This window comes from Ochlerotatus camptorhynchus, unplaced genomic scaffold (assembly GCF_037179485.1).
Source record: "Ochlerotatus camptorhynchus isolate MF236.1 unplaced genomic scaffold, CSIRO-AGI_Acam_v1.1 ptg000012l, whole genome shotgun sequence".
NCBI classification, from domain to species: Eukaryota; Metazoa; Arthropoda; class Insecta; order Diptera; family Culicidae; genus Ochlerotatus; species Ochlerotatus camptorhynchus.
In genome coordinates, this window is record NW_027040504.1 from 997,427 (window position 1) to 1,118,908 (window position 121,482).

General features: G+C 38.9%; 1 protein-coding gene across 1 annotated transcript; it reads left to right on the top strand.

Annotated features, from left to right (window-relative positions):
* The first annotated feature begins 13,124 nt into the window (after nt 1–13,124).
* On the top strand, nt 13,125–115,402 carry LOC135700639 (uncharacterized). The gene is made up of 7 exons (XM_065221209.1): nt 13,125–15,127; nt 15,206–15,654; nt 29,731–30,178; nt 30,328–30,678; nt 89,398–89,604; nt 114,969–115,134; nt 115,206–115,402. Exons 1-7 carry the CDS (start codon nt 13,125–13,127, stop codon nt 115,392–115,394), a joined length of 3,813 nt encoding a protein of 1,270 aa, XP_065077281.1. The 3' UTR covers nt 115,395–115,402.
* The last annotated feature ends 6,080 nt before the right edge of the window (nt 115,403–121,482 follow it).

Sequence of the window (121,482 nt, forward strand, 5' to 3'; positions counted from 1 at the left end):
ATCACCTTGTCTTGCATGTCGGTGCTAACAATGCTATTGCGGCTGCTGCTGCTACTGCTGCGTCGTCATCGTCCTGATTCTATGCTGCTTACACAGAGCTGGCGAATAAAGTATTTTCCTCCACATGTAAAACATACGGCCGCCAAGAGACAGCAACGACGATTCCATCTAGCCAATTCTAGAGGAACCCCCTCCCGCCGCTACCGGAGGACCACACACGCACGCAAGCTGTATGCTACTGCATAGAACGCAATCTACCGCTTTTGCCTGCTGTCTGTCGGGCCCGGTAAGCATACAAAACATCCTGTAGAACCAGTCAAGAGCTTTCGTCTATTCTCCTCAAGTCTCTCAACGCAAAGAGCGCCATCAGCATCTGCCTGTGTGCCATCGGGGGCAACCACTGCTGCTGCTACTGCTGCGGAGTTATGATGATGATTGCTGTGAGGAAATAGGCATTCTCCGGTGTGTTAACTTAAATCTACTGTAAAATAGCGAAAATTGCTAACAATCTCCTGATGTAAGTACATTCGCAATGATTTTCCCCTCTGTCTAAACCTGTGTAAGCCACTTCAGCAGAGCATACACACTTTCCATGCTATGCCGAAGCCTATGCCAGGACATACACACTTCATACATTTCCCGACGCTGTGAGATGGTACCGAATATGCGTTGATGCTGCTGCTGCTGCCGAGAAGAGATGCGGAAAATGTGTACACAAACATAAACAACAGCCTACAACAACGCAACGACGGCGATGACGACGACACGGCCCAGTTCCGTACCAACAACGGCAATCGCAACGCAACCGATTCCTATTCTTGTGGTTTCAGTCGGTTTGGCGCGTTCTGAACTTGGTGACTTTGTAGGTAGGTGCCTACCTACTGCTGATGCCGCTTCTGCCGCTGTAGCTTGAACTGCACTCTCATCCTTCCGAGTTCCCACCAGTCAGTGTGTGACGACCTGCTAGGTCTGGTGGTGTATCATTTATCTTTAGGCTAAACACACGTGAAACGAAACGCGTTAATATGGGAATATTCTACCACCGAACCTCGAGATTGTCTCGTTCCACCCGGAGTTCAAACTTCACCGGGTCGGTTAGAGTACACTTTCAAACAGTTGCCAAAAAGGCGTACAAGTGTATTATAAATATGAAATGCTCAACTTCCGTGGAGTAGCCTAGGGAAAGTTGGATGTGTCGGTGATAAAATTGGGCTCCGATTATTGGCCATGTAAGCATAAAAAGACTCGTTTACCATTCCCGGTCTGGTCGAGGAATTTGTCAGACTTTGAATGCTTTGAAGGAACGTGTTCCATCAAATTGCAGAACATTATCATTTAAATCCATTCTCCTAGCATAAAATTCGCCAACTTATGCCGTAGCGCGCGGCTATGCATAACCTCGATGCGTGCAGTACAATGTAAAACACCGGAACAAAGTGGATATGAATGCCTGTTCCGGGTGGCCTAATGTGCCATTGTCGTCGTTTCCAGCACCATCGCCGTCGTCGTCGTCGTCGTCGTCATCATCCTCTTACCCAAATCAAGCCAAAGGCATCATCGTTGTCACACGTACTCTTCCGTGCCAAAACTCGCAGCTATCTCACACGGTGTCGTTTGTGGTATTGTGGCTAATAACCACAGGAATTTGAAGCGCGAAACATTAAATCAGTGCAAGTTATTGGAGTACTTTAAAAAGCAATTGTTATATCATATATTTATTACGTGAAGCAGCAGAGCCAGTCCTCGACACAGAGCAGAATGGAGAACCACACAGCACCAAAGCGGCCGGCGTTGTTGTTGAGTAGACGGCTGTCTGCTGATGGGTCTTGTGTGTGCTTGAAGCGTTTTTCGAAACGTGAGACCGTTCTCTAATGGAGGGGCCCTTCTAGAAAAGTGGAACTACTTTGACTGCACGAACGGCTGCAGCAGTAGTGAGTGGATCATCCTCTGTGACCGTAGAGAGCTGTTGACCGCAAGCAACCATAGCCGCATGCATACGGTAGGTTTTTCGAAATCGTTAACAGAACCACGCTGATGCGGATCCGGCGGAGCGCCTAAATCTTGTCCACACGCACAAAAAGCAGTGCACAATGGAGACAGTATGGCGAAGCTTGTGCTTCCGTTCGTCCCAAGTGTGGTCTCCGAGGCAGTATCGGAATAGGAGGAAAATCTCATCAAGATCTTCCGCGTAGCACTTGCAGAGCGCGTTAGGCAAATGCGTTCGTTGGGAATAAGGACTACCAAGGTATGCAGTTGAGAACGGCGGAAAGGACACCGCGTAGTTTGCCACTTTTGCGAAACAGAACTGGATAGTTTCACTCCGTATCCACAATGTGTGCAGCATGCATGGTTGCTCAGTGGCCTCCTGATCCGGCAGTGGACAGCGTGAGGAAATTTAATAGACCTCGGGGAACATTTTATTGTTTTCAATATCGCACAAATCTACCGGTGGCTATCAGATGGGGTCCTGAAGGTTGATTGAGTTAGATGCAATCTGAAAATGGATAATTTTAGAAAAAAAGATTCAGCAGACTGTCGAACGTAGCATTATAACATGTCGATGAGATGTGAAAGGTCTTGGACTGTGGTTCTTGTTTTTTTTTAAATAAAAAAAAATCATACATCCCCTGAAATTTGAAACATTTATGTTTGGCACGCAATTCAAAAGCTGCTCGTTCTTTTCCTATACCAATTTATGAGATTTGGATCTTTTTCGGAACTGAAGAAATTTGATATAGGCCATATAGATTAGTTTAGCAGCGGCGGTAGTGTAGTGGTAGGCGTGATTGCCTCTCACCCCAAAAGGCCTGGGTTCAATCCCAGTCGGCGCCGCAGGGATTTTCTGAGGCATATAATCTCAAATCACGTCTTCCTTCGGAAGGGAAGTAAAGCCGTTGCTCCCCGGTCTATGAGTTGATGTGTCAATAGAAAGGGTCCCGGTATGGGAGCTGCCTTCCTGGCGTCGGTAGCGTTTTTCAGGGTATATACTAATTTGACTAAATTAAATTCCCTGAGTTTTCCAGGATTTTGCAGAAGTTTTACGAAAAATTCTCAGGTTTATAAGAAGGCTGTTTTTATTCATTTAAAAATATGCATGTAATTTTTTTAAAAACAAAACCTTGATTGCCGCAAACGTTATTAAGACATGACATCAGTTTTAAGAGAACAGCTTTACAATCAAAACCATTAAAAGTTGAAGTTTATCATTTTCTCAATTTGAGTACGTCTAAAATTTCAAATAATGCAATGTCCCAAAGTTAAGAATTTCAAATCTTCGTTCCAAATTTTAAAGTGCCAGGATTAGAAAACAAACTGTAATGATTTACTTCAAGTTATCAAACTTAAAAACATATCGAAGTTAAGCATTACGAATATTTCGGTTAGTTTTGGAACTTGAAAACTTCCCATTTTCCAGAATCTTGGAAAAAATTTCATGTCTGGAATAATTCAAATATAGCTCAGAAGAATTTTCTTAATCCATAATAATAAAATTTCTAAAAATTAAATCTTAAAATATATAAATTTAATATTTTTTTTCCAAATCCAAGATCTAGATTCTTTTTTTTTTTGTCCCGATACCCTTGGAAGTTTTTTCAGGATTTCTACAGTATTTTCTGAACAACTTCCATCGAATCATCTCAGAATACTCTCAGAGTTCATCTTAGACCTCTTTCTAATGTTCCCTTATAATTTGCTCCGTAATACTCGTGAGAAGCAGCTGCAGAGCACTCTTTAAATCTGCTCTGCAATGCTCTAAAAATAATGAATAATTCATGTAGTATTACCATAGAGGTGACTCTAAGACCAGAAGGTCCCGAAGAAACGTGCTCAACTTTTTGACTCAGCTCTGGTACTATCTTCAGTCCCAAGCTAATCGATGCACCCCTCGAAACATAGGAAAATCCACGAACCCCTCATTTTATTAGTCAAACTTTCATAGCAAATCAAAACAAACATAGTGTATTACTAGAATTTCGACTAGAATGGAGTACTCTTATAGATGTACTTGGGACCAATAGGCTAGTCAAGTAGTGCGCCAATTTAAAATCGTTAGATTCCACCGGTTGGTATTACCTAAGTCCCCGGTGATTTCTCCGGAAAATTCACTTGGAGTTCTCCTCAGAATTCACTTCGTAATCTCATGAAATACCTATGAAATTTTTCTAAGAATTCCGTTTGGTTCTGCTAAGGATGTTGATAAATTATTTGACATGCTCCTCAGAATTCCCTTGGAACTCTCCTGTAAATTCACTGAAAAATTATCACCGAAATATGAATTCCCTTGAACTGTTCCTGGAAATTTCGTCGGAATCGTCCTTGGAATTCAATTCCAATGGACCTCTCCTGTAAATTAACCCTTACCAAAATACTTGTATGATAAAGGCTTGATAATGAAATTCTATTATTTTTATATAATCATTTTAACACATTTGTAGTTCAATCAAAGTGTTTTGTCACTTCATACGTAAAGTTTACGATTTTCAGAGATTAGATTAGTGCAGATTCTAAGTAATTAGTGACTTGTCAGGGGATGAGATTTGAACTCGTTTCCATTGAAGTGAGACTCGTGAATGCGAATCCGGTTCGCAATTTTAATAATTAATCGTATATAAGCCTTCAGAGTTACTCCTGAACGTCGTTATCTAGTGAAAGAATATTTACGAAATTTTCATTATTGATCTTTTCAAAGCATTCAGAATAATTCCTGCTATACCCGGAACCTTGAGAGGAATCTGGAGGGCGTCATTTGAATTGAAGATCATTTTTCAGGCTTTAGAGTAATAACTGGTTAACCTGATCCTAATGACTGTTTGAATGAAATTCACAAGGACATCATTTAAAAACTGATCATTTTTAGGCTTCCAGCATAACTTTCGTAGAGGAAGAAAGTTATTTAAATTGTTGATCAGTCTCAAGTCGTCAGAAATAATTAACATTGTGTAGTAGGATAGAGCAATACTTCGGCATAAGCGCCTATTTCCGTCATATCGAACAGAAACATTAAAAATATCAATCATTTCGATGTGAACGAATCAAACAAACTTTTGGCTTTGGAATTTGAAAGAACGTTCAGGGATTTACGAATGTAATGATTTTATAAAGAATTATGCCGTGAACACCTATGGAAAAGTAGGGTAAATTTAAAAAGATTTAAAGTGTTAATTCAAAGGAAAAGCTTTGGATGATTCCTGAAAATACAAGGATAAATTCTCTGCCCTGAAAAAAAAATTTTAAGATATTGTTCTAAGAAATTTTAATGTGAACTCAAAGGTTTACCTGAGGAGAGGAATGGAAATTCTGAATTGAATTCCAAGGTAATTCTGAAGAGACTTGTATTTCATTCGTGACGAGAATATCAGATGAATTTTAATGAATATTTAAGAGATTTCTACAGCCATTCCATATCAAAACGATACAGTGGTTCTCAGAATTCCGTAAAAATTGGTAGTTTTGTTCCTTAAAAAAATCTGTAATTAAGGTGACCATTTCCATGTTAAGGTGGTCCAAAAAATCCAAAAATGCCTTCTTTCAAAAACTCAACTATTGAACCAAAGATCAAAATTTCAAATGAAAGGTAATTAAATATGCTTTCTAGTAGAAATATAAAAATAATTAAAAATAGGCAATTTGTATTTTATTTTCAAAGTGTTTTTATCTTACTTCAAACGTGAAGTTTGCGATTTTCAGAGTTTGTTGGAAATGCTATCTAAAATCTAACCTTTAGTGTGATAATTTATTAGCTAAATAATGGTCTTCGAAGAGGGTAGGTAGATAGTTCCATAGAAGTTGAAAATGAGCGAATGGTCATTAATGCGACAGTGCAAGTCAAACGCACACTCTTTGCCTAACCTGTACGATGTACGCGGAGATTTGAAGTATGTCTTCAAATCTACAGGCAAAACGTGTGCGCCTGACTTTGCGTTTGACTTGCACTGTCGCATTAATGGCCCTTCGCTCATTTTCAACTTCTATTCAATCTTCATACTGCCGTACTCTAACGAAACTATCTATCTACCATCTTCTAAGACCATTCTCTAGCTAATAAATTATCACACTAAAGCTTCATGTTAGGGAGCATTTCTAACCAACTCTGATTGTATTTGATTTTTTATGGATTTCATGGATTGCAGACATAAGACATAATATGTTTTCATATTTTACCTTGAAAATTTAGGCTTTTTACACGTATCGAAAAATCAGTGATGTGTTTTTTTTTTCGTTTTTGAGTTATATTTTTTCAAGTTTTAAAGTTTTGGGTATTCGCTCAATACTTCTATGCAACTAGAAATCTAAAATCGATCTTTTGGACCACCCTATTGACAAAATAACAAAATACGTGGCTAATATTTTACGATAAGGAACAACACAACCAACCAATTTTTACTAGAGATGAACTAGCCTAAGGCTAAAAATCTCTATAATAAAGAAAAAAAAAATCAAGAAGCAGTGTTTTTTTTTTCGAGTTGGGTATATTCATCACTGCGACCATTACTTTGATCTATTGTGATATATTCCCCGTTTTTATATTGCTTTATCAGTTATGTCGTATCACTATTTTGTGAACCGACCGACATAGACTGACCAAAAGCATTTTCCCAGCCAGGTATTACATTTCGAATGAAATGTACTACTTGACTGGAACCTGCATTCCAAATATCAAAGGGTTCTGCCAGCCCCTTATCCAGAAAAATACGTCTTTTATTGAAGATTGCTGCACAAGAGCATAGCAGGTGTTCAGAGTTTTCCTTTTCTACGCCACCGAATCGACACGTATCCTCTTGAAGTTTCCCTGTTAACTTCAAATGATATTTACATGGACAATGTCCTGATATCAAACCAGCATAGATACTGAGATCTTTCTTTGATAATTCAAGAATTTTGCTAGTCATTGAAATGTTCGGAATTATGAACCGTTTCGACTGCCTAGCAATCGAAGTGTTGTTCCAATTGGTCTCCACTTTCTTTTTCTCCTATTTCTTGATCTCCATTTTAAGAGAACAAGTAGAAACTTCACAGAATGGTTCTGGTCCTATGAATTGCGTATCGGCTTTTTCATTCCCTTCAATTCCATAGTGGCCAGGAACCCAATAGAAGCAGTGTTAGACTTTTGACAATATCTCAACGATTGGTTTCTCTTTATCAAATCTTACGGTACATACGAAAAGTTAAATAAATTTGAAAGTAATCAGTAATAATAACATTCCGTTTGGTGCTATACGCGCTAGATTAAGAAAGACTTAGTGCTGGTTTTCCTTAAAAGGCCGGAAATGGGGTAGTTAGCCCAACATAAGTTGATAGAGATGAAATCTGCGTAATATCAAAAATCAATACAAATGATTAGATTAATTTCATTAATATTAAACATTAAAATAATTTTGCATCGAAAATAAAATTACAAAAAAAAAATTTTTTGACCTACATCCATAAAAAAAAAATACAACCTATTATTTAAGTAACCGACGATCGTATACTAAGGTTTATTGGTTTTTTTAAGTTCTCCTATCGATTCCCCGGTTTTTCCAGGTTTCCCCGGTTACTTTTCAAAATTCCGGTTATTTCCTGGTTTTCCCGGTTTTCCCGGTTCCTGGCTACCCTGAATACCGCATTAAAGGCTCTTGAATCACGAATTACTCACGTTTGTTAAGATTGTGATCAGCATTGATTTGATTCCTGTAATGTTGACGTTCGGAAATTTTTTGAACTAGGTTTGATTTTACTCCAATGCACTCTGTTTAGAAAGTCATCTCGTTTTTTTAGTGAGCCATAAATAGGTTCCAGAAGGAGATGAGTTGTAACGTTTATTTTTTTACCAAAAGAAAAACGTTTATTCTGGTTTTGGACGCAGCCTAAATAACAGAGTTAATCTTTTTCATCTATCGTTGGAAACAATAGCTTTCTTCGGCATTTTGAAAATAGCCTAAAATTCACTAATAGCATAATTAACATATAAGCATTGCTCAAATTAACCATGAAGGTATAGAAATTGTATTGATTATTATTATTATTAATTTATTTGATAAGGCTCAACCGAATTAACTTTACAGCGCCGAGAAATCTTGTTCACTCTACAATACATCTTAAAACTATAGTCAAAAGGTACATCACAATAAACATTTTATCTTCCGCTATCCAATAAGTCTCCTCTACCAGAACGGGAGCCGCTTCCAGTGGTTCCGTTGTGTGGCAGATTCGCCTACGAGGGTCAGAGCGCTTCCATTGTAGCAATGGACGCAAAACGTGATCAGCACTCACACATTCATCACGAAACGGTTGCTTTGCAAAGTCGACGACGCATGACTGAAAGAACAATGATGAAGAACAATGAGGAGGACCACACAATGTAGTGGTTGCTGCCGAGTAAACAGACGATCGCGTGACACACATTGAAAGTGGTCTGCTTCTGTCGACAGCCGAGTGATCGCTCAGAAATTGTATTGAGATTGTCAAAAGCTTAAACATGTTTTTGAAGAGGGTAACAATTATTATATGTGTTTAAATTCACTGTACAAACTAATTATTAGCATATGGACTGATACCAAGTAACATTGCAAGTTTTATCGAGGTTTTATTCTATTCTATAATATTCTATAATATATATGGACCATGAAAAATCCCAAATTTCTAAAAAGGAGATCGGTTTTCCCAAATGTGAGAATAATCTTCAGGATATTTTTTCCATGGTGACCACCAACTGCTCAAGATAGCAGTCAGTTTCATAATTATAGTGAGTGAGAGGGATGCTATGAACCAGACTCAATTGGTTACGGATCATGAATATTGATTACAATATAATGGTGAAAATTGATATCAACACTTCTATTGACAAATTTGCAAGCATGAGGAGTCGTAATAAGATTTAGTTTATTAGTAATAAATTATTATTATTGTTATTTATTTATGATACATCACCAAATTATTGTGCGGCATTAGTTTCAGTAGGATTTAGTTTATATTACAATAGAAGCAGGTTAGAATAAAATATAAAACGAAACAGATTTGTCACAAGAATGTTTATATCATGCTAGAATATGAAAATTGATAACAAATCATAGGGGGCCCACAATAAAAGCAAAGACCAACGCCCCCAAGGATGGTAAAGACGGCCATGCACTCATTTATACCAATGCAAAAATGGTACAGTCAACGGAAGCTCGCAATTAATAACTGTGGAACTGCATCTAGAACACTAAGTTGAGAGCACGAAATAAGCTAATATGTAAAAAGCAATAAGCTAGAAATGCAAAGAAGAAGAGGACATTTTTCATAAAGTTTGAAGAATTACTCTGAAGTTCAAAGCACAGTCTTTAAAGCTGGCAGAATATTCCTGTATTTTGTAGAACATTCCTAAAGCTCAGTGACCATCTCTGTTTCTCTGAAATATGCAAGAATTTCCTGGGGCTCACGTTCATAAAATTTTCCATCAGTTCGGAGATCTTCATTGAAGTTCGTAGAGCTTTTCTGGACTTTATAGAAATTACATGTGTTTGCAGAAGTTCTTGTTCGCAAAAATATCCTAAACATCGCAGAACGCTCCTGAGATTTGCAGAACTTTACTGAAGTAAAGCATTTCGCTTATGTTCAAAGAACTTACCAAAAACTGCAAACGTACCAAAAGCGTTAAGCAGATCCGTTAAGTTCTCAGAAACTCTTTGAAACTCGCAGAACTGGTGTTTGCATAACTTCGCTGGATTTCGCAGAACTTCATTGAAGTTCGTACAGTGTTCCCGAAGCTCGTAGAACCTTCCAGATGTTTGCAAAATGACCCTGAGGCTCGCAGATTTTTCCTGAAGTTCGCAATACTTACCTAAGGTTCTAAAATCTTCACTAAAGGTCACAAAGCTGCGCTGAGGTTTTTAAACGCCTTTAAACCTTCAAAACCTTCCCAAAGTTCCCTGAAGTTCGCTAAACTTCTCTATAATTTGCAAAATTTCCTTGAAAGTCGCAGAACTTTCCTGAAAGCATATATCCGGAGAACTTCGAGATTTGGGCGTAATTGCTATTGTAAACAAATATGTCAATCGCTGATTTCTTGCGAATAAAAGCTAAATCTCGCAAACAAACTATTCCAAATGACAGAGGAATCACTCCTCTACATGAGTATGTTCTTAGTTTTCTAGGCTGAGTTTTCATTCGCGAGAAATCGGTGATTGAAGTGTTTGTTTACAAAAGCAATACGCCCAAGTAACATTGCAAGTTTTATCAAAATTTTAAAGCATTCTACAAGTCTAAATCATGGTCTACAGAACCCTAATAAGCCGGCGCCGGTGGTGTAGTGGTAAGCGTGACTGCTTTCTCACCCCAATGGGTCTGGGTTCAATCCCAGCCAAGGTCGGTGGGATTTTTCTAAGGCATAAAAATCTCTGGTCACGTCTTCCTTCGGAAAGGAAGTAAAGCCGTTGGTCCCTGCCCATGTGTGTTGAATGGGTGCGGTATCTTACGCAGGTGTGGAAGCTGCCTTCCTGCACATTCGATTGCCGTCAAATGGATGGCAATCGATGTCCGTCGGTGATTGGCACTAGATTGCGGAATAGAGACCGACGTTAAATAAAGGAAAGAAGATGAAAAAGAACCCTCATAAAACCAAAATTGTTACTTGGGCGCTCAAATCTCAAATCACTACGGATATAGAAAAATTATGGAAACTGCGTTGAAGGTCTGGTAACTCAGTATTCACTCAAGGTGAGGACTACCTAATCTCACTGGGCAAGAGTAGCTAACCTCATTTGAGTTTGAGGAGTTTCATTAAGCCTGTGCTCCGGTATCATGTCGTCATGGTTACCAAAAAATGTATGTTAAGTAAAGCAAAAAAATCTCTATACAGTTTTGAAAAATCCAAGTAATTTTTCCGCCCCTCACGAGCTGATTCTTTGTGAAATCAATTTTCATATTTGGTCTGCTGGAGGACATCCGCCTTAGTTCCTACATCCCTGAAGATGATGCGTTGGAATGGATTCTCTGGATACTGAACTGTTTGTTGTTTTTAGAAGTAGTTGACAGTGAAATCAATTTTCATAATTGGTCTTCTAGAGGACCTCCGGGTTACTTCCAGCATCCTTGAGGTTGCGTTGGAAACGTCGTTCTTTGAAATGATTTGGTATCACGAACTGAACTGTTTGTTATTTGTGAAATTATGTTTTATAATTGGCGAATCGAGGACATGCGGCTGACTATCAGCATCCTTGGGGATGTGTGGGAAGTGGGATGCTTTATGAAGGAGATTTTAAGCCAACTGGCTATAGTTCAACTCAAATGAGATGGAAGTATGATTGCATTGACTGTTTTTGGTAATGTGAACTGGACTGTAAGTTATTTTTTTAAGTGACTCGGGGTGATAATATTGTTTATAATTTGTCATCTAGGCGACATCTGGATTACTTGAAGCATCCTTGAGGATGCGTTGTAAATATGATTCATTCAAATATTTTGGTTATGTGATATGAACTGTTTGTTATTTTTTTTAAGTCGTTCGAGTGAGAATATTTCTTATAATTGGTCTTCTAGAATAAAGTTTTTAAGTGATTCGGAGTGAGGATAATTTTTATAATTGGTCTTCTCGAGGCCATCCGGGTAACGTTCAGCACCCTTGAGAAGGCGTTGGAAGTGTGATTCTTTCGAATATTTTGGTAAACCTATTGAAGTGGACATTTATTTTGATTACCGAAACAGTCACAACCTGCCATAAATTTGCTTAACAAGTTTCACTTGACGTTTAAAAGAGTTAACATGTTAAGTCAAAGATGATCGATAATCTTAGAAATGTCATATTTATTTACCTGACAAACAACTTGATCTCATGGATCTCAGCAAAACATGCAATACAAAATTTAAAAGCTGAAAGCCGCAAGCTCATTACAATCAGTTGGTTTGATTTGTCATACATTTCTTGTATTAAAATCACCTCTCCAAAAATACAAACTTCCAAATTATATCACCTGCCAGCTTGTTTGATGAGTTCCATATAAAAAATTAATGCTCATTTGTTCAAAACAGCCTTCCCAAACTCTAAATGTTACCCACCACCATGACAAGTCACTGTACCATTATAGTGTAGAAGAAATTCATCTCCCATTCTCCTTCCAAGCACCAAAACTTTCAACCTCAAAGCAGAAAATTAGACCATCCAGTCTTTCGGTCTCAGTTTCAGCTTCAGCGCTAGGAAAATGTTTTCGTTTTGGGAGCCTACCTTCCACAACCGATAGCAGGATATGGACGTGTGTTTGTGTATGTGTACATAAATTTGTGTAATAACCATGTGATATATCAAATAGAATTTATTCCAACAATTAGACAACAACTTTGGCCATTCATCAAAATAAGGATTTCAGTTTTATGACCATAACAAGCTCTAGATGGCAGTATAATCATCCTCCTAAGGGATCATATATATTCAAAAGCCCAGCACCAGTCCGATAGCGTGGCTCCTTCTGCTGCTGCTAGTATAGTGCTGCAACAACACGGGGGGAGCTTTCATGTGAGTGTATGATGCTGCTCCTTGTTTTGAAGCATTTCCTGCTAGGTACATAGTACTCACATTCGGAAAATGACGATGTTGTACAAGTCACTTTTCACCACATGGCCTTTCCGGCTGCTGCTCCTGCAGCTTGGTCGGTGCTTGAAGCCTTCTGCTGCCATGCAGAAGTGATTCCGGCCAAATGGATTCATTTTCGAAAAGTGTATCCAGAACCCACTCCCAACCCCCGTCTTGGCCCTCGCCGACGCTTCTCAAGGCTAGGTCAGTCCATCTACGATATACTCTATGAGGAAAGTACGAACATCATCATCGTCATGTTTTCCTCCTGGAACCAATATTTTATCATTCCGGTCCAGGCTGGCAGCAGCAGAAGCACAAACCCACCGTCACTTTCGGAGCCGAGAGTGCAAAGTAAGGCAATAAATGTTTTTACATGATATATTTATCAGAAAGTTCTTTATCACCTTGAAAAGTACATACTACATTCTCACCGGCCATAATTACCGGACTCCATACTGTGTCCCTCGGTCTCTCGATTTATGCACTTTATGTGTGCACATAGGACATCAACGGGCAAATGTAAACCCAAAGTTTGATTTACTCATTCCAGGCCCCCAGCGACAGTAGCAGCAGCAGCCTTGGTATCAGAGCCATGCTTCACGAAGAGGTCGAACTGGACGATACACACCTCTGCAACAAATGCGGTCGCACGGTGGTGGGGCTGGAGAATTACATCAAACATCGGAAGATAAGCTGTGCACCACCGAAGCCTGCAACGGTGACGATTGCCAGTGGACCTAGCCCTCGGATTGGTCCCGAGCAGAATTACGCATCCTTTGACTTTGGCGAAGGTATCAAAGATACGGATCATCATCATAAGAAGCTACCCAACTATGGGTTCAATTATGATTTGGAGCCACACCACGGTGATCCCGTACAGCGACCAGATAGCAAAACGGAGTATAAGAACGACGTGAACTATGACTACGAATTGGGTGCAGATTTGTTCTTTTCTTCACTGGAACTGCAAAGCAGTTCGAAGAAAAGCGGAAACTTACATGCATCAACGAGCAAACTGAATGTTCCCATTCGCCAGAAGGAACGAAAACCGACGACATCACTTTCCAATACAGATCCAGATCAAGAACAAGATCACGAAGATGACTGGATTGCACCTCAGCATGATTCGGAAAAACTCATGAAAGCTGTTAGCGATATCAGTGGCCACAAGAAAGTCGAATTGTTCCCATTCTTCGATCATGAATCTCCTGAACCATCGGAAGAGGAAAGCGATGAAGACGATGACTTCGATGCTCCCCCGAGAACTCACACTGGAGGCAAATGGAAACCGGAAAATCGACCATCTTCCTCGCAGTGGCGTCATTGGCCTGATCAAGAGGCCCAGCTTGATAAATCAATCGAACACGATGACGATGAAGACTACAAAAGCTTCTCGCCACCCCCGGGACATACAAAGGGTAAATGGGTGCCTGGATCGAAAATCACTCGACTGGAATACAAAGCCCCATCGTTTCCAAGCAAAGCCTTCAATGCCAACTATTGGTGCAGCATTTGTAATCGAAAACTCGCCTCACGATTTGTCTATGAAAGACACTTGAAATCTAATCTTCATCTCAAACGAGCTCAGGAAGAATCCGAGTTGGAGAGAGCTGTTAAGCCTGGTCTCTACTCGAATGAACTATCGAAAAGAGTCCCTAAACCATCCGTTTACCTAGGCGAAGATTTCTTCAGTACTAACGCTAGTCCGGAGAAGGCCTTGACGCCAACCTCCTTGGTACCTCAAGAAAGCTTGCCGACGAAAGTAAAGCGGAAACGAAAATGCTACTACACAAAGTGTGAAATTTGCAAAACACGTCTTCCGACTCATCTACTTGGGAAACATTTGATCTCACGGTACCACTACCGGCGAATGCTGAACCACCCGGAGCAATGCTTTGATGTTATTTTGAAAAACATCCACCGCATAGTACTGCAATCTCCCTTCCAGTGTCATCCATGCAAGTTCTACGCAAATACCGAAGAGCATTTTATGGCACACTGGAATTCGTTGGATCACGAGCAGAAGGTTAGCTCCAGCGGTAAATTCTGGTGTAGTTTCTGCAAATTTGAATGCTCCGAAAACTTCCAAATGACAAATCACCTGCTCGACCAGGACCACCAGGAAGTGATCTCCGTCATCAACCGGTCAGTTCCGATCATCATCCGCAAAATAACTCCCATTCGTTGTGAGTTCTGCGGAGACGAATTTCGCTACAATGCAATCCTAAACAAGCACCACGAGTATTGCAACGAAGGAACACCTGAAGAGACGTTGAGAGTCAAACGAACGTTTCTGAACTGCTTCACTTGCGATATATGTAAGGCATCTTTCCACAACAAGATGTTACTGTTGCAGCATGGACAGAAGCTGCATCGACTGGCTAACTACTACTGTTCGATCTGTGAGATTACATTCAAGACTCCAGCCGAATCCGTCAAGCACCGGAAAACTACCGTCCACAAAGTGATGTCTGCTAGGAAGCGTCAGAAAGATTCCTTACCTCTCAAAACGTGCCAGATCTGTAAGAAGCAAGTGTCTGACATCCTTGAACTCAAAGATCACATCCGCACTAACCACCCGGAAATCAAATTCAGGTAAGAAGTCACATCCAGTAGCAAACTTTCCCATGTAACAATTTTTACGTTTCAAAACTTTTACCACATCCGCAATAGTTGCCCACAATGCGGGGAACATTTCGTTCTAGCCCAAGAACTTGGCAGACACGTACGTGACAAAAATTGTTCATTTTTCAATTCCACCACATCATCACCGGCCATGCTGTCGTCAGCGTCGTCGTCGTCGTCGACCGAGCAGCAGCAACGGATAAAAGTGGAACCTCTCCCATCAACATCCCGGCCGCATCCGACAACGACGGCGGCCGAAAATTCAATTATCCCAAATGATTCAATTAAAGTAAATATGAATGATCGTAAGGAAGCACGGGAGTCACATCTGTATTCTTCGACTCCAACAACAACGGCCTCGGCCGCTACGGTTGTTCTAGCCGGTGGCCGTACCCACCACCACCACCACCACCGCCACCGGAATGAAACGGTTTCGAGAGCACCACCAGCAACCGTTGTATCATCAGCAGCAGCAGCAGCAACTGATGAGTCGGAAGGTATGTATGGCTTTTCAGATAAATTTTTCGCTTACCAAAGCAGATGGTGCTTTACTGTCAAACAGGCTGTGGAAGGTAGGTGGAGGGAAGTGGAGTGGAGGGGATGCCAAAAGTTTATGAAAATTTATAACTTTTACACGAACATTTTCGGGACGCCGATTTTCCGTTTGCTCTAATCCAGAGTTGGAGATTTTTCGCAAACCTAATCTGGTGAATTTGGGTGGGTGACGACGGTAGGGTTGATCGAGTTTATTTTGCCAATAAAGTTTTTTTTTCGGGAGAGCAGAATAAGGTTAAAAGGCGCAGAATTAAATTTGCAAAACATTCCTCAGCAAATATTACATAGAGTACTACTTTAAACGTTCGCTAACTGAAAGGGGCTTTTCGATTTATTCTTAAATCGCATTTTTATTCAGCCCTTCTTCGGCAACTTTAAAAATTAAGCTGTTTTCTGATAAATTTATGACTGGCGTTAGTTTTTTTTTTTGCTAGCTGGTATTTTGAAAATATTCAATAAGTCCCTTTCAGTTAGTGCACATTTAGAGTAGTTCTGCTATCCATGAAAGCACAATGAAGACTATTTTAGACGTGAGCGATAGCAAAATTGCAAAATTTTCCATTAATGTTAGAAAAGTATAGCTTATCCGGAGTAGACGAGATCAAAACAATAACAAGATGTACTTTTAAAAATGGGGAACAGAACATCGAAAATTTGCATTAGTTTGAAAGGTAAAATATTAAAAATGATATCAAAAATTCTTTGCAACCATAACTGAGTAATAGCAAAGGTAGCTATCGCCATATCCAAGGTCGTGACAAGGCTTCGAATTAGGGGAGGGGGGGGAGCAAAAAAAATTATGGAGTATTAGGTTAGACGCCGATTAGCTGAACACCATTATGCCGAACGCTATTATACAGGGCTGGTCACTTTTTGCAAGCAAGTCACTAAAAAGTCTCCTTTTATAAGACCAAGTCACTAAAGTCACTTTTCTTGTTATCAGTCACGATTTTAAACTTTTTTTTTACCTGAATGTATTTCAAGATTTATCATTCTTCTTGCAGGGTGAATTTTGTCGAAGACATCATATCAAGAAGAAAGGCAACTTTGCCAGAATCCAAGCGACAGATACAGTAGAGCTGCACTTGAGTGAAGGTGGAAGCAACGCATAGAAAAATGAGCTAATACACAAACCTTGCTTTTGAGGATGTAATCTGTGCTATCAAATTCGTTCGAGTTTTTTGACGTTTAATCGTCTTTCTCTATGTACAGGGTGTCCACTCATTTGGCTAAATAAAGTTCCCTGAGTTTTCCAGGTTTTTCCATAACTTTGGCGGATAATTTTCTGTAGAACAACAACAACAACAATTAACGCAAACGATTTTAATACATGACAATCAGTTTTAAAGAAACAAACATAACTTCATTTTATTAAGTCTAAGATCTAAAGGTGTTTACGAGAATTCCATTTATTTTAAAGCAGAACCGAGATCTTCGTTAGAATTGTTGTAGGAATGCTCCGAGAACATCAAGACAGATAATAGAATTAAAGGGAAGTTAAAAAAATTTCAAGGAAATTGCAGTAACCAGAAACCAGGAATTTCCGGAAACTTCGGTTTGCTCAGAGAAAATTTATGGAACGCAATAAAAATTATATTAATATCCGGAAAATGTAAGAGTATTTCAAGGGTGTTATATCATAGTAATTTAAAGATCTAAAAAATTTCGAAAATTCAGCTAAGTTGATTAGAGAACATCACCGAAGTTCCATTTATTAAAAAAAATGCGATAACTTTAAGCAAGCACCGATATTTTCAAGAAATTCCAGAGCTTCTAAGATATGTTGATATTTATAGATTGTTTCGTTATATTCAATGAAGTTCCGTGACTTTGGGGACGATCAGTTAACATCACAAAAATCCCATTAACTTAAGAAAATTTGCAGCGAATTACAAGGAGATCCTTGAAATTATGGGATATTCCGAGAATTATATGATTGATCTGAAAACTTTAGAAGATTCAGAGAATTATAAATATATATATATCAAAAAATTTACCGGAACATTTGATCTATTTAGAGAAATTAAGGTAAGCATAGAAAACTTTAGGGCTGGACTTTCCAGGGAAAATTAGTGATTCAAGGCAAAGTTTCGTGAGCATTTCTTCTTCTTCTTCGCATTTCAAGCTTATTGTATATCGCATACTAGCTTATTGCGTGCTCTCAACTTAGTGTTCTAGATGCACTTCCACAGATATAGATATGATTGTGTGGCAAGTCCAATCATACTTCTATGCCCAGGGAAGTCGAGAAAATTTCCAATTTGAAAAAATCCTAGACCGGACCGGGAATCGAACCCAGCCACCTCCAGCATGGTCTTGCTTTGTAGCTGCGCCTTTACCGACTGAGCTAAGGGAGGCCACGTGAGCATTTATGAACTTTATAAAACATAAGGAAAATTGTAGAACTCAGTTACAGTTAAATTGAGGGTTCTTTTTAAAAAAAAAATACTAAAATATTCAGGGCAGTATAGAGAATTTAAAGGAGATTGAGAAATATTTTGGGCAGTTTTAAGAACATCAGGAGACTCTAGACTATTGAAGAAGCTGTTAGTTTTGAAAATCGAGAAATCTCGAAAACTTCAGTGAAAATCATAGAATAATATTAATTATTTCGTTGTGAGAGCTTAAAGAAGTTCCTGAAATTTCAGAGCAGTAAATTTTTAAATCTTTAACGCAATCCATAACGTTTCTTTAGAGAAGATTCCTGATCGTTAGGAAAATTGTTGAAACTTTAAAAAGTCCACAAAAGTTTAGAGAAGTTAAAAACAATGATGAGAAGCATTCCGAGCATCAGTCTAGTTTCTCAAACCACAAAAGAACTTCAAGGCAGTTTCATTAATTTCAGGAATATTTAAGGAACTTTCAAGTTGTTCAGAAGGCCTCAGAATAGTCGATTGCATATTCAACGGAGATTTCTCATGCAAATTCGTTTGGAGTTCTTCTTATCATTCGCTCGCATTCTCTCATGGAATAATTTCAGAAATTCACTTGGAACGCTTCTCTGAATTCTCTAAAACATATCACAAGACTATAGTTAGAAGACTTCTCGCAACTATCCTCCTAATCAAATTTTCTTTTAATTTTCCTAGGAATTAAATTGAAATTCTACTTAGTAAGAAATTCTCAGAATTTTCATTGAATTCATTTCAGATTTCTTTTTTAATCTCACATTGAAAGCCTCCTAAGAATTAATTTTCATTTCCCCTCACAAATTCCTTAGATTTCTCCACTTAATTTGTTTGGCAATCTCTCCTGAAACTATTTTCCGAATTTCTGTGAAGATCTCCTTGAGTTATTCTCAGATTTAATTGTAATCCTCCTTTTAGCATCCCCTTCACCCCCTAAGTATTCACCAAAAAAATTACGAGGACTTATTCTCCGATTTCAAATGTGTGAATGAAAGTAACTAGGAATATTGAATGTTTTTATTTTTTTTTTATATTTACTTTATTTGTACAGGCTCAATCGAATAAACTTTACAGAACCGAGTTATCCTTTGCGTCATACATTATTGCTGTCTTAAAATTAAAGTTAAAGGAACTGGACCGAGTACTCGCGGTTGTCTCGAGGTTAGTTGAGATTTACAATTTTTTGGATGGGAAAAGGGAAGAAGGAGGTTTGAAATGTGGTTTACGATACAACTATTTACTTAATCCTAAAGCATGAAATTATTTCTATTCATCTTGAAAACAAACATTGAAAAAAAACCCCACACGTACAAAATACAAACTAAACACACGGTTAATCAAACTTACAATCTAAGGTTAATATCCTTAAAGTAAACATATATGAGTTTCATAAACTCCAGATCGCGTCTAGCCAAAATATCCCGAACTGGAACATTAGGTTGTCTACCTCGAGCCCGAAGGGAATCATAAAAATGTGATCTGACTCCACGATACTCCGCACAAGACCAAAGGATGTGATCAGCGTCCTGGTAACCTTGTCCACATTCACAGAGATTGCTGTCTCCCAACCCCACACGGAACAAGTGAGCGTTTAGACAATAGTGATTGGACATGAGACGATCCAACCCTTTGAACCATGCAAACTTCGACACCTTAGGGATAATTGAATGTAGCCATCGTCCCAAGCTCCCTTCACTCCATTGATGTTGCCAGCTAACGAGCGACTGCTGATGATAAATAGAGAAAAATTCACTATAGGCGATCTGTCGATCATAAATGTCGCCTTCCATAGCGCCCACCTTCGCAAGTGAATCCGCCTTCTCATTGCCCAAAATTGAGCAATGTGAAGGGACTAACGCGAAGGTGATGATGAAAGAGCGCACGGATAAAGCACTAAGCAGCTCTCGTATTTTCAAGAGAAAATATGAGAAGTGCCTTACCGGCCTAATGGAACGGATAGCCTCGACAGAACTGAGACTATCCGTAAAAATAAAGTAGTGGTGTGGAAGAAGTGAAGCAATAGTTTCCAAAGTGTAGTGAATTGCTGCCAGTTCAGCCACATACACAGAACAAGGAGCTTCAAGTTTTCGAGAGGCGCTATGAAACTCATTAAATACACCAAAACCAGCGGACTCCTCTATTAGAGATCCATCTGTGAAAAACGTTCTTGCAGAATCAACATGACCAAACTTTGCAGCGTATAATGACGGAGCAATCATAGGACGATGATGCTCTGGAATTCCGCGGATTTCCTGCGTCATAGATAAATCAAAATTCACTGAATTGCCGAAATCGGAGAAGACTACACGATTGGGAATATTTCTTGAAGGGCTGACATCCTGTGTTAAATATAGGTAGTACAAAGTCATAAAACATGTTTGAGGATTTAGCTCCAGAAGCTTCTCAAAGTTTTCGATCACCAGTGGGTTCATTACTTCGCAACGGGTGAGGAGCCTCAGAGATAACTCTGAAAAACGGACGGATAGTGGCAACATGCCCGCCAGCACTTCGAGACTCATAGTATGAGTCGAGTGCATGCATCCTAACGCGATACGAAGACAACGATACTGGATCCGTTCCAGCTTGATGATGTGCGTTTTAGCTGCCGACTGGAAACAAAAACTACCATATTCTAGAACCGATAAAATCGTTGTCCGGTACAACGTCAGAAGATCTTGTGGATGGGCTCCCCACCAAGTTCCGGAAATTGATCCTTGGTTGGCATTTTCGTCTCAGATACTCAACGTGGGATCTCCAGGTGCATTTGGAATCGAACCAGACCCCAAGATATTTGAAAGACATGGAATGAGTGATCGGTTTACCCAAAAGTTGAAGCTTCGGTTGTGCTGGGCTATGCTTCCTAGAAAAAACGACCAACTCAGTTTTCTCCGTGGAGAATTCGATACCCAGCTGAATAGCCCAAGTAGACAAATTGTCCAAGGTATCCTGTAAGGGTCCTTGCAGGTCAACCTCTTTTGGCCCTGTGATAGACACTACGCCGTCATCTGCAAGTTGTCTCAACGTGCAATTGTCATTAAGACAATTGTCAATTTCTCTAACGTAGAAATTGTACAAAAGGGGGCTTAAACATGAGCCTTGGGGGAGACCCATGTAGCTAAATCGAAAAGCTGTAGAGTTTCCATGAGAAAAGCTCATATGTTTTTCTGACAGCAAATTGTACAAAAAATTATTCATTAATGGAGACAATCCACAAGCGTGGAGTTTCTCTGAAAGAACTTCAACGGATACTGAATCAAAAGCCCCCTTGATATCCAAGAACACAGAAGCCATTTGCTCTTTCTTAGCAAAAGCTAACTGAATTTTCGAGGAAAGCAACGCGAGACAGTCGTTCGTTCCCTTACCCCTACGGAAACCAAATTGAGTATCTGAAAGAAGGTGGTTCGTCTCAACCCATTTGTCGAGGCGAAAAAGGATCATTTTCTCCATCAATTTCCGAATACACGACAGCATCGCGATGGGCCGATACAAATTGTGATCCGACGCGGGTTTATCAGGCTTTTTAATGGCTATCACCCTTACTCGTCTCCAATCGTCGGGAACAATATTGAGCTCCAAGAACTGATTGTACAAGTTCAACATGCGCCTCTTAGCAACGTCTGGGAGGTTTTTCAGCAAGTTGAACTTGATTCTATCAGATCCCGGGGCAGTATTGCCACACGAAAGGAGAGCGAGTGAAAGTTCGACCATTGAAAAAGGCTGACTGATTTCGTCTACCGAATTCGCGGTTTCGCGAGGAGTCAACTGCGACGGCACGGAATCCGGACACACTTTTCGCGCGAATTTAAGAATCCATTGATCCGAGCATTCCTCGCTTTCGTTGTTAGTGGACCGGTTACGCATTCTTCGCGCCGTACTCCAAAGCGTATTCATAGACGTTTCGCGCGACAATCCGTCTACAAACTGCCGCCAGTAACCCCGTTTTTTGGCCTTGATGAGGCTCTTGAGTTCGCGTTCAAGAGATGTGTATGCGTCGAAATGCTCGCGTGTTCCGCGTTTCCGAAAAAGTTTAAACGCGTCGGACTTTTTACGGTAAACCTCCGTGCATTGTTGATCCCACCAGAGCGATGGTGTTTTCTTACGAATAGACGATCGCGTCACCGGTCGTGTTTGAGCTTGAAGTGCGCTGTCGACGATGAGATTAGAGAGGAAATTATATTCCTCCAACGGCGGAAGCTCTTCCACTGACGATACTGTATGGCCTATCGCGGATTGGAACTTAGTCCAATCGATGTTACGGGTTAGATCATACGCGACGTTAACGGATTCTGACGAGTTGAACCCACTGGCAATCGAAATTTTGATCGGCAGATGATCACTACCGTGCGGATCCTGGATTACATGCCAAGTGCAATCCAACGATAGTGAATTAGAGCAAAAGGTGAGGTCTAATCTGCTACCATTCGAGGATGGACCAGCCAAACGTGTTACTTCTCCATCAAAGTAAAACGGTTATCATCGTACAGCTCCCCCCAGCCTGTACCGTGGGAGTTAAAATCTCCCATGATCAACCATGGAGCGGGAAGTACCGCACATATGTCGAAAAGTTGTTTGCGATTAACAGAGACTCTAGGAGCAATATATACAGAAGCAATACAAAGGCTCTTACCTTTAATGGTAGCCTGACATGCGACAACTTCAATACCGGGGAATTCGGGAAGATTCACTCTATAGAAGGAATGGCACTTTTTGATCCCCAAAAGTACCCCTCCTCCACGTGAATCCTCACGATCCAATCGAATAATGTTAAAATCATAAAAAGGGAGATCAATTTCTGAAGAGAGCCATGTTTCACAGAGGGCAAATGCATCGCAATTATTGTTATGGACTAAATACTTGAACGAATCTAATTTCGGAATAAGACTTCGACAATTCCACTGTAGAACATTGATCACTCCGACCTCGTTTGGAAAATTATCCATCGAAGGAGATGATAGCTGCAAGAAGGGGCCATTTTGAAGTCAATTGCTTCAAGAAGGATTTCACAGTGGGAAGCAATGTGAGGACAATGCTTTTCAGAGGATCAGAAATGTTGAGGTATTTGAGAATATCGTCCACAATGTCATCAAATGAGAACAGCCCAGATGAAGAAGGGGTTTCTGTTCTTAAAATTGGGGCATCAGGGGTTTTGGATGTCCCTGGAAGAGGTGGAAAATCCTGGGTATAGTCAGTTCTGCGGAATCCAGGAGGAGTAGAAGTCTCCTTTTTTCCACCACTCCATGATTTGGGCAAGCTGATTTGGGGTTCTTTATTTGCAACAATCCGCGAACGGATGCGCATTCGTTTCCGTGCAGAACCTTCCGGAAAACTGAAAGATGTTCCCTCCTCAGCCAAGTCAGAGTCAGTCTCGTCATCTGACAAAAGAGAAAAGGGATTTTTGTCATTGGTCGATGGCGTGGCTGTCTTAAGCATTTCTGCAAAAGACCGCCTGGAACGTTCCTTAAGGGAGCGTTTCATTTTGTCCCCGAGCTGTTTGTACGCCGGGCACGACGAGAGAGCATGAGGAGGAGTTCCATTGCAGTACACGCATTTTGGTGCAGTAGCTGCGCAGGCGCCATCCTCATGCTTCTCCCCGCATGTGGAGCAGCGTGCCTTGTTGCCGCAGTGGGAGGCCGTATGTCCCAACCGCTTACAATTCTGGCAGTTCATGACCCGAGGTACAAACAACCGCACAGGAAGACGAAGTTTTCCCAGCTCGATGTATTGAGGAAGGGCAGATCCAGAAAAGGTCACCCGAAACGAGTCTTTTTACCCTCGCTGAGCGATACTGACTTCATTTTATGAACGGCCAGTATCTTTACCGGAGGAAGCAAGGGGTTCTTGAATCGGCCAACCGCTTGCTTCTCCAGTATCTCGGGGTTCAGACTCGCCTCAGTGACCACGCCTTCGATCTCCACATCAGAGGCTGGAATGTACACCCTATATTCCAGTGTGAAAAACTGGGAAACAGCAATTTCATTGGCCTGTTTCAGGTTAGCGACGGTCACACGAAGTTTGTTGTGCCTAACCTTCGTTATTTCGGTCACGGCAGAGAATCGCTTTGTCAGATCATCAGATATCTGAACAACATTCAAGGGTTTGTTTTTGGGCTGAAAATAGACAACCCATGGGCCAGTCGAGTCATTCGGGTAGGCCCGCAATCTGGAGCTTTTCTCAGCCTGCCCATTATCAGACTGAGACGACGAACCATGGATGACATCATCATTTTTCTTAGATGAATGGTCATCCATGTCGTCCTCTGACAAAACATCCATTTTGTTCAACTAGTGGGAGCGCAAAACGCTCTCCCACTGAACGCACAGAAAACACTACAAACACAGAAATACAAAATGAAAATTTAACTAATGGAGGAGGAAAAGAAAAAAAAAAAAAAAAAAAAACAAAAACTTATCTGATAATTAATCATTTTGTTCGACTATTTTCCACAGAGATGGCGCTGTTCCGCTGGTAGGAAGTGATAAAAACCCCCATATAGAAATTGAGAGAAGTGGGAATAATTCGCTTTCGGTGCATATTCAGGTCAAAAAAAGTGAACGACAACCTAAAGAAATTAGTCAGGGGCTTTCTCGTTCAGTTTTTTCCCGGAAATTAATGCTAAACAAGCTACAATTAAATACAAATGATTTTTCCCCATACAATTTTACCTGTTTTACTACCAGTCCCCAGAGAGCCAAAAAATTCAAATTTGAGAGAGAAATTTTCTCTCACGAGCTCAATCTCTCAACATGCCATGTATTTTGTTGACACTCGATTTGTGATTTCCCTTTCACAGATTACAAAATAGAGTACCTGACACTACAAAACATGTCTGGTACCTCTATATATGCATTTGCTTTAACATTTGAAGTCCCTCCTTTTTTACATATTCTGCGCAAAAGATACTTTATGCCCCGCCCCATACATAAAATTCGGCGGGAATTTATGTGAGGGGTGAGCTAATTTGTGTGCAGAATGTGTAAAAAAGGAGGGACTTCGAATAATAATCTAAATGCATATATAGAGGTATCAGACATGTTTTGCACTGCAGTGTCCTCTGTGAACAATTATAGGAAAACAGATTGTGTCTAGTTTCCGATAGATGTCAACGCAAACAACAGCTGTGACATCTGATGGAACATGAATGCAGAAGCTTGACAAAATGATCAATTCTATACTTCTACCACCGAGCGTTATATGTGTAGGCGTTTACACAGATGGCTGGAAGAGACGCGCTGCGTGGATGACCTTCGTTGTGGTGCACTTGATCGAGGCTCGGTACTCAGCGCACACAGGCGCACGATGATTGATGAACGATGTAGATGTAGAAACGGGTGCTCACACTCGATGATGATGATACGTGCGCGGGTATGCGTAAGCGCGTATGCGTGACCACGCAACGATGATGCCCAAATTGGTTCGCGAATTTCCAATAGCACGGATTACTCTTTCCGAAAATGACACTTTCTACTAAAAAAAAAAACTCACTTTTCGATCAATTTATCGGGAACTATGCCAGGAGTCACTTAGTGAGAAAAAAAACTGATAATTTATATCAAGCGAATACCGAGAAAACTTCCAAAACAACGGAGCGCGATACAAGTCGACCGTACTTCTTGCTAGGACCCAAAGGAATGAATGTTTTTATTTTAAAATGCATTCTATTCTTTGGAATATCCTTAGCATCCCTGAGACTTTCAGGTATTTTCAGGACAAATAAAATTCCCTGAGAATTTCCGGTTTTTCAGGTTTTTCTAGGCAGCAGACACTTGGAGGTTTAGTCCTAAACTTTCTATTGAATTTTTTGCTTTAAAGGTTCCTATCATACATATTCAAGTGTTTATGAGATTCTAATTGAATAAGTTTAAAACATCAAACATTTCTTTGGTATGCCATCAGAACGACTAATTTTCTTCCCAAAGGTTACTTTTTAGTCACTTTTTTTACAACTATAAGTCACTATTTGGTCACTTATTTCTTCAAAATGGTAACTAAAATCACTATTTTTGACAGCATTGATCGCTACCAGCCCTGTATTATAACATATGGATTACTAGGTCGATCGTCATTTAACCGAAACTAAATTTTCAGTCATACTTCGGCTGATGTCATCGGTATTTTATGAATTTGTACAAAAATACAACATGTTTATAAATAATGTATCCAGGGTGCCAGAACCTTGCAAAACTCTAGGGATTGTATTCAAGTTTCAAGTTTTTTCTAGTCGTATTAAAATTAAGTTGGTTTTAAATCTTAGAATCCTCTGATTTTCCACCCCCGGATCTTTTTAATTTCCTCAAAAACCCTTACCATTTTTTTTTTAATTTTCTTAAGAATTTTCTTAGCAACACGTTTTAAGGTATCGCATTCAAATTATTGGTAAAGATGACGGGAATCATGCTCAATAATATTAGGAAGAAAACCAGAAATAATAATGAACCAGGATGGAAAAGCGATAAATTGGTTTATCGAATTGTTTAAGGAATCCAAAGCTTGCAAGAAATTAAAGATTTTTTAAGGTTGCGAACTCATGTTTTGCTCGATATCTGAATTTTATTTTCACCAGACAGTGACAGATTTTTAAAATTCGGAGTCTAATATAATTTTAAATTGTTCCTGCTTCGGTAAATGTTGAGCATTTCAAACATATTTTTTTTAAACCACGGCTTATAAAAGAGTCATAACCTTGCAATAATAGTCCTTTTAATATTGTCCATATAATCAACTTTAAACGATAAGCATTTAGATATTTTGTGACTCCAACAATTAGGCAAATCAAAATGATAAAGTTTCTTTAGTAACTCTAATTTATTAAAAATTTTAATAAACGTATAATTATAAAGATGTTAAACATTTTTATGCATGAAAAGGATTTTGATATTCTACAATTTGGTGAACGTTCAATACTTAAAAATTTCTTATTTTATTGGGAATGTTCTCATCTCATCTCATGTATTTAACACTGCTTCTTGACGCCAAACTCGGCCTAACGCATTGCAAAGCCATTGAAACGCCATTGAATTCACTTCGGCATACCCGATGATGATAAAAATTGATTCGGTCGGAGCGCTTATTTTGCTTTTGGGAATAATAGGTGCAAACCTTCGTACCACGCGTTCTCATTGACTTCTTTCGGTAGCTCATTAACTAAAGTATCGTACCAAACGCATAATTGACTTGTTAACTCTGAAATCATGGATTTATTTGAAGTGTTCTGCTCGATAGGCCCAAAATGGGCGATTAGGCCGAAGTAGTTCTCTACCCTATTCATTACAGTTTCTTCAGATTTTCCTATAAGCATTTTTCCGAAACCTTTTGAAATTCATCTCCGACCTACTATTGAAGTTTGTTAATAATTTCCTTCAAACTTTCTTCAGAATACTCGTGAAAATTTCCTCAGAACTTTGTTGAAATTCTTTTTAGAATGTTGCAAGAGATCTCCTTAAAATTCCTTAATATTTATTAATAACCTATTGAAATTATCTCTCGAGCTAAAAATTTTCTTTTGAATTCTAGACAAATTGTCAATCTTTGAAGTACCAGACTGTTGAAAAACAAGCTAATTATAAGAAAATTCAAAATATTTCAATATGTCAGATTATTGGGAAAGTTTTAGAGTCATTGGAGTTCCATGGAGGAGAAAAAATCAAATACACATTGGATTTAAAGAACAAAATATAAAAAAAAATATAAAATGTGTTCTTAGCCCTTCAATAAAAACCAAGAATTTTCGTAGTCTGTGATTATCAAGAAAAAAAATATTGTTGCTTTTCCGAGTTTACTGATATAATTAATCTAACTTCAATCTGATCCAGAAACTCAAACAAATGTGAGCATGAGCATGATTGACCGCTCACGGTTGCTACTCTGTCATTGCCAGACCAGCTGTTACCACACAGAGAATCAATAGACGATGCTTGGGACTAGCAATCATCCTCAATTTGTAAAAACTGGTGATCTCAAACTAGGCAATACCAGCGCCGGCCGCGCCCGAATACTGGTCAAGAAAGAAAGGGGTAGCAATGTGTTGACGTGACTCTCGCTTTGATGGAAGCCGAGAACACCTCTGCACTTCCACGAGGAATGACTGGGATATTGGGTAATAGGGTTGGGTTTGCAGCAGGGTTCGTTTTGTTAAACGATAAGCTGAATTGATGTCCTAACGATCATATAACGCGCGAAGGAGCTTGGGATTGAACCCACGGTCTTCTACTCAGTAAGCAAAAACGTTTGCCACTAGGCAGACGAGCTCCTTTTTAATCATCGAGTTGCTGTTATTACCATGTAGTCATGTTAAGAAATAAAACGATTGACGAATCTTGAATGTGGATGGGCCTGAGATTAGACTCATGATGTTCTGCTCAGTAAGCAAAAACGGTTGCTCTAAGGCCACCGAGCCCCTCATATCACATTATACCGTTACTCAAGTTGTTATAACTATTCAAGCCCGGCACCGACGACGTTCAATGTTTCGATTTGCTCTTTACGCATGGTTCAGGCAATCATAACAAGCTATGACCAACGTTACGATTGTTTCCCTGGTTAAACAAGCTATTCAAATGAAATTACGTTCTCGAATTTCACTTCACATTTCAGCGATTGATGGTTAATTTTAAATATACTAACGGTACTGCCGACTACGACGGCGATTACGACAGCGGCTACGACGGCGAATACAAAGGTGCCTACGACAACGACAACAGAGAATTTGTAACTTACCATTTGTCTAGGATATAAAACCTTTGCCCGGCACTTCCTCTTGAACTTCATGTCTGCTATCTGTAAATTGTTTGAAAAAATATCTAATAGCAATTACCTTTGTTGTGATACTTCCTGCATTGCCATGGTCATCTGGGAGGAGTTTTGCGTCTAGTGATTTCCTCAGGAACCGTTCACGGCCACCAGCAACCGCCCGTACAGCCTTGGGCGTATCCAGTGAGGCATCCTTCAGCTTGCTCACAATCTCCGACACTGGGGAGAGACCAGCAGGCGAGCGCTTTTGCAAGCCGTAAACTTGCTGATTCACTTTCCCCAGCTAATTTACCAACCGGACCGTGTTCAAACTCGCACACGGTGACGAGACTAGAAAAATTTCCAATCGATTGGATTGTTTTTTGTTTAGAATTAATTGACATAGTTATAAGTGGTCAAAACCTGACCATTTTTCGTAACGTGGCCGATTTTGGTTTTTTGAAATCGCACCCCCCATACGTTGCCGAAAGACGTCAAAATCACGGTCAGAACAATTAATCTGAATAGCAATGCTGTACTTGAGCGTTTTTTAAGGATTTAAGAAGCATTTCATCGTTTTAAAGTTACAAAAACCTTTTTCGCCAGAAAAAAATATTACGCACATAAAAATGTGAAACAATTCTTAATTCAAGATCCTGGAATCTGATATATTATATACAATGGAATATAATTATCGAAATCCCACTAAGATAAAATTAGCACTAGGAATGTTATGCAAGTACGTGATTTCAAGTCATGCAAGTCCATGACCTATTGCTCACTTGGGTGCTCCGTGGCAGAAACGACAGTCAACGCATTCAGATCCACTCTTTTTTTCGAACCACCCTCACCACTCAGTAAATCATTCTTTCAACCCACCCACAGCCCTCACATCGATGCCAACAATGACCACGATGGAACATTACACCAACCTCCTGCCATCGACGGTGCCCGGATCGACATCCGCAATTGAGACCCACCAGGTCGTCGTCACGTCGACCCACAACTTTCATCACCCCGAACCGCCGTCGTTCTCGTCGCCATCATCGTCATCACACCCACTCGTATCGGTAGTAATGGCAACACCAACGGCATCGCTGACCCAACCGACCTCCATCACATCAAATTCCGCTTGCAATGATGGCGATGGCGATGATGATGATGATGACGATGATGATAACATTGTCGCCGGTTCGTCCACGTCAGCGGAAATCTTTTTCACCATGGCTAATAATGCGTCCGAAAATAATACTGTTTACGTTGATGAAATTGTTGGCACCATCAGCGAGGACAGCTCGGCCGTATCCTGGCAGTGTAAAATATGCCCATTCAGGTATTTGTTGATTGTCCTTAGTCCGTACCGAGTACACCGAATTCGGAGCATGGTTTGCTAATTTTCCCGAGAAAAAAGTTTCATTTTCCCGTTTCTCTTCATTAATTTTTCGTCGTTTTCATTTTTTCAATCTCGAACCCTCCCTTCAGGACGACTTCCCAGGCGGAATTTCTGTATCATGGAATTTTGCACTCGTCAAAGGTTAACTCCCCGGCTGGGGCACCAGACAGGACAGCCAAAATCACCTGCCCGCTGTGTAAAAAGCAATTTTCCAAGGCATCACTGCGTTGCCACCTGCGACAGCATACGGATGAAAGAATCTTCCCATGCGAGCTGTGTACGATGAGTTTCACCCGGAAAGCAAATCTCAAGAATCACGTGGCGAACGTTCACGCTGCGAAGGAGCAAACCGACAATGCTAATCAAGCGATGATAGGGCAGCTGGCGGAGTCCCCGAGAAGTGCTGTCTGTTCAACTTGCGGAAAAGCGTTCTCAAACAGGTGAGTAGGGAACTATTATCTTAAAACATCAATTCTATATCTATCTACTACACGTAACATTTGACTTATGGGTGGTTGATCAAACTCACAAAAGGTTAATTACTCCGAAGTAGAATAGAGCTTCAATAATGCTTAAACTGACAACTTTATGTGACCAGCGCAGATCCGAGCTCACCGCAACAGAGACGCTTGTCTGACACGTTCAACAGCTGGTGTCAGACCTCTGGTGTCTGAGCTCCACTTTCAGAGCTTGCGAAAGCACACAACTCGATGTAAATAATTAAATATTTTTATATCCTTACACCATAGTTTACGGCTGTTTAGATAAGCCCTCGTTCTCACTCACCAAACGGTGCTGTCCAACGTTCTGGCTGTGCCATCTACCAATGATGGTGCTATCCGAGCGGCGACCGAACCTGGACAAAAATTGTCAATACAACAAGACTGATCCCTGAAAACCACGTATCCACCCGCACTCATCCACACCAACCGCGTGTGTCCCATCAGAAATCCTGGATAAACATAATACGGGGAAATTACTATCGCCGTTGCTGTAAAGCAAACAAAAACCTCAAATTCCCTGTCCAAACATCGTTGATCCAGCTCGGATCTATTATACGAGACCACCTTTTCCGTATCAGAACTGGAAATTGTACACTGCACCTTTCCTCCCACCTGCAGCAGCAGGACATTGGAACCATGTCTTGGTTTTTGGGAAAACAAAATAACACCATCATCATCAGCAGCAGCAGCAGCAGCAACAGCAGCATCATGACCATCATCATTATTGCCATTGGCGACGTCCGTCGTCGTCGTCGTCGTTCAGCTTAATCCATGTGACTTGGCATCAGTATTATACTAGACTAGCACACCTTTAGCTGTGCAGAAAGGTCGCATGATTTCAGTCAACCACCTTCCAAACATCCAAATTACCTCCCCATTTCCCCTTATCCGTAACGGGAGACTCATTTGACCGTGTATGTGTGTGTATGTGGATTTCAATAAATTTATCGAAGGAGAAAGATTCATTGTAAGTGGTTTCTGCTCACCTCTTGGGCACATTGCTCGTTTTTTCCTCCTGATGGTCACTCTAATCCCCAATGAAGCCCAAACATTATCCCATTGTCCATACGGGCCTGATGCTGATGTTGCTTCCAGGTGTGTGATATGCTGCTTGGATCTCTGCGAGAGCAACAGTGTATAGCTCCGCGGCCGAGAAGCACTCCGGCAAAGCAACGAAGAAAAAGAATAACACAACAAACCGATAAAATGCAAAGTTAATTACAGAAAATCTAACGTAATTTGTGAAAATAGCTACTTGACTTGATAGATTTATACAAAAGTGATGCTTCTTGCTAGGTTGCTCGGGTGAACAAAGGTGGGCGATCAGCGCGACTGCTGCTGCTCTTCCCTGCCCCCATAGCCCTGGATGGGTCACTTTTTGTCGTAGTCCGTTAAGCAGAGGGACGATAGAAATAGAAAAGCATGGGTACATGGAATCAATACACTTATTTATGTGGGTGTATATCGCCACTGCACGATTTGTCGACAAAGTTGGAGAGGGGTGGGTATCCACCGAAAGATCCTGGGTTAAGGACTGTCAGAAGTCGGGTAACAATGTTATCATCAATAATGAACGGCTTTGGTGAGATTAGTGGCCGAATATATGGAGCAGTGTGTTCTGATTTCATTTGCGAAGTCAGTAAATTTACGTTGTTGCTAATTGATTTTCAAAGAAGGGGTAATTGTGTGAATTTCATGGTAATCAGCTTTGTAACTGTCAGTCAAATCTATATGTTGCACATAGCTAGGACACCTATGGTCAGTAGACTGATGCAAAATTTGACATTTTCGCTCCACAGTGCTCAAGCGGTTCCAAATCGAGTCTAGATTAGCCTCCCATTGGTCAGCGGTAGGGCAACAGCGTGATGTGTCCCAAAAACTGGAATCCAATATGAGTCTCTCCAATATTTAGTAAATTTTGCAAAGGCTCTTAAGCGCACTGGCAGAATATGTAGATTTTTCGGGCATCCTATCCACTCTCAGCTACACATCATATTTTCGACATTTTCAACGATAAGTCGAAATAACATTCTAAAACAAATTGAATGCTTAGTAATTAATCGTCTGCACTAAAAATAAATTATCACGTCATTGGAATTTACTTTGTACTCTATATCGTTGACGAAGCCCGATTTAAACGATAACCATAACCAGTTTTCTAAAAAAAAAACAGTTATATGTGTCACCACCGTACTCTTCACCAACCCCATGTTGTTTAAAGTAGTCTAAGAATGCAGGGAAAAGTATTTTCCTTAAAATCTCCGATTTCTAACGAATTTCCATCAGAACTTTTGATTTTCTTTGAAAGATTCATCAAATATGCAACGGAAGTTTCTTATGACTTCTCCTGGAAATGTCTTCTGACTTCCCTTGAAAGTGCCCTCCGACTACTCTTATATTTTCCCAGGTAGGCTCTTCCAATTTCCCGCGGAAGTTTTTTTTTTTTTTCATCTTTCCGCGTAAGCTAGTTCCAATTTAATTACGACTTCCACCTAGGGATACCATCTGATGAAGGTTCAAATTAATAACATTTTGAAATTGTTAGCAAGAACGTTTTTAAAAGTCTCTTTAATATAGAAATCTAATCTTTGTAAAAGATTTATTCTATAAGTAATTTTTTGGTTTCTACCCGTATTTCTACTTGTGAAAATCAAACCGTATCGACAAAAAGTACTAAGTAATCTTCAAAAATTTAAAGTAGCCTTCAATATTCAGTTTGCTAAAAAAAAACACACAACTTCTTATTACAATTCTGCTTGTAATAGTCAGGCTCTACCGAGCTCAAAAACTTCTTCAGGTTGACGAACTGATCAAAAATCAGATTATGGACAATGCAGACATCCTTATTCTTCAAAAACAGAACCGTTTTCCAACGTCTTCATACTTAATCATTGGACAATGGCAATCAAGCCCCTGCAACACCTATCAATCAAATATTAAGCATTGTGAATTAATTAAGGCAGTTATGCTCATACCCAGGAATGGAAAATCATTTGCATTCATTTCGTGCATTCATTTACATTCATTTGCCCATAACTTTTTTAATCAACAGAGTTCCGCAAAATGATGTATGAAGCTTTTGTAGGTTTTATTATTAGCTACAAATATTGTCAAGAACTCAAATCCGTATCTCTTGTGCCTGACGAACCAGAGCAAACATAATCCACTACTGTTACTCGTTACTGAAAAACAGTAACGAGTTCTGCCCGCTCTAATTCGTGATGCATAAGAGATACAGATTTGAGTTCAGTTGTAAGCAAAAGTTGTAGCTAATAACAAAAACTACTAAAGCTCTATAGATCATTTTGCGGAATGCTGTTGATGAAAAAGTTAGAGGCAAATGAATGTAAATGAATGCATGAAATGAATGTTAATGATTTTCCATGCCTGCTCATACCCTCAGACCAGAAAGAGATTCCGTTCACTTCTCCAAATACTGTTTAGTTGCTCTGTAGACTTCCTGAGTAGCAGCTTCAAATTCTAAATTCTAAAATTCTAATTCGGTCCTCACTTTCCTTTCTGAGCTTTAACAGAGTTGATTTTGTGCTTAGAGGTACACACTTAAAATAAATTAGGTGTTCTTAGACTGACATATACGTGCGTCAATTTTGTTGCCAGTACTGCAACAATGTGCATAATGTACTCTAGAACTCACATACTATATTTATGTAAAATTTCACTCACTCATGTGCTCTGCATACTTTCAGTGGTGCAAACCCAAGTAGCATTTCTTGTTTTATTGCACTCTATTAGTGGTTTTTGAGATCAATTCTATAAAACCGTCCATAAAATTAATAGCTCCAGCACAACCTTTTGATAACCGCTATAAGATCGTCTTCCAGCTTAGTGGACCACTCTTGATAAGGTTTATAAAGCATGTTTGAGAGTCACAATAAAGCTGTCTTAAAACCTTTTGTAAGAAAGCCCCATACTCTACAAAAGGTTCTCATAGCCTCTTTGAGAGTAATATTGAATTCAAGCAGTTTTATTACGCTTTGGTGAAAATCAGTTAGGCCGTTCGCAATGCTGTTGTATTTTATAAGGACTGTTTCAATTTGAAACTAGAACAGAAACGCACCTCTCGCAATGCTGATTTCGTTGTTCGAGCACTATTTTGCACCAGATTTGCAACTGCTCGACTTTTCTGTTTTATTTCTGAGCGAGTTTGAAACACGAATGAAACTCTGTTTCAAATTTCTTTGGATGTGTTAAAGATGTTTCGAAGAGCTTCAAAAACAACAAAACCGAGAACTTCACAGAGAACAGTAAAGTTTATGGAACTTGATGATTACAAACATCTTTCAGAACTGTGCGTTGCGCTGATCGTGTTGCAGTTTTATTTTTGAAAGTTTCAAAATATAAAATTGACGAGTAGTTTAAAACAATTTTGAAACTCAGCATTGCGAACGGCCTTATAAATCCAATTAAATTTTTATTGCTTCAAAGCAACCGCCATAAATTAGCTTGTTGTTGTTTTGTTCTGCTGAAACTTTTTTTTTACCATATGGTAATCTTTTGCTGTAAAAATAAGTTTGAGTGTTGGTGTCAAGATCACCATGCAATCAATTTTCTTTCATGGCGACATTAGTGAAAATCTTAAAGAAAATATATGACTTTTTGGAAGTTCCAAAACATATGCGCTTTAAATTTTATCATGTATATTGAGATAATATGAGCGTTAAATAAATGCGCCTCCAAAATAATTCAAGTTAACAAAAAAGAGTGTTTCAGAACTCAAATGAATTTGATGGAATCATCTTAATTTTACAGAAAATAGATCTCAATAAATAAATTCATACCAATGAACACTGGAAATCATTTCAAATCTCTAATTTAGCCATTATTTTATTAAAATTTCTTGGATCTTATTCCAAGCTAATGGCATATTCATAATGTTAATATGGCGACAGAGGACAGGAGGCAAGAAAAACACCAAGCGCAATTTCTTAAAATGTCTAATGCTTACTTTTTTTTTTGCATTATTAGAGAGATTTTTCCTAATTCTTACATTGGATGGAAGCAGAACAGAAAAGCATAATGCATGATTTTATTTCGAGCACTATTTAATTTTTACAAAAACAATTCATTTTTTTATTTGAGGGTAAACGAATATTCCTATTCTACGGGTGCAACCGATGAATTTTACAAACATTTGGAAAAGTTTTGAATGGTACATTAAACTTTATGAAAAGTTATGCTGATTGTTGATTTGTTGTGACCATCCACGACTGTAAATCTTATAAGAGACGCAAGTTGGCATAGGTACCATCCTCCTAATACAGATAATTATATATTTCCTCTTCATGAGTCATTTTTGGTGAACCAATGTGTCCATTCGAACTGAAGATGGTTCAGAATGGTGAGGAGGCACACTCTTCACAGCTTGCTCTATGACATCCGCAGAAAATTCAGCGGCATTTTTTTCTTGGTTGGAGTTATTCACGAAGGTTTGCGGCTGACTGTAGCAAATAAACGGGCTTATGCTAACAATTTTGTTGATTTTCTTTGCGCTCCGCTTGGAAGTACCGGATAGATTTAATTCTTTTCTATGTTGTAAAAATAAAGCGCCCATTTATACTTCTGACAAGTTGCAACTGAATGCTTATAATTGTTTTAAAATAACTGTTGCTGGCCAACTAGTTTTATTGCGCTTACTTATATACATTATTTTTTATACTTCAAGGCAAGCATAAAACCTTTCATAAGTGAAAATAGCATAAGCATCAATTGTTTTTTTCTTTATAAGCTTCATAGGGGTTTTGTAGATAGCTATAAGAATGTTCCATGACTTGCATTGTATATGACCGTCATAAAGCTGTAGTGTAATGGTTGCAGCTGCAATAAAACCTTTATAAATAGTTGAAGATGCTAATTTTAAATAACAGACTGTAGTGGTAAGTTTTATACGATAGATGGAGTAGATGAAAGCATAGAGTTGATAGTTCCGTTAGAGTACGGCAGTGTGAAGATGGCATATAGATATTAGAATAGCGAGCTAGGACAACTTTTAAGGAAGGTACAAATCGGTTTTATCATCTCTCTTTACCAAACTCCCCCTTTGGAGAGGGATGGTGAGGGGCGTACCCCCCCCCCGCAACCACACCATAAATGTTGAATTTAGCCAAGCAGCTCTAGATTTGTTACTTGGGAAAGGCCATTATGAAAGACTTCCAACCTGGCAGGCTGCTTACCTTTGCTTCAATCTAGGCGTAGGTTAAATTGCTATCGACTTGTTTGATTTTCGTATTATTGCTCCACCCCTTTATTATAGAGGTTTTATACCTGATGGTAATCCAAATTCAAGTGCACTTTTCGAAGAAAAATTTAACTTCACTTCTCGTAATTCAAATTCGATTGCACTTTGATAAAAAAAAAATCTAACTTTATTTCTCATAATTCAAATTCGATTGCGCTTTCCAAAGTAAAATTTGATTTCGTTTCTCGTAATCCAAATTCCATTGCGCTGTTCCAAGTATAATTTAACTTCACTTCTCGAAATCCCAAATTGATTGCACTTTTCCAAGTAAAAATTGACATCGCTTCTCGAAATCCAAATTTGATTTCGCTTTTTCAACTCAAATTTTAGTACGCTTCTCGTAATCTAAATTTGATTTCACTTTTCCAAATAAAATTTGATAACGCTTCTCGTAATTCAAATTCGATTGCGCTTTGATAAAAAAAAATCTAACTTTATTTCTCATAATTCAAATTCGATTGCGCTTTCCAAAGTAAAATTTGATTTCGTTTCTCGTAATCCAAATTCCATTGCGCTGTTCCAAGTATAATTTAACAAAACAGCAAAAAAGGTTATCTTCCATTTAATTCCACTTAATAAATTTTGGTATCCATGACAGATACGTATTTCGACTACAATGTGCAGTCTTCATCAGTGTCATTCCCACTAAAGAACTTATCAAAATCTAACCCCCTTAAGTACTCATTCCCTAGGTAAAAAAGTCAAGATCATAGGTATAAAAATGAAACTACAATGTATTGAATCGGAACCTACCTAACTAATAAAAACCAAAGATTTACTGCACATTGTAGTCGAAATACGTATCTGTCATGGATACCAAAATTTATTAAGTGGAATTAAATGGAAGATAACCTTTTTTGCTGTTTTATTTAGCATTCCGCTAACAACCCAATTTCATTACTTCATTATGATGGCTACCAAGCCTTTGGGGATTTTCCTTATTAGAGAGTTGTATAGATTTTTCTCCTTTAGCTTACTTAAATCTTTGGTTTTTATTAGTTAGGTAGGTTCCGATTCAACACATTGTAGTTTCATTTTTATACCTATGATCTTGACTTTTTTACCTAGGGAATGAGTACTTAAGGGGGTTAGATTTTGATAAGTTCTTTAGTGGGAATGACACTGATGAAGACTGCACATTGTAGTCGAAATACGAAATACCAAAATTTATTAAGTGGAATTAAATGGAAGATAACCTTTTTTGCTGTTTTATTTAGCATTCCGCTAACAACCCAATTTCATTACTTCATTATGATGGCTACCAAGCCTTTGGGGATTTTCCTTATTAGAGAGTTGTATAGATTTTTCTCCTTTAGCTTACTTAAATCTTTGGTTTTTATTAGTTAGGTAGGTTCCGATTCAACACATTGTAGTTTCATTTTTATACCTATGATCTTGACTTTTTTACCTAGGGAATGAGTACTTAAGGGGGTTAGATTTTGATAAGTTCTTTAGTGGGAATGACACTGATGAAGACTGCACATTGTAGTCGAAATACGAAATACCAAAATTTATTAAGTGGAATTAAATGGAAGATAACCTTTTTTGCTGTTTTATTTAGCATTCCGCTAACAACCCAATTTCATTACTTCATTATGATGGCTACCAAGCCTTTGGGGATTTTCCTTATTAGAGAGTTGTATAGATTTTTCTCCTTTAGCTTACTTAAATCTTTGGTTTTTATTAGTTAGGTAGGTTCCGATTCAACACATTGTAGTTTCATTTTTATACCTATGATCTTGACTTTTTTACCTAGGGAATGAGTACTTAAGGGGGTTAGATTTTGATAAGTTCTTTAGTGGGAATGACACTGATGAAGACTGCACATTGTAGTCGAAATACGTATCTGTCATGGATACCAAAATTTATTAAGTGGAATTAAATGGAAGATAACCTTTTTTGCTGTTTTATTTAGCATTCCGCTAACAACCCAATTTCATTACTTCATTATAATTTAACTTCACTTCTCGTAATCCGAATTCGATTGCACTTTCCAAATCAAATTTGCCTTCACTTCTCGTAATCCAAATTCAATTGCACTTTTCTAAGTAAAATTTGACTTCACTTCTCGCAATCCAAAGCTGATTTCACTTTTTCAAGTAAAATTTGACATCGCTTCTCGAAATCCAAATTTGATTTCGCTTTTTCAACTCAAATTTTAGTACGCTTCTCGTAATCTAAATTTGATTTCACTTTTCCAAATAAAATTTGATAACGCTTCTCATAATCCAAATTCAATTGCGTATTTCGAAGTAAAATTTGACTTTTCTTCTTGTAATCCAAATTCAATGGAACTTTTCCAAGAAAAATTTGATTTCACATCTCGCAATGCAAATTCTATTCCGCTTTTCCAAGTAAAATTTGACATCACTTCTCGTAATCCAAATTTGGTTTCGCTTTTCCAAGTAAAATTTTAGTACACTTCACATTACCTTAATTCGATTTTGCTTTTCCAAGTAAAATTGGACTTCACTTCTCGTAATCCAAATTCAATCGCACTTTTCCAAGTAAAATTTTACTTCGCTTCTCGTAATCCAAATTCGATTCCGCTTTTTCAAGTAAGTTTGGACAACGCTTCTCGTAATCCAAATTCAATTGAGTATTTCGAAGTAAAATTTGGCTTCACTTCTCGTAATATAAATTCAATGGAACTTTTCCAAGAAAAATTTAACTTCACTTCTCGCAATCCAAACTCGATTACGCTTTACCAAGTAAAATTGGACTTCACTTCTCGTAATTCAAATTTGATTGCGCTTATCCAAGTAAAATTTACCTTTTCTGCTTCTCGAAATCCTATTTCAATTTCGTATTTCCATGTAAAATTTGACTTCCCTTCTTGTAATCCAAATTCAATTGCGCTTTTCCAAGTAAGTTTAGACGTAATCCAAATTCAATTGCAATTTTCCAGGAAAAATTTGACAACCCTTCTCGTATTCCGAATTTGATTTCGCTTTTCCAAGTAAAAATTATCGTCACTTCTCGTAATCCAAATTCAAATTCGCTTTCAAGCTAAATTTTTGTTCGCTTCTCGTAACTCAAATTCGATTGCGCTTTAAAAAAAATGACATCGCTTCTCGTAATCCAAATTCGATTGTGTTTTTCCAGGAAAATTTTTACAAAGCTTCCCGTAATCCAAATTTGACTGTGATTTTCCAAGTAAAATCTTCTTGTAATTCAAATTCGATTGTAAAATTTTACTTTTCTTCTTGTAATCCAAATTCAATGGAATTTTTCCAAGAAAAATTTGATTTCACATCTCGCAATCCAAATTCGATGGTGCTTTTCCAAGAAAAATTCGACTTCACTTCTCGCAATCTAAAATCGGTTGTGCTTTTCCAAGTAAAATTTAGCTTCGCTTCTTGTAATCCAAATTCGATTCCGCTTGTCCAAGTAAGTTTAAACAACGCTTCTCGTAACCCAAATACGATTGCGGTTTCCCAGCAAAATTTTACTTCGCTTCCCGTAATCCAAATTTGATCGCGATACTTGGAAAACAAGTAAAATTGGACTTGGCTTCTCGTAATCCACAATTGGTTTTGCTTTTCCAAGCAAAATTTGACAATGCTTCTCGTAATCCAAATTCAATTGTACTTTTCCAAAAAAAATTTGACTTCACTTCTCGCAATCCAAAACTGATTCCGCTTTTTTAAGTAAAATTGGATTTCACTTCTCGTAATTCAAATTTGATTGCGCTTTTTCAAGTAAAATTTTAGTATGCTTTTCGTAATCTAAATCTGATTTCGCTTTTCCAATTCAAATTTGACAACGCTTCTCATAATCCAAATTCAATTGTGTATTTCCAAAGACAACAAATCAAGAAGACTGGCAACTCTTCCATTTTCTCATACGAACGTTATGAGACAGGTACAATCGCGTCATCTGTCGCTCAAAGGTAAATGCTTCGAACGAATTTGATAGCAAAGATTACATCCTCAGAAGAAGGGTTTGTGTATTTGCTCAGTTTTCTACGCGTTGCTTCCACCTTCACTCAAGCGCAGCGCTACTGTATCTGTCGCTTGGATTCTGGCAAAGTTGCCAGTCTTCTTGATTTGTTGTCTTCGGTATTTCGTAGTAAAATTTGAATTCACTTCTCGTAATATAAATTCATAGAACTTTTCCTAGAAAAATTTGACTTTACATCTCGCAATCCAAATTCGATGGCACTTTTCCAAAAAAAAAGTTTAACTTCACTTCTCGCAATCCAAATTCAATTGCGCTTTTCAAAGTAAAATTGGACTTCACTTCTCGTAATTCAAATTTGGTTGAGCTTTTCCAAGTAAAATTTACCTTTTCTGCTTCTTGAAATCCTATTTCAATTTTGCATTTCCAAGTAAAATTTGACTTCCCTTCTTGTAATCCAAATACAATTGCGCTTTTCCAAGTATAATTGGACTTTGCTTCTCATAATCCACAATTGGTTTTGCTTTTCCAAGCAAAATTTGACAATGCTTCTCGTAATCCAAATTTAATTGTACTTTTTCAAACAAAATTTGACTTCACTCCTCGCAATCCAAAACTGATTCCGTTTTTTCAAGTAAAATTGGATTTCACTTCTCGTAATTCAAATTTGATTGCGCTTTTTCAAGTAAAATTTTAGTATGCTTTTCGTAATCTAAATTTGATTTCGCTTTTCCAATTAAAATTTGACAACGCTTCTCGTAATCCAAATTAAATTGTGTATTTCGAAGTAAAATTTTAATTCACTTCTCGTAATATAAATTCAATAGAACTTTTCCAAAAAAAAATTGACTTCACATCTCGCAATGCAAATTCGATTCCGCTTTTCCAAGTAAATTTTGACATCACTTCTCGTAATCCAAATTTGGTTTCGCTTTTCCAAGTAAAATTTTAGTACACTTCACATTACCTTAATTCGATTTTGATTTTCCAAGTAAAATTGGACTTTACTTCTCGTAATCCAAATGCAATCGCACTTTTCCAAGTAAAATTTAACTTCACTTCTCGTAATCCAAATTCGATTCCGCTTTTTCAAGTAAGTTTGGACAATGCTTCTCGTAATCCAAATTCAATTGAGTATTTCGAAGTAAAATTTGGTTTCACTTCTCGTAATATAAAATTCAATGGAGCTTTTCCAAGAAAAATTTGACTTCACATCTCACAATCCAAACTCGATTGCGCTTTTCCAAGTAAAATTGATCTTCACTTCTCGTAATTCAAATTTGATTGCGCTTTTCCAAGTAAAATTTACCTCTTCTGCTTCTCGAAATCCTATTTCAATCTCGCATTTCCAAGTAAAATTTGATTTCCCTTCTTGTAATCCAAATTCAATTGCGCTTTGCCAAGTAAAATTTAACTTCGCTTCTTGTAATCCAAATTCAATTGCAATTTTCCAGGAAAAATTTGACAACCCTTCTCGTATTCCGGATTTGATTTCGTTTTATCAAGTAAAAATTATTGTCACTTCTCGTAATCCAAATTCAAATTCGCTTTCAAGCAAAATTTTTGTTCGCTTCTCAAATTCGATTGCGCTTTAAAAAAAATGACATCGCTTCTCGTAATCCAAATTCGATTGTGTTTTTCCAGGAAATTTTTTACAAAGCTTCCCGTAATCCAAATTTGACTGCGATTTTCCAAGTAAAATCTTCTTGTAATTCAAACTCAATTGTGTTTTTCCAAGTAAAGTTTGACTTTGCTTATCATAATCCAAATTCCACTGCGATTTAAAAATTTAAAAAAATAATTTGTATTTTTTCATGTAAAATTTCACAACGCTCCTTGAAATCCAAATTCAGTTGCAATGATCGATTATGCTGAAGTCTTCACGTGAAAGCCTCGTATTGCACTTCAATGAGGTTTATGATTTTATCCGGGACTGCGCCCTACATATTCTCTTAATTAAGTCTGACGAAAACCCTTTCTTATGCAATGAATAGCATATACAGCCCAAGTAACATTTAACGTTTTATGAAGTACTACAAGGCTTCTATAAAACAACATTCATAAAACTCTGATCAAGATAGCTTTGCCTTTATTACATCCACAAAAACCTCATTAAGACTAGAATCTGTCTAGTTGGCCCACCCTGAAGAAGTGCATTATCGAGACATTTCAAGAATGACTTGCTGAAAAAAGGTTATATGACGAAAGCATTGAGAACCATTTGAAATTCTTATTAAAACTATAATAAAATCCATTTGGCATCAATGCTTGTGCCATTTGCATTTGACGCTTGCTAAGCGCACCAAAAATAAAGCATCAATCAAGATAAAAAGGGATACATAAATATCGTCCGATATTGTCAAATTCATTGTTCAAAAATTAATCTGTCAAAAATACTCGTAAATTTCCTCATCATTAAAGTGAAAGAATTACTATAATTATCGAAACTCATATTGTGGTCTATTTTTAAGTGACAGATTAAATCTAATGTGACATGTGCTTCGTAAAATCGAAAAAAATAGGTCCGCATTCGGAAAACGTTGATTTGACTAATTATTCTTAATTTAGGAAACAAAATATAGTTATTTGTTATGTTAATCATTGCTCCCAGCCGAGACAATTTGATGCTTTTCTTAATTTCTATTACTGCACATTGATGAATTGATGAGAATAAAGTTATTTTAAATGAAAAACATCTTGAAAAACGAAGATTGTAAAAATGCAAATGGAATAATAACAATATGGCATAAACATTAATTTTCCATAAGCCATTTGTCAAAAAGCTGGTTTGCTTTAATGAAATCGCTAGCAAATGCAAAACATTTTAATGCGGCTTTTATGAAGATAATTTTTAAACTGAATTGTTGCCTGGAAAAAGTTAAACGTCAAAATGTGTTTATCTTTCGATAGTTTTGTTGTGCGATCATTGCAACGATGATTTACTCCAGCGTTGGATCAACAAGTTGCGTGGCATCCATGATAAGGGCAATTCATCTATTGGAAGCAGTTGCTCAGGAAGTGAGTCTACGAACAGGTGGAAGCTCAATCGTTCCCGAAAAGTTTTCCTTCTTCCGGATGAGTTTCCTGTCAGCACTTTTCCGTAGTCCCAGTTTGGTACTGATGCTATTCGGATCATCATAGCAATGTTATTTTTGGAGAAGGCTGCCATTGACAATATGCTGTGTATTCCCATCAACTCGAAGCGTCAAATTTGACGGCTTCCAGTGCTTCGTAAACCGCATTCACTTCGCTTCTCTCAGTCGGCTGCTCTGATGTTGTTGACCGATTTTTTCGGAGCTGCCCTCTCAGAAAGTACTCTGCGTTTGAATGCCCCACTCGATTATGTTTTTCTCTGTGTCTAGGCGGATCTATCTTTTTAGTTTTATTCGAAAACAATTTGAGGTTTTGTGATACACTTCATTGACACCAAAACGCATCAATATATGCTTTTTGATCCCGTTTGAAACCGAACGGTTTAATAATTGCTTTTATAATGATAAAACACCTTTATGGAGAATTTTGTCGTGACATCAATAAAAACAAATACCAATTGATTTGTTGACCAGTTTTATAAAGGGATAGAGTGCCGCATTAAATTCATTTTCAAAGCCAGACGCTTTCTGATTTTCTCGTCAGACTTTAAAAGGTTTTTAAAACAGCATAAAGTTGAATTACTAATCAGGAATGTTTTTGCACTGTTAAATGCTGTATTTAATCAAAAAAGATTGCTTATTGTCGTTATAAAACCACAATAAATCAGAGTGAAAGCCAAAAGGCGGTTAAATTGTTACTTGGCAGTGACTCTTGAAATTAGTTGGCCTACCCCAGGATGATACTTATGGTCAACGCAAACTTTTCCGGCATGAAATACCGCCCATTGTCGTCGAAGATTCGCTTCGGTATTCTCCTGTATTCGAGTCAGGATACCTTGCACAGAACTTTGAGAACAATAGACAGTAACATTTATGTCTAACGGGCTACAGCAAGTGGCAGATTTTGACAACACACGTTTTTATAATTGTTATCTTTTTTTTTTTTTTTTGACAACACACGTTTTTATAATTTTTTTTTTTTTTGCACAGAACTTTGAAAACAATAGACAGTAACATTTATGTCTAACAGGATACAGTAAGTGGCAGATTTTGATATTTCTACAAATTTCAATAATTGCATATCTGATTATCTGATACCGTCCATGGTTGTTTCACAGTTATCTGAAAAGTCAACAAAGAGTTTAGTGAGTCATGACTATTTCTTAAAATCAATAGTGGCCCTCGGCATAGATCAGGTTGACAGAAATAAGCTCCGTTTATTTGTCTCATACTGGTTTGAGGAATAATTTTCAACTTTGTATGGTTGGATTTATGACACCTCTGCTTTTCCGGAATCCATGTTTTCGTTTAAAAGTGTTGACGAGATGATTTTCTAAACGAAATATATTTGAGAAATCAAACTTTGTTCGAAAATTAAGCTAATACAAAACATACAAAATTATTACAGAAACCTTCCGGCGACCACATTACAGATTTTTTTCATGCGATCAAACATTACAAATTCTGTATACTTTCATGCAAATCTGTAATAGAATCTTACATTTCCCGGTTGGGTGTAGTATCCCATGCACTTCGGATTCCAGGTAAGATGTGGCCTTGCGATAAAGGTTTGGAAGCGAATGAAAATATCCGACTATTTTCGCTGGCTTTACATAGCCCGGTACTAATTGTCGTTTTTCCATGAATTCATTGCAAACGTGCACCTCCTACATTCCATTCGTAAAAAAAAATACATAACGGTAAATATTTCTCTAGCCTTACCGAGTCAAAAGACACATAGACAAGGGAAATATGCTCCCCAAATTAACATTATCTAAAAAATATGAGCAAATCATTTTTAAGAAAATCTTTCCATAACTATGCAAATATACGCAGACAGAGACATTCAGCAGCATATATTATGCACAACCTCAAAAACATTCCAAGAGGAAACTGAGTGGCATGGCATTTTTCACTCAAAGTTGGGATATTTTTCAGACACGTGTCTGGTTTTCCCCGAAACGAAGAATCCTTTTAGATAGGGGCACGTTCTATTTTACCTTTGCAAAAAAATATAATCCGTACCTACATATGCAAGAAAAATGTTCGACTTATACTTCTACACAAGCATACATTCCATTTTTTTTCCCGGGGAGGGGTGCTACATCAGATTCAGCCCGTCACTTTTGTCGGTAGGTAGGTATACGGAATGTGAAATCTCAAACTTTATATTTGCACAACTACACAACAGAGCTCGCACCATACCCAATCTACGGATGCTGGCAAACGGAGTGAGCGAGAAAAATACCAACACCCATCCAGCTGAAGAGGAGATGTCAAGAGTACGTCAGAGCGCAGCACGATGGGTTCCCTCGGGATACGGAATGTAGATAGGTACGAGATTGAGCTGCTGGATGCTCTCTACAGTCGTTGGCTCGTACAGTCGGAAACGATAGGATTGTGTATGTGCACGAATGAAGCAGCACAGCCCAGCGGCAGAATGATTGACAGGTTGATAAAATCGCTCTCGTTGTGTGTTGGGCAGCCATGTAGGTGTACACACATAGGTGGGTAGAACTCGGTATACGAGTTGATGTACTCTTTCTCTCCGGTTAAGCCCCAGACGTATGGTCGTGGATTCACCAATCGTTGTGCGGTAAAAGAAGGCGTAGGGTATGCGAATGATGACGACATGATGGAGATCGAATGATGAAATTAAAAAAAAAATATTTATGTACATCTCAGTAGCATCATGAACATAGAATGAAGAACGAAGATGAACTTTCATGTCACAAAGTTGCTTAGTTTTCTAATCGAGTCACTAACAAAGTTTGTGCCATGTAGATAAATTTCAAACATACGAACATACTTTGCATGGTTCAAAACTTGGGGCAAGCATAACGCCATCTCTCTTGTACCCCGGAGACTTGCCCGACACCTAGCTCTCTATCCCTACACTCAAGTTCATTCAGCTCTTAATTGGCCCGCTAGTTATATCCCATACAGAGACCTTCTCACCCTCTGCTACCGATCCACCAACGAACCTTCCCACCTAATGAATGGCGTTAGGGACAACCCTTTCAAAATATATGATATTAATATGACACAACGGGTGATATAAACTGGAAGAGCGCATATATTACAAGTTCCCTCCAACTGGAAACTCTTCTCGCAAATTACGTCGAGGGATGAGAAGGGATGTAGGTTTTAAGATTTACTGCACCACTGCCGCCACCACTGTAACTACACAATCACTGCCGCCTCCATCGTCATCAACGAATCGCGTTACAACACTGCGAGCGATCCTGGGGACATCATTGGGAGGACATCCGAACGAAGTACAATAGCGCACGGTGTGCTGCTACACACGTATACATTATAAGCACACATCCACCGATGCTACGAAAAATTTATCGAATAAATTTTGGCAGCATATGCAGTGCTATTCCTATTTTGCTGCCTCCAGACATACAGGGGGTTTGATGTAAGCCAGTTGGAAGTAATTACATATTCATACTGTAATTTAGGAAAATGATATAGTTAAGATCTGCCGGTGACACACCTTACACGTTTGGAGACATCCTTTGTGTACATCTCCTTCGAGAAGAAAATCTCATTATCCTTGGCTGGTGTCTTTTCAAATATCACAACTCTATGCTGACATCCCACGTTATGAGTGCACTTCATTGCTTTGTTCTAGCGAGTAGGAGTAAATTCCCGAATATCCAGTTCACCCGGAATCAATTAGGGCACCTCGAAAAAACCCATCATCGTTATTGAAAGCCATCAACTTCATTCTTCGATAACGTCCCGGTGAAAACTTTTCACAGGGATAAGAAACTTGTTCACGTACAATGGTTCCTCATCGCCGACCGACCGGTAACTGGAAGTTCTTCTGTCATCAAATCGATTGCAATAAACCGGGATGAAAAAGAAAACAACGAAGATGACGGCAAGAGCCCCAGAGTCATTCGATTGACGATCGCTGTCTGCCGATGAAGTGCTCTCTCATCTGGAACCCTCCAACTTGCCGCAGGTTAAGGTGCACCCGGGATGCTGCAAGCACACCCCGGGACGACCGACAGTGACAGAAAGAGAGCCATCAGGAAGTGCAAGCTTCCGAAAAAAGCTGCACACTCCGAAATAAGAAAATACGACAGCGCAAGAAAACTATACTTGATTATAATAATAAACATAAAAATTTATCACCACATTTATTTAAAAAATATTCCGAAATGACATTTGCATGAAACGAAAATGTCACACAGAGGAAGATATATATGATAATTGCATCGCTTCCTTTCTGTGAGGCGACGGACGACCGTCGTCGTCGATGTCAACGCGCTGAAGACGAAAGAGCGGACGGGCCGGACACATACAAAAAAAATATACAGATACACGTGCGCAAAGCTCTGTGCTGGGTGTTGCAGTCGGTGGTGCGGTCGGTGGTGCAACGCCATCAGCCATAGAGGACGAATGGCCGACAAGTTTTATCGTTCAAAGTTGTTGAAGAAATGTGTCGAGAAGGAAAAAAAAAGATAAAACCATGAATATTCAGATGCACTTCATGTGAGATGGCACTGCTACCGGGTGATGGTGATGATGATGATGATGATGAGGATGCGTCACGAGGCACGTCCTCGTTGATTTGGGTGGCTAATATAGAAGTAAACCAGGTTCGGTCAAATTCATAGCATGTGTTCAGTTTAAAAAAAGTCACCTTAATTTGCTAATAAATTTCTGACTTTTTTTTATCTAGTTCATTTATTTTTAAGGCTCAATCGCGTTTGCTTTACGGAGCCGATAATTCATTGTTCTTTGTTTGTAAAAAAAATCACTTAATTCTATGTCTAGTAGGAGTTCGAATGCTCACGTCTTACCCGAGGTTAGAGGGGTACATTAAATTTCTGACTTATACACGCAAAATAACTTTCTCTTACATCAAATGTAAGGTTGGATTTATTACATCCTCTGCATATGTTTCATTCAGCAAATGTAACAAAGTTCTTGTTGCAGTCCGCATTTTTTCGTAGAAAACTATCACGAGAAAGTAAGCTAACATAAAAATTACAAAATTATTTAAAAAAATCCGGCGACCACATTACAAAATCCGTTCATGCGGTCAAACATTGAAAATTCTGCATACTTTTCATGCAAATCTGTAAAAAAAAACCTACATTTCCCGGGTGACTGTAGAGTTGTATTCATAATGTCAAAAACAATCCACTTTCAGGCAGCGGTTCTCAAACTTAGGTTAATTACGACCCACTTTGAGAAATTCCATAAGCCTGTAACCCACCACTTTTGAAGAAAATCCATCTTCTTCTTATATTCTATGAATCTCTCATAGTAGCTTGGACCTACTCTCAACTGAGTGTTGCTTGAAGCGGTTGTTAATTAGGTGTTTCATGCTGCTTCATGCAGCACTCACCACCATATGCCGAGCAGCCTTCAATCGACTTAAGAATGTATTACGAAATACACTTTTAAATAAAAATATCGAAAATTGTGCAATTTGTTCGATACATTATTTCTACATAATGTCCCTATTACTAAATTTATACTAAGAAAATTTTCTCACCGGTAAAAGCAAGGTTTGAAGAGAAATTGACGATTTTCGAAAATCTTCATACCACAAAACTGGTTTACCCAACACAGGCGAGGCGACATCTGTCGGATTTGATGGTGAAAACTATTACTCAATCGAGAGCTTTCTATGCCAACCAAGTGGTTGGAGATGGCAAAATCTCGAACTTCGTTGAATTGTGTATAAACTATTGACATAGTAAAATAAAGTGTCTTTAGAGGTATTTTTCACATAAGTATCGCCCACAATGCTACAATTTCACAAATCTATCATAGCCTGAAAGTGTTGAAGATATGAACCGTTTTTCGTGGTTATCTCTTTAATATAGTTTTTAATTTTAAACTTTGTATATAATAAATTTACAAGCTACCCAAGCAACATAATTTGTCATAAACGGGTTTACATAACTTATTTATGACAATATCAGCGGTTAAAATTTACGTCTAGTCACTTATATACAACTTATTTATACCGAAAAAAGCGCAAGAGGTGGGATCTATATATAACGTATGCTTGACTTGCGCAACTTATTTATGACTATAACGCAACCTACTGTATTGGACATGTTGTAAATTAATTTCATCCTTCCTAAGAATGGAATTTGTTTATCATCAATTTACACAACTTATTCTTCTGAGGAATTTTATCGTGCGAATAAAGTGCCTAAACTGAGATTCCGTACTGCAAACATTTATGCGGTTGCAAATTTATGGTAAATCTATACATTCTACTTCTAAAAAACTCATTGGCTCTTAGAAAAAGCTGAATATAATAAATTGAATTGTATAAAAAATCCTGGATAAAATTCCCCAACTTTGCAAAAAACAAAAACAAATAGAATATCAACTTTCTTTTAAAATTATCTTACTTTTCTCTTTTACAAAACGTACATGTTATGTTGAAAGCACAAATTAAATGTTTTTTTTTCATTCTATACATTGCTTCATTGGTCAGCCATATTGTATTGAGAAATTTCATAATTGTTATCAAAACATGTTTATAACACGAAAAACAAGAACATTACTTGTATCGTATATTGAAGTTATAATTAGGTATAGCAACTCTCAATTGCCTATTTATAACACTTTTATAACTGATTGTTTTTGATGAAAACTTACTAGCCTTATATACTACATGTCATTTTTGGAAACATGAGAACAACTGAAATATAACTTATTTATAAAACATGTTATCAATAAGTTATATCTCAGATGTATTCATGTTTCTAATAATGACATATGAAAACATGTTGTACATAAGGCTAGGCCGGAACAAATATCAAGTTTTTCTTTTGTCACCCCCCCCCCCTTTAAAATTTTGGAATATCACCAAGGGGAAATAAAATAAAACTTTCAGTGTATATTTATTTTTCGCAAATTCATTTGGGTATGGATACTCGCTTTGCTAGATTTTATTATGTTGTTGTTGTTGTTGTTGTATCACCTTGTTCTTTTAAAGAATTTTCACATAAATTGGTACTTGACCAGTGCGGCATGACAGGTCCTTGAAATCGAATCAGCCGGTTTCAGTTGTTGAAGTTGATTTTATCGAACATCATTCCTAATCTTGTTTGGCAACTCACTAGGTAAGCCACCTTCAATCTGATCGATCCCTCTTGTTCGTTGCGCACATCTTCGTCTTTTCCCAGTCGGATCACTACAAAGAACCATTTTCAGTTATCCGACATTATTACGATGTGCCCAGCTCACTGTAGTCGCCAGATTTTTGCATTCGATCTACATTTCTTAACTTACAAACCTTCTGCAATGATACTTAATGATTCACTTCTTTTCTACAGTGATTCAGCAATTTCCGAGCTAAATCCAATCTTTTCAAAATTGGTTTAAAATTTTTAGAAGTGAGACCAAATCAGAAACGATTCAGGAAATTCCTAACTGAGGAGACACTTTTCAAAGCAGATTCAAAACTGAGGCTGAACTTTTTTGAAGTGAGTTCAAACTTTCGAATAAGTCATCAATATTTTTTCTAACTGAGTCTAAACATTTATTTTATGTTATTCAATCCTTTTTAAAGTTGTCAAAACTTTCCTGAAGTGATTCAACATATTCCAAATCCAATCTTTAAAGAATTGGTTTCGCATTTTCTGAAGTGAGGTAACATTAGCTGATTAATCCTTTTCCTAAATGAATCCAAGGTTTCCTGCATTGATTCAACTTTTTCCGAACTGAAACCAAACTAGTCAGAACGGGTTTGATATTTTCCTAAGTGAGCTCCAGATTTTTGTTAACTGCTTTGGCGTTTGGCAAGGACACAATCTTGCAATCTTTTTCGAAGTGAACCGACAATTTTTGGAGCTTAAATTTTCCAAATGGTCTCCAACCTTTTCTGAAGTGGTACAAAACCTTTCTTAGGGAGTCCAAAATGTTCTGTTGAGTGATTGAATTATATTGAATGTTCGTCTGAGCTTTCCTGAATTGATTTAACTAGCTTTTAACGTAGATTTCGCTCCCTTAGATCCCTTCCTCGTTTTTGTGAGATTTTTCTTCAATTTTTGAGAATACAGAGTTTAAATTCACAAAAGTACGTATTTTTATAAAAAAAAACTTTGATTTTCTGTTCTGCCAAGTTGAATTTCGGCTCCCATATTTGAAAATAGACTTGAATTTTATAGAATGGACTTTGCTGAATCCATACGTGATGGTAAACTTTTTGAAACATGCACAATTTTTCAGATAACTGGGTTTGAATTCTCAAAAGTACGTATTTTTATAGAAATTTGGGTTTCTTGTTCAGCCAAATTGAATTTCGGCTCCTTCCTTTCAAAAATAGGAATGGATTTTACCGAATTTCTGAATCCATCCGTATTTTCATAGAAATTTGGTTTTTCGGTTCTGCCAAATTGCATTTTGGCTCATATCTTTTAAAAATAGGCTTGTTTTTTTTTAAATGGACCTTGCTGAATCCATACGTAAAGGTTGAACCGGGTTTGTAATTCGAAAAGGTTTTTTTTTGTTTTCCTTTTCTGCTAAGTTGTATTTTGATACAGTCCTTTGAAAGTTATGCTTAGATTTTATAGAACTGACCATGCTGAATTCATATGTGAGGATTATTTATTTAAGCACACCCAAATCCAGGTTTAAATTGACAAAACTACGTATTTTTGTTAAAATTTGGTTTTTATGTTCAGCCAAGATGGATTTTGGCTCCTTTCTTTGAATATTATGCTTGGATTTTGTTGAATAGACCTTCCTGAATCCATACGTCTAGTTAGATTTTTTGAAGCACGAACAATTGTTGAGAAAACTGAGTTATATTTGGATAGGGAAGAAGTATCGAAAACAGAACGTTTTTTTTTTTCATAAGAACTGTTACGTTTGTGGTATTCCGCTTGATGGTTTATACGGAATTAATCAATAGCCAAAAATCAATTGCTTTGATCCTATTCATCTATATTATTACCAATGTTCTTCCTTGAAAGGATACAAAAACTTATGCGCTAAATGTCCTGTTGATAACTCGAGTGTTACACATAATAAAGTCAACATTTGTGGCATTAGTGTCAAAAATCACGGCTTCAAAGAAGTACCGTTCCGATTCAAATTTCGGACGATTCAAATTTCGGACACTTTCATTTTTAATTAAATATTACATCCAGTTAGAAACAAAGTAATAATGTTAGATGATCGTGGAGGGCACTAGTCAAAAAAATTTAAAATTTACAAGACATGTGGATCATATTCGACCGAGATAATCAACTTTTAAAAGTGTCCGAAATTCGAGTTTAAGTGTCCGAAATTTGAATCGGCACGGTATAAGGCTAAAGCGGAGGCTAAGAAAAAATGTTAGCCTTTTAAATATACGGTTTAGATATAATGTAAAACGAATTTTAAATATTTTATTTTTTTTTTTTTTTATCCCCCCCCCCCCCCTCGACTGGTGCGAGCATCGAGTGACAAAAAATAAACTTGTGATTTGTTCCGGCCTAACTTCAAGATAACAAGGGCTTGTCAGAAAGATTGAATACTTCACAAACAACAATACAACGCGTCTAAAACAGGATGTTTTAAAAGCAATTAATGTATAACTTATTTACAACTGGATTTTTTTATTTTTCATGCAAGATGTTGCAAGTGTTACTTGGGTAATCATGTTCTGGGCAAATGTAAACAAAGTAAAGCTACATGTTTTTTGCTCAAAATAGTATGTGGCTGTACATTCTTTGCGAAGTCATAAAACTTTTAAAAATTTTCCCCTATTCGTCAATTTATAAATGAGTGAATAGATTGATTGGTTGCGTGTTTTGCCATTTTCTGTACAAAAACGAGCCAAACTGTTAATGTTTTAAATGTGGCTTGTGGAATTGAGTAGCAGTTAGTCTAGTTTGGCTCGTTTTTGTGTATAAAATGGCAAAACACGCAAGCATTCAACGTGACCCTCACTCATTTATGAATTGGCGCTAACCAACCCTTCACTACGTTATAGTAAAGGGTGATACGGTCAAAATTTGGTCAATATCAACTTGACGTATTTCTTTCAATTTTGCATTTAAAAAACCTGAACACCACTCATTTTGAAGGTGTTTGTGTGTAGAATGTTGCTCCTATTTTGATTTTGGAATTCACTCTTCAGTTGTCAAAATGCCGTCCAAGCAAGAAGAGCAGCGTATCAAAATTTTGCTCGCGCATCGCGAAAATCCGAGCTACTCGCACGCAAAGTTGGCAAAATCGTTAAAAGTTGCCAAATCAACCGTTACAAATGTAATTAAAGTGTTTGGGGAACGTTTGTCGGCAGCCAGGAAGTCTGGATCGGGGGGAAATCGAAAACCGGAAGCCGCTGAGACGACAAAGAGAGTTGCCGGTAGTTTCAAGCGAAACCCTAACCTCTCTCTCCGAGATGCCGCAAATAAGCTGGGTGTATCGTCTACAACCGTGCATCGAGCCAAAAAACGAGCCGGACTATCGACTTACAAGAAGGTAGTGACTCCAAATCACGATGATAAACAAAATACGACGGCCAAAGCGCGATCCCGGAGGCTGTACACGACGATGCTGACGAAGTTTGACTGCGTGGTAATGGACGACGAAACCTACGTCAAAGCCGACTACAAGCAGCTTCCGGGACAGGAGTTTTATACGGCAAAAGGAAGGGGAAAGGTAGCAGATGTTTTCAAGCACATGAAACTGTCAAAGTTCGCAAAGAAATATCTGGTTTGGCAAGCCATCTGTACCTGTGGCTTGAAAAGCAGCATTTTCATAGCTTCCGGGACTGTCAACCAAGAAATTTACGTGAAAGAGTGTTTGAATAAACGTCTGCTGCCTTTCCTGAAGAAACACGGTTGTTCCGTACTGTTTTGGCCGGATTTGGCATCTTGTCATTACGGTAAAAAGGCCATGGAGTGGTACGCCGCCAACAACGTGCAGGTGGTTCCCAAGGACAAGAACCCTCCCAACACGCCAGAGCTCCGCCCAATTGAGAAATACTGGGCTTTTGTCAAGCGGAACCTAAAGAAGACCAAAAAAACTGCTAAGGGCGAGCAGCAGTTCAAGGCAAACTGGCTTTCTGCGGCGAAGAAGGTGGACAAGGTGGCTGTACAAAATCTGATGGCAGGGGTCAAGCGTAAGGCCCGGCAATTCGGATTTGGAAAAGCGGAAGCCTAACTGAATATTTTTCCTGAATTTTATACTAATTGAACTTGAAAAAGAAATTTAATTTGATTTTTTAAATAAACGATTTCACCGATTTACACGCGTTTTCCCTTGACCAAATTTTGACCGTATCACCCTTTACAGACTCTAAAAAGAGACTTAAAAAAAAGAGGTTGAAATTGTGTCCCGGTATGCCACCTTCTCCCCTATATGTTGTAACAAATAGAGTAAAATAAAGTTAAGTTGTGCTATAACTTTGCAAGTACTGTCTTCAGCAAAAACATTTAGCTTTGTTCATATTTGTCTACAGTAGTATTTGCTTGACAACATATTTTATAAAAAAATAATAATTTAAATCTAAATATAAAAAGGTATCCATAAAAAACGATTCATATTTCCAAAACTAATAGACATAGAAAAATTGTATTGTATGTCCAAAGTTTCATATTTTGAGTAGCTTTACAACTTTTCCCAAGAAAGTATTCTTGGGAAAAAAGCACGGATTTTTATTTTTTTTTTGTAGTAGGCCATGATAGATTTTTGAAATTGCAGAGTTGTCGGCGATTTTTATTTGAACAATTCCTCTGAAAACATTTTTTGATTAAGTCAACAGTTTATACACAATTCAATTAGGTTCGTAATTTTGCTATCTCCAACCACTGTGCAATGCATGCATATTGATGATACCTACTCTATGTCCAGGACAGTCGAGAAAATTTCAAAGCCGAACAATTATCTATATCGAACCATCAGCTTGGTTATACCACAGAGGTTACTCTAAGACCAGAAGGTCCCGAAGAAACTAGCTCAACTTTTTGGCTCAACTTTGGTACTATCTTCGGTCCCAAGCTAATCAATGCACCCCTCGAAACATAGGAAAATCCACAAACCCCTCATTTTATATGTCAAACTTTCATAGCGAATCAAAACAAACAAAGTGTAGTACTAGAATTTCGACTAGAATCGGGTACGCTTATAAACGTAGTTGGGACCAAAAGGCCACCGGTTGGTTATACCGTGCCTTTACTGACTAGGCTATCCAAGAGCATGGTCGAGAGAAGGAGCAGTCAGGCTAAGGCGCAGGGGGTCCCATGCTGTACACAGAAGTCGTATGCATTCGACTCGATCCATGACTGCACATCGGCTCCACAGGTCGACTTCCACCTGGAATTCCAGGAATTCAATCTAGCGAGACAAAGTTATTTACTCCGAAGCGACACATTTCCGGGGCTTGGTGTCTTCAGTGTCCACCTGTCTAATCAGCGTTTTGTAGATAGTCAACTTCGTGGTGCGGTGAACTTTATTCGACCGAAGCGTCCTTCAAAATCCATAATAAGCACGAATCCCCACCATAATGCGTCTTTGGATGTCTCTACTGGTGTCATTATCTGCGGTCACCAGTGAGCCCAAATACACGAACTAGTATACCACTTCGAGTTCATCTCCGTCAATACGAACTGGTGGTACAAGGCTAACATTATCTTGTATCACGCTTTGCGAGGCAAGGGCTCATAAAATTTTGTTTAAAAGTGCTGATAGGCCTTTCTTATTGTTAGTCGAGAAATAAACAAATAAACAATCAGAGTTGGTTGGAAATGCTAACATGAAGCTTTAGTGTGATGATTTATTAGCTAGTGAATGATCTTTAGAAGAGGGTAGGTGGATAGTTCCGTTAGAGTACGGCAGTATGAAAATTGAATAGAAGTTGAAAATGAGCGAAGGGCCATTAATGCGACAGTTTTTAGAGATAGACGCACATTTTTGCCTAACCCGTAACGTGGGGCTTTAGGTAGTGATGAAAACGTCGCTAGAACTATTCCACAGCCGCAGTCAGTTTATGAGCAAAAAGAGGGACGCACATTTTTGCCTGTGGACTTGGAGACATACTTCAAGTCCCCGCGTACATCGTACGGGTTAGGCAAAAATGTGCGTCTATCTCAAAAAACTGTCGCATTAATGGCCCTTCGCTCATTTTCAACTTCTATTCAATTTTCATACTGCCGTACTCTAACGGAACTATCCACCTACCCTCTTCTAAAGATCATTCTCTAGCTAATAAATCATCACACTAAAGCTTCATGTTAGCATTTCCAACCAACTCTGAAAATCGTTAACTTCGCGTATGAAGTAACATAAAAACACCTTGAAAATAAACAATGCTTCTTCACTTGAACCTCTTCCTCTCATGTGTTAAGTCTTCGATGCATTAATGGCGAGTTCAATTCGATTGGCTTCACTTTTTAGTCTGATGTACGTTACCGACATCGATTCAAAGCTTTGTGCCATGATGTCAATGATACTCGACTTCGTTTGCTTCTTCTGCTGGAGAGGATCGAGGCAAGTGTGTGCGTCGACGATAGATTCTTTCTTCTTAGCTACAACTGACTCGAAATATGATGTTATCGTGCTAACTCAGACTTGGCTGAACGATTGCATCTTGTCTACTCAATTATTCAACGACTCTTAAACTGTGTTCAGGACAGATCGTAGCTCTTTAAACAGTCGAAAAACTCGTGGTGGAGGTGTATTGATAGCCGTCTCTTCTAAATGGTGTTGCTGTATTGCTCCAGCTCCGATAACTAATGCTCTCGAGCAGCTTTGGATCAAAATCAAACTGCAGAACTATGATGTCAGCATTGGAGTGCTTTATCTACCACCTGATTGCAGAGACGACCTGTCGCTCATACAGCAGCATACTGACTCCATTGATTCAATCGTTTCCGGCTTGAGGCCTCATGACCTTGCTTTCCAGTTTGGAGACTATAATCATCCTGAAATGCACTGGGTACCATCAGAGGATGGTGGCCTCACAATAGATTCCCATACATCGAGATTAACGAATGCTAGTTGTGCATTAGAGTGATGCAAAATTTAAAATTTTCGCTCCGCAATACTTACACGATTCCAAATCGGATCCTGAATAACTTCTCAAAATTTGAACCCATTTGGTGAGAAACTGAGATGGCACAAACCATTTGAAGTTTGTATGGGAATTACTATGGTAAAACCAAGATTTTTGTTCATGTCTATCTAATAATTCACCATATCGGTCTGCTTCTAAAGCTTTCAACTGTAATTGTAAGAAATTTTCCCAGCTACAACTTAGCTGAAGACCACTTTTTGGTTTGCAAGAATCGAAAGTTATCAATGGTTGAATGCGCTGATGTCTTATGATCATGCTCAATCAACTGCTCAGAAGGCAACATTGGTGTTTCTGGGGCGTTTAATAGGACACACAAATCATGGCTACTATGTCACACTGCAAAATACAGTGTTGCCTACAGAGCAGCTGCTTGATCTTGTCATTAGTTTACCAATCTCTTAAATAATTAATAACTTTTTCCTGTCTCGTTTTACATAGAAACGATCTTCAGCAAAGTTGTAGCTGAGAAAATTTTCTATAAGAATGGCTGTCGAACTGTTTCGCAGCTCAATATGGAAAAAGACTAGAAGGCAATGAACAAAAAGTTGAGATTTCCCATAGTAATTTACAAGCAAACTTCAAATGGCTTGTGCGAAGTCTGTTTCTAACCAAATAAGTTGTAACTTTGGGAGGCTAGTCAGGACCCGATTTGAAACCATTTAAGCACTGTGGAGCAAAAAAGTCAAATTTTGCATCAGTCTATTGTGCATTGTACGATGCCTTCTGCTTCCAGGGTCTGACACAAATCAATACTGTGAAGAACTCCAGTTCACGGATTCTCGATTTAGTACTCGTGAATGACTCAGCGTTATCAAGCTGTTGCGTATCCGAAGCGGCTGAATCGCTCGTAGAAATCGATACTCCACATCCTGCTATTGACGTCACCGTTTCTATTTCGGTACCAGTGTCATTTGAACCATCTCTAGACGACTACCGGTTCGATTTTCGTCGGACTGATTATAGTTCGATGAATGATGCGCTATTATCAATCGATTGGCATTTTTTGGATTCTGATCAGGATCTTGATGATATTGTATGTATTTTCAACACGGAGATACGTCAAGTCATCGAAGCTCACGTGCCTCTTCAGCGCCCTCCACTGAAGCCTCCTTATACGAACAGGAGCCTCCGCCAGTTGAAGCGCCGTAGGCGATCTGCACTTCGAACGCATAGCCGGATTCGTTCGCAGCACTCCAAACATCGCTTTGTAATGGCCAGTAACAAGTACACACGATATAACCGTCTATTGTATGCTCGATACGTTGATCGTACGCAGAGAAATTTACGTCTACATCCCAAACAGATCTGGTTTTTTGTTCGTACTAAACGCAAGGAAGATGGATTGCCAACGTCCATGTATTTCGGCGACCAATTTGCTAGCACAGCCTCTAGTAAATGTGAGATCTTTGCTGAACACTTCAAGAATGTCTTCTCAAATACGCCTGCTACGCCATCGCAGATAGAGGCTGCTGTTCGTGATACGCCGCTAAACAGCATCGACTTTGGAATTTTCCAGATCAGCGAGGAGCATGTCGAAAATGCATTACGTAAGCTCAAACATACCGTGTCACCCGGTCCTGATGGGATTTCTTCATCTGTGTTGAAAAACTGCTCGAGTTCTCTGATGACACCGTTAGTAAAACTGTTCAATCTCTCGTTCCAACAGCAAAAATTTCCTGCTGGATGGAAAACTTCGTTTCTGTCACCGATTCACAAAAAGGGTGACAAATGTAACGTCGTCAACTACCGTGGAATAACGTCCTTGAGCGCTTGCTCTAAGGTTTTTGAAATAATTGTAAACAACGCTCTCTTTGAAGCCACCAAAAACTACGTTTCATGTGCCCAGCATGGATTCTACCCGAAACGATCTGTTACTACTAACCTCACTCAGTTCACCTCACTCTGCATACGCTCTATGGACGCTGGTTCACAAGTGGACGCTGCATTCGATCGTGTGAATCATGATATCCTGTTGCAAAAACTCGAGAAGCTGGGGGTATCTTCCGCGCTTGTTAGCTGTTTTAGATCATATCTGTCTGAAAGATCCGTGAGAGTAAGGATTGGTTCGTCACATTCGTTTATGATTCCTTCTGGTGTACCGCAAGGGAGTAATCTTGGACAGCTACTTTTCTCATTATTCATAAATGACATTGCCTTTGTGTTGCCACGTAGACAGCGAATATTCTATGCTGACGATGTTAAGATCTTTATGATCATCACGTGCACTGAGGATTGCCTGGAGTTGCAGATGTTATTAGATTTGTTCGAGGACTGGAGCAAGCGAAACCTACTCGATTTATGCATAGCCAAATGCAACACAATATCATTCAGCAGGAAGCGGAAACCAATCAATTTCAACTACAGCATGTGTGGACAAACTCTCGAGCGCTTGTATCAGGTTAGGGATCTCGGTGTGATATTGGACCGCGAACTCACTTTTCGACCGCATTACGAAGACGTGATTGCAAAAGCCAATAAACAGCTCGGCTTCATGTTTAAGCTTGCTGATGGATTTCGTGATCCTCTCTGCCTGAAGTCCCTTTTCTGTGCACTGGTTCGATCTATTTTGAAATCTTTCGTGCTGGTATGGTGCCCGTACAACAGAAACTGGATTGACCGTATCGAGGCGGTGCCGAAAAAGTTTGTGCGCCTCGCTCTTCGCCACTTACCCTGGCGTGATTCGTCAAATCTTCCTCCATATGAACATCGTTGTATGCTGTTAGGCATCGATACTCTGGAGAAGCGAAGATCCAATTTGCAAGCCATCTTCGTCGCTAAAGTAATGACCAATGAAAGACTGAAAAAAGTCAGATGAAATAAGAATAAAAAATAAAAATAAAAAATGTTATAGGGGAAATGACGGCTTCGGCATGACTATTTTCGGCAACCCAAATTGAAACACTATTTTCACTGGATTTTCTTACGAAAACACTTCGCTGAATGCATGCAAACGATTCTTTATGCTTTCAGCTTCAATTTGACTATATTTTTAACACTGAGAAAAAGCAATCTAGCAAGGTTTTCTTGAAATGCAACACACGCACTACAAATTGTAGCTGATTTCGAGTTGCCGATAATAGAACAGCAGATTTACATGCAGTTCAAATGGAACGGTTGCCGAAGAAAAACTGGTTGCCGACAATACTCGCTCTCACTAGAGAAGATTGGAGCTTTGTAAAAGCGTTTCAAAACAGTTTTTGACAATTCTTTCGACTGAAAATGTTAGAGCAGCTGGCAGCAAAAGATTGTAAACAAACCAATACTGCATATGTGTGCGTTCCTTAGAGAAAAAGGCTATAGAAGGAAGGTCGCTGCTTAGGTTGCCGAGAATACGTAAATTCCCCTACATAAAAATCAAGGCAAATGCTTGCTTGTGTAGGTGAAAGCATATACAGAACATGGTATAAAAAAGATTCAAAATCCTTTCATCATCTGCAACAATCGCTGCGATGTTCATGAACAGAAGATGATGGGAAATGAAACTAACATTCATTGTACAGGTAAACCTCAATATAATGAAACTGTTACTTTTGACTTCCATCGTCAATATCTCCCTAATAACAATTGAAGCATACAAAGTAATATTTCCAAAAGGTGTAGGATTATCTCATATATCCAATGGTGTTATTACTTTGATTGTTTGAATGATCGTTTGCGAGAAATCGGCGATAGAAGTCAAAAGTGACAGTTACGTTATATCGAGGTATACCTGTAATACATTTGCACCAAATTTTTTTTGTTAGGTCAGATGAAAGCCTAAACTTTCCCTCTTTTCAGTGATATGCAGATATTACGATTTGCCTCGAGAATTTTCAAAGACAGTGATTTAAATCATTAGCTCATTTGCCAATTAACATTTCAAGTTTGAAAGTGGTTTCAAAGCAAGCAACAAGTCTAAATCATGGTCTACAGAACCCCATATAAAACCAAAATTGTTACTTAGGTAGGGCTGGTATGTGGTTTAACAAGCCTTTTTTTTATTTTCTTTGATTTGCATGAAAAAATTGGATAGCTTATAAGAAAAAGTTTCAGCTTTCTAATGGCGTGCGTGTTTTCAAAATCGTTCGAATGCAAGCTCAAGGAAAACGTATTTTTAAGAATAATTTCAATACGGCAGCCACATTTAATATGGTCGCAAAAACTTGTGAACTTTCCCTTTCACCATGGTGATTGAATATTAAGGGTTTCTAGAGAATTTTTAGAGATACAATTTTGATAATAAATCAAGAATACGCAAAAATGGAGCACTTTTGAAAACAGTTATAGCCCCTAGTTACCGAGGGGTTCATAAATTTTACCTTTGCTTCAGGAACCTATTTTGCAACTTTCATAACTAGAACTTCTGAATGACTACGTATAAATTGATAGAGAACCTTGTGCAGTTTTAGCGAGAATTCCTCACCTACAACATTGATAGTATAATTCCTTCATATCAAAAAATTGTAAATTTACAATTTGCACATTGATGAGTTTTCTAGCCTTAGTTAAAACATACAACAATCCAACTTTAACTTTACGTGAAAGTATTTAATAATCCATTGATTCATTGATTCATATTGAATTTTACATGCATCTGTGTTTTAAGATAACGGTGAAAAGTTTAATTGAAATCAATTGAATATTCCACAAACAACCTCTCACGCCAAAGTCACGAGTGTAAATCTCACCCGGACAAGTCACGAATAACCCAAGAGTGTTAAAGTGACTATAATGAAAAAAATACATGACCGTGAAAATTTCAGTTTTTTTTTTAATTAAATAACTGGTCGTTAAACAACTAATTTTATGTTCAAAAACCCACTCCAGTTTGTACACGGGAAGAAATCCGATTCCATTTTTATGAATAAATTAAATGAAAAAACGTTCCATGCCATGAAATCATAAAAATTATCGACAATTTTATGATGGAAATTCATGATTTCATAATGCAGTGGAATCATGACCACTACAAGCGTTACACGTACCTGGCAAATCGTGTTCATAAAATGCACTGTATAGGTAGCTCTTATACGCCTTTTGCCTTCCTCCTAATACAAGCACTGATAGTCTAGCGGTTAAAGTATCCCAATGTTCTTGGTTCGAATCCAATCTAACGCTTTATTTTACTTTATTTTACATGTTTTGACTAACAGCTGACAGTTAAATTCATGAATTTAGTTTAAGGTTTCAACTCGGATGATTCATGATTTCGGGAATCTTGACTGCGTTACGCAAAAATAGCTCATGATATCATAAAATATTATTCATGGTGTATTTTCATAACATGAAATTACGCTATGTTCATGAAATCTTGAGTAATTTTTCTCGTTTTGGTGATTGGATTTGTTCCCGTGTAGTTGAAAGTTAAAAAAAAAACATGTTGTTATTTGTGTTGGCTCACACCCGGGACGATACGGATAGGGTCTGCAGATTCTGCACGTGAATTCGATGATCAGCTACAGGATAATGCATGAGGATTTGGTGCACCCAAGCTCATCTAGCACGGAATTCTTTCACCGGAGAATAGCTTCGTTTTTTCAACGCCAAATACAATTTTATTGGCGCCAAAATAGACCACAAATCACAAAAAAAAACACATTTAAATTCCTAAATGATCTAGAATGCGTAAATACGACAGGCTATGTACGGGAGTTAGTATTTAATTACTTAGCCCATTATACGAGCTTTTCATGTTGGATTGAGATTAAGAGGTTCAATTTAATAAAATTCAAATATAAATAGTTTCTGCCTATTTCTTTGATTTTTGTTTTAGAATAATTTAAAATTTAAGTGGATTTTCTTTGCACGAACTTAAAAACAAACAGGCACATTTTTAGGCTCACACAGTTTTTGATAATTTGAAAATATGTTCTGATTAAATGTTGAATATTGCAATCAAAACTATTGAAATCTTGACTCATTCAAATAATAAACTAACTTTTAGAAAATCGGGACTCTTAGTATATATATAAATAGTGGGTGTTCCCTAGGCAGTATCTAGAATTATAATCATACAAGCTCCCAGAACTGCACTTATGCTCTAAACCACCGTAACAACAATCCATCTAAAACCCACCACTACGCTGCTGTAAATACTTTCGAATACAGTTTTCTGCCCATGCTAAGAACCAGCCAGTAGCCACCCAGCAGTACCGGCCAGAAGAGATTAACATTATTTTCCCATCTCACTAATAATGGGAACCACGACCCAGCGAAGGAGTCATTTCATCGTCGCCGTTGCCTACGTCGCCAGCGAACTGAAGTGAAAAATACCTACCTCTCCCGAAGAACTTTTTGTTCTAAAACAGAGCGCACCCAAAACTGGGCAGTGGTGAGTCCACCACCTTTCGGGAGCGACACTAACGACTCTTCGGCCGACTCCAGAGCAGCATTGTATCAGCCAGTGGAGTGGTCCGCCAAGTCCAGCTGCAATACCCCATTAAGCATAAATATAAATCTAAATAGCAAATAAATTATGAAGATTTTCATTTTATTCGCTTTGGAAATTGTAACTCCCGAGTAGGTAGCCAAGCAAGTGGACTATAGAATGCTGCTTCCTCCAGCGAAAAGTGTCCCCAAAATACAAGCGTTAGGATGTGTGTCTCTTCCTCCCGTGCTGAGCGGACGCGGCAGATATATTATTTTCTCCTATACGTCGCCGGCCGGTCCTGGCGTTTGTTTGCACAACACTTCTGGACCATCCGACTAACCCAACCACCGGAGTAACGGTAACTCTTTCCGGTGGGTATCAAACCTCAGCATAATGGCGGCCTGGTGTCCTTCGTCTTGGAGAGTACGGGAAGGATAAATGTTAACCAGAGGCCAGCGAGAAATAAACAGAACATCGCCGGAAAAAGCCAGAGCAACACAAAAAATATATGTTTTGTATGGTTTTTAAATTCTTTTATATATAATTACATTTAGCAGCAATAAACAAGTTGTAGGCATTCAGTTGCGGGGTCAGGACTTTCCAGCTTTTCCTTCAGCTATGCGGAAAATAAAACACTTTACACACTCACTGCTCGGTTGTTGTGTTGTTCTTTTTTTTTTGCATCTGGGTTCCGTTTCGAAGCCATCTCACATGAGCATGATCCTAGAGTCGATCCTTTGGTTCACATTTAATGGGAAACGAGGTACTTTGTTTTATTTTTTTTTATTTTTTCCTTCGGTGCCCAATTGAGGTTCAAGTCGAATATTTGCAGTTGCAGTTGGGGCGACGGATATGGCTTTAGTCCTGAGTTTTTCGGTGTAATCTATCTCCAGTGTGGTGTAGGACCGGTCAAAAGTGGCTAAAATTTCCATTGAATGTTCTTTTTTAAACGGTTTTTTTTTAAGCTAGATGGTGTGGCCAAATTCTAATAGATAAAATGCCAATGGACGCAGCGTGTTTGGCCACGGTCGTCTTCATAGCGTACCCGAGCAAAGTCGGATATCAAAATACTTTCAAAATGATATCTAATTATGTTTTTAAAATCATGCTGACAACATATTTCGATATTATTTTGATATTTAAAAAAAAAATAATTAAAAACCAAATTTGAAATTTTATTAAAAAAAACATCCACATTTATCACTGAAATCTAGATTTATTTGTTTTCTTTATTCTTACGTGTAAATCAGGATGCTTGCTGTTTTCTTTGTGAACATCACAAAGACAATTATGATTTTTACAGTGTTGTTTTACAACATTTATTGATATTAATCTACCTGCGGATTGAATTTACAAATCGATGTAAAATTTATTTCATCCTGTTCGTCTGTAATACTTATACTAATACCACCGTCAAACAGACATACCACATTGAATATTTCTCACTGTAAAACATCGTCGCTAAAACATTACCACCATCTGTTGAATACGCTGTGGTGGGCAATACGCTGAACAGATGGCGGTAGTGTGTAAAAGACAAACACAAAGGAATTAACTATGCGCGCCATCAACCAATAGACCAATAAATCGTCGACATGACTGCAGCACAATGCAGCTTCATCTAGATGCTTCTGAATTTGTACCGTCCTTGGTTGATATAACGGATGTGCTTCTTCTGCTAGGTGATTTTAATCAGCCTGGGCTTATCTGGTCGCCCTCAGGCCAGGTTTTTTGTAAGCGAAAGTGCACTTCTGGACTGTGTCGTCGCTGAAGCGCCTGACGTCTCTTGACAATTTCCACCCTGCTTTGGATATATCTATCGCGAACGGATCTCAAATTCGGTTTTGATGAAACCATGACTGCCACTCGACTCAATGTTCGGAAGACCGATTTCCAAGGGCCTGACACGCCGCCTTTTTTCGTAGCCAGCATTAAAACGTGATCACATATCAATCCAAGCGGGCCCAGAGCGTGGGCCTGCAGCTATGATCGCTACGACTACTTGTTATTAGTAGCGATAGGAGTGCCACCTCCTTGCCGATTTCCGTTTGCTGAGGCGTTCTTTGTCCCGGATCGACTGGAACGTGTTGAATGACCTTGATATCGATACAGAAGTCGCTCGCTATAATTGCCTTTTGCGCGACTGTGTTTGTGCTTCAGTACCGAAGTGTCTGCCTCCAAGAAAACCACCTTGGTCTAACACTACTCTCCGCAACCTGAAACGAGTGCGAGCTAGAGCTCTCCGCGCTCTCACTCATCACATCGCCACTACAACAAGCTTCTTCACAAGAGGTTTGTAATTCGTACTCAACATAATCTGCAATGCCACCCCAAGGGATTCTGATGGACAACTGAGGACAAATGCAGCCTATTTGCTAGGCACTTCTTAAGCGTCTTCTAGAATGACTCCCCATCACAAGCAGAAATTGAGCGAGCCGTCCGTGATGTGCCAACCGACGTCGTAAACATGGATGTTTTTGCCGTAGATGTACAAATGGTTCTCTCTGTGATGAGTAAAACCAAATCATCATTTTCATTTTTTGGGGTTGAATCTAAGTTGTTTGAGTGGCTGATAAATGAGAGATTGTTTGCATCCTGCAAGCATTACATAAGTACATGTCAACATAGTTTCGTTCCAGACCGCTGGAAACAAATCTCGGCTGTTTTATGTCGTTCTGTATGGAAAATGTATGCAAGAAACTTCAAGTGGATGCCATCTACACAGACTGTGTTTGATAGAGTTGTGCACGACGTTCTGCTAGCGAAGCTTGAAAAAAATTGATGTTCTGTTTCCTTCTGCAGCTGGCTTAGATCGTACCTCGTGCAACGTGAAGTTACTGTATGCATTGGAAACTACTCATCGTACTGTTTCTCGAACAGAACAGGAGTTCCACAGGATAGCACTTTGGGGCCACTGCTCTTCTCTTTATTTGTGAACGATGTAACGTTTATTCTAAAGGGTGATACGGTCAAAATTTGGTCAATATCAACTTGACGTATTTCTTTCAATTTTGCATTTAAAAAACCTGAACACCCCTCATTTTGAAGGTGTGTGTGTGTGTAGAATGTTGCTCCTATTTTGATTTTGGAATTCACTCTTCAGTTGTCAAAATGCCGTCCAAGCAAGAAGAGCAGCGTATCAAAATTTTGCCCGCGCATCGCGAAAATCCGAGCTACTCGCACGCAAAGTTGGCAAAATCGCTAAAAGTTGCCAAATCAACCGTTACAAATGTAATTAAAGTGTTTGGGGAACGTTTGTCGACAGCCAGGAAGTCTAGATCGGGGGGAAATCGAAAACCGGAAGCCGCTGAGACGACAAAGAGAGTTGCCGGTAGTTTCAAGCGAAACCCTAACCTCTCTCTCCGAGATGCCGCAAATAAGCTGGGTGTATCGTCTACAACCGTGCATCGAGCCAAAAAACGAGCCGGACTATCGACTTACAAGAAGGTAGTGACTCCAAATCGCGATGATAAACAAAATACGACGGCCAAAGCGCGATCCCGGAGGCTGTACACGACGATGCTGACGAAGTTTGACTGCGTGGTAATGGACGACGAAACCTACGTCAAAGCCGACTACAAGCAGCTTCCGGGACAGGAGTTTTATACGGCAAAAGGAAGGGGAAAGGTAGCAGATGTTTTCAAGCACATGAAACTGTCAAAGTTCGCAAAGAAATATCTGGTTTGGCAAGCCATCTGTACCTGTGGCTTGAAAAGCAGCATTTTCATAGCTTCCGGGACTGTCAACCAAGAAATTTACGTGAAAGAGTGTTTGAATAAACGTCTGCTGCCTTTCCTGAAGAAACACGGTTGTTCCGTACTGTTTTGGCCGGATTTGGCATCTTGCCATTACGGTAAAAAGGCCATGGAGTGGTACGCCGCCAACAACGTGCAGGTGGTTCCCAAGGACAAGAACCCTCCCAACACGCCAGAGCACCGCCCAATTGAGAAATACTGGGCTATTGTCAAGCGGAACCTAAAGAAGACCAAAAAAACTGCTAAGGGCGAGCAGCAGTTCAAGGCAAACTGGCTTTCTGCGGCGAAGAAGGTGGACAAGGTGGCTGTACAAAATCTGATGGCAGGGGTCAAGCGTAAGGCCCGGCAATTCGGATTTGGAAAAACGGAAGCCTAACTGAATATTTTTCCTGAATTTTATACTAATTGAACTTGAAAAAGAAATTTAATTTGATTTTTTAAATAAACGATTTCACCGATTTACACGCGTTTTCCCTTGACCAAATTTTGACCGTATCACCCTTTACTACGTGGAGGTAAATTGTTTTTTGTCGATGACTTGAAGATTTACCTAGTCGTTCGCGGCTATGCTGACTGTTTAGAACTACAAAACCTTCTTGAAATCTTTAATGATTGGTGTGAACGTAATGTTATGGTAATGTGCATCAGAAAGTACTGCGTAATTAGTTTCCGTCGAACAAAGACTGCCGTTTTGTTTGATAATAACGTTGCTGGGACTGCAGTTCAACGTGTAGATCAAGTTGAAGACCTCGGTGTCATGATGGATGAAAAGCTCACATACACTCGCCACTTCTCAACCCTGATCGACAAAGCTAATCGTCAGCTTGGATTCATGTTCAAGATATCTAAGGAATTTCGTGATCCTCTGTGTTTTAAAGCCCTTTACTTTTCATTGGTATGCTCACTACTGGATTTCGCGTGTGTTGTCTGGAATCACTACCAAGCAGTATGGAGTGGACGATTCGAAGCTGTTCAACGCAAATTCGTCAGATACGCACTGTGCTATCTTCCTTTGAGTGACCCGCTGAATTTACCACTGACCGCTGACCGCTGTCGTTTCCTGGGTTTAGATACTCTTGCTAAACGACGAAACATATCGCAGGTCGTCTCCTGCCCGAACACTACGTCCGAGAGCCTTGCTACATGAAGAAGTACATGCAACCAACTATGCTGCAAACAGTTCCTTTGACGCCATAATTCATCATTTCAACGAAGTATCTGACCTATTTGACTTTGACATCAATGCCTCCAGATTTCGTCATCGTTTGCTAAGGCTATTTTTTGTTTTATTTTTAATGAGTGACTACATTTAGATTTAAGTGTTTCATTGAGACTACCAAGACAGAGGATTATAATAATAATAATAATTGGGAGGTTCAAAATATCGACTTTACTACACCCTGTTCAATTATTTCTAAAAAAAACATACAGATTACTAAATTTGATATCATGATATCAAAATAATAACTAATTTAGTTTTTTTTTTTAATATTTTTGTATTCCTACCATATTAACGAAATTACTACAAAATGCATACATGGATTTGTTATCAAAAAAACATGATTTGATATCTTTTTAATATCCTTCATATACCATTTAGATCTCATTTTTGTTGTGATTAATCGATTAATGAAAGCAACTTCCTCAGAGCAGTCTCGTTTTGGACAGCTTGAAGCTGAAATAGGTTTTATTAAACTAATTTAAAATCCAAACCAATCTTAATGCTTATCATAAAACCTATTCAAGCTGTTCAAGCTGTCCAAAATGAAACTGCTCTGAGGAAGTTGTGTGTGTGTGTGTCATCCTCTATCCCTCACCCAGCCGGGGGCGTTGGACAAGTAGAACTGCGAATAATTTGATCAAATCTCATGCTCCGTAATGGTGCCCTTTATGTTGTGAAGACTAGTACTTCAAAAAGGGTAACTTTTGAGGCAAGACAGGGTGTCCTCAACAAGTGAAGGGAACAGGATGCACTAGATGTCCACAACAGGTACAGCAAAACATCACATAGACGCCCTTATTCACACTAACTACTCAGGGGGTAGAAGGTCAAGAAGAGCCACCGCCGCCAACTAAAGCTTGAACCGGGTACCTGGGACTCCCACGATATACCCACGGCAATGATCAGCAGACGATGCCCTGTGCGTATTTAGTATGTAATATGTTTTATTTGGATACACAAAATGTTTGAAGCCATGCGTCATCTAAACCATAATTTGCATCACCACAAATACACTTGTCAACAATCTTCAGTGTTCACTCGGCTGTCGACAAAAGCAGGCCACTCTTGATGTGTGCTACGCGATCGTCTGTTTTCTCGGCAGCAACCATTGTGTGGGGCTCCTCATTGTTCTTCATCAGCAGTTCTTTCGGTCGATGCATCGTCGACTTTGGAAAGCAACCGTTTCGTGATGAGTGTGTGAGTGCTGACCACGTTTTGCGTCCATTGCTGCAATGGACGCGCTCTGACCCTCGTTGGCGTACAACAATTTGCCATACAATGAAACCACTGGAAGCGGCTCCAGTTCTGATGGAGGAGGCTTTTTGGATAGCGGAAGATAAAGTGTTTATTGTGTTGTACCTTTTGACTATAGTTTTAAGATGTATTGTATAGTGACAAAGAATCCTCGGCTCTGTAAAGTTAATTCGGTTGAGCCTTATCAAATAAATTAATAAACACACAACAATCTTCAACTGGAACGTACTCACCAAATCACTTCACCCGGGAGCGCATTCCCGATGCTTCCATGCATATTTTTCTCTCCACTCCAACCACAAAACAACCAAATATCACTTTTCTTCACTTTTCTTTTTCTTTTTCAGTCACTTAGTGCACAAAAGCAATGCACCTTGCAAAACCCTAACAATAGATCAGTGCCGTTGTCATCACCACGTAAATAAACAGAAATTAAAATTTTCCCTCGCGATGCCACAAATTTTTGGTACGGGAGAAACAATCAAAAACCCCGAAACTGCTCTGAGGAAGTTGCTTTCAATAATCTGAACATTCTTGACAAACAACACCGGATAGGGTAACCAACTTGATTTGGATCCCTACATATTTTGGACCCTTTTTATTTATTTGCCTCGCTTACTGTCTAGTTTCTGCAAATTCATGTGGGTTGATGTTGTAATTAACCACTTCATTCGAGCAGTTAAAATGACGTTTACTACCACTTGAACTTTGAAATAAAACATTATTTTGAGATTTTTTCTTCTAGAACCACGAGAAAAGTAGCCAACATTTGTGCGTTTCATAACAAAATAGAAATTAGTTGGTCCAGTTTTGTGAAATAGCTGGTAGAAAGTCACGTCAAAACTGCTTGACAAAGTGGTCAATTACATTCTATTAGTTATTTTTAATGTCTCAAGATCATTAGTTCACCTCAAATTGTATTCAATTACTCAATTTTTGCAGTTTTAAAAAATGTTATCGAAAAAGATTCATAATTCGACATTTGTCAAGAGAAATCGGTGTTAGTGACTTGTTTTCAATTTGTTTTAAAATATACAATTCAATAATATTTTTAGTCTGTTAGTTAGTCTGACTTTGGAAGATGTATTTCACGTTTTTATAAAGATTTCACCTTAAGATTTCACATAAAAAATATTAAATAAATAATAGTGTCCAAAAGAGATCGTAAAAAATTGTTGCCGACTCATTTTGGACACCCCTAGATTTCCATTTTTGACAGCTGTTTGTTATTCAAATAAGAATCACCAAAAGTGCGACGAAGAAAGTTCCGGTTGGTAGATCGCGCTATTTTCTCAGATTTCTGATTAAATTGGTAAGTAAATCAATCAAAATTATATGAATTCATTATTTTTAAATATATTTCATATTTATCAGGCTATTCAAAATGGGTAAAAACCGGCAAAAACACGTAGAGTGGCCCACTCTGAGGAGGCAATTAATAACTGCGTGTATGCCATCAGAAAAGGTACAGCCATCAAAACAGCTTGCCGCCAGTACGGAATTCCAAGATCCACGATCAAGTTCCGGTTGAGCAATCGCTATAAACATCAGACAAAACCTGGAGCTGCTCCGGCACTTGATCATGCTGACGAACTCGAGCTTGTTGGATGGGTGAAGAAAATGGCCCGAAAAGGACATCCTGTTACCAAATACCGAATCATGAATCAGGTGACCCTTTACCTTGAAGAGCACCCAGAGAAAAATTCAGGAAATTCAGAGCCCAAAACAGCACATCAAAACGGAACATTGGAATCTGTCGATGGTCGCGTTGTTCGAAGTGGGTTTGAAGCACGTGGCTTGTATCCGTTCGATGAAAACAACGTGGATTACTCAAAGTGCCTCACTCGCAACCGTTCCAATGCAGAACAGAATGATTTTCAAATCGAAAATGGCAATGAGATGGATGTTACCACTAAAAATCGTACGAAAATTTTCCCAGTAATTCAATCCGATGCAAAGAAAGTACTCGACATGATGGGTCTCCCTCGACGAACCCGATACCGAGAAGGCAACGATACGGTCTTTATTTCGGAGAAAGACAAAATTCAAATGCTGAAACCAATGGATGCAGAGGATCAAATGGAGGAGGCTTGAGGAGCATTTGATTGATGAACAGAATATAACCGACAAAGAGACTTCTGAAATGTGCGTTCAAGAACATTACTATGATCTGGAGACTGAACCAGTGGATCTCTTCCAAGACTTCGAGGAAAAGTTGAATGATCCACTCTTCGATGAACACGATGTGGAAGATCAAAGGGATACAACAGGGCCTTGCAATGTGCAAAAGAGTGTACTAGCTGAATTCCAGGAATCACCCGAAACTCCCAAACGTACAGGAACACTACGATTCAAGCGTCGTAGTCCTGCTGTCTTAACATCGCGCCGTAGACTGGAGTACCACAAAGCCAAAGCTGAGGAGAAAAAGAAGGAAGAAGAAGAGAAACAAAGGAAAGCTGAACTAAGAAAGAATAAGAAGAAACCGCCTCGTAAACCTAAACATTAACTTGTAATCACAGAGAACAGACATGGAGGCTCGAACAAAATTTCACTAAAAACTTGTGTAAAGATTCCTGTTCGACTTAAGCGCCACTAGCGCCGACTTCCCCACTTAAAAACCCTCTTTGACAACATGATGGCGCTGGCGTTGCACAAATTACACTAGACACTAAGTGCTAGTAGCGCCAAGTGGCAATTTTCAACAGAAAATTTGTCGATACTAGCGCCAAATTGGTCGAAAGTGGAAAATTTATAGAGAAAATCAGGAGATGCTAACACCACGTAACGGCGACGTTCCCACTTATTTTACACAAGTTTCCGACCGAGCTTGAACGTCTGTTCTCTGTGTTGTAATGCTGAAACACTGGTGTTGAATTTTGATCTTCGTATTTTCTTCCAGTTGAGGATATTATTATGTAACCCTGTTACAGGTGATTTGAATAAACTTTTATTTCTAAGTTAACTCTTGAAGGCTACAATCAATAAAAAACGATACATACAAAATTGATAATTGTTGTGTTTTATATAATCAATGAAGGTAGTATTTTGCTAGAAACAGAAATCTAAAAACGTACCAAATTCCAAATGAATTTAACTAAGGGACTATTCATAAGCTTCGTAGACGCTTAAGGGGGGGGGGCTTGGCAGATGCCTACGGTCCATTTTTTTTTTAATTTTTATGAAATCTCTCTATGAAATGGGGTGAAATCTCTCAAAAATCGTCTACGTAGTTTATGGACAGCCCCTAAAAAGAAGAATATGGACTGCATGCTTAGATGCAGTTCTCCATATTAGGATTCACTTCTGAATGATTTATTTTTTTATGGTATGGTATTGCGATCAGTTGTTTCCTTATGTTAACTCTCATGCATAACGTAAAACGGGGTGTAATTGATCAACGGGGCAACAATGATCACTGAAATTTCTCTTGCTATTTCTTCAAGTGCAATATGATTTTCATTACTAAACGCAAGAATCCTTGTATACATTGTGAAAATATTATACATAAGCACAATATTGAGTATACTCAGTGATCAAATTCACCCCATCAATTACACCCCATTTTTCGGTTCCTCCTTTGAAAATTTTCCCACTTAGACGGACCTAACAAATGCGAGATAGGAAGAAGTGATTGTCCTAATTAATTTTAATATGTTTATGGGTAATTCGTACAATTTCAATGCTCATTCTTTAGAAATTTAGCGGTACATTTTTACAACTGTATTGCTAAATTTTACATAAAATATTGGAAGTATTGATGTTTTTTATGGATCATCCACACTTTTTTTGGGATTTTCTCCGATGTTTTATGGATCATTTGGATGTTTTTTATGGAACGTTTTCCAATATTTTATGGATCATTTTATCAATTCTAAAGGTGCATACTTAGGGCTGCCCGCACATACCCATTTTAAGGTTAAATTTTGCAATAACTACCAACGTCTAGCGTCTACGGAAATAGATTTTTATCAACCCTCATAATCTCAGGAATGTTTTAACACTCAGTGGGAGCTGTGTTTATATTAGGTGCAAAATCATCAATATACCTTTTATTTGAGTAATTTTTGCTCAGCTTGCAACTCTATTTAAAATTTGAAATGAGAAACCATCCTCAAAATACACCTAGAAATTAAGTTTCAGTGATTAAGAAATATTTCCCTGAATTTTAATGAAATTCCCTGAGCTATGCCCTGGTTTTCCAGGTCCAAAAATTAATTCCTTGATATTCCCTGGTTTCCCAAGTAGTCGACACCCTGGTTTCCCTGAGACATCACTTCAGATTGGAAAAAGCTCTTGTCGTTTTGAGCGAAAAAAATAAAAGGAAAACATCGACGAGAGCTTAGCAGTGGTGTAGTGGTAATCACTCCAAAGGGCTTGGGTTCAATCCCGGTTGGTGCAGTCTGGGTTTCTGAGGCATAAAATCTCTGATCACGCTTTCCTTTGGAAGGGAAGTAAAGCCGTTGGACCGGGACCATCATTTGATGGGTCGATAGGTAAGGCCCAGGTGTGGGAGCTGCCTCCCTGGCATCGGTAGCATTGGTACGGAAAACAAGATCGACGAAAAACAAATTCTGGATAAACAAAATTGACAAAAGCTTTTTGCAATCTGAAGTGATCTCTCGGAGAAAACTATTTTTGACATTTTTATTTACTCACTAGGTTCACCTTAAGCATGTTAAAGTATACATTACCAGTACCCTAAAAAAAGTTCGGTTTCAAAGATTTTTCTTGATGCCAAACGGTCTAGTAGGCTATTGTTCTATATCTTGACCTCTTCATATCTCAATGGTTGACTGTATACTAGTTATTTCGAGAATATTAGTCGGACCACCGTACTTTATAAAAATGCAGAACCTGGATTGAATGTTTTCTAAGCCTATTTGATATACAATTTGGCACTATTGCAATCGTTGATTAGTCTTAGCCTAGTTTGTAAATGTAATGTACAGAACAAGACCAAGCTGGAGGCATAAGGTTCAATTCTCGAGCTGCTCGAGGCAATTTTCTCGACTATCGTGGGCATTCAGGGTTCATTGGTTTGTTTATATTTTATGAAAAGCAGCTTGGCATATTTTAGGTCGCCAGTAACCATGTCAGTCCATTCTTAGTTTTATAAAACATCAAAAAACCACGTAAAAAAAACCCAAACTGTTATTTGGCATGGATTTCTTTTAACCATTCACAGCGTCCCTGCGCTCGGGCCCAACAGACACGACACTTAACGCTATAAAGATGATGATAATAGCCGAAAGCTTTATATCTACACGTGTAACGTACAACCAACGAACGATGCCGATGTTCATGTGTTGTAATGCGCCCGAAGAGAACGGAAACGACGTCACCACCACCTCCGCCCCCACCCTCACAGAGACGGTGAACGGGTGAATGGGCTTATACTTAAGAGACCATTATTTTCGACGTTTTTTTTTCTGCATCGGTTTTCCGCTCCAGCTATAGGATGAATGTGAAAGCGCGCACGAGGGGTTAGCCGAAGCGGCAATGTTTTATTGCACCAACAGAAAAGAACATCCAGGATAGATTTCTCCTGCAGATCTATGTAGAACGTGCTATGTTCCACCACCTGTGTGGAAGGGGAGGTTTCTGGGCTCGCGTCGTATACCTACCGGTGTAAGATGGTATGAACTGCAATTGTTGGCTGCGGTTTTCCCGGCTCGAGCAACGACTTGGCTTGGCAACGACACACACCAGAAAGGCATTTATTTTGATAGGTGAAAAAATATTCTTATTTTAGTTGACCATAACATAAATGTCTATAAATATTTGGAATCCTACAACTGGTATTTTTCAGCCTCACGGGCCACCATCCAGCAGTATCTATAGGTAATAATAATAGATTTTCTCAGTTGGACTCGGTCGGTGTTTTTTTTTATTTATTTCCTCTATGTGGGTGGACTATGCCCTCTCTCCATAGCATGACCAGCAATCAATGGCAGAGCTCTTCGGACCCGAGCGAAAGAAACTGCCATCAGGAAAGGATATATTTCACAGTGAATTTCCACCGCTGTTCGATTGAATACTTTTATCTTTCATACACAACGAACATGATTTACTGCCCTCCTGGCCAGCGTGCAAGTGCCGAGAGTGTCAGCCAAATCGGGTGGCGGTTTCTACATGAACGTTCGGGACTCCATACTACGAGGGAAAAGTGAAAACCTTTGTGGAAAGAACGGAGAAAAGTGGAAAATAAAAAGTTTTCCCGAAATCTTTCGCCTCTGACGATGTATCTGCATTCCACAGGAATGTGGTGTGTATGCGACGATTGAAAAATATCATCACCTTGCTCCCCCATGTTTAGTATATAGGAATCCGTTTCTCTCTGCTGGACGAATGCCTTTCGTTCGGACTGCGGTTGTCGTAAGAGCCTGAGGGTTGGTCCATAAATGTCATTCCGTTCGGACGATTGCTCAACTGTGCAACTGGAAGTTTATCGTAACGCATTATTAATGGAGTCTAGTCAATAATGACGACCACCGACCGTCACGCACTATGATGGTGATGGTGGTGGTGAAGGATTCAGAGATGATTCCGATACGCGACCATGGCAATAATTCTCTCGATGTCGGATCTATGCGCTGCCTTCCATGGATCCTTATAAATCTTTTGGTCTTGCCGTACCATCATATCACTGACTGACCAAGCACTTGTCAGCATCCTCCTCGTGTCGTTCGTTGTCCTTGTAGTCGTTGCCACCGAAGAACGAACGACAGGAGATTGGGCGGAAACGGATTCAAATAGAGCATTGAACGAGGTAGACTTTTTCAAGGGACCATGAAATGGGTGCGTTTGATGGTTGCATTATTATTACATACAGTGCAGGATATGTGGAGAAGGTTGAGATGTATTTGGCAGTGCAGCCGTAAATCGTCGAAAACAAATCATTCTTATCTTGGAGCGGTGTGGGCTCAGGATAGTTTGGGTAATGTCTTTTTTAGTCTTTGCCGCTTTAGTGTAGATTGCGGGAAGACTATTTGACGGTGATAAATGGAGAATGTGGACTTTCGGTAGGGAGTTCGCTGTGGATTCGAAGTAATGTTTGTTTGCAGATGTACTTTCGAATTTGGGCAGGTGATTTTGATCCCTCAGCTTAGTGTTCTTTGAGCACTTCCACAGTTAGTAATTGAGAGCTTTCTAAGACTCTACCGTTTTTGCATTAGTATAATTGTGTGACAAGTACAATCATACTATATGCACAGGGAATTCGAGAAATTGTTCATCCCGAAAAATTTTTAGTTTCAGAATGGTTTTGTTTTATAGCTGCACCTTTATCGACTGAACTGAGGTAGGCCCCCATTTTCATCATTTTCTTTTTATTTCGCACATTTTGGTTCGAACTAAACCAAACGGTTATACAAATCGACACCGCAAGACCGTCTACTTTCGACAACAGTTGTGAGTGAACATAAGGACATAAAATTATATTTTCAAACGTCTATTCGGCCAAATATCCATTGCACAATTTTTACTGGATTTTGGGGGTTACTCGAGCAGGAGAAAATAACTTATGAATACCTAGTTGAAGAAGCTAATTTCAAATAACAGACTAAAGTGGTAATTTGTATACAATAGATGAGGAGATGAAAGTATAGAGTTGAAAGTTCCGTTTGAGTACGGCAGTGTGAAAATTGCACAAAGCGAGTAAGGACAACTTTAGGAAGGTACAAATAGGTTTGATAATCTCTCTTTACCAAACTCCCCGTTGGAGAGGGATGGTGAGCGAAATATTTAGACTTTCCTGGTATTTTTTTAACTTCCCAAATGATCCCGTATTTTTTCTGGAATTCTAGGAAAGTCCTGAAGTTTTTACAATTTCCCAAAGGTTCTTTAAAAAACTGCATTAATTTTTTTATAATTTTCCTGAAGCTAATGGGATTACCCGAAGTTCTCTGAAGTTCTCGGAACTGAAGCTCTGAGTACTTCTTTCTTCTTCGTCTCATTTCAAGCTTATTGCATATCGCATATTAGCTTATTGCGTGCTCTCAACTTAGTGTTCTGATGCACTTCCACAGTTATTGATTAAGCGCTTCCGATGCCTGTACCATTTTTGCATTAGTATAATTGTGTGGCAAGGCCAATCATACTCTATGCCCAGGAAAGTCGAGAAATTTTCCAACCCGAAAAATTCCTAGACCGGACCGGGAATCGAACCCAGCCACCTCCAGCATGGTCTTGCTTTGTAGCTGCGCAATTACCGATTGAGCTAAGGGAGGCCCCAGCTAAGGGAAGCTCTGAGTACAGTCCTAATATTAATAGAACAGCCCTAAGAATCCCTAAGTCGATTTTTGTCTTTGATTTGTTTTCCGTCGATCTTGTTTTCCATACTGGTACCAATGGGACCGACATCAAGGAAGCAGCATCCACACCTGGAACCTACCTACCCGAGTAGCACACTTCCACTACAATAAGTTGCAGCAACTTGTTTATGACTGAAATAAGTCGTATAGAAGTTTCCACAACCGATTAAAGACAAGCGTGCTACTAGGGTATCGACCCATCATCTCATGGACCGGGGATCAACGGCTTTACTTCCCGAAGGAAGGCGTGATCAGAGATGTTATGTCTCAGAAAATCCCGACGGCGCCGACTGGAATTGAACCCAGGCCCTTTGGTGTGAGAGGCAATCACGCTTACAACTACACCACCGGCAACGCTAGGTTGATGTTTAGACTTCTTGAAAATTTTAGAACATCTTAAAATTTCCCGCTATAAATTATCGTCCTTATATTTTCCCAACTGTTCTAAAGCATACGCAGCTTCTGTTGAAATGTTCCCGCATTTTCCTGACGATCATGGCATTTTCTTGGAGATTTAAGAGTTTCCCTGAAATTCTCGGATCTCCCGTACAAATTTCCGAACTTCTATGAAGCTCCCGAAGTTTTCCTGATGTTCTCTGGGCTCCTGTGTTCTTGAAAATATTCTGATAATTCATAAGATTCATGAAGTTCTTTGAACTTCCTTGACATTTACGGTACTTCTTTGAGGCTCCCTTAATTTTCCTGAAATCAAATCGAAATAATTTACGAAGTCCAGGCTTGCAATTGCTCATTACAGCTAAAATGCTATTTTTCGTAATTATGAAACTATGGGATACTATAATGGTGATTTTTATTTGTAAGAAGCAAGAATAGGTGGGAAAGTTTGTGTATGACATAACAAATTTGTCAATTTTGCTTTCAGAAGGTCACAGCTAGCGATGATATGATCGCTGATTGCTCGCTCATCACGTTGCTCATCGTTACAGCTAATCGCTATTGTGACCCTCTGAATGCTAAATTGACAGGTTTTATGTGTCATACACACACTTTACCTGATCTACTTGCATCTTATAAATAAGAACTATCATTAAAACATTTCATAGCTTCATAAATCCGAAAAATAGCATTTTAGCTGTAATGAGCATTTGCAAGCTTGACGAAGTTCTCTAAATTTTCCAAAAATCACGGAACTGCCCGTAAATTATGGAAACTTAGATCTTGCCCAAAAATCTAGACCTTATAGATGTTTTACGTGTTTTCCTGATGTTATTCTAACAGCTCAAAACATCTCTGAATTTCTTTAAAGTTCTTCCCTGACATTCACACTGAAACTTTTTTTTATATCTTTATTAAGGAGACTTTCAGCCCTGGGCTGGTTCGTCTCCGGCCAACACTGAAACTTTTTTGAAACTCGTGTAACTTTTCCCTAATCTTCCCGAGGTTCTCTGGGCATCCTTGAAGTTTTTGGAGCTTCCATGAAGTTCCTTAAATTTTCTAATGCTTCGGAAATTATCCTGATATTCATATAACTTTCTTGGAGATCACGCAATGTCCATTAAGTTTTCGGAACAGTCCTAAAATTCTCATAATATCCCTTGATTCCCCAGAACTCCTTGAAAATGTCTGTAATTTTCCTGAAGTTAATGGGACTACTCTTTGTAGCAGATATAAGAGTTTTGGGCGTGACGAGCTTTATCGGCATATTGTTTACTTCTCAATTTTGTTGCAGCGTCTGTTTCTCGTACATCAATTCGATCTAGTGTTCCAGATTTCCAAAGAGATGGAAAAGTTCCTCGGAATTTCCATGCGACTAATAGTTCAAATTCTCCAATTAGTATTGTCAATCTTGGCTGCTGCTAACGGGTGTTCAATAAAAAATGAGATTTTTTTTCAGTCATATAGCTAGTAAAATAAAAACTTTTTTCTACGAATTCAGTATTTTTTATTAAAAATATAATGTTTTTTCTTCAAAAAGACGCCAATGAATATTGGACAAGGGGCCCTGATCAGCCGTACGACGCAACTTAGTCGCAATGCTCTCACAAGAGTGCTGGACGGCACTGAAATCATTATCATTTTTTATTGAACACCCGTTACTGCTTTTAGTATGCCTTGGTTCTGGCGTTCTACTGAACCGTTAGACTGCGGACTGCGAGGAACTGCCTTACGCACACGGACGCCTTTATCTTCCCAAGTCGAAACAAAAACAAATCCCTGAAAAGGTGGACCATTATCGCACAGCGGAAGCAACAGGATTCGATTCACGGATTTTGCAGCGAGCAGACCACCTACGGAAAAGCAGTTTACCAACTACCAGCGAAGCAAGTCAAGAAGAGTCCGCACCGGCGTAGCGGATCAAGCCGTATCGCCACCATGTTGGGTTACAACACTCTTAAGTTCTTGGATCATCCTTGAAGTTCTCGGATCTTCTCTGAATATTTTGAAACTACCGATAAATTTCTGAACATCTCGGAGAACTTCTTAAATATTCTCGCTACTTTCTTGAAGTTAATGGAACTGTCTTGATTTTCTCTAATCCTTGCTGAAGTCCTCAAATTATCCCTATCGTTTCAGGAATGTTCATGAATCTCTCGGAACTTTGCTAAAGTTTCCCTTTAAAGCTCCAGCAATTTCCTTGAAATTATTTGAACTGTCAATGTGTCTCAGAGTTTCCCTGAAGATCTCTCAAAATTCTTGAACTTCTTAGTACTGTCCTGAGAAAAATTAAACATCCCTGAAGGTGCTTTTCTTTTTTATTTATTTAAGTTCTCTGGACTTCTGTGAAATTTCCGAAATATTCTGGTATTTTTAAGTTCTCTTGAGTTCTTTGAACTATCTTGAAGTTCTGAAAAACGTTTAGGGTTCTCGAAATGTTACAGAAACTAATGGAAGTGTCTTGAATTTATCAGAACCTACCTTTACAGATCATAAAACTTACCAGCAAGTCTGGAAGTTAGTTCCAGGAACACCCCTAAAATTATTGGACCCGGCCTTACTATCTTTGAAAATCCCGAAAGATCTCAAGACCTGGGTCACTGAGATACTTGGAGCTTATTTTAAGTTTCCAATAAAAAAAAGGGACAGCCTTATGGGGTTGTACACAATGGTGACGGAGGACTACGTGGTCTTATATAATAAATCTTATTTGTTAACTGCAGCAGGAGCTTGTGTTTTGTGTAGGTATAGGAATTCGAGCGGGTTTCTCTCTGTTTATACTCTTTTGCATGACGCGCTTGACATAGATGGCCAACAGCGACTCACAAAGAGCTACTGATTCCGATCAATAGCGGTGCGGCTTCATCCTCCTTCTATGGATGCTCATGTGAGCTGCAGCTTGTAGGTAGCTATTCGTTGTGCACTGTTCAACGTCATGCGCCGAAAGCACTGCTGCTGCTGATTCTGACGACCGGACACCACCACACACGGTGATTGGAACTGATTCCGATCACCGTTTGTGGGCAGCCTTGATAGCTAGCTGCTTGCGTGGAGCCTTTTGTTGTGTACTGGAGAACACCAGTACTCACCACGTGGTGATTGAATAAACACCGTCTGATGAGACCAGATGGAATTCAACTTTGAAATCTGTGTTAGGGAAATCGCTTTTCACAGGCAATCGATGATAATTTTTACTATCATAGCAACAGTTGCACATTCGTGCAATTTTCAGTAGTGATATTTTGAAAAAAATATTCCTAAAATAAGCAGATGAGTAGAAATATTTCTGATCGATTGGTGATAAAATTATTGATATTGGTCTGGATTGAGTTCTCTACGTTTAAAATCTTTCATAATTTTGTTACGTCAAAACCTTAAGTTTTCTCTTCAATCAAGTTCTGTTGATTTCCCTAAAGATCTCCGGATATATCTGAAAATAATAGAACATAACATATTACCATGAATTTTTGAGAGTCTTGAGGGCAGCTTTGATAGCTAGCTGCTTGCAAAGAGCCTTTCGTTGTGTACTGGAGAAAAACGTACAACGCCACGCACCGAAAGCACTGCTGCTGCTGCTGAGGACGACCGGACACCACCACTTACAACACGCGGTGATTGAATAAACACCGTTCGGTGAGACCGAATGGAATTCGATTTTGAAATCTGGGTTAGGGAAAGCGCTTTTCGCAAGCAATCAGTGGTAATTTTAATTATCATAGCAACAGTTGCACGTTCGTTCAATATTCAATGATGACGTTTTGAAAATTGATAAAGTTTAACAGATTCGTAGAACAATTTCGATTGGCGTAATAAAAATTAAAATCCATCATCTCTGGATCAAAATCAGACCTCTTTCATGCCACGACCGATTTCGGTTTTTGAAATTGCACCCCAAATGTTGCCTTCAAAATACATGGTATGTTAGATTTAAACTTATGGGAACTGACATCCGTTTTGCGTGATTGTTGAGTAATGCTTTTTACCGTTGGGACATAATATCCCTTGTTATTGTTATTTTTGTTAAGTGTTTATTGTTTATTTACTTACATATTGAATATTATATACAACTATATTAAAGAATTCATAAATAAAAGCCTAGCTAGGATTAAAGTAATTGCATGCACACTCAAGAAACAAATTCAAATTGATAACCTAAGAACACAATTTGTTACACTACACTACACGAAAACTGATACCGAAAAGCTGCTGCAGAGTTAAATACATTGCTATAGAGGAGACAAAGGACTACGATGAAAAATGGTATATCAGAAAGGGAGAGGCTACTGGTGGTCCTATTAGTGATGGAATGTGCTTTTCCAAGTAACACCTCAAGTGAGAAACATCTCGAAACTAGACAAGTTGTGCACAGTGAATTGGAAAAGTGACTATAATCTCAATTTATATTGCTAAATTGGAGAAAGTCGAACCAGGACCCATTGTATTCCGGTTGAAGCCGTTTTATTACCGGTTAACTGAGGCAGCTGACCTGGAGTAAAAGTTCCGTGCGAGGTGCTTAACCAAACCCCAACGTCGACCAGCCAAAGGTCCATTGTGACCGCAGGTTCACGAATAGAGCCACAGGTCACGTGGCCTCCGTCCGCAAAGGTCAGGGGTACCGACGCAGTCGTATCCAGCCAGTAGATCAACGGCCCGCATGACCAACCACCGATCGCAAATCTACGACGTCCCACCACGCTCTTCAGCAGCAGCCGGCCGGCCCATCGTACCCACAAACACACATATCATTGCTGTAAGTCAAAATAAAAATGTGTTTAACTTCAGTTTGCGTTGTGTAGTTTTTTTTTATCTGGTGACTGGACTCTTGTTAAGCAGGTTCCCTTGATAAAAACCGACCCTGAGCGCAAAAGGGCCTCAAGCTCGAGCTTGCCGGGAGAAATCAAAAGAGGCCTTGACAGTCCACCTTCAATGGTCCTTGTGACTAGACCAGGGATCGAGGGCATTGTAGGAGGGTCCGTCTGACCACCTAGTAACATGCTGAGCTATTACAGTGTTAAGCACAGATGAGGCTGGCGAATGGACGCTCATGTGGGGTGCAGCAGCTTACTGCTTGCGGGCAGCCGTTCGTTGTGTACTGGAGAACAATGTTCATCTCCACGCGCCGAAAGCACTGCTGCAGCTGCTGCTGATGAGGACCGACCGGACACCACCACACACGGTGATTGAATAAGCACCGTTCGGTGAGACCGAATGGAATTCGATTATAAAATCTGTGATAGGGAAAGCGCTTTTTGCAGGCAATCGGTGATAATTTTAATCACCATTGCAACAGTTGGACATTTGTGTAATTTTCAATAGTCACCTTCTAGAAATTGATAAAGTTCATTTTAGCAGATTTGTAGAAACATTTCCAATCGATTGGCTTGTTAAGAATTAAAATCCATCCACACTATTGACAGAGTTATAAGTGGTCAAAACCTGACAACTTTTCGTAACGCGGTCGATTTTGGTTTTTTTGAAATTGCACCCCCAATTTGATGAATATAACATGAATAACGTTCATATTTTTAGCTTTGTTTCGATTATATTCAAAAGGTCCAGTAATAATTTTGATAATTTTCTCAATCATTGCAAGGTTAAACAAAAGTATCTGTTTTCTGAACAATTCACTAAATGTATTTAAGCCACGTTGTCATCTCACGGCAGTATTAAACTAAATTTCAAATTATCGTGTGATTTGTGATACCGAATGAAGATATATTACTCAAATCAGAAACTACCCACTTTCTCAGGGGGCACTCGTACTACAAGCAAAGAGTACTAATTCCATAGTTGTACGTTTTGTGGAAACTGACATTTGTGCTATTGAAATTTCACGCTAAGGCTTCCTTAAAGTATCGCCTTAACTCAATCTATGAGTAGCCAGTGTTTAAGTGAACACCGACTCGATTTTGAGTTGAGCTTATCGGTTGTGTATTGAGGTGCTTCGAGGATTTCAAAAGCTAGGGTCCGGGGACTTCAAATACAAGGTCAGTGCACTTCTACAAGATAAAAAAGAAACTACTGTATCTATTTTTATGCATTGTCACTATTACACCGGGAGAATCAGAGCGACATTTTGATACAGGAGAGAGTTTAGGAAATCTTAAGGCTGAGCAGACGAAAGAAATTTATGTAAATTGAGTGTAAGTTTTAAAGCAGGATAGAATATCTTTCAGCATTTGAGTTCTGATGAACTTTTATGGGTACATGTGTACACAGCAAAAAATAAATTTTAATATTACTTCCAAGAGGATGCACTACAATCATGTCGAAAATCTCATGTAATTTTTATGGCCACAAAAATAAACAAATGCAGTAAAAGCAACGTAAAAATGCAAATGCGTAAAAGAAATCCCAGTTGTTAATAAGCTACATATTCTTCTTCTTCGCATTTCAAGCATATTGCGTATCGCATATTAGCTTATTGCGTGCTCTCAACTTAGTGTTCTAGATGCACTTCCACAGTTATTAATTGAGAGCTTTCGATGCCTGTACCATTTTTGCATTAGTATAACTGCTCATTTGTTAATAACTTTTCACTCAGTTGCTGAAATTTTTTTTTTTTCTTTAAAGTAATTGATAAATTAGGATCATAGCTTACTACAGATATAGAAAGAGTATGTTGATCATAACATTTGAATCAACACCAATGAATTTTTACACTTTAAGTCCGAGATGTGCAGCGAGCATTTCTCACTTGATTTTTACAACGCAAAAACAAAAACAGTTTATTATTATAATTAAAACCTACTTTTTCGTACGTACTTATTACAAGCTAAACCTTTATTCTATCTACTGCTTCAAACAGAACTATGTTTTGTCAACTGTGTGCAAAGTTATTAGCAAATGAGCAGTTCGTGACCAAAACTGTGTATGCCAAGCATGGTGACAAGTACAATCATACTCTATGCCCAGGAAAGTCGAGAAATTTTCCAACCCGTAAAACTCCTTGCATTGTAACTGCGCCTTTACTGACTGAGCTAAGGGAGGCCCAAGCTACATATTATTGCTTTCAAAACATCTTGTTTTAATCTTAAATATGTATTGTTGTTTGCGAGTATTCAATCTTTCTGACAAGCACTTGTTATCTTGAAGTTATAATTCGGTATAGCATATCTCAATTACCTGTTAATAACACATCTATAATTGCTTGTATTTGCTGTAAACTTTCTAGCCTTATTATACAAAATGCCAGGAAGGCAGCTTCCACGCCTGGACCCTACCTATCGGCCCATCAAACTCATGGACCGGGGACCAACTGTTTCACTTCCCTTCCGAACGGCCTCAGAAAATCCCGGCGGCGCCGACTGGGATTGAACCCAGGCCTTTTGGGTTGAGAGGTAATCACGCTTATCAGTACACCACCGGTGCCGCTATATATGAGTTTTATAAACGCGTTTATGATAAATTGTATTGCTTAGGCATATAAGTAAGTGATACCAAAAGTTATTAAACAAAATCTAGAAAACTTAAAATTCCTTATTTTTATTAAATCATACATCGTTTGATTGACGACGAATAAATAAAGGAACTGATTTTTGCCTTAATATTTGATTTTCAAACATTAAATTTTTTGTTGCCTTCGGTATTTTTTACCAAAATCTCGGTAAAACGTTTACCTCCATTTTAAAACCTATTTTTCTCAAAAATGATTTCAAAACACTTGCATCTTTAATATGTAAATGATCAAATTTTGTCATTGTTGTAGCGTTTTTGTTTTTCTGTAGCTGTATAGCTGTGGGCTCTTCTCACTGTTGAACTTGATCAAGCTTAATAACCTATGATTGTCATCAGCAAATCGCTGTATGAACGGTCAAAAATGAATGGATGGATATACAGGCAATTCGCCTATTCATTTCCTTGGGACAGTTAAGAATTTCCTTCCAACAACTTGATTAGCCAATTGGTCAGAAAACAAGCCATCCAACAGTAAGATGCCCCAATGAATGGGGAGAAGAGCCTGCCTTTTATCCACTCAATTTTAGCAAAAGGGAGTTGACACCTTCACTCTCCCCATCGCAATCGCATCAAGTCGATTGAAATCTGCCGAAAATAAATTAGGGCTAGTTGATTCTTAACATAGAAGCGAAGATGCATTGGTGAAGGATCAGAGAAAGGAGAGTCAAAGGTGTTGACATGTAGAATTAGAAGTCGTCGAGATTGAATGCGCATGTTTAGATATCGTTGATCCACGTTTTCTTCTTCTTCTTCTTCGCTTATTGCATATCGTATATTAGCTTATTGCTTGCTCTCAACTTAGTGTTCTAGATGCACTTCCACAGTTATTAATTGAGAGCTTACGATGCCTGTACCATTTTTGCATTGGTATAATTGTGTGGCAAGTCCAATCATACTTCTATGCCCAGGGAAGTCGAGAAATTTTTCAACCCGAAAAATTCCTAGACCGGCCCGGGAATTGCCCAGCCACCTCCAGCATGGTATTGCTTTGTAGCTGCGCCTTTACCGACTGAGCTAAGGGAGGCGTTGATCCACTTACCTATCATATAAATTTGAATTTCATCTATTTATGATTATTGTATAGTCATTTTCTTCTTCTTTAAGTTCGCTCACTACCCCGAATGAACGCTTTGTGCATCATAGATTTGATATGGTTAGTAATATCAAATAGTATTACATGCAAACGTAAAATAGATACAACCAGGATTAGTTTTTTCAAGAATAGATTCCTATAAATACCCAACTAACACGACTAATCATATCGTGTCTCAGTGATATTGTCTCACGCTGAACCTATATTTAAAGTTATTTTGTGAGTATATGGTTACTTGGGTACTCACATTAAATGTTGTACCACAAGTTCAACAATGCCCAACTATGGACACCTCAATGTTTATCCCATTTATTCTTTGAATCAGCGAACATCAACATGATAATCTGCTAGGAAATACAAAAGAATATATAGAGATAAAGTTCAAAAATACAGTTTTAACTGATACTACTTTATAAACATCAAGCTAACCCACATTGGACCCTGCAAACCCACGGCGCCTGCAGGGTAATGTGAGCCATCAGAATGTTTCATCGGTTACGAAACGACGTACTTTTCAAACTGAAGCGAAAAAAAGATTTCTGTATGGCGAACACGCCCGGACATAAACGAAAATATGGGTATTCATCTTCACTGTCACAACTACGGATAATCATCAAAAGTACTTGCATTTTATTCAGGCACTTTTGGGCAAACTGCAATCACCCTCTCATACTTGAAATGTGCCACGACCAACCTGGCACAACGATGCCCTATACGCTCTTGGATCAAAACGCAGCGCTTTAACACAATTAAATTGAGCTGCCTAAATGTTGCCGAACAGTTTAACTCAAGCTGAACATGCATTAGGTCCTAAGTAATATTGACAGAATTTCTTCGTCTACTTCCTTTTCGCATCCTCAGTTACTTAATGCAATGTTCAGCTTGGACAGTTCAGATTTCGGTAAAAATTACCGAAGTCGGCAATAATCTCTAAGTGTGTGATTTCGAGATCCTTTTGGTATGTCCCTTAGTATAATAGATTTATTCTTAATTCGCACTATCCTTGCGTTCAATCAACAGGTTCTGAAGTCCTCATGAATGTGGGCGTCTGGTTCTGGAGGATATCTGAAATCATAAGTCCTCCATTATGAATTGACTATCGGTCGGCGTCTACAACTTATATTACATTATTCATGTTTAAGTAACTAGAACTTTTGTAGAAACTATCGACTAATCTTTTTGAATATTCATTCGGAAGCTTTTTCTAGAACATAAATTTAATAAAAGTGTCTCATCTCACCTGTATTAATTCTGGGTTTAAATTCAACTTGCAAGCATTCATATTAGGAGTTTTGGTAGTTATTGGAGTAATAATTCAGTAGTTTGAAAATATTTGCTATTACTGCAACACATCTACTTTAACATGGAATGGAATAATTATTAAAGAAACGTTACAGTATTACATTAAGTATCATTGAAGACCGGAGGGTTCCTAAAAAAATTAGTCCAAAATCATCTTACATCATACCGATTAACACATCCTACTCAATACCGATAATTTATTCCATTCCAGCAAAATCCTATCCCAACACGCCAAGGTCCACGTGGAGCGGAGATCGATTAAAGAATTCGCCTGTCAGCACGAAAACTGCTACTACATCGGCCGAAGTGCGGCCGAGGTGCGAACCCATCTGCTCAGCCGTCACTCGGAGGAACGTAACTTTGTCTGCACTGAGCATGGATGTGATTACCGAGGAAAGACAATCACTCAGCTTCGAAGGTAAGACCGGCTGGAGCTATATGGGTATAAGGTAATTAGGGATTAGGGCACGAGAATTATAAGAACCGATTGATTAGACGAAAGCGTACGTTTCCACCTGTGATGACGTTAATTGAAGGATGATTGTGATTTCGGTTACTAGAAATGTAGGGATGTCACAGTTTGATGGAACTATGAAGCTGAACATCTCTTCAAGAAACTCAATCAATTTAAGTATGAATCCATATCTGATTTGACTTTTTGTAACGATTGGCAATTTATCGTCATAGCATCCCTACAAGGTAAAAAGCTTTCCTTTGATCGATTATTCCCACCTCCAATCACCATAGGAATTGTGATTAATTAATTACATTAGCTACACCTGAGTGTCGAATGATGTCCATTCGATGACGGTTCGAAGCCACGGGGAATATTCTCGCCATCGCCTAGTCCAAGAAGTCACGGCAGCCGTGGATAGTGAGCATATGCCATCCATATATCGCATCGGGTCAGCTGTCCACGTGTTCACGCGTTCGTACAAGATGGCCCGCAAGCTCTTGCCTCCCGCTTGTAATTGGCAACAAGTACAAACGAAATTACCATTCAATAGCCAATTGAATATGCACCTACCCTCACAATGTTTATTTCAATCCTATAAAAGGACAATCACGCCATGGTCGACCCCATTCTGGTCAATACAAAAAGAAAAAAAAAAACAATAATTTCCCCCACTTTGCCCGAATCCACCCGAGCAAGCAAAAATGCAGATAATTTATCATCCCAGTTGCATCGAGTTTTCTTGGATTCCTATTTCAGCACCAATGGAGAAAAATAATCAGCAAGCAAACCGTTGTTCGTTACGCGTCCGAAAATCTTAGAACCAGGCTAAGAAGAATAATTAAATTAAATTAATGCTGAATTCCATCGGTATCAAACTACTTTTTATTGTTTTTAATTTTCCATCTCACACACTACCGGTTATCCGCAATTCGCGTTCGCGTTCCGGAGAACTTGGTTGGCCTCGTCGTCGTCGAACAAGCGCGGTTTCTGGCAGTTGGCATAATTGGACGACACGCAGCAGAATGACTGAAGGGCGATAAGCTCTCCCCTCGCCCGGTCGCTCTGCGAGAAACAACGGAGACGAAAGTGAGCGAAATAATCTCAACATAAATTCAATTCCTTGCCAATCGCAAACTAATCGCGGTATGCTTCACGAACCAAGCCACCAACCAGACACACCAACAGCGGGCGGGATGTGTACATGGGTGCATAAAACCGGTGGCAATAATTTAGGGCAGCCTTGGGCTAAATCGGGCAGATCATAATAAGGTACTATTTGTAACTATAATTCTAGTTGTGATTGGTGCTAGTTGCGATCTTAATTCTAATCAAATTATTTATTTGAGAAACCGCACAAGTCCATTTGCTACATATGGTGGAAAACATCAAAAAAATTATCCAAGGTACATAGTGGTTGCTCTACAAAATAATATTTTAAACCATAATTTAAAATGGTTTCTCTCATCCAACTTTTCTGATATTTGTAGTAGAGGTGTATTAATCTAAGCGTTCAGTTCTTGGGCTCTAAAGTATGGCAATGTGCACATAGAATGAATTTATTAAAATTAGGACTCAGGAAAATGTTCGAAATACTGTCAACGAACAATTCCTAACATTTTGAAAGTAAAAATAAAAATAGTTTTGCGATCCTAGACCCATATGTTTTCAAGATTTCGTAGCTAAGAAATAGATATCTCTGATACATATTGCAAGTATAAATTCTACAAATTCAATTGTAATTAGAATACTAACATGAAGCTTCAGATCATTTCCTAGACTGTAATTTGATTATAAATCTAGTTCATGACAAAGTTTCGAGCTAATGGACCAGCTTTGAATCTCCCTGACTTCAGCATAAAATCTTTAGTAAAGATCTTGGGAAACTTACCTAGATTCTGAGAGCATCATTTTTCGAAAGGAAAATTGTTCGAGATAAAAATCAATCAAGAAATCAAGAATCGCAGTCATATAAATATCAGGTTATAATTTAATTTTCTTCAGATTTTTAAGACACCTAGCGTATTTCAAATTTCCGGATTCTAATAGGGGAAAAGTCGGCTTCGGTAATACCTTAACGTATTATCGTCAGGGGGTAAACAACGTCGTTGAGAGCATTGTGTTTCAGAGCATCTATTGGCCAAATTTGAGTGCTCTAGGACTTTGTTACGACGATAATAGGTTGAGGTATTGACGAAGCCGAAATTTCCCCTAATTGATGGAAAAAATAATCATAAAGCGATTATCTAGATTTTTTTTTCAATACCTCGGGCTAACTAACTTTCAAGATCACGGAGTTAGATATAAAATCAAGATTAAAGTCCCAAATTTTACTTCAATTCTAGTTGAAATGAATGAACTTCAGTGGCGCCGGTGATGTAGTGGTAAGCGTGACTGCCTCTTTTCCAAAAAGCCTTGGTTCAATACCAGGCGGCGCCGTTTCTGAGGCATGAAATCTTTGATCGTTCTGATCTGAAGGGAAGTAAAAAACCGTTGGTCACTGGTCCATGAGTTGATGGGTCGATATGAAGGGTCCAGGTGTGGGAGCTGCCTCCCTGGCGTTGGTAGCATTGGATACTCAGTACGGAAAACAAGAACGACGGAAAACAAATCGAGGAAATAACAATGAACTCCAAACTTGTATGATCGTGCTTCTTTTTGTAACCAGATACTATTTGAATTTCTTTCTAACTGGTGTTCAATAAAAAATGAGAATTTTTTCAGTCATATAGCTAGTAAAAAGAATTTTTTTTTTCAACGAATTCAGTATTTTTTTATTAAAAACATAATATTTTTTCTTCAAAAAACGTCAATGAATATTGGAGAAGGGGCCCTGGTTAACCATACGACGCAACTTAGATGCTCTCACAACAGCGCTGGAAGGCACTGAAATAATTCTCATTTTTTATTGAACACCCATTACAAAACCTTATAAGGTTATTTTATTTTTTTTAATAGAAATTTTGTTAGTTTAGGTTCAACCAATTTCTTATTTACTCGTATTTTATACCGATAAGAGCTTTTTCGATGTTTTTATGTTGTTTTCTTTCTTATTTTCAGCAAATTTTATTCAATGTTCCAAACCAACTAAACTATACTATGAAGTGTTAATTATTGAAAAAAAAAATAGCTAAATCACCAGGGTATGCGTCTTCTCTATAGAAAATGTACAAACATTTCCATAAAGTCTAGATTCATCATTCAAGATTCCTTCGGATTCGATTATCTGGAGTACATTTGAATACTTTCTGATCTACCTGCAGTTTTCAAAGAATATATAAGACGTGTCTTTCAAACTGTTGGATATCTTCAGAAATTGATAATCATGAAGTCTTGAAAAAATATCCAAGGAACTTTACTAAAATCATCGTCTATCTGGAGCCTGTTGTCTAGGAAGGCTGTATGAAAGAATATGCTGTAACCTATGCAACGTTCCCTCTTTCTCTCTCTCTCTCTTTCTCCTTTGTCTCTTTCTCCTACCAAAGATAAGAGACACGCTCCCGTATTTGAGAGCAGCACAAATATGTTTGCACCACTCTGAGTTTCTATCCCATCTCTGTACAAAACTCCCTAAAGTTTTACAAAATGACCTCAAATTCTACGAAGTTCTCTGAATTTATTCCAAATTCCATATTTTTTCATCTCTCTTAATTCTACAAAGATCTCTGAAAAGATTCCCAGCATCTACAAATATTCTTGAACATCTGCAAAGTTTCTTGAAATTAAACGAAGCTCCTCAAAACACCAGGGTTCGTACCATTAATTTCGGCAAAAATATGTTTTATTAAATTATGGAATAATAAGATATTATGATAATATTTTGATTGCGTAAGCAACAAGAAAATATTGTAAAGTTTGTGTTTGACACATAATACCTGCCAATTTTGCTACATGAGAGTCGCAATAAGCGATTTTGTCATTTATCTCACCCACTCTTCGCTCTTCACTCTTCGCGAAAAGGCGATCAGAAAACCACTCATTGTGACTCTGTCAAAGCTAAATTTGCAAGTTTTATGTGTCAAACACAAACTTTACAATCCTGTAAAATACTACGGAATTCGCAAAACTTCTACAAAGTTTTCTGCACTTCTACGTTTTTCCTCGATTTTCCGCGAAGTTCCACGTATGAAATTTCTTAAACTAGTACGTAATTCCCGGAACTATTTCTCAGGCTCATAAGGCTTCAAAAAAGTGTCCTAAAATTATATGAAGATCCCCGCACAATAATGAGGTTCCCTGAATTTAAATAATGTTCAACTTCTACGAAGATCCCATAGCATAAATGGAGTTCCCACTTCTACGCAGTTTATTTTTACTTTTCCACGAATTCAGCTCCCTGAGTTTCTACGAATTATTCTGAAGCTCAATAAAATTCTCATAATTTCTTCTAAGTTTTGATATTTTTTTTTCGATTTTCGCTGAACTCTTTAGAAGTCTTTTAAGTTTTACGAAGATTCCTGAGGTTAAAGAAAAATCCCTAACTATTGGTCAAATTGTGGAGCCTGAAGACGTCTATCTATAATAATACTATCGATTAAATATTGATATAATATAAATTCTCGACATTTTTTCTTCTAGTCCAGAACATTAAAAAAGTAGACATTCTTAAAAATCAATGAAAATAAAAAGTAACTTAGCAGCAACGATGCAATGATGTTTAATCTTTTTTTTTATTCCATGCTCTGTCTATGCTTTCACCTACACAACATTTGCCTTGATTTTTATGTATAACATGGTAGAACGACGCACACATTTGCTTCTATTTTTTTATATAGGGGAAATGACGGCTTCGGCATGACAGACTATTTTCGGCAACCCAAATTGAAACACTATTTTCACTGGATTTGCTTACGAAAACACTTCGCTGAATGCATGCAAACGATTCTTTATGCTTTCAGCTTCAATTTGACTATATTTTTACCACTGAGAAAAAGCAATCTAGCAGGGTTTTCTTGAAATGAAACACACGCACTACAAATTGTAGCTGATTTCGAGTTGCCGATAATAGAACAGCAGATTTACATGCAGTTCAAATGGAACGGTTGCCGAAGAAAAACTGGTTGCCGACAATACTCGCTCTCACTAGAGAAGATTGGAGCTTTGTAAAAGCGTTTCAAAACTGTTTTTGACAATTCTTTCGACTGAAATTGTTAGAGCAGCTGGCAGCAATAGATTGTAAACAAACCAATACTGCATATGTGTGCGTTCCTTAGAGAAAAAGGCTATAGAAAGAAGGTCGCTGCTTAGGTTGCCGAGAATACGTTAATTCCCCTACATCTTTATTAAGGAGACTTTCAGCCCTGGGCTGGTTCGTCTCTCTTTCTTCTATTCTATCCAGCAGAAAAAAAACAAACGAAGTCGAGTATGCGAGGGAATGAGCGCTTCTTGCTTGCTTTTATCCTATCTATATACCGAAGCATGGAGAGAGCAGTGGAGAAAGCACATGTCTGAAAATCGCCACGTTTGTGGTTCGAGTCCCCCAGTCGAAAACCTTTTTTTTTCGATATGATTAATTCCGCTCACTTATACACTCCACATTTTTCTTCCTTCATTTTATTGCATTGGACCGCAGCTCGGTACATCGCATGCTCGGTTCATGCGGTCTCCACTAACATCCTGTGATGAAGAATTCTACATTATTGTAAGCGAATCTTACATCCCACGGTTGGGTATGTCTTATGAAACGACTACTTGAAAATTACGAACCAATGACTTTGGAACTAGCAGCGTCCAGGACCATAAACTGTGAGTAACAGCATGTGTCCCCTAATCCTGCAGATCAAATGGTTCTTCTTCTTCTTCGCATTTCAAGCTTAATGCTTATCGCATTTTAGCTTATTGCGTGCTCTGAACTTAATGTTCTAGATGCACTTCCAGAGTTATTAATTGAGAGCTTTCGGTGCATGTAACATTTTTGCATTAGTATAATTGTGTGACAAGTACAATCATACTTTATGCCCAGGGAAGTCGAGAAATTTTCCAAACCGAAAAATTCCTAGACCGAACCGGGAATCGTACTCAGCCAGCTCCAGCATAGTTTTGCTTTGTAGCTGTGCCGACTGAGCTAAAGGAGTATCAAATGGTACATTCTTGAAAATTTTTCAGAAGAAACCATTCAACTCAAGTTTGAAATGCATCAAGTTCCATATTGAAGAATAATATGCTTCGGAATTTGCTCAAAAATGGAGTGATTATTTTTTTTTTCTTGATTTGTTTTCCGTCGATCTTGTTTTCCGTGCTGAGCACCAATGCTACCGACGCTATCAGCTCATGAACCGGGGACCAATGATGTGACTATCGTTGAATTCCAAATCGTACACCGAAATAGTGTCCATCTAGCTTCCATTAAAAACACACATTATTATCATCCACCAGAGCAGTTCCACGCCACCTGAAGAATGGGCAATGAACCAAGTTTGTGCCGGAATTCAGCCAATTTGACTCTGACCTAATTAAAAAAAAAGACGTATTCGATTATTTTCAATAATTCATAGCACGAAAACGGCTCATCTAATCAAAATTATATCTGGGACAAAGTTTAAGAAAGCTGGATTGCCTTCTTAGAAAAAACACACGCTGAAAAAGAAATCACAAAATTCGTCAAAAAATAATGTAAATTTTTAACATTTGTTAACTTATATTCATTTGAAAGCTTACCAAAACTGCTAGCTTTCCATAAATGGAACAAAATATCAAGCTTGATATTGATTTCATAAGCTTCTTTGATATCAAGACCAACAATTTAAATGGCCTTAACTCCATTTTGTAAACAAACCTTGTAAGGCCATTTTCTCGCGAACCGAAGTCCGCTAAGGCAAACCAACATAATGAACAAGTAGGGGAAATTCTCCGCTACCCGATTATGGTTTAGGTTTGGGAATGAAGGTTTCGGTTCGCGAGAAAATGGCCTTACAAGGTTTGTTTACAAAATGGAGTTAAGGCCATTTCAATTGTTGGTCTTGATATTGCGAGTTGCGAGACTATTCAGAACATGGAAACTGAGTCAACTGAGTTGACTCGACACAAAAATGATTCCTTGCACATCGTTTTCATAGAAAGAGAAAGTGTAGTTTTCTATCTCTCATTTCTCTGCACCGCTGGCAGACATGAAGCTACAACATATTTTTTTTTTCTCTGAAAAAAAATCACAACTAATCAAAAAATCCGCGATGTATTTTTTTTTTTTTTTTCGTTTTTGAATTATATTTTTTTGAAGTTATCAAGTCAAGGGTTTTCCCTCAATACTCCTATGCGAATAGAAAATATGTATAGATTACGAGACTAAACTTGCTATGTATCAATAGATATGCATGGTAGTCTAGTATTGAGCGAAAACCTAAAACTTGATAATCTCTAAAAAATATAACTTAAAAACCAAAAAGAAAAAATACATCGCTGACTTTTTATATGTGGTCTAAAAAGGCCTAAATTTTTAAGGAAAAGTGTAAAAGAATATTGGCAAACCATGAACATGGAAACCATAAAATCCAAACACAATCAAGGTTTTTCAATACAAAATCCTATTTTTAAATATATTTTTATGTTTCCATAAAGAATGGGGTTTTGTTGCCTTTGATTTTATATTTTGATATTTGATATCGGTCCAGTGGTTCTAAAGTTATGAATTTTTGAGAAAACGTATTTTTGGAAAAAAAAAAAAGATTTCTTAGACCACCCAAACATGAAAATGGTCACCTTAATGACAAAATAAAAAATATGGGTCTAATATTTTACGATAATGATCAAAACTACCAATTTTTATGAAGTTCTGAGAACCACTTATCGTTTTGCTACTGAATGGCTTCATATATATTTATATATTGAAAGCCCTATCCTTCCCTTCCTCCCACTCCAAATTGAGCAGAATTGGTGAAGATATTCGCTGAAGACATTTTCTCAAAACACTTGGCTGTGGCTGAGTACTCAGGTTTGATTTTATTCTGGCATGAAGATACGGACCCTGTTTCCCAAGGACACCAGAAACATGTTCTGATATGGCCGATGGATTCTAGGTAATCAATATTCCCAGCAGTTAACATGTCTTCAAAGTCTCTTTGATTTTAACATCAAAATCACAGAATTCAGAAGCTCTGAACAGACACCGAATTCATCGAGTTATAGAAAATATCAAGTTATAGAATATCTAGTTGTGGAGAGTTGAATGTAGTCCAATTTAGTGTTTTAAGTGAGAATTAAAACCAAAAATGGATTCTGTGTATTACTTTTAATGGAATAGATTACATGAATTGTTATCCTAAGTTCATCTGTTCTCAAGTTATTACAAATTTAAGAAATAGGGAATTATATTTTACCATTATTTAGACCTTCTTCGAATGTTAGTCATAATATTATTTTGAAGGCTCAATCGCGTTAGCTTTCCGCAGCCGACAATTCATTGTTCATTGTTCTTAACCAAATTCACTTATTTCTGTGTTTAGTAGGATTTGGGGCGAATACTCGTGGCTTACCTGAGGTTAGAGGGGTACATTGTCGAAGGATAGGATCAAGGGAGGAGCTTGGGGGCTTCGTGGTCTCACCAGAGCGTTGTCCCGAGTAGGAACGGTATTGCGTCTCTAGATTCATCTGGTGTTCGACTGGCTATGGTGATCAGTGGGTGACGATAAGACTCATCGAGACGGGGGACAAGACAAACAAAAACTAATAAAGAGAGACAAAAGACAAAGGAATCATAAGGTTCCTTGGGCCTCGAAGGTATTCAAAAGCCGCTCTCTGGTGACGTCATTATCCGTACATTGCCAAACTGCATGATCGATGTCATCGGAACCGTTTCCACCCCAACAGATGTTGCTGTCCACGAGGTTTATTCTATGCAGATGCGCATCTAGCGAGTATTGGTTGTACATAAGTCTACTCATCGATCAGCGAAAGTAGGCACGACTTTAGCCCAAGTCTTTAAGCTACGCTCTCGAAGAACCATTAGGAATAATTGAATGTAGCCACCGTCCAGATCTTGTTTTACCATAATAATTCCCATACAATCTTCAAATGGTTTGTGCTATCTCAGTTTCTCACCAAATGGGTTCAAATTTTGAGAGGTTAGTCAGGATCCGATTTGGAATCGTTTAAGTATTGTGGAGCTAAAATTTCAAATTTTTCCATCACTCACGAAGAGCTACTTATTCCGATCAATAGCGGTGCGGCTTCTTGCTCCTTCTATGAATGTTCATGTGGGCTGCAGCTCACTGCTTGCAGACAGCCTTTCGTTGTGTACTGGAGAACACCACCACTCACCATGCGGTGATTGAATAAACACCATGAGACCGGATGGAATTCAACTTTGAAATCTGTGTTAGGGAAATCGCTTTTCGCAGGCAATCGGTGACAATTTTGACTATCACAGTAACATTCGTGTAATTTCCAATAGTGAGATTTTGAAAAATCATAAAGTCTTAATTATAACAGATTCGTAGAAAAAATTCCTATCGATTGGCGTATTAAGAATTAAAATGCATCATCTTTGGATCAAAATCAGACCACTTTCATGCCGCGACCGGCTTTGGTTTTTGAAATTGCACCCCCAATGTTGTCTTCAAAGTACATGGAATGTTAGATTTAAACAGCTGGAATTAGGCGTAACAGCTTTTGTAAACAACGACATCTCTCGATGATTTTTTGGAAAGCACGGCATGCCCACACAAACCAACATTTCCGTCGGGTAGGAGAAGTCATACCCTACCTGATGGTGATGTTGATTTGCGTGTGCGAGCCTTGACTTTCAAGACATCATCGAAAGAAGTTAATGTTTTCAAAATCTGTTATGTCCTAATTCCAGCCCTATCTTGATAAGGGAACTGACATCCTATTGATGACCTTGACAAATGTCCAAAAATACTCTTTTACAAACTTATGGTCGTCCTAAAAAGGACCGTTTTGTCGTGATGGTTGAGTAATGCTGAGCTATTAGGGTGTTAAACACAGATGAGACTGGTGAGCTGTATGCTGTTTGTAAGGAGGTTGACGCGCTTGGCATAGTTGGCCCACAGCGACTCACGAAGAGCTACTGATTCCGATCAATAGCAAGCAGCCTTTCGATGTGTACTGGAGGACAATGTTCAACGCCACGCGCCGAAAGCACTGCTGCTGCTGCTGACGCCGAAGACGGGACACCACCACACACAGTGATTGTAACTGAATCCGATCAGCGGTTCAGGCCAGCCTTGATAGCTAGCTGCCTGAGGGGAGCCTTTCGTTGTGTACTGGAGAACACCACCACTCACCACGCGGTGATTGTTAACTGTTAATTTATTGACAGTTAATTATTAATTAATTATTAATGGTGAGACCGGATGGAATTCAACTTTGAAATCTGTGCTAGGAAAATCGCTTTTCGTAGGCAATTGGTGATAATTTTAATTATTATAACAACAGTTGCACATTCGTGCAATTTTCAATAGTGACATTTTAAAAAATAATAAAGTCTTTTAACAGATGCGTAGGAATATTTCTGATAGATTAGTGATTAAATGATTGAAATTGGTTCAAGGGCAGCTGAGTTATTAACGTTCAAAATCTTTCATAATTTTGTTACATGTTCCATTTTCGGTTTTCACAAAGTGTACCCCCATATAGAAATCACAGACGTAGTCCTACGTAAAAAAAAGCATTTTGTGCTTAAGCCTCTATAAAACAATAGCCCGGAAAAAAAACAATTTTTTAATGGAGAAAGTCATATTGGATGGCAACCAACATGTGGGAATGCTTGACAAAACTCCAATGTAAACCTGTTCCATCGAAATTGTCAATTTTTATGCAGAAATTCAATGTTAATTTATAATTAGGGAAAATCTAAAAAATATGGACTGATAAAATCTTCAAGATTTTGGGACTTGAAATTTTTTTTTTTGTCATTCAAACTTGGAATATTTTTCGATGGAACGATGTGTTTCGAGATGGAAAAAAAATCGAGGGAGGCGACTATCTACGATGCAGGAAAAAATGTGTTTTGCTATGGTTAGCTACGCGCACGCTGAGTAATAGAATAGTGATATAAAGAAGATTAATGACGATTCTGAAGATTTCCTGCAAAAAGATAATGCGCGATGCAAGTAGATGCGAGACATGAAAGAAGATTTTTCGAAGATTTATTCGCTACTCTGAGATTTGTTGAGCATCTAGAATTGAGATTGAGATGTGTCGCTCGATGAGAAGGAAAAATGTCCATGGTTCTGGAACACATAAATTTTAAAGATTATGATAAGTTGAATTTCAAATATGATAAGTTGCAAAATTTTAAATTCAAGTAATTGAGAAGTCAAGAAATCAGGATTAGCTTGGGGGGTAACTAAAATTTAGAATCCCAGACGTGAAGTAATGTTTAGAACAAAATACCCTCCCATCTATTTTGAAACCTGACCCTTGATCTAATAAATTAGGAAAGGGATGACATTTTCATGGTTTGCCTAGGGCGTTGCATGCGTCTATGAGTCCCCCACATCCCCTATTCAACGACTGCGACAGGACTTCACTTCTCTATCGCACTCAAAGATGAAAAGACTCAGCGCTGCTGCTGGGCATAGCTGGCCGGAATATACCCGTGGAAAAAATGCGATACCATATCATGCCCGAAAAAGGGAATCAGCCAGCCCATAATGCATATTGTTGTGGCTTCACCTCGGCCTAAGCGACGACCATCACACCGCGATATGGCTGCATTTGAACCTATGCTGATGCGCTCTTACTGGCAGCATGTGCCCTCCCTTGAGCAGTTGTTGTTCCCGATTGCTGGTGATGTGAATAATGCACAATAATTCAACTCCCGCTCGAACGACATCGACTCGATGGGCAATGCACACGACCGGTCGACGACAGCGAAAAAAATGCACTTGAGATGCACGTATCGATGATGATAATAAGATGAAACTTTTCCCTTCTGTGTACAAAAGGCACCTACTTCTTCCAAGGGTGAACAGGCATAAAGCAGCGGAACCAGCGAATGAAAAAGCGACCAGAAATGTGATGCAAAAATTTGAAAGCCCGAGGCCCTCTCGCTTCCCAATCCGGGTGCATCCCTCGAAGGAATAAATTTACGAAACACATCTCGCCCAGTCGCCACAATATTGTCAAAATCTAGATCAAATAAGATATTTTTGTTTCGCTTCGCGCGCTGTTTTACCTCATCTCTCTGGCCGTACTGTGTCCGGGCTGAGTTGGAGGAGGAGGAAGCAATTCCAGGTATCGAACATACATTAAATCCACCGTTCCACCTCTCTGCTCCTGGTTCTGTTTGCATGTCACCGAATGGCGGTGTGGGGGGGGGGGTACCTCTGATGGTATGGTACGCCGGTGCATCTTGAATCATGTATACAGATGCCGAATTACAGAGTCTCATACAGTGATTGGTATACGAACATTCGCGCACAATGGCGATCTACGGTTCACGGGATAAGAATTTTCCCCCGCCACACTGCCGTTGCTCCCTCTCCATGCGAAGAAAGATCGATACCCGTATGTCAATTCGGAATTTAAATCTACCGTATTTTGGGGCGAGTTTGGCAAGCTAACCAACTCAAGTTACTTCTATATTTATCTGAAAATTGCTAATACATTGAACGAGGGATTTATGGATAAAAAAGTAAGTCACGACTGCTCAATCCCACTTTTGCAGCTTTATAATAGAGAATAAGTTATACAATGTACAGACATTGTTTCCATCTTCTCAAGAGCTAATGCCGATAAATTCCTCAAAGTATGAAGCTTGAAAAACTCGTTCAGCCTCCGCTTAGTCACCGAGTCGGTTGAATAAATATCTCCACCGCATAATCTAAGCGCAGTAAAACTCCATTCCTTTCAGAAGCCAATTTTCATTCCAATATGGCAAAAATCTACGCGTGAAAACTGCCATCACCATCATCATCTTTGTTCTTCCTGTTCAAACTGACCAGCTCGGCGTTGCGCCCTCACGGAGGACCATAGGAACAAAATAGGAATAATGTGCCGGTCGTGATATTTTTTGAATCTACACCGCGGACGGCGATCAGCACCAAGCCAGAGCAAGATGCATTTTTACAACGCAAATTAAGCAAAACAACCGCAAAGCAGGACTAGTAAGGTTCGTCGGTGGCTTCGGCGAGGGAGATATGAATTTATTGATGATGACACTAGTGTTGTTTCCTACACCGGGCTGTGGACAACGGAGCGGAGCGGATATGTAAAAATGCAACTGCACATCCCATTGAGCACCGGCTTCCTACCCAAGGGAATGCATAATAATGCTAATGATAATAAAATAAAATAATAATAACATAAAAATTCTTCTCTTCAACTTGGCCACCGCTCGGATGCAGCATCCCAGATGATGATGATGATGATGATGATGGGGTCGCGCGGCACAGTGGGCAGCCTCCTTGTTTTGTTTTTGTGTCCTTTCGGGAGTGGGAGATACACTTTGAGGGAACAACACATCTTGTGTATTGTATAGTTGTTTCGCTCGTCTAACTATAGACGATAATGGTACATTACTTATAATAAAAATAATAATAAAAGCTCAAAAGGGGATGGAATGAGACTTTGGAGCGGGTGGTAGAAGGGAAATGATGGCAAAAAAACAAAAGGGTAGACGAGGGAAATCTGAAACAATTGATAAATTCGTGACCATCAAAACGGGTGCATTGTGCACTGCTGGCGTCACCATCGTCGTCGAATTGCATCAGTAGTACCAGCAGCAGGTCCTTTCTTTCGTTCCAGAGAGGGAGAAGTGTGTAATCGTCATTGTGAGCCCGGTAGACAAAAACTGGAACTGTCATTATATGCATTTTACGTGCATATAGTGCCCGAGCTCATTCTCCCCCTTGCCGGAGATTGGCCTCTTTTGGAGGCATAAATTTCGCAGCTTTGGCTGAGGTCTTACCCATCGGCGACCAAAGGAGAGGGTTTGAAACAAAGTAAAATTTCGTCGATGGATATTGATCTTGTTGGGTTTGTTTGTAATGTTTTGTGAGCTTTTTGTTTTGCAGGGCAACTACTGTTGGGTTCAATAAATCGCTACTGTCAAGAGAAGTTAGTTTATACTTATGATTCTTCAGTTGTAAGTGAGAAATTTTTGTAATTAGTGTCTACCGGGGCTGTGGAGGCGGAGTCGGAATCGGGCGCATTTTTGAGCATAAGGAGTTGGAGTCGGAGTCGAAGAAATACGGCCGACTCCGACTCCGACTCCAACTGTTACGAATAAATTATTTGAAACTGGTACGCAGGTGATCATGTCACACAAGAATATCGCACAATTTCCAGAAATTTTGTGAACTCTGTCGCCTGAACGCCTCATTCGGTGGAACACATTATCTTCAATTTCCCACAATATGAGGGTCCCCGCGAATGCTACGACATTTCAGGCAGCATCAGAGATGCACTCAGCGACGACCCGTTCATTCCGGTACGGGCGTGCTTCCTTCGTAAGGCCGGCCTCACTGACCAAATCTAATCTCCTCACCTTAAAACCAGACCACCACAACGGCAATGGATTTGTAACGTTCTCCGTGTTACGCTAAGCTGAGGGGCTTAAGCGCCATCTGCCAAAGAAGGACTCGTTCTTAATTACCCGGCAAGAAACTTCCCTTCTCAGGGCAGGTCACTCAGATGTTGACACAAACGAACTTACTTATTTTGACCCAAACGGCCAAAGCCAACAAATCAGATTAGGATACTCAAATTTAAAAACACCAATTCAAAACGTGAAAATGAAATAATTCTTTAAAATCAACCAAGGGGAAATATGCAATAGTTATTTAAACCCAAACGAATCTAACAAATATAAACATATACAAATAACGTGATGCAACAGATGTGTGAAGTAACTAATCAAAACTAGAAGTAATTTTATTTTATTCGATTCAATTGAACGAAACCCGAATATACTAAACTTAAATTGATCGAGCTAGCTACTGTGACGTCACGACTCTAGTGCATGTGTGTTAACATCGCAGTTTTCGGACAGTCTGACCTGGTTCCTTCAGCGTATCCGGTCCCTCGTCGGATGTCCCGAGACGTTCTAGTACGCGAACTCATACAGGATCAGTTGGTCACCAAAAGCTTACGCGCCAAGATGACTCGCGCGTGGGCAAGTAAAGGGTATAAGCGTCCCCAAGCGTAGTGGAGTGATGAGCTGTAATAGCGATACGCAGCTCACGCCGCACGACTTGGCGAGACGAGTCGTTCCATTAAAGGCTACCAATTGCGCAGTAGCAGTGGTAATGCGTCGTAGCCGAACGGTTGTGCTACGAGACAATGCGCAGTAGCAGTAACGGGTGGCCGTAATTTCCGTCTGACCAAAAGCCAGCATAAGACGGTGGATGTCCTACCTGCTTGACACAGTCCGCTCCAGTTTCGACGATATTTGCCGATTCTAGCACTAGCCAATACAAGCCGATACAAGCCGCCCGCGTTGACTGGACAAGGAGGGCTTGTTAACGTGGAAATCTCACATAATTTGCTCACCAATTAACTACTAACTAATTAGAGTTACCCGAGGGGGACGACACATATAAATCTCAATTCTAGGTGCTCAACAAATCTGACACTAGCTAATCAATCTTCGAAAAATCTTCTTAAATTTCTCGCATCTACTTGCATCGTGCATCATCTTTTTGCAAGAAATTTTCAGAATCGCCATAAATCTTCTTACTATCTACTCAGCGTGCCACAGCGTACCACAGCAAAAAACAATTTTTCCTTCATCGTAGATAGAATTGCCCCCTCGGGCTTACCTGAATTTCAAATTTCACCAACTTCACAATATATATATTCAATATCAATTTCTATTTTGATCAAAATATGATCCTGCACTTGACAAATTCAAAAATTGTGGAAAATTAATTAAATGGATTTAAATCACCAAAATTCACAAACCGCCCGAACTTACTTCGAGTTTAGATGTTACGCAGTAAATTTCAATCTAAATATTGTCTTCAACTTAAATCAGCAATTATCAACTTCTGATAATTTCACAGCACTCCACTCGATAGACGCGGAGTAGCTTGGGTTGTGCCTAAAAACCACTGCGTAATTTCTTCCTATTGGCAAATTCGAGAGAATAAACGAAGTTGTACAAGGTGTTAAGCACAATAGCCAAAATCTATTGATTTCTATACGATGCAATGGTTTTAAATTTTTTAAATGGTATCTTAACTGCCGTGTCAAAAACTGAATGGTGTCTACAAAAGGTGGATGTCTAAGATAGCATACAAACTGACACCATGCTCTGAAAATTCATGGACATCCAAAGCTTTCATGAAACTTATCTTTACTTGTATTGATAGTACGAACGAACGGGTAAACATTAATAGAAAAATAATAGGGTTCAAAACAACGTTACAGATTCACTATGTTCACCAAAATTAATTACGTTCTACGAACCTACGCTGCTTTACCGCAACGAAACAGGACCTTCCCCATAACATCACAATGACTATCGATACCCACACAACAACTCTCAAATATCTCGCAGAAGGACGCGATTATGGAAAACTACAACAAGATGACTGCAACTTTGACAGCAAACAAACTTTTCAAACTCTGTAAAAGAACCACTCTGTATTAAGGAGACCCCTTCTGGGGCCCCCTTCAGGAATCCCCTTCATGAAACTCTGTAATTTAAGGAGTTCCCTTCTGGAACTCCCAGCCATTGTAACAAGGGAAACCTCATTCTGGGGTTTTCAGAGACGTGAAGCGCCCATACTCCGTTGCGCATCCATGTTTCACTCCCGTGGTGAAGCGCCCAACGTAGAGCAACAACTCGCGTGGTCTTTCTTTCTCCGTAAAATGAAAGACAGTGCAATTCCATTTCTACTGTGTATGGAAAATGCTATTTGATGGATCAGTTATCCTGAGGTTGGAACTGTGCTCGTCCGCACCTAGCAAACCTCGGATAATAAACTCATCAGAACAACTGCCCCGATTCTTTATTCTTCGAAACCTTTTATACATGAATTTGTTACTTAAACACTACACAATAGTTTTTCTCCAGTATGTACATATAAGGTGAGACAGATAATTTTTCTCTTGGAAAGTCGGTGTCTGCTTTTTTTACAAGAGTTGATGCTCCTTGCGGTAGGAACGGCTATGTAAGATGCTTACTCATTAATGTTTACTTTGACCTTTCGCGAAGCACCGAGTTAAGCCAGCGTGCATCGCAGACGACGCGGTAGCAACTGTTTATAAACAACTGACCCTGAAATGTGCGACATTGCACAGTGGTCCAGAATGCAGATTTAGGTGGAATGATATGTTTTGAGCCTGAAATTGAAACTTTAGACTAAAAGTCTCTTCTACAAACTTGTTCCTTATAGTTAGGCCCTCATTTTTATGACAATGAATTCTAGGGTGGTTCCTATTATCATTAAAATCAAAAATCTAACTTAAATTAAGGTATACATTCTTTGGCAAAGTTATAGCTGAGCTAATTTCAAGCAACTTTGTTGAAAATAACTTTTTTGTATCTCTTAAATTGGCCGATTTAGAGCGTAGGACTACGTCTGTGATTTCTATATCGGGATACACTTTGTGAAAAACCGAAAATGGAACATGTAACAAAATTATGAAAGATTTTGAACGTCAATAACTCAGCTGCCCCTTAACAAATTTCACTAATTTTATCACCAATCGATCAGAAATATTCCTACGCATCTGTTAAATCTAAGATTTTATCATTTTTCATAATGTCACTATTGAAAATTGCACGAATGTTCAACTGTTGCTATGATAATTAAAATTATCACCGATTGCCTGCGAAAACGGTTTCCCTAGCCTAGATTTCAAAGTTGAATTACATCCGGTCTCAGCAAACAGTATTTATTCAATCACCGCGTGGTGAGTGGTGGTGTTCTCCAGTATACAAAGAAAGGCTGCTTGCAAGCAGTAAGCTGCAGTCCACATGAGCATCCATAGAAGGAGGAAGAAGCCGCACCGCAATTGATCGGCATCAGTAGCTCTTCGTGAGTTGCTGTGGGCCATCTATGCCAAGTGTGTCACCCTCATTCCGAACAACATACAGCTCACCAGCCTCATCTGTGTTTAACATCCTAATAGCTCAGCATTAATCAACCATTAAGACAAAATGGTCTTTTTCAGGACCACCATAAATTTGTAAAAGAGTACCCTAATAAAAAAATAACCATAAACGAACGATAACCCAAATCATTGAACTATTCCACAAATGGTTTGGATGATACCCAGAACACGTCGTTAAGCAAATTAACCATACAATTTTTATTAGGGTAGTTTTTGGACATTTGTCAAGGTCATCAATCGGATATCAGTTCCCATATCAATATATTAGGCTGGAATTGCGACGTAAAAGCTTTTGTAAAGAATGACTTCTTCAATGATGTCTTGAAAGTCAAGGCTCGCTCACGCAAATCAACATCACAATCAACAGATAGGGTAAGACTTCCTAAAAATCATCGAGAGAAGTCATTGTTTACAAAAAAACACGAATGTGTAACTGTTGCTATGCATAGAAGGAGGAAGAAGCCACACCGCTATTTATCGGAATACTAAAGACAGTGTTCGCAAAAACTCAAAAACTAAAATCTCATGCATGAGTTTATGCACCTATGAGTTTTGCCTTGCAAAATTCAACGTCGCAAAAATCACGGATGAGTTTTCAGGTTCAAAAGTTCATTGCTTTCTATTTTGGCGTTATTCATTGATATTACTATTGTATGCGCATCAGGGGTTGGAAAACTAACATGTATAGGCATGATATCAATTGACGTTTGAGTAGTTTTTATGAGTGTAAAGCTGGAATGATTTTTCGGCGTTGTGAGTGTGAGTGCATGAATATGCATGAGAATCTCAAGCGTGAATTTTGTTTGCCAGATTTGCACGCGAGTTTATTCTCGCAGGGAGGCTCAATGAATGAGATTTGAGAATGATTTTCCGAACACTGCGTAAAGAGTATAAACAGAGATTCCTATTCCTACGCAAAACACAAGCTCCTGCTGCAGTTAACAAACAAGATTTGTTATATAAGACAACGTAGTCCTACGTCACCATTGCGTACAACCCCATAGGGCTGTCCCTTGTAGTTATTTATTCGATCTCAAACACGACAAAAATCGACTGGACCGATCCTTTTCATTCGATTTTTGTTTCGATCCAAAACAAATGTACGGTGCATTTTCATTTGCAATTTAATATTCATTTTTTTGTCTTCACCTTTGCACATCACTTGCCTTGAACATGGATTTTGCAAACAACCAGTGTGACAGTTCAGTAGACAAGAACGAGAAAGAGAAAATTTGCAGAGTCGATGTTATAATAAGAGTACCGCCAAGAGAGACAGTTGCGAACAAGCAGCACTGTTTGTGATTTATGTTTTGTCAAGGTAAACGACAACCAGATTTTTTGTTTTAGCATCAAGTGACTTTCATTCAGAAGAGAAAAAATTCATGTCGATAACGGAGCTTCTGGGAGGCAAAAACAATTATAGAACCTGAAAAGAGTTCAAACAAGTGCTTGGTATAACTTATAAATAGGGCAAAAGTTGGCTTCGGCAATACCTTAACCTATTATCGTCAGGGGGGTAAACAACGTCCTTGAGAGCTCAATTTTGGCATGTGGATACATTGTGTTTCAGAGCAACTATTGACTATATTTGAGTGCTCTAGGACCTACCACAATGTACTAAATAAAGCGAAGAAATGTTTTTCATCTAAAATTACTAAAATATTGTCATGAATGCAATACCTTGTAGTTCACTGGCTGTGGGAGCAATGACGTTTATTTACTTTGCTTGTTTGGTACCCCGATTGACAGTTCGATTGGTACTTCTGGCTTCATTCTTGGCGGGACTCTTATTATAACATCGACTCTGAAAGTTTGGGGCTCCTGAGACGATCGTCCACTTCTGTCTTTCACATCATTTAATACCAATAAAACGAATTTTATAACCTGTGGGAATGACACTGATGAATACTGCACATTGTAGTCGAAATACGTATCTGTCATGTATACCAACATTAATTATGTAGAATTAAATGAAAGTTATCCTTTTTGACGTATAACTACGTCTTTGTCGACTATACTAGGGTGCATATCAAAAAATAGGTATGGTGAAAATGTGTTAGGTTTTGAACGCTTGTAACTTTGTCGTTTATAGATGAAATTAAAATCCAAATACACCAATCGATAGGATATTACTTTACGAATCTGCTGAAATAAATAAATTTCAAATTTTCCATCAAAAATGTTTTTGAAAATGTACAAATGGTAGTTTAATCACTGTTTTCATAAAATACACGTTTTTCCCAAACCCAGTCGTTATAATCGAGTACCACTTGGTTGCATATCGTTCTCCTTGAACCTGAAAAGATATAAAACAGCGCTGCTGTTGTGCTTCTGCTCATTACCGCTTCGGACGGCTTGGCGCCAGCAAACCCGCACAGATGTAAACACTCCTAGTGGCTGTTCATTAACTACGTAGACAGTTAGGGGGAAGGGTGTTAGCAATATCCACGGTCCATACAAATTAAATTTTTGGGCAAGAATCTCAGAAACTGTCTACGTAGTTAATGAAAAGCTCCCTAGAGGTGGATCACGGCGTGATCACTTTGACAAACAGCGACAGCTTCAACACGGAAATTATTTATACAAAACATCCCACGACATGACATTTGCGAAAAATTCGCTCATGACTGCATTTTGATGATATTCTGTTTGTGATTTATCATCAACTAACTGTAAAACATATCTAGTACCTCTTTATATGCAAATATTTAGATACTTTCTGTACCACCCCATTCATAAAAAACGGCGGGAAATCATGTAGGGGCGGAGCTTAGAAATTATATTTTGTGCAGAATATGTAAAAAAAGGATGGACTTCGGATGTTAATCTAATTGCATATATAGAGGTACTAGATATGTTTTACAGTCAGTTGGATGCGAAGGATCGTCAGGCAGACGGTTCTCCGAAACGATACAAGACCGCTGCAGAGAGAGTTCGATGTAATCAAGCCAATATGAAAGCAGTCAGAGGTAATGCGTCACCCTCTACTGGTTGGGACGCCTTCTCCTGCGTTAGGAAGGCAACTCGAGGTAAGAAATTCAAATTAATTTGTAACAACCTTTGAACCAACCAAGAAAGTCTAAGAAACTTCTTCAAAAATCTCATAACTATAAAGAAAAAGATTTGTTTTAATGATTAACATAATTTTGGTTTTATTATGTTTTCAAAAATAGCTAAACATAACCCAACTAACATTTTCAGCTTTGTAAGCCAACTTTTCCAGCGTTGTGCTGTAAAGTAGCTGAAAAGAAGCTGCAGATACAGCTACAAGCAAAAGCTAGCAAAATAGTTTTGGAGAGCGTTTACTCAACTTTCTCACAACCATTATTCAATTTGTCAGTCGCACTGAATAACATCAGCCAATAAACGCTAATGTCACTTCTATACACACACTACCCAACTTTCAACTAGTAGCTGCAAAACAAAGCTAACAAAGTAAATATATTACTCATACACATTACTTGATGGCTTCTACACAACCAACCACTCTTGCTGAATAACATAAACATCAAAAGTGCTTTTTCAACAACTAAATAACCTGTACTCAGCTTATAAACTGTGTTAGAGCAACTTCGGAAGCATTTTCACAGTCAACTAGGTTTATTTTTAGACGTGTGCAGTTTTACAGCTTTTACTCTGTTCTTTTATAACTAGTCGAGAAAAGTGATTCATGTGTACTATTATAAAGCCTCTACTCAGCGATTTTGTTGTAGAAGGGAATGTTGATTTGTTTACATAAGTTCAAAGTGTTGGCGTAGCACAGTTGGTAGTGTCACGGTTTGCCAATGAGGTCGTCTCGAGTTCGATTCCAGGTTCCGGTGCAGAGTAAATAATTTGGTGACGATTTGTAACTAATTTCGATTAATTTGATTCACAGCATAATAAACTCAATAAATTCCTTCATATAAAAAAGCGTAAACAGTATTTAACCCGGCTTCAAGAGAAAGCTGTGTAGTTATTATTGGATAACCGGGAAAAGGTTGAATAAGCGCCTTTCAAGTTCACATACAACTAAACAGCAGGATAACAGCTGTATAGAAGCGTTAATGGATATGCAATAAGAGCTTCTCCCGACCGTTCCAACAGGCATAAGTAGCTGACTAAGTTCGCCAGATTTGCTTGTATAGAGGTTGAGTAAAGGTTTCCTCATATTGTATAACATTTGAATACAGCTTGAGGCTGTATAAATGAAATGAGTAAAGCGTTTACATTGCGAAAATTGTTAGTTGGGAATTTTCTGTTTACTTTCCTACAACTTTCTTAAACCGAGCATAGAGGAAGTAGATGAATTCTCATGTGATTTGAATCGTCGCATAATGGATTTTGATCCAAATCTAAAACTGGCTACTTTCCTAGGGGTTTCCCGAAATTGACTGGATCCTGGCTATTCCTAATAATAACTGCCATTGAACTTGTTGTTGTTGAATTTTAATGTGATTCAATGGTTTCAATAATTGAATCCCCCTAATTTTCAAACAATATTGAAATAAGCACCTACTTTTAGGAAACCAAAGTCCAATTTGAGAAAAGTCACAGTACTATATTTTGTATCATTCTAAGCTACATAATGATAATGCATGATAATTTTATGTTAAGGTTGTCCTCCAAATTGGAAACAAAGAGGTGCTTAAACCCCGTAGGATCGTTATACCATTTCCTCCCATACTTCGCTGACATATGAACCAACATTTTGTTCAATATTGAAAGTACCGTCTTCTGATAAGGAGAGCAACTGCCTGCTGCGTTATCTTAATTTAAAACTAATGTTGGAGCTGCTGAAAAAAAAATTACGTATTTTTTGGCAATTAACCACTTTATTCGAGCAATTAAAATAACGTTTACTACCACTCAAACTTTGAAATAAAACAATATTTTGAGATTTTTTCTTCTAGAACCACAAGAAAAGTAGCCATCGTTTGTGCGTTTCATAAAAAAAATAGAAGTTAGTTGGTCCAGTTTTTTGCAATCGCTGGTAGAAAGTCACGCCAAAACCGCTTGACAAATTGGTCAATTGTTTTATCCCACAACATGTATGGCGTCTTTGTGGACTATACTGGGGTGCTACTCCAAAATATATAACGGCTTGTTTAGGACCCCACATTTGAATTTTCATAACTTATTACATTCCAGGAAAAATACTTGAACCAACATTGAACCATAACCGAAACAATAAAATACTTGAAAACTTTAAGATAAAGTATAATAGTCAAAAATGCATAACAAACATCAATTTTGCGTAGTTGGACGTCATACTGTGGTCGTGTCTAGGACACAACCCTTTAATTTTTTTGTTTGCTGTTTTATTCAAGCATTCCGTTAACAATCCAAACTCATAACTTCATCATAACATGTTAAATCACTCACCTAATCAAGTATCCTGAGCAAAAACTTCCATATGTCAAATGAAATCAAATTAGTCATTTACTATATTCTCATCATGTATGTACTCTCACTCACAACTTTTACTGCGTACGTACTACACAATTTATTTCTAAATTATATCAATCATTATGACTATTATAAGTGATAACAAGAAACACAACAAAAAATTAATTTTAATACTGCATCCAAGAGGATGCACTACAAGTGGCAGGCGCGTAGGCAACATGTTATGCAGTGACAGCGGGCCCAGCACATCAAAATAAATTATTTGAACCCGGGACATGCTGCCTACTGTCAAATGCTGCTGTCACTGGCCTGACTACAATCATGTCGAAAATCTTATGTAATATTTATGGCCACAAAAATAAACAAATGCAGTAAAAGCAGCGTAATGTCAGTTCATGCACTGTATCATTGATAAATTTGTCCTTTTTGGCAAATAATAACACACCATATTTAAGACACGATTGAAGTGCATCCACTTTGATGTGATATTGAAATAATTTTTTTGGCGTGTACCTTATGTAGCGTAATATCAACTTTAGACTTAACTTGGCGTTAATCTGCACCAAGTTTCCTATGATCCGTTATATTTGAAACATTTGAAAAATGTATCGATTCAAAAGATCGATTCAAAATGATTGATTAAATTGGTGAATCGATTATTTAAAAAATAATGAATCGATTCACTAAGATCGATTCTTGTCTCAAGATCGCCCAATGCTAGTAGCGACCCGGATGGTGACCGAAATCTCGGTTACAAATGCTAAGTGTGAATGTTTGTTTAAATAGAGGTTTTTGGCAAAACTTGACAGAGTATTTTCAAGCTCCTCAGGGGCTTATCTCTTCTGATATTTTTCCATAAGATCAGAACGATCTGAAATTATTCTGGAATTTTTGTTTTCTTTGCTAATGAAAATTTTTGGAATAAAATTTAGATTGTCCATTAGTTAAGTTTTTTTTTATTTACTATTTGAAGAATAGAGCACTATGTAATAAGTAGCACATCTTACACGGCTAACATTTTCACGAGTCATGTTTCTGCCTATTACCATTTGTATTTGCACGGCCTATCCTCCCATTTTCTTTGCCTGTCTGTTTTTCCCATTTTCGCAGCTCCCCAGTTCTGGTTCATTTCGAGCAATGTGATCTTGTGTCCCTGCGCGCGCTGTTCTGCTGCCAAACGCATCTTGATCGAACACCGCGCTTGTGGCCGTCGTCGTCGTCGATCGCTTCGAAGCATGTCGGTATTTCTTCATGTTGTGGGTCACCCTTCGTGCCTGCTGTGGCTGCCCATATTATGCTAGGTAAATACCTACTCGGGCAAATAGCGATCACTACCGGCTATACATACAGACCGAAAGAAGAAACGCGATGCGACACAGAACATGGAATTTGAGGGCTCTCTTCTTGCCATGTTTGCCTTTTTTTGTGGTGATGCATTCGGTCTTTGTTCTGATTTCAATTTACAACAAGCTTGCACCTTCGTCGTACCTTCCTCACACTGCAGCGAGCATCAGATTGGTCGAGATTTGCAACCATCGCCGGTCGGGGACAGAGGTTACGATTTGCGTAAATGCGATGTTGCTGTCCCGTACTTTGCAGGACCGCAAAGGAATGGAATTTGTTGTCGCTTGTTTTGTCCGGGAAAAAAAACGACACAAATGAGTTGCCTGACCACTGACGAGGGTTCACGGAATGAACTGGATGTACTTTACTGATTTTCTGTTTTTTGAACTGTTGGTGTTGCCTATTTTGAATAATCAAATAAGAGAAGATATTCGTAAAACAATCCATTCCCATTGACGGGAGCCGTGAACTTTAGTTCAAGGTCCCCGTTTTGTATGATTTTTTTAAAGTATTTTTTAATTTAATAATTTAACTAACGTGATTTGTTTTTGTTTTTTTTTTATCTTTTTACACAGACATTCCCAACGCCATGATGACACCACCACGATGGAGAAGAAGTACAGGTGCGATCAATGTGACTTTGCCTCCCGGATTCCAGGGCACTTGAAACGACACCTTCTTGTTCACAGTGGTCGAAAGCCGTTCCAATGTCCTCATTGCGAGTACAATTGCAACAATATCGTAAGCATTCATTTGTAAATCTTGCTTCACAATTGCTCAGTACTTTTGTGTGCGTTTGTTTTTCCTTTCAGGAAAATCTCCGAAAGCATGTCATCTCTACATCGAAGCATAAGGGAAAATGTTTGTACGAATGCAAGTACTGCTCAACTGAAGAAGAAGACACATTCAAATCCAACTTCAGTAAGGACTACAGAGCCCATCTTCTGGGGCATCATAAGCTGTCGGTTGAGGAGGCAAATCAAGCAGTTAGAATTTTTTGAAAGGAGAAATAAACATGTTATGCAAGAAAATACATAATATTTTTTATAATGCTATTTTTATTGAACAAATCTAGATAGAGCTGGAATTAGGGCGTAACAGCTTTTGTAAACAATTACTTCATTCGATGATTTCTAGAAAGCTAAGGCTCGCCAACGCAAATCAACAACACCATCGGATAGAGGAAGACTTCTTCTACCCGACGGTTATGATGGTTCGCGTGGGAATACCTTGAGTTCCTAGTAATCATCGATAAAAGTCATTGTTTACAAAGGCTGTTACGCCCTAATTCCAGCTCTAGCTAGAAATGACAATTTCCACCCAAAAAACTAACCCTTTCATGTTCCATATTCGATAACGACTGATGAGCAGCGTATTTGTAACCCACACTTAACCTATCTTTCTCGAAAGAATTTTAACACAAAATGCAATGTTTCTATTATGGATGACTTTCAAATGTATTTACCTTTCCATACGTACCGTAAGATTTGATAAAGGGTCACAAATTGTTGAAATATTGCTGAAAATATAACACTGCTTCTTCATTCCAAACTCGTCCTTCGGATACTAATTTCGTCCTAATGCATTGAAACACCATTGGATTCACTTTGGTCTACGGATGAAGATTAAATAGGAATGGAAAAATGGATTCGTTCAGTGAACGACTTTTGCTTTTGAAAAAAATGGTGCAAACTATTTGTCCCATGTTTGCTAGCCTTTGAACTAAATCGTACCAAACGTATAATTGCTTTGGCAGCCTATCACCATGGAGCATCTCAACGACTTCGATTTGGCTGATGTTGCTCTACTAGCACAACGGCGCTCTGATATGCAGAGTAAGCTCAATGACCTAGCCGCACGCTCCTCTGCGGCGGGTCTCACCATCAACGTCAACAAGACCAAATCGTTGGATATCAACACCGGCAACCCTTCCAACTTTACGGTAGCGGGGCAAACAGTGGAGAAGGTCGAAAGTTTCCAATATCTTGGCAGCCAAATAGCGTCGGTCGGCGGGGCCTATAGCGACATAGGTACACGAATCAAGAAGGCAAGGGCTGCCTTTGCGAGTTTACGAAACGTATGGAGATCCAACCAGATAAGTCAACGCACCAAAATCCGAATTTTCAACTCGAACGTGAAATCTGTGTTGTTATACGCCAGCGAGACGTGGTGTGTTTCAGCGGAGAACACTCAAAAGCTGCAGGTCTTCATCAACCGATGCCTGCAGTATATAATTCGTGTCTGGTGGCCTCACAACTGGATCTCGAATGCCGAGCTCCATCGTCGATGTCATCAGAAACCGATATCAACAGAAATTCGAGAGCGAAAGTGGAGGTGGGTCGGCCACACACTTCGACGGGGCGGAAACGAAATCTGCAAGTAAGCGCTGGATTGGAATCCGGCAGGACATCGCAGCAGAGGCAGGCCCAGGGGCTCATGGCGGCGGAGCCTCAATAAGGAAATTAAGCAAGTCGATAGGAATCTGACCTGGGCGCAGGTCAAGGCAAAAATGAGCAGCCGCCCAGGATGGAAGTCTTTCACGTTGGCCCTTTGCACCGCTGGTGATGCACAGGACCTTTAAGTAAGTAAAAATAATTGACTCGGCTACGCCGAAATCATGGATATATTTTTGTTCCATTGACGCAAAATAGACGGTTAAGCCGAAGTAGTTCTCCACCCTAACTACTCTCCCAGAAAGCGTGGTACAGATAGAATCCGGAATTAATGTCGTTTTTCGTTTTTTTTTTTGTAGAATAGTTTATCAACGCATTGGCATACTTTAAGCATTTTTATGCGTATTAAACATGTTTTGAGTGTATTTTTGATACACTGTCGATGAATCGACTGTACCACTTTTACCTGTTGATGCTCACCATCCTGCCTTGGCCTTGGCCTTCTCGCTACCTGCACCACTTGACTGCCCATCTCACCCAGCTTGCAATGTGATTGATGGATCTCATTACTGTAGTATATTTTTGATCAAGACTGGGCTGATGTATTTAAATGCATTGATGTTGATGTAATGACTGTACGTTTCTGTAGCATTACTCAATATTGGCTGGGATCAAATGTTGCACTCAAAAGGCGCTCTATTTCCCCAGCTTGGGTACTCGTGAGCGTAACGCAGCCCAGCTAAAAACTACGTCATCACCAGAACAGCTTACAGTAAACTTAACAGTGCCTTGCAAGGGGCAAGACAGCTCCTAATCATGAGCAATTTCAGAGTTGCTTTTGATGCACCTCGAGTAACTCACATTGCTCAGCGAGCAAGATCACTGTCATTTGCTTTCTCACTTTTCGCATCACAGCAACAAAAATCGGGGACTTCCGGCCTACAACTCCAAGCGAGTATGGTTGCGATTTTGAACTTTCGGTCCTAAATTTTCTTCGGTTTCCAGCTCCCGAAATCAAAACGAGCGTGGGCTGAGGACTAAAATCGACTCGTTTTTCTTAGCTATTGCGGAGGTTGAATATCGTACTGACGGAAACGGGACTGGATTACCGGATCTACACGGCGAATGAGAACGACCCAAATTTGAATTTAGTTCACTCATAATCGCCAAAAGTGCAGGAACTCAGCGACGAGTAAATTTGTCTCATGGTTTCCTGTGGAAAACCTAAAAAATCTACCGGAACATGAGGAAATTGACAAAAAAAAATTATTCAGTCTCGGAGTAGTACCAATAGACTGAGTGAATACAATCTTTACTTTTCTCAAATTCGGGATTTTATTTCCTGGAAAATCCTGGAAAAAACCTGGGAAAACATGAGGTAAATTTACTGATCGCTGAGATCCTGCACTTTTGGCGATTATGAGTGAATTAAACTCAAATTTGGGTCGTTCTCATTCGCCGTGTAGTTATTTATTACTTAGGAAGGTGATATTCTTCTGACATGCTCTATAAACTGCTCAGCATGAAACATTGGTCAGCTTGGCGCGAAGAATAGAGCATACAAATCCAGGCTATTATGTCGTAAGTGCAATATGCCCTGAATTCAGTCGATTAATCATATCAGAAATGTACCGGCTTCAAAATCAATTAATAACTACCTCTAAGGCTCTGAACCATTTGGTGGATTATTTTAACTTTTGGTTAAAATTTGACAGATGGAAAGTTATCGATTAACCCTGCTATCCGAGCGTGGTTACTTCTGACAGACAAGAAGTTAAATTTTGACAACTGTGGCTCGAAAACCGGTCGATCAACAGCACGGGGATTTTCGAACATAGAAAATAACTTTCGAAATGTCACTTTTAACCACGAGTTAAATTTAACTCGGCAAATGGTTCACAGCCTAAGTACTCAGTAATAAATTTACCTCATAAACAACTTGTGGAAAACCTTAAAAATCTACCGGAAAATCAGGAAAATTGACGAGCATTTCACTCATCCTAGGAACAGTACCAATAGATTGAGGAAACCGAATCTTTACTTTTCCAATATTCGGGGTTTTTTTTCCTGAAAACCCCTGAAAAACATTGAGCAAATTTACTCATCGCTGAGTTCCTGCACAATTTGCACAATTTATGAGTAAACTAAACTCAAATTTGGGTTGATTTCATTGGACGTGTTCCATTACGTTTTAGCAAATTTGTGTGAACGAAACTAAACTTTGACTTGGTTAAATCGGTCGTTATCTATGAGTGTCGTTTTTGCGATTTTGAGTGAAAAACTACTCAATTTTAAATTGATCTCATCGGCCGTGATACATGAGAGCTTCGATTATAGCGACCTCTGTTTTTGAGGAAACAAAACAAAACATGTTTACACGGACGATGAGATAAACTCTAAATTGAGTTAGATTCGTCTCAATTTCTCAAAAAAGTTCACGGCAAATGAATATAACTCATATTTGAGCGCAAGGCTAATGAAACTGCCCACACTCTTAGCTACGATTACCTAAAATTATCGGTAGCTTTTTACTTTAAATAGGCTATTTTTTACTGTAAATAAGGACATTATAACCACAGAGAACAGACATGGAGGCTCGAACAAAATTTCTCTAAAAACTTGTGTAAAGATTCCTATTTGACTTAAGCGCCACTAACGGCGAATTCCCCACTTAAAAACCCTCTTTGACAACATGATGGCGCTGGCGTTGCACAAATTACACTAGACACTAAGTGCTAGTAGCGCCAAGTGGCAATTTTCAACAGAAAATTTATCGATACTAGCGCCAAATTGGTCGAAAGTGGAAAATTTATAGAGAAAATCAGGAGATGCTAACGGACGTAATAAAGCCCTACAGTAAAAGTATGGACGTCTGTCATAAGTTATTCCAATCGAACCGTCAAAATGCACCACTTTGCTCGATTGGAACAGCTTTTTTCAGTTTTGTGGTGACAGTCGTCCATACTTTTACTGTAGGGCTTTAGTACGTAACGGCGACGTTTCCACTTAACTTTACACAAGTTTTTGACCGAGCTTGGACGTCTGTTCTCTGTGAGTGAATGTTTACTCAGATATGAGGAAATAACAATCATGTTTGTGTGACATTTACTCATATATGAGTGACATTTACACATATTTGAGTAAACCTTTACTCATTCCACAGAGAACAGACGTTCAAGTTAGGTCAGAAACTTGTGTAAAATAAGTGGGAACGTCGCCGTTACGTGGTGTTAGCATCTCCTGATTTTCTCTATAAATTTTCCACTTTCGACCAATTTGGCGCTAGTATTGATAAATTTTCTGTTGAAAATTGCCACTTGGCGCTACTAGCACTTAGTGTCTAGTGTAATTTGTGCAACGCCAGCGCGATCATGTTGTCAAAGAAGGTTTTTAAGTGGGGAAGTCACAGTTAGTGGCGCTAGTCGTACACTGATAGGCAAAATAAAGTGCCCACCCCATCATTTTTTGAATTTCTCTCATTTATTTGGTTCAAATTAAAGTAAATACACTGTAGTATTTTTTATATCTTATTCTTTATATTCTTTTTAAGTTTCACTTATAGAATACCAGATAAAAAGAAGAGACTGACTCGAAGAAAAAAAAATCAAAATGGGTGTAAAAAAGAACAGTGACAAAAAAAAGTGCCCACTGCATTTTAACTCCAGAAAACATAAAATAAAGTAAAAGAATACCAGCCTAATAGTTAATGTGTCCTCCTTTGGCCTTCAGGACCAGCTGCAGGCGCTTCGGCATGCTCTCCACTAGATTCTTCAGGTGCTGTGGATCTAGTTCTTCCCAGGCGCGCTCCAGGGCTTCAAAATAGTTATTTTTATTGGTAACACCAGTTTTGTCAACCCTGGCATCGAGAATCGCCCACAAATTCTCGATGGGGTTGAGGTCCGGGCTTTGTGGAGGCCATTCCAGTGGTTTAATTCGACATGACCGGAAGAAAGACTTAGTCTTCTTGGCAGTATGCTTCGGATCGTTGTCCTGCTGGAATACGAATTTCTCCTCAAGGCCCGTCTGGATCAGCGAAACTTCCAGATTTTCCCGCAGGATGTCGATGTAGGAATCTGCCGTCATTATCCCGTCGATTTTCACCAGGCTTCCCACTCCACCCCACGAAAAGCACCCCCAGACCATCACATTTCCTCCTCCATGCTTCACCGTGCCTTGTATGTGGCGCTCCTGAAGCTCCTCACCCGATCTACACCACACACGAACCCGTCGCTTCCGGTTGAACAGTTCGAATTTTGATTCGTCCGTCCAGAGAACCGTTTTCCAGAACTCTAGGGGCTTATCAGCATGCTCCTTAGCAAACTTAAGCCGTTTGACTTTGTTTGCCTTGCTGATAAATGGGCGCTTCCGAGCAACTTTGCTGTTCAACCCCTGTGCTACGAGACGGCGACGAACAGTTCGACTGGAAACTGTTAGCTGAAGAGCCTCCTGGATCTCGCGGACAGTTACCTTCGGGTTCTTCTTCACTTCACGCATGATCTTGGTGTCCGTTCTCGCATCCGTTTTGCGCATCCTGCCTCTGCCAGGGCGATCCACCACTGATCCGAACGATTTCATTTTCTGCAGAATTTTCCCGACCGCTGTTTTGCTGATATTGTACTTCCTAGCGACAGACCGGTGCGATTCACCGTTTTGCACATCACGAACAACCAATTTTCGGATACACACGGGAATTGCT

Excerpts from the sequence above, each read along its gene's own strand:
- LOC135700639 (XM_065221209.1), top strand. The coding sequence starts at position 13,125 with ATGCTTCACGAAGAGGTCGAACTGGACGATACACACCTCTGCAACAAA. Across the intron at positions 30,179-30,327 it reads TGTAAAATATGCCCATTCAG|GACGACTTCCCAGGCGGAAT; the intron begins GTATTTGTTGAT and ends CCCTCCCTTCAG. Across the intron at positions 89,605-114,968 it reads ACAATCACTCAGCTTCGAAG|ACATTCCCAACGCCATGATG; the intron begins GTAAGACCGGCT and ends CTTTTTACACAG.